This window comes from Balaenoptera borealis, assembly GCF_965194805.1.
Source record: "Balaenoptera borealis genome assembly, chromosome: 1".
Taxonomy (NCBI): domain Eukaryota; kingdom Metazoa; phylum Chordata; class Mammalia; order Artiodactyla; family Balaenopteridae; genus Balaenoptera; species Balaenoptera borealis.
In genome coordinates, this window is record NC_138860.1 from 179133907 (window position 1) to 179254345 (window position 120439).

Here is a 120439-nt window from a genome sequence, read left to right on the forward strand (position 1 = left end):
CTAACCACTGGACCACCAGGGAATTCCCAGAAACATACATTCTAATGACTAGTGAGAGAAACCAATCTGGCCATCTTGCCAGCCTATGGGGAGGTTTTTCCCATGGGTGAAGTCAACCCAGAGGAAATTGAGAATTTTTTGCTACATCTGCATGTTACTTTTACTATTACTTTTTTAAAAAAATAATCTCATTTTGCTAAATGTTTTAAAATGATGTCTCTATCATAAATAAAAAACCAAGGCAATTTGCTGTTGCAGAAAGTAATAAAAAGATTTTTGGGGACTTCCCTGGTGGTACAGTGGTTAAGAAACCGCCTGCCAATGCAGGGAACACAGGTTCGAGCCCTGGTCTGGGAAGATCCCACATGCCGTGGAGCAACTAAGCCCGTGAGCCACAACTACTGAGCCCGTGTGCCTAGAGCCCGTGCTCCTCAATAAGAGAAGCAATGAGAAGCCCGCACACCACAGTGAAGAGTAGTTCCCACTCGTCACAACTAGAGAAATCCCACGCACAGCAACCAAGACCCAATGCAGCCAAAAGTAAATTAAATTAAAAAAAAAAACCACTAAGTGCATTGTGGTATCCCAGATGGGTTTCTGGGACTGTAAAAGGACATTAGTAGAAAAACCAATGAATAAAGTCTATACTTTAGTTAACAGTAATGTACCAATGTTGTTACCAAGTCCAAGTTCGTACTGCTCACAGCACAACAGGCCGATAAATTGAGAGACAAGTTGTTGGGGCAAGGAATAGTGATTTTATTCGGAAAGCCAGCAAACCGAGAAGATGGTGGACTCGTGTCCCAAAGAACCATTTACCGGAGGTAGAATTCAGGCTTCTTTTATACTAAAAGGGGAGGGGGTGTGTCTAGTTGCTGCAAACTTCTTGGTGTCAGAATCCTTTATTCTTGCAGCTGTCCACATAGGATAGATCACGATGTTTCTGAAAACCTCCAACAAGGCAAATGTTATTCTCTGCTCTGCAACTTTTTATCTCTATATGAATGGAAAAGTGTTAGACCTTTAAAGGTCAGAGCCTCCAGAATGGGCTATCCTGTGGATTTCAAGCTATAGGCAACATTCTTAACTTGTAGCAAAAGCAATAGAATACAAAGCTTAAAGTAAAAGAAACAGATCCAATACAGAGTCAGATTTGTTCTTCCCTATTACAACATTGGTTTCTCAGTCCTGAAACATGTACCATGGTTATGTAAGATGTTAACATTGGGGAAACAAAGTGAAGCATTATATGATTCTTAGGTAAGAATTCTGTACTGTCTTTGGAACTTTTCTGTCAATCTAAAATTCTTCCAAAATAAAAAGGTTATTAAATAAATAAATAACAGGATGTTTAAATCTTAACTCAGTATTTTGGAAAGTCGAAGACTCTGAGCTGAGGCCCGTTCTCCCTTCGTTAAAAAGGAAGATTAGCAAATGTTATAGGAGTACAATGGCATACTATTCAGCCTTAAAAAAAGAAGGAAATTGCCTCACTTGCAACAACGTGGATGAACTTGGAGAACCTTGTGCTCAGTGAAATACGCCAGACACAGAAAGACAAATACTGTATGATCTCACTTATGTGTGTAATCTAAAATAGTCAAACTCACAGAGGCAGAGCGTAGAATGGTAGTTGCCAGGGTTTGGGTGGAGAGAGAAGGGAGATATGAGGACATGTTGGTCAAAGGGTACAAAGTCTCAGTTATGCAAGATGAATGACTATGAGTTCTGGAAATCTAATATACAGCATGGTGACCATAGGTAGCAATACTATATTGTATACTTGAAATTTGCTAAGAGGATAGATCTTAAAGCAAATCTTCTCAACATGAGCGCGTGCGCGCGCACACACACACACACACACACACATACACACAAATGGTAACTACGTACACGTGATGGATTAAGTTATTTAGCTTGACTGGGATGATCTTTTACAAGGTATACATATACTATCAAAAATTCAAATTGTATACCTCAAATATATATAATTTTATAAGTCAAAGATATCTCAATAAAGTTGTTTTTAAAAAAAGAAATATATATACTTTTTGTGTTTGTGAACCTGTAAGTCACAAAGAAAAATGGTTTAAATATGAGTTTAATTAATGGCCTTGATTATTAGTTTATCAGAAACAAATAAAAATTGTACTGCAACAAAAAAAAAGATTCAATAGCATCAAACTGTGTTCTCAATAGAATAAGGATTAAAGGGGATAACTTTCTCATGCATGATTCAAGGTGATTTAATGCAAGTTCATGTACCAGCTGAAGATAGCTTGTGTACCACCAGTGATATGGGTCTCATGCACTGAGATCCGTATCAGTGCAGATCAGATCAGGAGTAAGTGCAAAGCATTCTTAGATGAGAAGCAGGTAGAGGGTCATCACTCAAACTTCTGTGTAAGAGATAAGACAGAAGACTACAAAATTATTACCTAACAGACAAGAACAATGGGGGAAAATACTAATCCAAGTGTCTTTGACCCTAAATGGCTGCCACATAGATTGGCCAATTCTAGTTGATAGTCCCATTAACAGAAAGACGTTTAGTTCTTTGGGTCAAAGACACCTTAGAACAAACAAGAAACTGCTCAGCAATGTAACAATATCCATAGTAACCAGAAACCATCCACAGCGCCCTCCACCCTGACCTTCCTCTGTGGTTGTGTCCAGTCCCTCCCCATGGTAGCCCTGTTTACTTGAGTGTCATTATGAAAGAAGCGACCATAAACGATCTTCTGCGTCATTCAGCCTCAAGTTCAGCACAACGGCATCATAAGGATATTCTATGGGAAGGGATGTGGGGTTGCTTTCAGTGACGTCACCCCCAGAATTCAGTACCATTCAACAAAGACTCGTGCCAGGCCAGCCCCCACTCACATCCTGGAAGGACAGACATCAATGGAGCATAGCAAAGGAACCTCCTTCTTTCGGGGAGCCATCATCCAAAATTCATCTAAGTATCTTTGAACCTGTACTGATGTTTGAGCCTATGGGATGGCAGGATAGCAGAATCAACCAGATCTGGGATTAAATCCTGGCTCTGCCCTCTTGTAGCTCGGTGACCCTGTCCAAGTTATTTAACCCCACTGAGCCTCAGTTCTTTCCTCTGTGAAGTGGGGCTAATAATAGCACAAACTGCATAGGATTAAATGATATAAAGTATGTATGGGACATGAAGAACCAGCCACAAGGATAATGGTCCCTGAACAATATTCATGGTTATTTCTGTAATTTCTGGGAGAATCACATCCAATCAATTGGTTGTTCTAAACCTGATTGAACACCAGAATCACCAGGGGAACTTGTTAAAAATATAAACTTCTAGGCTTCCACACCCCTGAGAAATTCTAAACTGGATTGGTGTGGGGCAGGACCCAGGAACCTATGCCTCCATGATATACTTTTATTGTGCCTAGCCCATAGTAGGCACTCAACAAATACAGGCCCCTTCCCCGACCTGGACTGTTGAAACAGCTTCCGAAGCAGTCACCTGTGCCCACTCTTATCCATTAGTCCACCACCAGGAGCCAGTGGGATCCTTTGAAAAGGTGAAAATATGTCACATCGCTGCCCCAAACCCTATACAACTCTCCATTTCATACAGAATAAAATCCATAAACAAGGTCTTACATCAGTGGCTCCTGGGCACACGTTAGAAATACCTGGTGAGCTTGTGAACAATAACTAGGCCTGGCCTGACCCCAGACCAACAGAATCAGAATCTCTAGGGGTGGGGCCCAAGTAGGGTTGCCAGAAGAAACAGAGGACACCCAGTTACATTGAAATTTCAGATACCCAATGAATAACTTTTTAGTATAAGTATGTCCTGGGAAATAGTGGGACATACTTGTACTAAAAAAGTATTTATTTCTTGTGTATCTGAAATTCCAATGTCACTGGGTATCCTGTATTTTCATTTGCTAAGCCTCGCAACCCTAGGCCCAAGCATCAGCCTTTTTATAAAGCTCACAGTGACATGGCCCTCATTGCCTCTCTAAGCTCATCTATTCCTCTCCCCCAGCTCTCTCCACTCCAGCCTTTTCCTTGAAAGTGTCAACCACCTTCCTCCTCTCCATAGCTTTGCAGTTGCTGGCTGCCTGTGAGACAGGCTGGGACCTGGGACCTGGGACCCTTTGCTGCAGTGTTTGCACCTGGACAAACGGCTCTTGGAGCAACAAAATATAAAGAAACTATAAGGGACTAAAAATAACTGCATGCATGTGCAGTTGGGGCAAATTCTTGACAACAAGATACAAAAAGCTCAACCGCCACTTCTGAAGAGCCGGGAGCAAAAGCAGGGTACCGTCCATGCCCCCTGCACTCAACACCACCAAAGGGGTGGGCAGACCACCTAAGTCACCCGTCTGGCCTGACCCCTGGACCCGCCCCTACCTTTACCCCACGAAAGGAACCAGCTCACCACCCCGCTCAGGGATCGAGCAAGGGAACCTGTTGCTTGTTCTCGCTCCCCCCTGTTGCAGCAGGAACCCCAATAAAGCCTTGCCTGAATTTCTTGTCTGGCCTCTTATCAATTTCTATTGATTAAGGAGGCTGAGAACCCTGGTCAGTAACACCTGGGATGCTCTGTCTATGCCAGATACCAGCAAGCCTCCCTGACCACCGCACCCTCTCCCCCAGGCTCCCCTCACCTTGCTTTACTTTGTAACACTTACACTGATGGATTATCTATCTGTTTGGTTATTGTACATCTCCCCTCCCTCACAAACTAGACTGTAAGCTCCGTGACTTTACTGGAAACACTGGTTCTTTCCTTGCTGTATCTGCGATGCCTAGAACCTCACCAGTTACTCAGTAAATTCTGGTTGAATTAGTTAATGGTGATGAAAAGGCTTTTCCTTCCAGCACAAACCCCTAACCATTCCTTCCAGAGGAGCTGATAGAAGACCTCTTAGCAGAAGTATCTCTTACCAAGAATGAGAGCAGCTAATTTTTACTGAGCATGTCCTGTGTGCCAGACACCATTCAAAGCACTTTACCTGCACGTCCTCGTTTCATCCTCATGACAGCACTTGAAGGGGTCATAATTATCCTCATTTTACAGAGGAGGAGAGTAAATTCTTCAGTGTCCAACACCAAACCTCAAAAATCTCAAAGGCATACACCAGAGGGGTAAATATACTTTCTCCACCTTTCCTTCCAGTAGCCTTGATTCCAGATTAGCTCCCGTGTGCTGTTCAGTGGCAGGGACTGGGGTGAGGGATGGGCACTGGGCAGGGCTGTGACGGATCCAAAGTCTGGAGTCAAGAGTGTTTAACACAGGATCTCTCTCGAACTAGAGACAGGGCAAGGCTGTTGTGCAAAGTGGTGCCTGTTCCCACAAAGCCAATCTGGCTGGAAAGGGCCACCAGACACTGAGCAAAGGAAGGATGGCTGGAGGTTTTCTGCTGGCGTCCACTTCCATGTGGTTATTAATACTGCAATTGACACGGCCCACGTGCTCAGATATACCCCCTATGCCCCTGAAGGGTGCACGCTATTAACCCATTTGACCCTCACAATGGCCTTGTAGGTAGGTAGAGCTGCTGTTCTTGGTCCTGAGTGGCCAGTGGGGAGACGAGGAGACAGAGGCCTAGAGCATTCCACAAGAAGCATGAGTCACAGACTTTGCACTGGAAGCTGGTCTCTGACCCTGGCCAGTGCCTTTTCTGTTCACGGTACTGGGCTGTTTTCACCTGGAGAAAGAATAACAACCTTGTGGCCACAGTGATTCACACTCCAGCTCTGGCACTCATCATTAGTTCTGTGGCTTCTGCACAGCCTCGACCTGAGCCTCAGTTTCCTTTCGTGTAGAACAGGTGTGATGAGATTCACAGGATTGCTAGAGGAATGAGATCCATTCATGCATTCATCATATGATTCTGAGCACCTATCAAGTGCCAGGCACAGTCTCCGGGGCTGGGCACACAGCAGAGGGCTCTCCAGGCTTTTAAATTCTAGTGGGGATGGCAGGCAATGAACTGCCAACAGGAAGATAAACCAAACAATTCCACTGAGCGAGAAGTACTGCGATCGACACAGAACAGGACTGGGAGTCTGGAGTGGGATTCCCCAGCACTTAGAACAGTACCTGGCACATAGTAGGTGCTCAGGAAGTATTTGTTCTCTGACTGAACATGCTGGGTGGTCAGGGAAGACTCACAGATGCCACCCTGAGTGGACACCGGAGTGGAGAGCTGGGGCCACAAGGGCCAGGCACGGGAACCTCAAACGCAAAGGCCCTGAGACCAGACCAAACTTGGCGTTAAAGAAACTGAAAGAAAACTCAGGGAAAGCATGGATATCTCATCACTCACTAAACTTCCAAGTGCTGTATACACACGCGGGAAGACTGCTTCTGTGCCTGGTTCTTTGATTGCACCTGATTTACTTTTGACGACCGAGCCCCTGGCAAGCAGTTTCCGCAGAGCCGAACCCCGCGGCCCTATGGCTTCCCCGAAGGCGAACAGACCCACAAACCGAGTTTCGCGCCGGGCTGGCCCGTCACTTCCTGAGGCCGGCACCCTCTGGCGGGGTGGCGGCGGGGCGAGCGACTTGAGACGTGCATTTCGGAGCCCGGAGCCCGGAAGGACCAGGCGCGCACGGGGCGGGCGGCGCGGCGGCAGGACCAGTCGGGACCCGCGCGGGGGGAGGGAGGGAGGAAGGGAGGGAGGGGCGGGGCCGGGGCAGCCGGGCCGTCTTCGCCGTCGCCTTCGCCGCCACCTCCAGGTAAGAGGTCCGCTCCCCGCCGCCACCGCGCCGGCTGCGCGCGAGGAGCCCCCGCCCCGCCTGGCTCGGCCCGCGGACTCTTTGCCCCCGCCCCGCCCTCCGCGCCGACCTCCCCGGAGTCAAGGCCTCCGGGTGGTTGCTTGTTTTCTTTCCAAGCCGGAAGTGCACGTAGGAACCACACGCCCGGGCAGCAGATGGGGAAACTGAGGCCGGGCGCAGCACTCAGGCGTCCCCTGCCTCCCTTGATAAATGCGGACGCTGGTCCGGGCCAGGGAGGGGAAGGGACTTGCCCAAGGTCACCCGGGGTCACTGGTCTTCCACTTGGCTCACGCGGCCCCTCCAGCGCCCCTCACCCCCCTCTCCTTGCCCCTCCAGACCTCTGAGCTCACAGGAGACACCTAAACTGAGAATTCCCCGGGGGGCAGGGGAGGGGGAGGTTGGGCATAACCTCTGCAGAAAAGCCCCGGCCCCAGTGTCACAGGGAGCCCAGGTCGCCTCATCCTGACCCCTGCTGTTAGAGGAGGATGAATTACTGCTACTAACTTTGGAGTGGATTTTACACCTGGGTAAGCTGAGGCTCAGAGAGATGAGGGAATTTCCCCAAGACCACACCGCTGGGAAGGAGGGCACGATAAGAACCTGGGTTCCCCAACTCCAGAGCCTGGCCCAGTGCCTGGCACAGAGGAGGCCAGCACAGTGCCCCCTCTCTGCCCTGCTCGGCCTGGCACAGGGAGTCGGGACCACAGCTGGGCTAGACTGGGGGCCTTGGTCTAGACACTACTGCCTAACATGGAGTAGGAGTCAACAGTTCTCTTTTCCCTAACTCGGTGTTCATTTCAGGGCAGAAACATGAAACTCTCTAAGCTTTGGGGGCATCCAGCAAATATTTATTGAACACCTGCCGTGTGCCAGTGTGTGCACTGTTTAGGCATTGAGGAAACAGCAGTCAACAAGACAAGTGGTGCCCTGGGGGCGGGGGGTGGAGGGGAGTACATTCCAGAGGGTGGAAGGCGGGGAAGGGCTGGGCGGAGAGGAGGGACCGATGGAATCTTTTCTACCGTGAAGTCTGAGAAGAGGGCGGAGAGAGATCAAACCTCACAGCCTCCAGCCCTCTGAGCCTCCAGCCCTCCTGGGCCTGGTTTGAGGTGCTCTGTCAGCCTGAGCTCCCCTGACCCACCGCCCAGGGATTCGGGGGAGAGGGCCTAGGTGGGTAGAGAGTGGGCCAAAGGAAGCCCTAAACTGACCTCAGAGCCTGGAAACCTAGCTGTGTGATCTTGGATATGTCATTCTACCTCTCTGGGCCTGTTTTCTTATCATAGAATGGGGGTCATAATACTTCATAGCGTTGATGATGCTATGCCAGAATGCTTCAGAAATGGTAAAGCAGGGTCAGAGTGTGGCCATATCAGAGGCCTTGCCAAATCAGGCATAAGCAAGGGGGTAGTATTTATTTAGAGCATGTTTATTTAGAGACCCTAGTGACCCTGTTGATAAGCTGTGAGTGCTCTCAGTAAAGAAGTACATGAGGCAGAGGGAGGGTGGCTGAGTTCGAGGCGAGGAGCCTGAGGCTCCCTGCTCGGCTCTCTCGGGAAATAGAATGCTCATGTCACTGTCAGCATTTCAACCTTTAGAACCCTTGCCGCCACATGTACTGCATCAGACAGATGTGGCTAACTTTGCAGCTTCCTGAGTCATCTTGAACAAGCTAAGTGACCTGTGCCTCAGTTTCCTCATCTGTAAAATACCTGTCCCCAAGGTTGTCATGGGGATGAAAGAGGCCAAAGCCACAAACAGCCCTGTGTAGAGCTGCCACTCTGGGAGCCTCTTCAGTTTTTAAGCCCAAGGCCTAGGAGTGGTTGGATGGGCACAGTTGACTGCATAGGTTGCCATAGCTCAGCATGTACCAGCATGAGCACTGTTGAGACGCTGGAGGTACAAGCGGTCAACAAGACAAGTGTTGGCCTGGTTGGGGTGGCGGGGAGGTACATCAGGGTCAGAGCCTGGAGAATTTCTCACGAGCCTGAAACCATCTCTCCCTGCACTGGTACCACCAGGCTACAAGTGGCTGGATCAGGCTCCTGGGCCCACACATGTGGGACCTGAAAAATGTCATTAGGTGGTTTATCGTCACTCTGTCCTTTATGACCTGAAGGTTTTGTAAACATTGCCATACGTTTTAAACTGGGGCTACAGATGAAACAGTGGCCTCGCTGCCATGTGTTACAACGGGTAGAAGGGGACTGGGGTGAGGATATTATCCACTTGCCACTCAGCCGCCCTCCACTTGGCAGCCAGACCCATCTTGGTACCACCGTCTGCTCAAAAGCCTTCTGTGGCTTCCCACTTTCTTAGCGTAAAGAACAAAAACCTTAACACGGCCCATAAGGCCCTGCAGTCTGGGCCCCACCTACACCTGGCCTCCAGCTGCATCTCTGATCACTTTATCAGCAGCCCTCTGTGCTCAGGCATGCTGCTCCCTCCAGCCTCAGGGCCTTTGCACGTGCTCTTCTAGACCGTCCCTCCTCCCTCATCTCCCTTTTCCCAGGTTAACACCTCCTCATCCATCACATCTGAGCCCAACCTAGACTTGCATTCCAAGTTCCTCAGGCCATGGGGCATCCCCGGGTGTGTGGGAGGTTTAGCTCAAAGTGGAATTATTCACTGTATATTGCTGGGATTAATTTCAGCCTGTACCCTGTCACCCACCCACTCCCCCCAACACACACACACCTTGCAACTGTAACCCTCATGACTTCCGGGACTGGTCTGAGTTTGCTCAGAGGTGCTCAGTAATGAAAGCTACCTTTAGGAGTAGCTCTTGAGCACATATGGGGACCTTGCTTTATATAAAACCGTATTGTCCTTCATCAAAAAAAAAAACCAAAAAACGCTGAAGTCACTTCTTAGTTTTGGGGGTAGGTGTTCATTCATTCATCCTTTCACTTACTCTGCCAGGCACTGTTCTAGGAGCCATCAGGGAATGTGCCACAAAAGCCACTGCCCTCAAGGAGCTTTCTCTAGTGGGGGTGACAGACCACAAACAAATAAACCTGTAACCCATTGTCAGGTGGTAGCAAATTTGATAAAGAAAAGTCACGCAGGGTCTGGTGGGAGCAGGCAGTGGTGGCACCTGCTGTCTTAGACCTGGATGAATAAGGAGGGAATTCTGCTGGGGAGGTGGGGAAGCACAGATGTCCTGAGTGGCGTCCACTCCCACCCTGAGCCTCCTTGTCGGGGAGACAGGCACATGGCAACCAGCCGTTATACCTGAGAGGAGGTGAGGCAGCCCAGAGAAAGCCTGGTGGGAGGTTGGGGGCGGCTTCAGAGGTGGCAGGCTGGACAAATCCAGGAAGCCTCATGGCAGCTCCTGAGACCCTTTACTAAAGTGGAGAAGAACTTGGGTTTGAAGTCACACATGCCTGTGGAGGGTATGTCCTTCCTGGTCCTGCCATTTGCCAGCTGTATGGCCCTCACCTCTGTGAGCCTCAGTTTTCTCATCTGTAAGATGGGGACAGTGTTAGTCTCTTCCTTGTAAGGTTGTTGTGAGGCTGAAATGGGATCAGGATGCTTTTGAAGAAGGGCACCATTTGGACATGAGGACCCACATCGAGAAAAAACAGCATGAGCTGAGGCCCTAGATGAGAAACCCAGCGTGGGCTGGAAGCAGCAGATGGTTCAGTTTGGGGCAAGGCTGGCTGGAAGAAGGGAAGTGGAAGAAAACAAAGTTGAAAAGTAGGGTTGTTACTGAACCAAGCTCAACTCTGCTCACCCACACGTAGTAAAGCCAATCTACTGACACCAGGTTGTGGTGAAGGAAAGCTCAGCGTTTATTGTAAAGCTCCAGACAAGGAGTCTGGGGAAGTCAATGCTCAAAAAAACCCAAACTCCCCGATGGGTTTCAGTGAAGCTTTTTTTTTTTTTTTTTTGGATATATAGTTGATTTACAATGTTGTTAGTTTCTGGTGTATAGCAAAGTGATTCAGTTATATATATATATATACATATTCTTTTTCATATTCTTTTCCATTATGGTTTATTACAGGATATTGAATATAGTTCCCTGTTATAGTAGTACCTTGTTGTTTATCTATTTTATATATAGTAGTTTGTATCTGCTAATCCCAAACACCTAATTTATCCCTCTCCCATGCCCATTCCCCTTTGGTAACCTTAAGTTTGCTTTCGATGTCTGTGAGTCTGTTTCTGTGTTGTAAATAAGTTCATTTTTATCATATTTTAGATTCCATGTATAAGTGATGTCATGTGGTATTTGGCTTTCTCTGTCTGACTTACTTCACTTAGTATGATAATCTCTAGGCTATCCATGTTGCTGCAAATGGCATTATTTCATCTTTTTATGGCTGAGTACTATTCCATTGTGTAGATATATCACATCTTCTTTATCCATTCATCTGTCGATGGACATTTAGGTTGCTTCTATGTCTTGGCTATTGTAAATAATGCTGCTATGAACATTGGGGTGCATGTGTCTTTTTTAATTATAGTTTTCTCCAGATGTATGCCCATGAATGAGTTTGCTGGATCATATGGCTACTCTATTTTTAGGTGGTTTTTTTTTTTTTTTGGCCACACCATGCAGCATGTGGGATCTTAGTTCCCTGACCAGGGATCAAACCCATACCCCCTACAGTGGGAGCGTGTAGTCTTAACCACTGGACCACCGGAGAGTCCTATTTTTAGTTTTTTAAGGAACCTCCATACTGTTTTCCATAGTGGCTGCATCAATTTACAGAGAAGGATTTTTGAAGGCAAGATGAGGAAGGGGAGCCACAGGGTGTGTTATCAGCTCGTGCACAATTCTCTGATTGGTTGATGGTGAGGTAACGGGGTGTCACAGGTGTTAACGTTATCAATCCTCAGGCTCCAGTGGGTCTGGGGGGCTACATGCTCATGGTCATCAAGTAGTTAACTTCCTCCATTTGGTGGGGGTTTTAGCATCTGTAAAACAACTCAGGAAATGTGCATCAGATACTGTTATTTAGGTACTTCAGAGAGGAACTGAAGATTCTGTGACTGCCGTACGGCTGATTTACTGTTTAAATTATTACCAGTTCTCCTGGCACAACTGCTACATTTGTCACTACACAATCCTTTCAATCATTAATTCTTGAGCCAGGCTTTTGTGACTCAAGGGAGGCCTGGAAGACTACCGCTTTTCCATAAACAAGAGACAGGCAGAGGACATGTGGGAAGGGGTCTGTCGCAGGAAAGCCCCACAGGGTCCTGCTCAGTTCAGGGTGTTAACCTGTGGACAGATGGAGCTAGTGAGATTCTAATTCAGAGGTTTTCAAATTGTGTTTGAAATCTTTTGGGCCACCTCAATGTATAAACTATACCAAAGAGGAGCAGTGTAGCATCGTAGTTAAGATGGCTGCCCTTGGGCTAAGACCCAGGTGCAAGTTTAAATCCCACATCACTTATCCAGTGACCTTGACATTCGTTTCTCAGGGCCTTTTTCTCCATCTGTAAAACAGAGATAATAGCACCTGCCTACTGGATTATTGGGAGGAAATGAGATGATGCATGGAAAGGGGTGGCATTTACTAACATTTACCAAGTATTAACTGGTACGATTTTTTTAATTAAAAATTGTTTTAATGGTGATGAAATAGACTAACATAAAATTTGCCATCTTAACCAGTTTGAAGTGTGCAGTTCAGAAGTGTTAGGTATAATCACATTGTTTTGCAGTCGATCTCCAGACCATTTCAACTTGCAAATCTGGAACTCTGTACCCACTAAACAACAACTCCCCATTCCCCCTCCCCCAGCCCCTGGCAGCCCCCACTTTACTTTCTGTCTCTATGATGTTGGTTACCCTGAGGACCTCATGTAAGTGGAGTCATACAGTATCTGTCTTTCTGGGACTGGTTGATTTCACTTAGCATAATGTCCTCAAGGTTCAGCCATGTTGCAGTGTGTTAGAATTTCCTTCCTTTTTTAAGGCTGAATAATGTTCCATTGTATGTATATAACATTTTGTTTATCCAGTCATCCATGGATGGACACTTGGGTTGCCTCCACCTTTTAGCTATTATGAATAATGCTGCTATGAATATGTGGATACAAATATCTTTTTGAGACCCTGCTTTCAGTGCTTTTGGGTGTGTAGCCGGAAGTGGCATTGCTGGGTCACTCACTGTTGAAATTTGGAGGTGGGCATGGATGGCTCCCCACTGCGTCTCCTCTTGCCCATCAGAGTAAGAGAGGTCCCTGGGGCCCTGTGGAGCAGTTTGAAAACCAGTAGGTCAGATGAACCATTAGAGATTTTGCCATTTCTCCCCCTTCCTTCCCAGGAAGACTTCCCTCTTGAATTGTTTTTTAATTATCCCTAGCGGAAACCACCCTTCATTCAGCAAATGTTTATAAGTGCCTGCTATGCTTCCATGTGGGCAGAGGGAGAGATAAACAATAAGCAATAAACATAAACAAGGAAAGGATATAGTATGTCAGACAGTGATGCGTGCTCTGGACCCAGCAGCGGAGCCAGTTAAAAGCGATTGGGATGAGAGGCTGGGGGCAGCGTGGCTTCCCTGAGCTGTGAGATTTGAGCAAAGACTGGAAGGAGATAAGGGAGTTGGCCATGTGGTTATCGGGGGAAGAGCATTTCCGGTAGAGGGAACAGCCAGTGCAAAGGCCTTGAGGTGGGAGCATGCGTGGTGGGATCCAGGAGCAGCAAGGAGGATGGTGTGTCTGGAGCAGAATGAGTGGAGGGGAGGGGAGGAGAAGGGTGCGCTACATGTGGCCCGGGTGCCTTGATGGTGACTGCGGGTGAGAAGGGAGTCACTGAAGGTTTGGAGCAGGGAAGAAACATGATCTGATTCTAGTGTGAGGTGGAACTTTCTGGATGCTGTGGGGTGGATAGCTAGGGGTGAGGGCAGAAAGAGGCGGGAGACTGGTGAGGAGGCTCCTGCCAGAGAGATGATGGCAGCTTGTACGAGGATGGGCGTCAGGGAGGAAGGGCGCAGTGATAAATGCGGACAAAACGTCCTGCAGCCTGAGCATCCACCCCGATAGCACGCTGTTACCCTCCCTGCGCCACCACCCCGCCCTTCCTCCAGGCTGCTGAAGTGAGGTTGGGATGGGAACTTGCCCTCCATGCCAACATCCCTTTTTTTCTTCTGGTCTGTAGTGGGATTGTCCAAAACCCTCTGGGTTCTTCTATGTTGGAACTGTTGCCATGGAGACCTCCTGAGATGCTGCAGTTACCACCGACCTCCAGTTTAACTTCCAGATAGAGGTATAGAACGAATGGGTTTGTCTCCTAAAATGCTGAGAGTGGGGAGTAACTTGGGCCTGCGTAGAATCTCCACTTCTAGGACCATGTCAGGATTGTCTTATTGTGTGTGTGTGTGTTTTAACTTTGGACTACAATCTTCAGAGTTTCTGGCTTAAGAACAGTGCTGTAACTGTATTTGTTATAAAGGATTTCTTCAGCCAGATGCTTTTCCTTCTCCTTGGCTCCAGAATAATTAGTCCTCAGCCTTCCTGTGACACTGTAGCTAACTCTCTGGTAATGATTATCTCACTGTACTGCAGACTCATTAAAAAGTGCAGCTGTGGCCAGTTAACTCAGAAAAAGAGGAAGAGAGAGAGAAAAAGAACATCACCCCCGACCCCCACTGGGCTCCCTTCCCCTCTCCAACACACACACACACACACACACACACACACACACACACATCAAATTTGACCTTGGCCTTTACTGACTGCTCCAAGTTTAAAAAAAAAAAAAAAAAAAAGCCACAGCTGACTCGCGTGTAAGAAAAACAAAAGAAGTTCATTCTTGCATGAGATCTTCTAAAGACCCAGGTCCCGGAGTTTTAAGGATGATTTAAAGGATTTTCAAGGATGATACTGACCACATTTGATTTTCTCCTTGGTGCTGACTTTGGAATTTTTTCTTGCTCCAAGAAGAAATCCCACTGCATCGTTTATGGTGTCTGTCAGCAAGTGTGGGTTAAGCACCTCCTGTGGGTGCCTGCAGAACCCAGGTCAGATGTTTGGGAATGACCGTCTACCTCCACTACTGACAGAAATAACCCAGTCCGTGTTTTCTTTGGGGACAGATAACGTGACTGGTGAGATAAAAATCGTGATTGTGGTGCATCAGAACGTGGTCCCACTCCAGACTAACCGCTTCCGTCCCACTTCTGGGCCTTGCAGCCTAGCCGTCGACCGGTGTCCTCCCTGGGGTCCTCACCATGTACATGTTGTTTCCCTGAGAGTTGGGGCTCTCCTGGGTCAGGTGTGGACCTTTCTCAGGGTTCCTTGGTGTCTTCACGGCACCTGGGCAGAGACAAGACCCCCAGGAGACCCCAGGGACTTGGGACTTACTCCATCCATTAGGGATGTCTTGAGCCCTGTGCACATTAGGTGGCCCCAGGCACACAGACACTGCTAGCCCTGACCAGCGGGGTCTTCTTCTCACCACAGGAACCCGGCTCGCTCTCTCAGAATCAGTCCAGCTTCTCAGACATATTCGAGAATATCAGTTCAACTTCAGACTGGATCCTGAACCCTAATCAGAACGAGGGGTGGAGTTCCCTGAGGACCAGCATACCCACTTTAGGTGGCGCCCCACCCACGGCTGCCGCCGCACTCCCTCAGCTGGAAGAGTTTGGGGCCCATCGCTTCCGCCTGGACAGTCCATGGCATTGGAACCCTGGGCCCCTCCATCCCACCGTCACGGGTGGCCGAGAATTGCCCTTGTCCATCTTGTTGATGACAAGACCTGTTGGTCAGAGGAATGGGACTTAACTGTGACCTCAGCCCCACTGGCTTGGCTGGGTCACTTGGGGCCAGGGCTTTCTGAGACTAAGCGCTCCCCTTCTAGGGATCAAGAACACAACTGTTTTTAATTCTTTTAAAAAAATGTTTTTATTATAAAGGCTCTAATAAGCTCACGACAGAAAATGTTAAAAATTCAGAAAAATAGAAAGAATAAAAATCGATTACTTCTAGGCCCACAGCCCCACCACCAAGAGACAAGGATCATTAACATTTCGATGTACTGCCTTGTGATCTTTTTGCTCTGTGAAACATTTTTTAAAAACATAACTGGAGGGCTTCCCTGGTGGCGCAGTGGTTGAGAATCTGCCTGCCAATGCAGGAGACACGGGTTCGAGCCCTGGTCTGGGAAGATCCCACATGCCGCAGAGCAACTGGGCCCGTGAGCCACAACTACTGAGCCTGCGCGTCTGGAGCCTGTGCTCCGCGACAAGAGAGGCCGCGATAGTGAGAAGCCCGCGCACCACGATGAAGAGTGGCCCCCGCTTGCCGCAACTGGAGAAAGCCCTCGCACAGAAACGAAGACCCAACACAGCCAAAAATAAATAAATAAATAAATAATAATTTTTAAAAAAAAAAAAGAATAGCTCTGGAAAAAAATGTGCTATTTAAAAAAAAAAAACCATAACTGGAATCGTACTGTATATCCAGTGGTGTACCGTTAACCACCTCCCTGGAAAATAGAATCCCTTCGTTTGTAGCACTTTCCATTTCTGTGGCGGAAATACTCCCTCTGTGACCCATTTCAGGCTCCCAGCATCACTGAACACAGAGCTGGGAAGAGATGCCAGTATGAACCGGCATCAGTACACCATATTATAAATTAAAATTGTATCTATTTGTTCTGATCTTGTAATCAATACACAGTCATTATTGAAAATTCATAAAACTTGAACATATAAAGAAAAAATTAAAATCATCCAGAATTAGGCAACCACCGCCCCACCCCCCTGGCTTACAGACAGTCACTGTCACCATCCCAATGTAAGTCCAGCAGTCCCCTCTGTACAGATGGAGATATAAACAAAATAACTGTCTTCAGAGTTGAAAAGCAATACATATCTGTGACAGAATATTGGGGAAATCCAGAAAAGTCTCTGGTATCTCACCTTTCAGAGATCACTATAGAGGCTATTCTTCTAGACATTTTTCTTCTCTGTGTCTTTTTAATATGGGTGGACTTGTGGCTTGAATCTCCTGGTTTGTAGGCATAGTATATACATTCTCGTGCCTCATAAGAAGATAACATCCAGGGGAAGGGTGTTATCACTACTAATTGATTAAAAACCCTACGGAAGCTTGAGAGGCAGAAAATACTCTGGTTCCTTGAACATGGCAAGTGGCCCATTAGGATGAAGCTCAGGTTATTTGAAGTTTGAGGTGGTCCCTGAGCATCTTTTTGGTTCTTCAAAAGCATCTTCTCTCTTCTCCTGCTGGGCTCTGGGACATCCCTGGGTAATTCCAGATGCTTGGCCCTTGTTCCATTCTCCCTTCCTCATCTGATGCTTGATGGGAGGGTAAGAATAGGAGTGCCTTTCTGGAGGGAATAACCAGGAAAATCTAGCTCTTGCTTAAGCCTGAAAACTAGTTCATTCGTTCGTGTCACAGGCAATTTCTGAGCACTCACCCTGTGGCAGGTAAGAGGTTGGGCACCAGAATACTGATATGGAGTAGATCCGGTGCCTGCCCTCTACTGCCAGGCTAACCAAGGAGCCAGTGTAGCACCCACGGCTCAGGGTACAAGGACTTAGAACCGACAGTCCATGCACAGCGCCAGGGCTGTGCCCAGTGAATGGTAGCTGCCTGCAAAGCTGCGGGGGCAAAGGCCCAGAAGAGTGGTAGTAGTGGTAGTAGGGTTAGCCCTGAGCCCTGGGCTAACCAATCCCTCTTTCCCACAGGCCTCCTCCAGATCCCACACCCTATGGACCCATGGGCTTGTTTTTCTGGTTTGCTCCTCCAGGGAAATTTACATATTTCTCCAAAGAACCTTCAAGAAGCTGGACAGCCTGTTTTCACACTTAGAGGGGAAGCCCACGGTTGTTTCTTGAAATCTGGGTGAGTATTATTAAAGGTTTCTTTCTCTTCAGAACCCTTGTCATTATTTAAAATAATCTTAATTTAAATGTCCTGAGTTTACATGTTGTCTGTCTCCCCGACTAGAATGTATCTCTGTGGTGGAAGGTGGTTGTCTGTCTGTCTTAGTCACCGCTGTGTCCCCAGCATGTAAGACAGCACCTGGTACATATTTATTGTACGTATCTGGTACATATTTGTTTCTTTATTTATTTATTGGTTTTTGTGGGGGGTTTTAGCTGTGCTGTGTGGCATGTGGGATCTTAGTTCCCCGACCAGGGATCGAACCCGTGCCCTGGAAGTAGTGGAAGTGTAGAGTCCTAACCACTGGAACGCCAGGGAATTCCCTGGTAGATGTTTATTAAATTAACTAACTGATTGATTTGGAGTGGAGGCGAATATCTATTTTGGATTTACTTAGAACTTAAGGTTTTCATATTCTCTAGTGACATCCCACCTTTCCTTTTTAAATAATTATAGATTCACAGGCAGTTGCAGAAGTCGTACCAAGGGGTCCCGTGTACCCCCACTCAGCTCCCCTCATGGCCATTGCCTTTGAGGTCAAGTCAGACTCCTTAGCTGGGGGACTCGGTCCTGCAGGGTGTAGCCCCTGGCAGCTTCCCTCCCAACCTCACTTCTTCCCTCCCAACCTCTGCACCCACCCATTGTCCAAACCCTGGCTACACTGAGCATCCTTTTGGTTCTTCAAAAGCATCCTCTCTCTTCTCCCTCTGGGACTTGACAGATGCTATCCCCTCTGCCGAGAACATTCTCTTCCCCTGACCCCACCCCTGTCTGATGTCACCTTCTCTGGGAAGCCAATTCTGGGTTCCCCTCTTTGTATCCCTCTATCTGTGTTTTCTCCATCACAGCATTTATCCCACTGGGTTATCACCGTCTGTTTACTTGTCCATCTAGCTCTACCACTGTCCTGTTTCTTCTACTGGAATACCCTGTCCCATCCATCTGCAGGGCTGTCCCCCGTACTTCCTGCAGGTCTCTGCTGGAATGGCACCTTGCATCCGATACTGTTGTCACCCCCGCCGTTCTGATCACTGCATATGCCCCTCTCCCTAACTGTTCACTGCCCAACTGAATGTTTATATATTTATTTATTTACTTACTTACTTATTACTTACTTATTTAGTGGACTGTTACATCCAGATCCTCTGAGTGCGAATCTCAGTTCCACCACTTAATAGCTACGTGATCGTGGGCAAGTACTTAAATGATTATGATCATGATGTATTGGTGTATTATTGCCTGTCTCCCACCAGAATGTAAGCCCCTTGAGAGCAGGGAATTTGTCAGTTTTGTCCCCTGATTTGCCTCAAGGCCCTCTTCATTCATCCAGCAAGTAGTTATTGAATGCCTGCAGTACTCCAGGGCCTGCTCAGAAAGCTAGGGTTACAGCAGTGAAAAAACAACCAGGGACCTGCCTCAAGAAGTTTATGTTCTACTTGTTTACACAAGTAAACAATATAATTTAAAAATGTATTACTTAAGACGGAGTAAGTCTTATAGAAATAGAACAGGGTGCTAGGATAGAGAGGCAGAGTAGCTTGGCCTGGGGAATCAAGGAAGGCCTCTCAGAGGAGGTGACATTCAGGCTAAGGCCAGAATGATGTGAAGGTCAAATGTAAAGTGTCCCAGGCTGGGGGGAATGGCAGGTGCAAAGGCCCAGAGGGAGGACCAGCTTGCGTATTTGAGGAGCAGAAAGACAGCCAGCGTGGCTACAGTGTAGTGAACAAGGCGGGTGTGGGGGACATGAGCTGGAGTTTAGAGGTGGGCAGGGGCCGGATCAGGACTCTGTAGACTATCATGAAAGGATTGGTATTCATCCTGGGGTGATGGGAGGCCTTTGGAGGGCTTTAAGCAGGCAAGTGACATGATTGGTATATAGGACAAGGCCACTCAGGCTACTGTGTAGAGAATGGATTATAGGACATCAGGAGAGTATTTTGTTGAATGAATGAATGAATGAATTTGGCCTGAGCTGAGCTCTTCGTGCACTCAGCACAACCCCCTCTCCCCTGTGGTTAGAGACAGGCCAGCTCATGCTTCTCTGATTAGAAGGCTGTTTCTTCTTGAGCTGAGAACTAACATGGGGCTCCCCAAATACCAGCCCAATAAAATACCATCTTGGGTTCTTCTGGGTAATAAGGGCAATTACCCCAGCTGCCAAGTGGCACATGGAGTTGTTTAAAGGTAGTGGAAATTGCTAAGCCTGCTGACATCAAGGCCAGACGCTGCCCCCGGTGATGTCCTTAGTTCGTGGCTTGTTGCTGTCCTCTTTGTCCACCAACATGGTCTGTGCTGATTATCTGAGCCAGGGAAATCTGCCACAAACAGATCTCAAACTTGGGTTCCTGGAGCAACCATTGGAGGCCAGTCTTTTTTTTCAAATAATTTTTTTTTTAATTAATTAATTTATTTATTTATTTATTTTTGGCTGTGTTGGGTCTTCGTTTCTGTGCGAGGGCTTTCTCTAGTTGCGGCAAGCGGGGGCTACTCTTCATCGCGGTGCACGGGCCACTCACTATCGCGGCCTCTCTTGTTGCGGAGCACAGGCTCCAGACGCGCAGGCTCAGTAGTTGTGGCTCACGGGCTAGTTGCTCCGCGGCATGTGGGATCTTCCCAGACCAGAGCTCGAACCCGTGTTCCCTGCATTGGCAGGCAGATTCTCAACCACTGCGCCACCAGGGAAGCCCTGGAGGCCAGTCTTGCTGGGTGACATTGGGCATGGTCTTAACCTCTCTGGGCCTCAATTTCTCCATCCGAAACAAGGGAAGGAGAATCCCTGTGCGGGTGTAGAGGAGAGAACATGGGGTTTAGCACCAAAGTCTGGTTTGACTTTCATCACATACTTACTGTGTAACTCTGGGGAAATCGCTTGGCCTCTCTGAAGCTTATAGTTAAAGGAGAGAGTCATAACGCCTCACGTCCTGCTTAACCTTACATGGTAGTTGTAAGAATTAAATGGATTTAAAGTGTTCTGTAAACTGTTACATGCTGTCCAGATGTTGGTTTGTGGCTTTTAACTACCTCAGAGTTATTTTGAAAAACTGATGTAATATTAGTTGTGGACAAATTTTTAAATAATCCCTCCATGGAGGTGATACTTTGAGAACAAAAGATTTTATTGCTCAGCTGGATGAGAACGAATTTGTGGGCCAAAGTCAGTGTGGAGTATGGGTATTAGACTAGAAATCTCTTGGCGATAAGATGAGTGTTCAAAACAGAGATGGTGGCCAAGAGCTCTGGCTTTGGGCTCTGGTCTGCCATTTACTGGCATGTGACCCGGGCCCAGTTACTTCTTCTCTGAGGCTGTTGCCCCCCGGTTTGAAAACTGGATGCTATGGTATCAATAGTACCCGGCTCGTAGAGTTGGCTGGGACCGTGCATGTTAAAAACTGTAGCCCCAGGGCCTCGCATCCAGCAGTGGCTCAATAATGTTGCCTCTTACTATTATTTATACACCTTTGCTGTCTGCCAGGCACTGTGCTGCACATCTTATTTATTTGTTTGTTGATTCTTTTATGCATTTATTTCTTCATGGCCATGTCATTTATTGCTTACACAGCTCTTCCAGACATGTACTATTACAGTCCATTTTTAGGTAAAGGAATCTCAGTGCAGAGAGGTTGAGTTGCCCAAGGTCCCACATCTATGAGTTGGAGGCACTTAGATTCACACCCTGTCTGTCTGGTCCTGAGCCTGCATTCGTATCCACAGTGCCCTATGGTCACGGCTGGTACCCTTCCCAGTACCCGCTCCCAGGGCCCTTGGATGCCTGACTTGGCTTGGTTTGTCCCTTCCCCAATCCTCCCCACCCATCCCTTCCCTTCTTCCCCTTCTGCCCCTGGGAAGGAAAGAGAGAATAAAGGGAGGGACAGAGGAGGGGGAAGGAGACCTTGCTGCCTCCCTTCCTTCCTTTCACTGAAGTATAACATACATAGAGTACACAAATCTTAAGTGTACAGCTCAGTGAATTTTTAAAATATATTTATGCCCATGTAATCACCACCTGGGTCAAGATATAGAACATTTCCATCACCCAGAAGCCTTGCTGTCCCCCTTCTATGCCAATATTCCCTCCCACTGGCAACCTCTCTTCTGACTCTTCTCACTATATATTGGTTTGACCTATTCTTCAAGTTCGTATAAACGTAATCCTACAGTATATATTCTCTGGTGAATGACCATCTGCTTACCATTGAGATTCACTCATGTTGTTGTGGTGAGCCAAACTTCATTCTTTTCATTGCTGTGTAATATTCCATGGTATAAATCTGCATAGGTTGTCCATTCTGCTGTGGGTGAACGTGTGGGTTGTTTCATTTGGGACTATTATGAGTGAAGTTCCTATGAGCATTCATGTCTTTTGGGGGACATAAACCTTCATTTCTCAGGAGTGGAGTTGCTGGGGTGTAGGGAAGACACATGTTTAAATTTAGTGGATAAAGTCAAACCATTTTTCACATGGTTGTACCAATTTACACTCCCACCAGCAGTGTATGGAAGTTCTATTTGCTCCTTATTCTCTTAGTATTGTAGGTCTTTTTAATTTTAACCTTTCTGATAGGTGAATGGTAGTATCTCATTGGAGTTTTAATTTCCATGTCTCAGATGGCTAATTTACACTCCCACCAGCAGTGTATGAAAGTTCTATTTGTCCCTTATCTTCGTCAGCACTTGGTATTGTCAGTCTTTCAATTTTAGCCATTCTGATGGGTGAGTAGCCGTGTCTCATTGGCGTTTTAATTTCTGTTTCTCTGATGCCCAGTGATGTTGAACACCTCTGCGTGTGCTTATTGGCCATTGGATATCTTCTGTGAAGTACCTATTCAAGTCTTTTGCCCATCTTAAATTTGCCTTGTTTCTTTTTCTTAGTGACTTGTAGGAATTGTTTTTACACTATGGATACAAATCCTTTGTGATATACACATTGAAAATATCTCCCCCAGCCCCAGTCTCTTAAAGATGATGAATAGAAGTTTTTAATTTGAATGAGGGCGTATTTATCCACCTTTTCTTTTATGATGTGGTAGTTTTTGTGTCCCGTTTAAGGAAGCTTTGCCTACCTGCTGAAAGCATTTTTCACTGGGATTTCTCCCTGCAGGGCTGGAAATGGCCGCAGGGGACAGGTCGAGCCGGGGGCTGCCCCAGGTGGCCGAGCCAGGTGTGGAAGGGGAGCCGCATCTGCCCACAGGCCGGGAGCTGACCGAGACCAACCGCTTTGCCTATGCCGCCCTCTGTGGCGTCTCCCTGTCCCAGCTCTTTCCAGAACCTGAGCAAAGGTGAGCGCTTTTATCTCACAGAGGGGCGGTCATGCTTCTTCAGGGAGATGATTCTTTGCAGCCAAGCAGCCTGCCAGGTGTTACTGGACACTACAAAGAGGAGAAAGCCATTGTCCTTGCCTTCAAGGAGCTCACAACGTGGTATGGGGCTAGGGCATCCCTCATTCAGTACCCACTTATTTATACCTTCACCAAGCATTTAAGGAGCACCTACAAGCATTTCACCAGGCACCGTTTGAAGTACATGGAAAGTGGACATGAGTAAGACAAACAAGGCCGACACTATCCCTGCCCTCAAGTAGGACACACCCTAATAGGGGGATAAGATATCTACATTCACTGAGCACCTACTATGTGCTGAGTGTAGTACAAGGCCCTGTGGAGAAAACAAAGAAAAGCAAGGCCTGGCTTCTGCCCTCCTGGTGCTTACAATCTGGTGGGGGGGGCACCCAAATGAGTGATTTTAACAGTGGGCAAGTGGGCTAAGTGCCACGATGCGTATCAGGTTCAGTGACACTCAGTATATGGAGTTGGAATAGTAGAGTGGCTAAGAGCTTGGGCTTGGCCTTCAAGGCCTTCAAGGATTTTGCGGGGAGAGAGTTTGGAGACCGGAGGAGGGAGTTGTTTGGAGAAACCAGGACAGTGACCCAGAGCTGGAGGGACACAGGTGAGGCAGTTTTTCTCAGGGAGAATGCAGTTGACTTGGGAACAGCTTGGGTGCTGTGGACGGGGCAGAGGGAGGAGCTAACTTTGACCCCAAAGGTCCAGATGGGGAGGGGGGCCTGGGAGGACAGAGATACCATTCCTGAGACAGGGAGCGATGGGTTGAGGGTGGGAGATGGCAAGAAGTTTTTGCATCTGCAGTGTTTTCAAGAACCGCAGCCCCCGACCCCAGCCATGGTCTCCATGAGTAAACTTCCCCGTGCCTTGGGTCTTGGCTGGGTTTTTGTTTGTTTTTCTTTTTATCTTTGTCCCTCCCACTGGCCCGAACCTTGAGCATTTTCATCTCCTTGGGGGTCACTTCCAGGAAGCCTTCCCAGACCCTCCTCACCCCCCCAGACAGGAAGCTTCTCCACCTGTCTGTCCAGTGACCTGTCACCACAGCCACCGTGCTGCACCGTAACTCTTCCCTGGAGGGCAGGAGCTGCCTCGTTCATCTCTGAGTTCCCAGTGCCTGGCACACAGCTTGGTGCAACACATACCCTCGGTAAAGGTCTGTGAGAAGAAGGATGGATAAATACTGACTTTCTTAGCACAGGAGACATTCCATGGGATTTGGACTTAGATCTGGGTTCAAGTCCTGCCCCTGCCACTTTCCAGTTACATGTGGCCTTAGGCAGTTTATTTAACTTCCCTATGCATCAGTGTCTTCATCTGTAGAATAGGGCTAGTAATACCCACCTGCTGAGTGATTACAAGAATCAAATGAGATAATATAGTTAAAGCACATGGCATAGTGTTTGGCCCACAGTAGGTGCTTGCTGAGTCTGTGACTTACTTTATTTGTTCAATTTCCTCATCTGTAAAATGAAGACAATCCTGGAACTTACCCCTACCAATCAGGGTACTTTGGGCTGCAAGTAACAGTACACTGCACTAAAAGAGATTTAAATAATAAAAGTTAGAATGACCATCATCAAAAAATCTAGAAACAATAAATGCTGGAGAGGGTGTGGAGAAAAAGGAACCCTCCTGCACTGTTGGTGGGAATGTAAATTGATACAGCCACTATGGAGAACAGCATGGAAGTTCCTTAAAAAACTAAAAATAGAACTACCATATGACCCAGCAATCCCACTACTGGGCATATACCCTGAGAAAACCATAACTCAAAAAGATACATGTAGGGACTTCCCTGGTGGTGCAGTGGTTAAGAATCCACCTGCCAATGCAGGGGACAACGGGTTCGAGCCCTGGTCCAGGAAGATCCCACATGCTGCGGAGCAACTAAGGCCATGCGCCACAACTACTGAGCCTGCGCTCTAGACCCACGAGCCACAACTACTGAAACCGGCACGCCTAGGGCCTGTGCTCCGCAACAAAGACAAGCCACCACGATGAGAAGCCTGCGCACTGCAACGAAGAGCAGCCCCCGCTTGCTGCAGCTAGAGAAAGCCTGCGCGCAGCAATGCAGACCCAACACAGCCAAAAATAAATAAATAAATAAATTTTTTTGTTTTAAAAAAAAGATACGTGTACCACAATGTGTATTGCAGCACTATTTACAATACCCAGGACATGGAAGCAACCTAAGTGTCCATCCACAGATGAATGGATAAAGAAGATGTGGCACATATATACAATGGAATATTACTCAGCCATAAAAAGGAATGAAATTGAGTTATTTGTAGTGAGGTGGATGGACCTAGAATCTGTCACACAGAGTAAAGTAAGTCAGAAAGAGAAAAACAAATACCGTATGCTAACACATATATATGGAATTTTAAAAAGCGGTACTGATGAACCTAGTGACAGGGCAGGAATAAAGAGGCAGACATAGAGCACAGACTAGAGGGCACAGGGTGGGAAGGAGAAGCTGGGATGAAGTGAGAGAGTAGCATTGACATATATACACTACCAAATGTATAATGGATGGCTAGTGGGAAGCTGCTGCATAGCACAAGGAGATCAATTCAAAGCTTTGTGATGACCTAGAGGGATGGGATAGGGAGGGTGGGAAGGAGGCTCGAGGGAAGGGATATGGGGATATATGTATACATATAGCTGATTCACTTTGTTGTACAGCAGAAATTAACACAACATTGTAAAGCATTTATACTCCAATAAAGATGTGAAAAAAATTTAAAAATTAAAAAAAAAGGGGCTTCCCTAGTGGCGCAGTGGTTGAGAATCTGCCTGCCAATGCCGGGCACATGGGTTCGAGCCCTGGTCTGGGAAGATCCCACATGCCGCAGAGCGGCTGAGCCCGTGAGCCACAACTACTGAGCCTGTGCATCTGGAGCCTGTGCTCCGCAATGGGAGAGGCCGCGGCAGTGAGAGGCCCGCGCGCCGCGATGAAGAGTGGCCCCCGCTTGCCAGAACTGGAGAAAGCCCTCACACAGAAACGAAGACCCAACACAGCCATAAATAAATAAATAAATAAATTTATAAAATTAAAAAAAAAAATTAAAAAAAAATAATAAATGAACAATAAGAGATTTGTTTTTCTCACTTAACAAGAAATCAAAAGGAAGAGAGTTCCAGCATTGATACAGCACCTCAAAAAGCCTTTGGGTTGGCTTTTCTGCAGTTCTCTTAGCCTCCCCCTCCTGATCATAAAATGGCTGCTGCAGTGCCATACATCACACCATCACAGAACAAGACCCAAGGCATGGAAGAGGAGGACAGGGATTCTCTTCAAGTCTCTCATCAGGGAGGAACTCTTTCCCGGGATACCCTGAGAAGGCTTCCCCTTTTGTGTCATTGGCTAGGTCTAGTCAAATGCCCTCGCCTCACCTGCAAGGGAGGCAGGGAAAAGATAAAGGCACTTGACATTCTCTGTCTCCGTCATGGGAGGGGGCTTCTACTGGGCAGGAAGAAGGGGCTGGGGAATCACTGCTGCTGAGAAACGGCCATCCATCAGAGAGGGTGGTCCTGAGGAAGGAACGTGTTGATGGCCCCTGCAGAGCCTGGCACAGAGCTACTGCCAAACAAACGTTGGATGTTCTCATTATTAATAATGAAACCACGTTCTCTATCTAGAGGTTAGTATATATCTCGTTGGATGTTCTGTTCCCAAGCAAGCCAGGGTCCCATCTCCTGCAAGGGTCCAACTCTCTCCCTGCTCTAGCCCATACCTGTGCCATACATGGGAAGCTCTATCTTTCCAGAAGCTTCTCAGATCTGATAAATCCTTACCTGATAAGCTGGTAGATAGGCGGGGGAAGAGTTTTGCATACTTTGTTCACATAAACAAATATTTATGAACCTGAACTGTGTGCCAGGCCTGTGCTGGGCACCGCCTGGGAGGGCACATGGAGAAGTTATTGTTCTGTGTCCCCCACAAAATCCAAGTATGGCCTTAAGCACATGTGGCTGAGCCGGAAGCATCTGCCTTGGGGGCACTTTCCTTCCTGAAAGTTACAATGCAGTATGCCACCTCTTTCCACTTGGTTGATCTCAGTCTTCAAAACACATTTTAAAACCAACCTCAATCTGGGTTGTAAATCCCAGATATGCTGTTGGTTTCAATAATCTTTAGAAAACATTCTGTGTTAGTTTATGTCCACATGGGGCATAAAAGCAAGCCTTTAAATTATTTATCTCTCTTCCATGCTGTAAGCGTCACAGATGCTGTTCCTTACAATGAACTCTATTTATTAAACATGAAAATATTAATGGTGTAGAGCAGGGGTCAGTAAGCTTTGTCCGTGAAGTCTAGATCTTTCAGGCTTGCAAAACCCTGTGGTCTCTGTCGCAGTCACCCAGCTTTGCTGTTCCATGTAGGCTAAAAGCAGCCGGGAGACAGCATGTAAAGGAATGGGCGTGCTGTGTTCCAATAAAACTTAGTTTCAAAAAAAAAAATGGGGGCTGCAGCCCCCTGGTGTAGTTTTCCAGCCCCTAGTGAATAGGAGGAGCTTTGGACTAGGAATCGGGAACCTGGATTCCAGATGAGGCTTTGCCCTTTCCCAGCCAGGAGACCCTTGATATGGTGTTTAACCTCCACAGCCCAGGGGCTCCGTCTCAAGACACGGCAAGGATGAGAGGGGAGATGGATGCACCAGTCTAGCCGGTGCCCAGCACTCGGTGGGTGCCAAGGAATGTGATTGCTGGAGAGGGACGATCTCTGCAGTGGTTAAGCATGGCCTCTGGAGTCAGAGAGAACCCTGGACCCTGGAGCTGTCACTTAACCTCTCTGGGGAATTCCCTGGCAGTCCAGTGGTTAGGACTCCGCAATTGCACTGCTGAGTGACCCAAGATCCCACAAGCCATGTGGCACGGCCAAAAAAAACAAAACAAACTAACAAACACCTTTCTGGTTCTGGGTGTCTTTATCTCTAGAATGGGGGTAAAAATAGTACCTCCCTCCCTCATGGGGCTGTAATGAGAAGTAAATGAGTCCGGGTGTATGAAGCACTAAGTACAGGGACTGACAGATAGTTGCTCTGTGATCACCATTTATTATCATTATTGCTGTTGATTTTTATGTGCTTCAACTAGATCACCGGTCACGTTAGAAGCATTTACCAAGGCCCTGCCATTCTACAATGCTATTTCTTATTTAATAGATTGCTGTACTGGCACTTTACATATATATTTATTAATTCATTTGTTCATTTAAAGAAACACCTATATAGGGCTTTATATGTGCCAGGTTTTGCTCTAAGCACATGACAAATGTTAACTTAGCTTTCAACAACCCTATGAAATAGGTTTCATCATTATCGCCACTGTTTTACAGATAAAGAAACAGAGGCACAGAGAGGCTAAGTAACTTGTCCAAGATCACACAGCTTGTGGCAGAGCTGGGATTTGAACTGGAGTTCGTGCTCTTTACCCCTCCACTCTTGTTATGAGATGCTTCTCTACATCCAGGACTTCCTTCATGGACACAGGGCCAGGCCGTGCTGCTGCCCTCGGCACTACGTATATGTTTACCCCGAAGTAATGCTCAATTCACTTAGTCATCCCTCCCCGCATATACACTCACATATCATCCCAGGGTAATCCCAGTAATTGTAGCGGGGTAGGTTACAATAACTGTTATAGCAGTAGCTAACGTTTATTGAGGGTTATCGTGTGCCAGGCACTATTATCATGTCATTTAATCTTTCCAGCCAATCTGTGAGACAGGCCCTATTATCATCCTCATTTTACAACAGAGGAGAGTAAAACTAAGGTGAAGTAGGGCACGAAGCCAGTCGCCGAGGGAGCCGGGCCTCCCCCGAGGGGTCAGACATTAGAGCCCGACTCAACCCTCTTCTCCACTGCCTCTCTTGGTCACCTTGTAAATAAAATAGTGATGCCAACTAACATTAGTTGAGTATCTACTGCCTGCCGAGCCCTGCTCGGGGTGCTTTATATGTATCATCTCATTTAATCCTCAAACAATTTTATGAAGTTGGTTTCTTAGACCCATTTGCAGATAAGGAAACTGAGGCACAGAGAGGTCGAGTTACTCGCTCAGATGTCCTTCAGGAGTGAAGGACTTTCCTGGGACTTCCCTGGCGGTCCAGTGTTTAAGACTCCATGCTTCCACGGCAGGGGGCGCAGGTTTGATCCCTGGTCAGGGAACTAAGATCCCACATGCCCCGTGGCATGGCCAAAAAAAAAAAAAAAGGAGTGAAGGACTTTCCCCCAGCTACTGAGAGGCCTTTCCAGCACAGCCTGGGCCTGCCTCAGCTGAAGAGAGCCACTTCACCCAAGGTTCTGCCGCCTTCCTGGGGCGGCCTTTGTCCGATGACTGTCTGAAATAAGGGTATAAAGGCCCAGCCCTGTTGCCCCACTGGGGGCAGTTCTCGAGGGTCACCCCATCTTCAGATCTCCCTGCAGGGTCAGCTGAGGCTTCTGTTGAGACTGGATCTCCCTGCCTAGTCCTGCATCCTCCCTGCGCATTCACAGACGTTGACCCCAACGGAATCCCCAATAATCTTTTCAGAGCTGCTTCCCAGGGACCTGGACCAAAACAGTGGTAGGGCCAGGATTTGAACCCGAGTCCTGCACTGCTCCTGTCACAGGCCCGGCCTGCAGAGATCTCTCTACTTGGGCTTTGGCAGCAGCAGCTCTAAAGAATGGGTTGGGTGGGCTGCCTGGGATCCCGGGAGCCGGAGCCGAGTGGTACAAGCGGGGAGCTTCCTGAGGTCGTCCTCTCTACCAGGCAGCTCTGCTTGTCTCTGGGAAGCCTTTTCTCTGCACTGGTCTTATCCCCTCTGATCTGCTTCCCCTGTTCCGCATCCCAGTGGTGGCTTGGAGTCAAAGCCTGATGTGGACTCTTCTGGGGTCCCCAAGGTGCCATGTGTTTCCTGCAGCTCCTGGGGTCCCTTCTCTCCTGGAGCACCCCAACCATCCCCCACCCAGGGACCCCCGTGGGACTCAACTCAAATGACTGCTGTGGACAGAGCCCCCATGGTGGCGGTGGACACGGCTGGAGGACAGACTTCTCTGCACTTTATCCACTTCTACAGCAGCCAGTGTGTCTCCAGAAAGCATGTCCGTGGCCATTTCCAACAGCAGCCAATCTCCATGTGTGGGAACCTTTTCTGGTCACTGCCTCTCACCTCACAGGTGGATTTGGGGCTCCCTCTCTGGACTCTCTGGACTCATTGGGGCTTGATTCCTGCCTCTGACCTAGCATATCCCACGGCACTGGATCAGTTAGTTCCATCCAAGTCTCCACCCCGCTGTGAGCTTCTCATCCAAGGCCCATCTTGCTCATTTTTGATTCCACAGCCCCCAGGGCAGGCCGGCCTCAGGGCGTATGGTCAGTAACTGCTCGTTACCCTCGTTCCTGTGGTTTATCAGCCCTGTGGTCAAAGTTTTGGTGGAGGAAGAAACTCAAGTCCACACACCTGAAATCAGGTTTTGTCTCTCTTCCGTATTCCATGGGCCACAGTCGCCGTGGTTTTTTGTAAGTGCCAGGTCTTCACATCCCTGCACACACCTCATATTGTGAGATGCACGGTCCAGGATCTCAGCTGTGTCTGTCTTTCAGATCCTTCTGCACGGACTTTGTGGCCAGCCTGGTGAAGTGGCTGGACTTGTCCGAAGCTGTCTTGCCAACCATGACTGCTTTTGCCAGCGGCCTGGGAGGCGAAGGAGCAGACATGTTTGCTCAGATTTTATTGAAGGACCCCATCTTGAAGGACGACCCACTGGTGATCACTCAGGTACACCCACTGCCCAGGTGGCGGCTGCCAGGGAAAGTAGAACAGATAATTTCCTCTCAAAGTCAGCCTGAATATCGCTTCTAGTGGCGTGGGGGGAATTGGAAGATTAAATATTGCATCATAATTTCATATGATGATGACGATCAGAGCTAATGTTGAATTATCATTATTGAATATTTACTATCGATTTATTACTTAAACAGTACTTGTTATATGCTAATACCTTACTAATATGAACTCATTTAATTCTCAAAGCAATTTTATTAGGTAGGTAGGATGATAAATGGAGGCACTGAGACGTTAGGTAACTTGTTCAAGGTCACACAGCTGATTTGAACCTTGGCAGTCTTACTCCAGAGCCCGTGCTCCTGACTGCTAAGCTATGGTGCCTCCTTTTGGAAGCAGCAGCTTTGCTGTGTGCCCTTGGGCATGTCACTCACCTGCTCTGTGTTCATTTGAAGCAGGCAGAAGCTTGACACAGGCTATCGGTGGGTCAAGAGAGCAGATTTAAAACAGCCCTTCCCCTCCTTCATCTGACTCCCTGAAATTCTCACGCATTTATTCAGTTATCTGCTTACTTGTTTGTCTGGCTCGCCTCTCGAATGTAGGGCAGAGGTATTTTGTCTGCCTTGTTCTCCCACTTCTTAAGGGTCAATAAATATTTGTCAAATGAGCAGGCTGGTTACATATCAACCTATTGCTAATTCCTGTTACTCTTCCCTCAGGACCTTCTGAGCTTCTCACTCAAGGATGGTGAGTTGATTTCATAAGTTGTGGGGCACGTATCTGCACCTCAGCCAGTGAAGCCAGTGGTAGGTGTTGCCCCTGCGTTCCCGTCCCCAGTGGCCTTTTTGGCGCAAGAAAGGAAAGGGAAGCCAGTAGAGCTGCGGAGCCGGAAGCTCTCCATTCATGCCAAGCGCCGGGTGGTGCTTCTTAGCGGTTTTATTGATTCCGCAACGGTGCCCTGTGGTTCCACCTTCTGAGTAGCTCTGGAGTCTGGCTCCTGCCCTCTGAGGTCTGTTCTGCTGGCAAACAGGGAGAAGGAGCACGGAATTGAAAATGAAATCCCAACCACCTCTACACTGTGTAGTAAGGGAAGTCCCCCCCACTCCCCGCCGGAACCCTGGCTTGTGGGGGACGGGAGGGGTGAGAAGAGGAGGAAGAACAGAACTAGGCTAGGAACAGCAGAACAGCAGAAACAGCGTGTGCAGGAGCACCGGCTGGGAAGAACGCTCAGAGGAGGGTCACGGGGGCCGGGGCCGAGCGGGCTCTCCACCTACACGAGACCCCAGGCTGTTCCCGTGGAGTTTATAGTCTGAGAAGTGCAGCGCTAAGGCTCAAACCCCAATGTATATGTTTGGCCCTAGTCTAGCCGCACAGAATGCTTTCACTCCATATCTCAGAGCCAGATGGGAGCCCAAGGGTGATCTGGCCCAGCCCCTGCTTTCAGGCGGGCACCACCTGAAGTAACACTTCTCTTTTAGCCGGTGAGGCCATGTGGCTGAGTTGTGGTCTGAGGATGTGGAAGAGTTGGTCTGAAAATCCTCAGCTCTATCACTTTTTTCTTTTCCAAACAGAAGTAAGGGAAGAATAACAATATCCGATCGTCCTGGACGCTGTTGGAGTGAGGGGTGGGTTTGTGCGGAGGTCTGAGTCTCAGGTTGCTAGAGAGCAAGGCAGCCCATCAGGACACACACGCTCACGTGATAATCACGGTAACAGCAAAGCACCAGTTCTTGAGCGCTTGCTGGGCGCCCAGCCTGCTGCCAAGGGCTGTACAGGCACGGAGCCCTCTCGGCCCCCTGAGGGGTGCTGGAGATCGTTGTTACCATTTTGCAGGTCAAGGTCATCTTGGATGAGACACCCATATTTCCAGGTGGAGAGGTTGAGGCCCAGAGAGGGGAAGGGGCTTTCCCGGAAGCACACAGTGGCAGAGGTGGCCTGGTGGTCAGAACCAAGTCTCTGGCCTCCAGGGCCAGCGCTCTGCCCCACCGCCTTGTCACGGGGGAGAAGAAGCTGCCCCAGCACTCCTGTGTCGGCCTCACTCTCTCCCTTTCCTCACCCGGTGAGCCACGTTCATCCTAGCCTGCTTCCTGCCCCCGCCTGCCAATCACAAGCCCTCCTGAGCTCCCAGGAGCACCCAGGACACTTTAACTTACGCCCTTTGCTGTGGGTGACCTTGGCCTGGCTCTCACAGAATAATTGGAGTGGGTTTGAAACAGCCTGTCTAATGTCATCACCTGGTACTTCATTCCCTCCCAGGGGTGTTCTCGTAGGCAGCCTCTAAACCAGCATTGCCTTTGAAATGTCTCTTGAGAATAACCACCACTTATTAAGCACCTGTTAATGCTGGTCATGGTACCCGACCCCTGTCAAGCATTGTTTCACATCGTCCTCATAGCCATCCTTTCATGTAGACACTCCCACTTTCCAGACGAGCAAACTGAGGCCCAGAGAGGTGAAGTAACTGGCCTAAGCTGGTAAGTGGCAGAGCTGGACATTCTAAAACAAGTGCTATTAACAAAAACCTTAGCAGATTTTACCCACGGGGGTTGAGGAATGTGGCAGCATCCCCACGGGAAATGTAATAATACCTCGTATCTAAAGAATACCAGTCTCTGACAACACCTGAGGCGTGCCTTTGGTTTATCTCAAAGCCCCACCAGACGCCGGCATCTACAAACAGGAGCAGCTTCACTGGCACACCGGGACCCCAATGGGAGTGGGTGCTAGGGCTCAAAATTTCCCCAGAGGTCAGAGGTAGGTGGCCCCTCAAACCATCTAGACGACCCTCTCATCAGACACAGGCAGACCTCAGAGATATTGCGGGTTCAGTTCCAGACCACCGCAGTAAAGCAAGTCACGTGAATATTTTTGGTTTCTCAGTGCATATAAAAGTTATATTTACACTATACTGTAGTCTATTAAGTGTACAGTAACGCTGGGTCTAAACAAACAATGGACATACCTTAATTTAAAAATGCTGTTGGAAAAATGGCACTGATAGACTTGCTGGATGCAGGGTTGCCACAGACCTTCAATTTGTTAAAAAAAACAAAAACAAAAAAAAACAAAAAAAAATGCAATATCTGCGAAGCACAATCAAGGCAAAGAGCAGTAAAACGAGGTCTGTCTGTAGATGAGAAAAGGAGGCCCGGAGTGGGAGTGGCTACAGTTGTCATGTCCAACTCTATCCTTATTAATGAAGAACCAGGGACCAAGACCTGGGTGCATCTGGGGATCAGGCTGCCTGGTGTTAAGATTCAAGCTCTACTTTGGCAAGGTCCTGAATGTCTCAGTGCCTTGGTTTTCTCAGGTGTTAAATGGGAACAAACAGTACTTTTTACCTTATAGGGCAGTGGTGAGGATTAAATGAAATAACCCAGGTAAAGTGCTCAGAACAGAGCTGGCATGCAGGAAGCAGGCCATGAGTGCCACTGGGGCATGGTGGTGGTGGTGAAATGGGAAAGCCCTGGGAACCAGAAAACTTGGACTCTCATCCTGTCTCTGAGACTCTCATTTTGTGACCTTGATCAAGTCACTTAACTTCTCTGAACTTCAATTTCAAATACAAATGAGGGGCAAGAGCCAGATGCTACTTCAGAACAAAACAAAACTGTCTTTGGTCCTAAGAACACAGTCAAGGATCTTGTAAGGAGAAGGTCAGTGTCATAGTTGGGCCAGTTGTTCAAGGCCTTTCCCGTAAGCTCCATGAGAGTAGGGCCCTTGTCTGGCTTGTTCACCATCATATCCCAGTGTCTGCAACACTGATGGACACGTGGTGGGCATTTAGTACTTGTTGGGTGGATGGATGGACGGATGAAGGGATGGAGGAATGGATGAAGGGATGGAGGAACAGATGGATAAATGGATAGAAGGTTGGATGGATAGAAAGAAGGATGGATGTCCCTTCCTCAGAGCACAAGCTTAGATACTAACAAGGTGGTTTGTCTGAACTTGAGGGTTAAAACATCTTTTTTCTACAGAGACTGATGGGGTAGGACACACAGCACAGAAGACTCTCTGTGCTACTGCATTTCTCTCTGGGTGTGAGACGGGGTGATTAATCATGGAATCAGCCCAAGAAATCAACACAAAAAGCCGCACGTCTCTGAACTTCCTGGAAGGTTGACCCTTACTGACAATATTGGGATCTTAGTCACAAAACGATGCCATCTTGGCAGCTGGGTGGAATTTTTTGTGCATGCCAATCATTTTCTTCTCCTCATCCAGTAACAACCCGTGAAGCTTCTTGCCCACACAACTGGAAAAAATAAGCCTTTTATATGTTGAAGGTTAAACTAAATCTGAGCCAACTCTAGACTGGGTTTCACAACTGTGGCACTGTTGACATTTGGGACTGGATAATTCTTTGTTATGGGACCACCCTGTGCCATGTAGGAGATTTAGCCGAATCCCTGGCTTCTACTCACTAGATGCCAGTAGCACTTCCTGAGTTGTGATAACCAGAAATGTCTCCATACTTTGCCAGATATCCTCGGGGGGCAAGAACATCCCTGGTTGAGCACCATGGATTCAGGACCCAAAATTTGGCCGTCTCAGGTGGGGCTGGTTTATTTGCAGTTGGTAATCTTTATAAGTTACCTAGTTGCTCTCCTAGGTCCTGTACACAGATGGTGAATTATTGCATCGTATATAATCCTCAAATCAACTGCTAGAGTAGATACTGTTATCCCCACTGACAGGAAATTTGGCTCAGGAGGTTAAGTAACCCGAGGTGGCATTTCAAAGTAAGTTTCAAATTCCATTTAAGGCAGTGAGTCTCATGGTGAACGTGCGCAGGAGACTTAAGCTGAAGCATGGTTCTTGCCCTCTGTACTCTGAATCCAAAGATAACATTGACTCCAGGCCATGGAACCCGACGACATGCAGCTGCATGAGACCTAACAACCTTCACCGCAAACTTGGCTCTACTTTCTGACCTGGTCTTTATTACTGAGTTGCAAACCCTACCTCCCCAATGAATCAGAAAGGTTTGAGAGGTTGGTCGTTTGTCGTGGTGGAACGCGTTGTCAGCTGGTGGCTAGGTTCTTCATCAGGATCCTCAAGATTCGTAAAGCTTGCTATCAGTATTGAAACTGGCTGGTTCATCCATTCAGCAAATAAGAACGGAGCCCTCACTGTGTGTGCCGGGCCGTCTGCTAGGTGCTGGGAGTAGTTCTAACCAGGGCCGATGCTCATTGAGTGCCTACTGTGTGCAGGCCCTGAGAAAAATGCTTTATAGTTTGTTTAAACCCCTCAACAGCCCTGGGAGGTAGATGCTATTCCTGTCCCTCATTTTACAAAAGAGGCAGCTGCGGCCCAGAAAGTGAAATCACCTGCCCGAGGTCACACAGCAAGGATTCGAACCCAGGCACTGTGGTTCCAGAGTCCATGCTTAACTGCTGTTCTGCTTCCTACATGGAGATAAAATGATAAAATCCTCATCCTTACAGCTGACTTTAAGGGGATTTGATGAGGCCAGAATGAAGAGTGGGCACCCCATGTGGTAGAGGCCAGAGGATTGGCCAATCTTGCCAGCAGCTGAGAGGGTGGAGCTGGAGGAGGGCCTCAGATAGGCCCCCTTTGCTCCCATGACCACTGGCCTTGAAGTAAGCTTGTTGCCATGTTGGACGCCCTTAATTGTCCCCCCAAAATAAGCCGTGAAGAGAAAAGGCAGGAGTCATACCCGAAACCATCTGAGTTCAAGTTCTGCCCTGAGACAGGGTGCATCTTAGAAGTCCTGTCCCTTGGGACTTCCCTGGTGGCACAGTGGTTAAGAATCCAACTGCCATTGCAGGGGACACAGGTTTGATCCCTGGTCCAGGAAGATCCCACAGGCCACAGAGCGACTAAGCTCTTGCACTACAACTACTGAGCCTGCGCTCTAGAGCCCGCGAGCCACAACTACTGAGCCCACGTGCCACAACTACTGAAGCCCGCACGCCTAGAGCCTGTGCTCCGAAACAAGAGAAGCCACCGCAATGAGAAGTATGCACATTGCAACAAAGAGTAGCCCCCGCTCGCCACAACTAGAGAAAGCCCGTGCGCAGCAATAAGGACCCAATGCAGCCAAAAATTAATTAATTAATTAAATTTAAAAAGAAAAAAAAAGTCCCGCCCCTCCAGCCACGCTCTGCCCACCAAAGTGAAAACCCTGGGCAGACTTGTAAGTCAGCCCAGTGCCCAGCGGGGGGATGGGGGGAGGAGCGTGGGACTAGAGTAAGGTGTGGTTTCCTTTATATGAAAAAAAATTCATTGAGGGAAAAATTGGGTATAAATATTCTAAATGTTACATAAAATGTACAATTAGAAAAGTTGGGGGACTTCCCTTGTTGTTTAGTGGTTAGGACTCAGCACTTTCACTGCCAGGTCCCGGGTTCAGTCCCTGGTCGGGGAACTAAGATCCCACAAGGCACGCAGCATGGCCAAAAAAAAAAGTTGGTCCATCGAGGGATGGCAGTGCAGTAGGCTGGGTAATCAGTTGAATGAATATGGCCTGAGAGTGTCCTCGGACCGCAGGGAAAGGCGAGACGAAGGTTCCCCGTGCTGACACAGCAGCAGCAGCTCACAGCCTCACCCCAGCAGCCCTGGCTTCTTAGCATCTAAGGATAGAGGAAATTTGACAATTTACCATAAAAAGAGTACTATTAGCCACCCTTTCTTGATCACTTACTGCATCCCAGGTGCTGGCCAGTCTCATCACATGCATCTTCTCCCTGCATCTCAACATACGCCAGATTAAAAGGGTATTCTTGCCCCCATTGTACAGATGAGGAAACTGAGGCTCAGAGAGGTCAAGAAACTTGCCTGAAGCCATTCAGCTAGTAGGTAGTCAGATGAAAATTCAAACCCCAGTCTGTGTCGCAACAAAGGCTGAAGTTTCTGCCTCTGAATTCCTTTCCTTTGGTCTGGAGGGCGGTCACCAAAGGGAAGGGATTGGCCGTGATCTCTTCCCAAAGGTCTGAGATTCTGCTGCTCTCCGAGGAGAGGCAAGTTCAACCCCAGGCAGGTCATTCTGGCTCCCGAACTCAGATCCATACTGAGAACAGAGGCTGGTTCAGTGCCTGGCAATGGAGGTTGTACTGCTCCCTGAGGAGGTGCATTTGGAAATGTAGGGCAGGTGGTGGTGGTTATCACAGCGCCTGGGGTGCACCTGGCATTTAGTGTCAAGCTCCAGGGGCGCTGTTTATCCTTTAATGCACAGCACAGTGTTGGATGGTGAAGTGCAAAGTGCATCAACTTCTCTATTGAGATGCTGGTGAGAAAAGGAGCCCAGAAGTGTTTGTTTTGCCCCCTGGTCTGTCCAAACACACTGGGTGACTTTGGACATGTCCCTTGCTCTTCCTAGGCCAGAAGGACCAGTTGGGCTCCAAGGGCGGAGTCTGGGTGGGTGCTGGGGCTGCCCAGCAGTTGGAGGCTGGCATACTCCTGCCCCGTGGGGGCAGAGCCAAGATCCCCGAGTCCGCCCCCCACCAAGATTTTCCAGAGAACAGGCTGCCGGGTGATGGGTCCTGTGTGTGCACCTTTGGCCCATGGCCTAGGGCTATGCCTGGGATTGTGGGTGCACCCCACATATCCCATGCACCCAGAAGATAGGATTCACAGCTGACCACATGGGATTGACCTGGAATCCCAAAACTCACTCGAGTAGATTTGCCTTATTCTATTTTTTTTTTTTTTTTTTTTGGCTGCACCGCTCAGCTTGCGGGATTTTAGTTCCCCGACCAGTGATCGAACCTGGACCCTCCACAAGGAGAGCTCGGAGTCCTAACCACTGGACCTCCAGGGAGTTCCCTCAAGTAGATTTGCCTTTAAAAGGCAGCCACAGTGAAATGAACAGAAACTTTGGCATCCTGGGTTTTAAGCCAAATTCCACGGCTCTCTCAGCTGTGTGATTTAGAACAGCGGTCCCCAACCTTTCTGGCACCCGGGACCGGTTTTGTGGAAGACAGTTTTTCCACGGACTCGGGTCGGGGAGATGGCTCAGGCGGTGATGCTAACGATGGGGAGCGGTGGGGAGCAGCGGACGCCCGCCCCCCACCTCCTGCTGTGCAGCCCGGTTCCTAACAGGCCGCGGACCGGTACCGGTCTGTGGACTGGGGGTTGGGGACCCCTGATTTAGGAAGTTTCTTAGCCTTTCTGCACCCATTCTTCCCTCTTGTGCAAAATGAGGCATCATAATACCAGCTTCCCAGGACCACTGGGAAGATTAGCAATCAGGAATGCAAGCTTCTTGAGTGGTGCCCAGCATTTGTTAGGAGCACCGTGGATGCTGGTTTCCTTCCCTGCAGAGGTAGCAGGAGGAGGAATCATCTTGATTACACCACTTCCTCCAGGCATGAATGCACCCAGACCTTCTCAGATCAGGAGCTTGCTAGTTAGAACAACAAGTGCAAAGGCCCTGGGGCAGGAATGAGCTTGGCTTCTTGGTGGGACAAATACTGGTGGAAACAGGGACCAGTAGAAAGTGAGGTGGTAGAGAGTGGCAGGAAGGGGTTAGAAAATGTACAGTCTTGCAGACCATGGGAAGAAATGTGGATTTTATTCTAAGTGCATTGGGGAGTTTTAAGTTGGGGAAGAGAACCCCAATCAGATTTATGACTTCATCCTTCAAGCTGCTGTGTGGCAAATAGAGTGTGGGGCAAGAGGAACCAGGGCAATGGCTGGTCCTTGAAGAGCGATGGCAGTCACAGTGGCCGTGCAGCAGAGACGGTGAGCCGTGGTCAGACTAAAGATACATTTTGGAGGTGCAGCTGTCAACATTAGCTGGTAGATTGGATGTCTGAGGAGGGGCAACAAGAAAAATCAAGAACGATGCCCAGGCTTTTGGCCTGAACCCCAAGTTGGGCTTTTTATTGAGACAGGATGGATTGGCCCTTGAGGAGTGAGTTGGCCACCCAGCAAGTTGTCCTGGGTAGCCCAGGACTCCTGCCCTTCCTCCACCACTCACCACCTGCCTTAAATAGAACCTCAGCTCCAAGTCCAGCAGCCTGGCTGTCAAGGTCCTTGAAATGACCCTTACACGAGGCTGACATTCCAGAGTCCCGTGCCCGAGAATACCTTGGGAGGTTTTAATCACCTGTGCACCTGGCAGTCTATATTCCAGAAACTGAATCACGGCAGCCTTGACCAATGGAGTATGAATTAGTAGCTGATAATAACTGCCATTAGTTAATCACCATGGCCAAGGCTTGTTAATTTCCACAGGTCGATTACGGCCTACGTGCAATAGTCTGTGATCCTAGGAGGGAGCAGGGAGCTCCTTTATTCGTGGAACTTTAGCTGATCAGTAACCCCAAGACATGGCCTGTGGTGTCTATTTCCCGACACACAGACAGGTCCTCATCCAGGGAGGCGGCCGAGGGCAGCTGGGCAAGTGCTGCCAGACCACGGCTCGCTCTAAGGACCCTAGTTTGAGGAAGGAACTGGTTTATTTTGCAGAAGCTGAGGTCATCGTAGCTACTACGACCTTAGTATAAAATTACCGTGCAACACTGCAGACACCCAGCAGAGGAGGCCGGTTCTGCAACATTCATTAAGGACCCGTCATGGACCCAGAGTCCTCTCCTCAAAACTTTGTGAGATAACTTACTATTTCCACTTCCACCTGAGCGAGGATGAGCTTTGCCCAAGGTTAGACACACAAATAGTATCCGTACCCAGGTCTGTCAGGTCATTAACTGAACATTTATTCTTTGTGCCGAGCGCTCTCCTAAGAACTGGAGATAAAGCAGTGTAGAGTTTATACTTACAAAGTTTATACTTCACGGGGAGAGAAAAACGAAAGTAAACGGATATGATGTCAGAGCAGGGCAAGCTCTGTGTGGAACAAAACGCAGGGTAAAGGGGTAGAGTAATGGGGGCCGGGGGTCAGGAAGGCATCTCTGGGCAGGAGGTGTCTGAACAGAGACTTGAATGAGGAGGAGGAGCCTCACAAGAAGATCTGGGGAATGAGCCTTCCCGTTGGTGGAGACAACACAAGTGCAAAGGCTCCGCAGCAGGAACATTCTAGAAGGTGAGGCCGTGGAGTTGGCCAGGGGCCTTGTAGGTCATGATGGAGTTGGATTTGCTTCTGATCGTGATATCACATCCTTAACAGCTTTGGGATGTGCAAATTTGATCTTTGCTAATTTGGTGAAAAACGCCACCTTTCTTCCGATCCATATGGGTAATAGTTGCACACTGTTCTGCCCCAGAAGCTGTTTTCTTGTTCAGCTGACTGGTTCTCGGGGCTGTGTGCTTAGGGTGTATCTGAGGTTTGGGTTTCATCCATTGCGCTGCTGTTAACATCTCTGTGCTTAGAAGCTGAACTGACCCCGTGCTCTTTCTCTCTTTCCAGGGCGCTATGATGCTCGGGCCCGAGTCCTCATCTGCCACGTGACCTCCCTCCTCCGAGTGCCCTTGGAGGAGCTGGACCTCCTCGAAGAGATGTTCCTCGAGAGCCTGAAGGAAACCAAAGAGGAGGAATCTGAGTAAGTGTGCCCTGCGACCCTGGCCCCCCTGTCAGGAATCAAGAACTTCCACTCTTCAGATAACAGCATCCTGTGTGTCCCCTCCCCCCATTAAGAGATGGTGCACTGAGGTGGGAAGAGCACTGGACAGAGAGTCCCAGTGCAGCCCTGACTCGCTGTGTGGCCTTATCAAGTCACTTCTCCTCTCTGGGCCTCCATCCTCATTTGTAGGAAGGGGGGATTGAATGGATGAATGCTAAGGGCCATGAGTTTGTGACTTTAACATTCTGTGGCCCCAACACCCCACTCCCCCTCAGCTCTTGTGACACCTTGTCTGTGGGCCAGAGTGGCCTGGGTTCACATCCCACCTCTGACACCTATTTGCTTTTTGACCTTGGGTGGGTGCCCCCCACCCCCACCCCCACCCCACCACCCCCACCCCCACCCCCGTTCTCTAAGCCATAATATTCTTATCTGTAAAATAGGAATAAGAATAGCATCCTCCTAGGGTCATTGTGGAAAACAAATGCAATTGTATTATCAAGTGCTCAGCCCAGGGCTGGCATGTAGCAAGGGCTCAGTAAGTATGAGTCCTTCCCTTCCCCCACATGCCCCCATACCTGCCAGCTGTCGAGCTGTCGAGAGGCTTTGCTATCTGTGTATGGTCAGGTGTGTGTCGAGGGAAATTTTCCTGGTAACTTGGCCAGAGCTCAGCTCTTTGCAGAACACCTTACACAGCATCTAATCCCAGGGTAATAAATCAGTCCCAGTCACAGCCTAATTGCGGGCTCCTTGCACCGGGCACATCTCCCAGCCTTGGGTTTTGTTCGGCCATGAAGGCTTTCTTTGAGCAGCCAGGCTGTGCCAGTTCAGCCCAGCTGGGAATTTAGCTTTGAAGCCAAGTTCAGAACTGGAGCCGCCCTCCCGCCAGGGTTTGTAGGGCAAAGGGAGGGGGTTGTTTCCTTGAGAAAGGAGGAAACTTGGTCTGTTGAAATAACCTGAAAATAGACTTGTTTTGACTCCCAGAGCTGTGTCAATAAAGAAACACCTGGATCCGGGCCAACACCTGGATCCCTCAAGTATGCCTTGAAATGAAGGAAACTCTTAAGTATTGTTTGGAAATCTATTGTCAGAAAGAAACACATTACCCAGAGGGTCTGTTCTGATAATACCAGTAGTGCCAGCTCAGGGAATGTGTAGAACAGAGCCCAGCTCTGCCACTTACCAGCCGTGTGATCCTGGGCAAGTTATTTAACTTCTCTGGGCCTCGGTTTTCCCAGCTGCAAATGGGGATAATAATAGCACCCTCTTCATAGGGTTCTTGTGGGGCTCAAATGAGTTTGTACACGTAAAGCGCTTCGAGCAGGCCTTGCACAGAGTTACTAGTTGATAAATATCAACATTTGCTATAGTGCTGTTATTACTACGTGGGCCATTTCCTCAGAAAAATACTCCACAGGTGTCATTTTTTAACTCAATTTTAGGGACTTTGGCAACCTCTCAGATTCTATCTATGGTCTCTGGAAGGTTCTGAGACGCAGGGAGAGCATAGGAACTGGTCAGCCAAGGGACCTGGTTCTCTGCTTGATTCTGCTGCTAAGTCCCCGTGTGGCCCTGGGCACGTTGCTTTCCCTCTCCGGGCACCAGCACCAGTTTTTTCAGCTGTACAAGTAGAGTATCGAATTGTATGTAGGTTTCTTTTAACTCTAAGGTTTTGTGTTTCTGCAAGGTGAGCTTCTCACTCAGCACCCCAAGGCGATCCTTTGCAACTGGAGTTCAGGGTGTGATGTACCACCTTTCTGTTCTTGGGTCTCCAGCCGAGCCCTGAGGCCATCCAAGCTTCCCCTACTTGTTTGGTGACTTCACTTCTCTGTGCCTCAGTTTCTTCATCTCTAGCACAGGGATAGTGGTAGTATCTCCATCATAGGGCTGTCGAGAGGGTTAAATTAATTAATACATATCAAAAGCTTGAAACAGCACCTGACACATAGTAAATGTTAGCAAATGCAGTGCTGGAGGTTGATACTGATCCCATCATATTAACATGGTCTACATCTAACCTTTATTGAGTGCTCTCTAGATGCAGGTACAAGACCATCTCATTGGGTTCTCATTACAATCCCCTGAGGCTTTTGCAGAGGAAGAAACAGGATGTCAGAAGGGTGACGTAACTCACCCAAGGCCACCCAGCTGGTCAGTGGCACCATCTGATTCAACCTCCTTATCCAGTCTGAACATTGCTTACTGCATCCCTCAAGGCATGGTTGAGAATCTGAGGTTTCATCCTTAATTCTGATGAAGGCAGTGAAGATAATTCTTTTATGGGGCTTTCTGAGCTTTTACTAGGAATGTGTCTCTAGACTCCCCAGAGATAAGCACTCCCTCGCTATCTACTGGAGAAGGTGATTTAAAAAAAAGAAAAGGATGGTGGTGAAGGCAGTAAAGGTAAGGAACACCCTCTCATGGGAGATAAGGTGGCAGTGAGGGAAATTTCTTTGTGGACCCATGAGATAAGCAGTGTGGGTGTCTTTGCTCTTCACAAGGTATCTGTGACTTCAGCCTGGGATTTGGCCCAAATCTTCATTTTGGCTTCAGCCTCTGTCTTTGGGAAGCTGACATGGAATGTCAGCTCAAGGTCACTTCTGGCATCGCAGGTCATGAGTGTGGCCAGAGGCTATGTGATGACAGAGGTTGCCATGGTGCCTAGCCAGCAGGCAAAGTCAGTAACAGGAACAGGGCTTCATTTGGATTTAGTGTCGTGCTCTGAATTCTCACCTCCCAGTATAGGAAGCATCATAGATGTAACTCAGAGCCAGCCTCTCCTCTTGTGCTTTACAGGTTGAAATTCAGACAACTGAAGTTATTGCAGGAGTGAAATGCTGTGATAATTAATGATTAATGAGAAAGCTATTCATTTTATGTACAAAACAGTTTTACTAAGAGCATTCAAGTACTTAAATAAGGAAATCGACTGGCAGTTAAGGTGTACATTAAGAGAGAGTGCCTTAGCTAAATAACTTTTAGGGAAAATATTATATTCTTTTTGATTCAGCAAGGGTTTATAAACATTCAAATAATAATACAAAGCAGGGACTTCCCTGGTGGCGCAGTGGTTAAGAATCCACCTGCCAATGCAGGGGACACGGGTTCGCAGCCCTGGTCCGGGAAGATCCCACATGCTGCAGATCAACTAAGCCCATGCGCCACAACTACTGAGCCTGTGCTCTAGAGCCCGCGGGCCACAACTACTGAGCCCACGTGCCACAGCTACTGAAGCCCGCCCGCCTAGAGCACGTGCTCCGCAACAAGAGACGCCACCTCAATGAGAAGCCCGCACACCACAACAAAGAGTAGCCCCCGCCCGCCGCAACTAGAGAAAGCCTGTGCGCAGCAACAAAGACCCAACACAGCCAAAAAAAAATTTTTTTAATAATAATAATAATACAAAGCAGAATACTAGAGATTAGAGTATATCATCAATCCAATCTTTATAAAATTGATCTGATATACTAGCATTTATACATTTAAATACAACAGCTTCAAGAACAATATTTACTCTTTAGTTATTTTATTCCCTTTAGGCTATGAGTTTCCCCCTCCATAAACTCAGCTAAAAGTGATGACTGTCTAGTATCCCAGATGTGCAGGTGTCACTGCAGGAACAATCTAGAAGCAGACAGTGCTAAGAAATGTCAAGGGCACCCACTCAAGAATTTGACTATGTTCTTAATAATAAATCTGTACTAATCACGAAAATGTTGTAACATCCTAGATTTGTTCTACTATCCCAGAAATTTCATTCTTGATGGTGATTGGCCTACACTCTGGCTAAATATTTTATTTAGCCAAAATGTATGTGCCCTCTGGTTTTCATAGAAACGGACAGTGAGTGGGAGAATAGATCCCTCCAGCAAGATGTTCACGTCCAATTCTTGCTGGAATGAGTAGGTTCTTTTCAAAAAACGTCTTCTGAGCCCCATCCAGGTGCCAATCCCAGGGCCAGCTGCTGAGGGTGGAACGCAGGAAAGGCTTTATCTGTGTCCCGAAGGTTCAGCCCTGCGATTCTCAAACTTGAGATAACTGGAGAGCTTGTTACAGGTGGTTTCCTCACCCAGGAAGTAGTGCTTTTAACAGCTACCCCCTGGGGATTCTGATGCAGTTGATCCAAAGCCCACCCTTTGAAAATCAATGGTCTAGAATTCCAGGCTAATACAGTACAGAGGGTTAGGGAGGCCTGGAGTCGGAGCATGTAGGCAACCCTGAGGCTCAGGCAGGCGAGGAGGTGACTCTGGAACAATGAGTAATGTTTAGCCAGGCAAAGGAAGGTGAGAAGGTCCTTGGCCGCCGAGGGCCAGCAGGAACACAGGACTGAGGCGTGGGCAGTGTGCCTGCAGGCAGTTCAGTGTTTCTGGAGGGTAGAGTGTAAGTTAGGAATTGATGAACGATGAGGCTGTGAAGAAGGCAGGGACCAGGTCACGGGGGGGCCTGAGTGTCCTGCTGGAGAGGTGACTCTATCCTCAAGGCAGAGGGAGGACCAGAAGGGAGGGAGAAAGGGGGGCAGACAGTTGTGATTGTACTTTCCTGCTTGACGTTGGTCACATGGTGGTGCTCTCATCACCCTCCCATTTCCAGTCCCTAAGTGAGAAAATTGAGGCTCAGAAAAATCAGGGGAGCCAGCGAGATCATGGCAGAGCTGGGCTCAAAGACCTCACCCCAGATTTGCAGACTATTTCCCAGGCAGTGTTTGTTGAACAAGATGCTGCTGGTTCACAGAGCAAGCTGCTCGTAGCCCCTGTGTGTTCCTCTTGTACGCCCTCAGCAGCTGGAATTTCTCCTCAGGCCTTGAACTCTGCCGAAAGCAACTAATGTCCACCCTTCCTGTTTGCCCCGATTGGTACTAGCAATTAAGGGCCAAAGTATATCTCCAGCCTGTGTTATGGAGGAAATTATCATAACCACGGAAGGAATGATGGTAGCAATAAACATATTGAACGATTACAGTATGCCAGTCACCGTAGGTTTAGCCCTCCTAATACCCCTGGGAATTCAGCGCTATTATTATTCTCACTTCATGGATGAGGAAACTCAGGACAAGTAATTTGTACGTAGTCCCAAGGTTAGTAAGTGGCTCTGTCCAGCAGGATAGGCTAGGTTTTGCTGCGGTAACAAATGACCTCCACATCTCGATGGCTTACAGCAACAAAAGTGCATTTCTTGCAAGTTGGCTGTGGCTTTAGTCCACACTTTCTTGGTTCTGGGTCCCAGCTGACAGGATGACCTCTATTGGGAGTGTTGCTGGTCTCGAGACAGAGCAAAAAGAGACTTACCAGGCGCTGCACTGACTCATAAAGATTTTGCCAGAAGTGACTCATATCCCTTCCAGCTACTGGCTAAAGCGGGTCATGGAACCACTCAGCTCAACAGGGCAGAGATGTGTAATTGTTCCATAGGGAGGACCAGCGCAGGAGGGATAACTGAACACCTGGAGGATTGTCATGCACCACCACAGCAGAGGGGGGATTCAAGCCTAGTTTACAGGATTTGAAACCCGACACCAGAACCCACGCCCTTCATCGCCATCCTGCCTTCCGCTTTGCTAAATGCATGTGGTTCGGCCTCTTCCCGCACATCTGAGGGCGTGAATTTCAATCATGAAAACCCAGCACCTGTGATCATGGAGAATTGGTTTCTGCTCAATAGTGAAGCAACCGAGAAGTGCTGTGCTGTACCCCCAGGAGGTGCTTAGGGGAAAGTTGGTTGAGGTGAGCGGGCAGACAACCAAAAAGCATAGTGGGTCTCCGAAGGCCCATCTCAAATCCAACTTCTTTTCACTGACCGGAGGATGAACTGTTTCTCGCTATCACGTATGGTTCAGGAGGCAAGAGATGGGAAGGAAACAGTTCCGGTTGAGTACTGCATTGTTCTGCTCGCCGACACACAAAAGTTCCAGCCTGCTGTCCACTCTCCATAAAAGTTTGTTGATCGAAGGGATGAAGAAGGAAATAATTTAAGCTTTACAAACCAACAGCCTTATGAGGGAGATGTTATTGTCCCCATTTTTACAAAAGGGGGAACTGAGTTTCAGGGAGATGGAGTTTCATGGCAACAGCCACTGTTTCGGTCCCCACTCGCAGGGCCAACTGTCAAGCTCTGCGCTTGACAGACACTTTTTTTGCTGATCCCCACTGCCGCTCAGGAGGCGGGTACTCTTATCCGTGACCTCGTCTGTGATATGCAGACAATAATAAAACTGCTTCTAGGATAAGATAAACCATTCGAAGTGCAAAGCACAGTGGCAGGCATGTTGGAAGTCCTCAATAAACATTAACCCTTCTTTTATCGTCATCGTCATCTGCCATCGCTCTATACATTGAGTTGTTGTCCAAACTCCAAGTTCAGTTCAGAGTTCCCACTGGTAGTGACCGCACTGCCCCACCCTTGTCTCCCATCCTTCTCCTTATTGCCCCAAAGCACCGGGGGCCAGATGTTGGACAGGAAAGTTGGGTTTAGTGACTCTCCTGGGCCATTCTCAGGATTCACCTGACCCCAGTTTACTCTAAATGCTTCCCTTTTGCTACATTTTGTCACTTTCAAATTTCAAGTCTGAACGGTTCTAGCTATTGCCCCAAGGCCAAGGTCTCCAGTACAGACCTTTGTCTAACGCCTCTTTGAAAAGATAAATCTGAAGGAAATTGGTTTCCAGATTCCTTCCAGAGGGAGGTGGGCTCAGATGGCGGAGTGGGGGGAGGGGAAGGAAGGAGTGAGGTGATGATGTCTGTGACTCTATCTGGTACTCATTCTGGGTCCATCTGTGTAAAGATATTTTTGTGCTTCTTTTGCCATTATTATTATTATTTTTTTGTCTTTTCATTATTCAAATTGCAACCCTGTTAGGATGGATCCGTTGGGTAAGTAGCACATCCCACGTACTGGGATTCCCCAGCTGGGTTTTAGAACGTTGTCAGCTTTTTAAAACCATCGATGGGTCCAAGGTAACCTTGGTACCTCGCTCTGCATAACAGAGCACCCAGCACTGATCCCAGTTTGGGGGTTGGTGAGGCGGGGAGGTGTCAGGGGATCCCAGACACAGCCAGTCCTAGAGAGCAACCTCTTCCCCCCCCAGAACGGCCGAGGCATCCCGGAAGAAGAAAGAAAACCGGAGGAAGTGGAAGCGCTATCTCCTGATAGGCCTGGCGACTCTGGGAGGCGGGACAGTGATCGGTAAGGTGCGATGGTGGCACTGGCCAGGGCAGCGCGGAGTGAGGGGTGATGCCAGGCTGGGAGCCCACCCCTCCTTGCATGCACGTAGTAGGTGTGTTCCCTAGTATTGTCCAGGAGAGGCAGCGGGAGGCCGGTGGAGGAAGAACGCAGCAGGCCCCGTCCTCACTCCCACCTCTGCCCACCACGGGCCACTTTCCTCGCAGGCGTGACTGGGGGTCTAGCTGCCCCTCTCGTTGCTGCCGGAGCCGCGACAATCATTGGCAGTGCCGGGGCAGCGGCTCTGGGCTCAGCGGCCGGCATAGCTGTCATGACCTCGCTGTTCGGTGCAGCTGGAGCTGGCCTGACAGGTAAGGTTCCGAAGAAGTGGTGGCCCAGATTCTCACCAGTGAGGGCTCCCTGGGAGACGGAGGGGGAGGACGTGGCTTTTCTCACTCTGAGTCCTGGCGCTGCCAGAACTTACAGCAAAGCTTCACAGAGAACTGGGTGGATGGCTTGGCATGGCTCGGGAGAAGGCTGAGTTCGAGAAACTGCACCCGGTGTAGACTTCTTGGAAAGGGTCTGATTGGACCTGTTTGTCACCATCTAAGAAGTTCCCAGGCAGGCCGCCTCAGAGACGGTTGAGCTTCCTCTTGTAAGAGAGCTCATGGCTACCCCTCATTTACCAGCATGCCGTGGGGGAGTTTTTCCAAATCATATGCGTCAGTAGCTCCCCAGTCACGCACAGAGTTTCCTGTTAAGTGGCATGTTGCTTCCCACGTTGAGGATCTCGGTCAGCTCACACCACTTTCACTGAGAGGGGTGTGTGACACTCCTGAAGTTCGTGGGCGGGAAGAAGATGTAGTTCCCACTGAATCAGGCCAGAGCGGCGGTTCCAAACTTGGGCTCTGAGTTTCAACCCCAGCTCTGCCAGCTGGGGGCTAGCCAGCCTTTGGAAACCTGTTACCTTCATCTCTAGTCAGGACGATAATGGCACCGACCTTAATGAGTTCAAAAACGAGATGTTTGTCAAGGGACAGGGCACACGGTTAGCAGTCACTGTGAGTGTGTGAGTACACAGAGCCACTCTAACATTCCCCAGGGTCCCCAGTGACCCCCCCATTCTCACTTTTGTATCTGGGTCTTTAGGATACAAGATGAAGAAGCGTGTCGGGGCCATTGAAGAGTTCACATTTCTGCCTCTGACAGAAGGCAGGCAGCTACACATCACCATCGCCATCACGGGGTGGCTGGCATCCGGCAAATACCGTGAGGACCAGGGGCAGAAAAGGATGCAGAAGGGGGTGGATGTTAGCTGAGCTGGGTCTGTTGCTGTGGGCCAGACCCTGGCCTAGGCTCTTGCCTGTGTATGTCTTTAGGAGGTGGGTAGGGGGGACCTATTTTTCAGAGGAGGAAACTGAGACTTGGAGAGGTGAGATGACTTTATCCCACATCTGTCTTCCCATCCATCCATCCAACTATCCATCCATCCATCTACCCATCTATCCATTATCTGTCCATCCATCCATCCATTCACCAACGCATCCACCTATCTATCCATCCATCCATCCACCCATTTAACCACCCACCTACCCACCCATCAATCCATCCTTTCCACAGAGTTTATAGAGCATGTGCCAGACACTGAGCCAGGCCCTAGGAATTCAGTGGTGAGCAGCACAGTCATGGCCTCTGCTTCCATGGAACATATGGTCCAAGGCAGAAGACAGATCATTGAGCAAGTAATTACAGGGCAGCTTTATGGATGGTACAATAGGGGAAGCACAGAGTGCTTCTGGGGAGTGAGGGAAAAGTTGTTGGAGGAAGTGACATTTAGGCTAAGGACTGGCTGGGAAGTAGCCAGAGAAGGAAGGAGAAAGAAGTGAATACCAAGCAAAAGGGCAGCATGTAGAAAGGCCTAGTGGTGCAAGAGAAGCACAGGATGGCTTGAGCAAGGAGCTAGAAGACAGGAGTGTGGGTGAGGCCGGATCACACAGGAGCACGTGAGCTGTGGCGAGGAATTTGAATTTATCCTCAGAGCAAGTGGAAGATAGCAAAGGAGTTTCAACACATAAGTGAGAAATCAGTACATCTTGGCTGTGTGACCTCAAGCAATTTACGTCACCTCTCTGTGCCTTGGCTGCTTCATTTGTAAAGTAGAACAAATTATCCTTGCCTTTCAGGGCACTTACGAAGATTAAATTAAACAAGGTAACGTGTGGAAAGCACCTGGTTTTTAGTGACATTCCACAAACGTTATCTCCCTTTACTGCTCTAATTTGAACGTGTGTGTTTTGGGGGGATCCTAACCAGGGTGGCACTGAGGAATAAGGCCCTGGTCCGCTTACCGTTGGCTCACTTTTGCAAGTGCCCAGTGTGAGGCTCAGCAAGCAGGTCTTCAATCAGAGAGAGAGCAGGGTGGGCCAGGGAGTCTGGAGCGTCCTGACCAAATACACAAGCTCCGAGCCTCCTGGGTTCCCAAATTGCTGGGATCCGAGGGCAGAAGCCACAGCTCTTCTAAACAGCACAGGAGGAAGCAGGTGAGAAAATGCCCAGGCTCTGTTTAGAGGCATTACTGGGCGCCAGAGTCTTATTGGTATGTGCACACCAGAGCCAGTCCCCAAACGGGGGACTCTCGAACAGTGACTGAGCACCTAGCACCATGAGTCAGGCATTTCACCCACACACTAGGAGCTTGATGTACGTTACCTCGAGTGACCCTCACATCCACGCTCTGAGGTGAGGGCTGTTCTTGTCCTGATCTGGACGAAGAGGAAACCTAGAGGGATCACATGGCAGACAAGTGGCACATGCAGGATTCGAACCCAGGTCTCCTGACCCAGAGTTCACGGGTTTCTCTTCATTTGTTTCATGATACCATCCATGCTACAGAAAGACTGAGACACGAAGGAAGGAGCAAGAGTCTAAGTGAAGGAATTTGCAGTTCTGACCAGTGTGGAAAGCAAAACCCTTATGGTTGTTTTACCCACCCCCTTGCTGGGTTGGCCCCAGGGCAAAATCAAGTTCATTTGCGGCAGGGGCGGTGGGGGTGGGGGAAATTATTGTGCAATATGCTCCCTAGGCAGAGGCGGTGGTTACAAGAAATGTAACCAGGCTAGGTGAATGAAGTTCAGGAGGGAAATGAGTCACCTCGTCCTGCCTCCTTGGCGACCAGGAAAGAAGTCTCGTGTCATCACAGGCTTGCTTCTGTGTGTGATGGGAATAAATGAGCTTTCTTGGGTCCACCCTTTTATTAAATAGGATTGTTTGTAATCATGATTATGGCTTTGCAGCTCACCACTAAGCCAGGCATTTTGCATGCATTGGCTCACTTAGTCCCTCACTTCAAGCCACGGAGGTGGGCATCATTATCACCCCCATTTTACAGATGAGGAAACCGAGGCTGATACGGGCTGCCCAGGGTCGCCTCGCTAGTCAGGAACTGGGGCATGACTCACCCCCTTTCTGTCTGGCTCATAGCCCATGTTCTTGGCCACAGGGTGATAGAATGCAGTACTGCACTTTACAGTTTACATAGTGCTTTTCGTGCAGCCTCTCACATGATCCCCACAACACCTGTGAGTCAGATGCCATCATTCCATTTCAACAGGTGTAGAAACTGAGGCTCAGAAGGGCAGCGTGCCTTGCTTGTGAGTCTTGCGACCAGAAAGCTGCCGAGCTGGGTCCAGAGCCTGGGCCAGCGTCACAGCCCACCACACACACACACACACACACACACACACACATCTGTGCCCGCATCCTGTCTCGGGCTGGCCGTCTCCTCCTCCATAACTAGAGACAGTTAATCCCTGAGCTGCTGCAGAGCTGTGACAGGCTCTCCGCAGAGCGGGGAGCAGCCCCTCAGTGGTCTGTATGTCAGCAGAGCACCCTCAGGTAGGGACGAGGCATTCGGGTCGGGCAGCTCGAGGCGTCTGGCTGAGCCAGAACCCGAAGGCTCTGGGAAGCTGGCTCCACTGTTCATTCATTCATCCTGTTTTCACGAGGCTTTGGGAATCGAGTGCTTGGCAGACAGACTGCAGGACAGACGTGCACTAAACAGACGACACAAAAATAAATGGATAATTGCAGACTGTGACGAGAACTCAGGACGGAAAAGTGCAAGGTGCATTAGATCCCCCTTGTCAAAGGGGCCGGGAAGCTTCCCCGGGGATAAGGCGAGTGAGCTGGAATCTCAGAGACAAGTAAGGGTGGAAGGTCACTCGGGCCATGGGCAGAAATGCATGGGGCCCCTCGGTGCTTCCACAGCCCAGAAATGAGTGACTACATGACGTTTGCATGGCCCTCTCCCTCCCCAGCCTGAGAGCTCTTTATCTAGATGGCTCAGTCTCCTCAGCTATAAAATGGGGCTAATTGTGGGGCCCCATTTCAGAGGCTGTGTTGAGGTAAATCAGAGAGTCCATGGGAAAGCCCTCAGCGCAGAGCTGCCCAGCACTTAGTACTTGCTCACTAAATGTTTCCTACAATGATGGGTGTCTGTATCCTCAGGGTCAAGTGCCTGGCCTGGCATAGTCTAGGTACTCAGTTAAGGTTTGTGGTATGAATGAATGAATGAACGAATGAACGAACAAAATCAAAAGCATGTGTTTCTAGAGGGTAACCTGGTGGATGATGAGGCTGTGAAGGAGGCAGGGGCCAGGTCACAGGGGGCCTGAGAGTCCTGCTGGAGAGGTGACAATGTCCTCAAGGCAGAGGGAGGACGAGGAGGGAGCGAGAGAGGGAGGCAGACAGCCATGGTTGTATTTTCCTGCTTGACATTGGTCACGTGGTTGGTGCTCTCATCATCCTCCCATTTCCAGTCCCTAAGTGCGAAAATTGAGGCTCAGAAAAATCGGCTGAGCCAGCAAGCTCATGGCAGAGCTGGGCTCACACACCTCTGCTCCAGATTTGCAGACTGTTTCCCAGGCAGTGTTTGTTGAATGAGACGCAGCCGGTTCAGGGAGCGAGCTGCCCGTGGCCCCGTGTGTTCCTCTTGTGCGCTCGTAGCACCCTCGATGCCAGAATTACTGCAGAGTGAGAGAAAATAACACTTTACATACACAGTGGTTGGAATACTTAATTCTTACAACTACTCTATGAAAAGAGATAAATACTAGTCTTCCGACCTGACAGCTAAGCAAAGTGAGGCTTAGCGCGGGATAGTGACCCAGGGTGCCCAGGGTCGCCCAGCTGCTAATGAATGCAGGAACTGGGTCTCGAACCCCAGCCTGCTGTCTCAGAGCGTGGCCCTGTGCTCTGTCTGGGAGCGCGTCTGCTCTGCTGTCAGCTGCCGTTCAGTGGCGGGGGTGGGCCTCTTGTCTCCCCGCAAGGGTGAGTGGGCCCCTGTCGCCGACTGTCTGGGAAAGGGTGGGGGGCCTCCTCTATCCCAGGAGAGACCCCACCTACCTGTGCTCTCCCCAGGCACCTTCAGCGCCCCGTGGGCTGCCCTGGCCCACAGCCGCGAGCAGTACTGTCTGGCTTGGGAGGCCAAGTACCTGATGGAGCTTGGCAACGCCCTGGAGACCATCCTCAGTGGTCTTGCCAACATGGTGGCCCAGGAAGCCCTAAAATACACAGTGTTGTCTGGTAAGCCTCCCCTCTCCCCCCACCAGCAGCATTCCCACCACTCCCAAGCCACACTGGTTCTGTACCTTTGCATGCCTGAGGCCCCCAGTGAGCCAGGCACAGTGCTGGTCTCCAAGAACACAGAGAGGCAAAGTTTATGGTCTTCATAGGGAGGAGACAGATAAACAGCCCATCACATTATCACATAGTGTGTCAGTTAGCAATTGCTGCATAACAAACAACCCCATAACCCAGTGACTTAAAATAACAACCGTTTATCACAGTAGCTCAGAAGTGTTGAGGCTTCATTTGGCTGATCTTTGCTGGGCCTGCTCATGCATCTGTGGGTCAGCTGACTGTCCACTGATCTAGGCCAGCCTTGCCTGGGGCAACCAGGGCAACTCGGCTCTGCTCCATTTGTCTCTCCTCCCCGTCCTGGGATCGCAGGCTAGCCCACACCCACAATAGAAGTGCACAAGAGGCACAAGTCCATTTCAAGCCTCGCATCCAGTAACATCTCATTGGCCAAAGCAAGTCACATGATTGAGCCTAGAGTGGACGGGCAGGGCAGGAGCAGGGGGCACTGCAGAGTTATGAGGCCAAGTGGAAGGATACAGGGTGGAGTGACAAATTGGGGCCATCTCTGGAATCTCACACATGGCAGATACTTAAACATAAGGGATCTAGGCCATGTATCAGAAATGCGTGAGCTTCAGTTTTCTTCTGTAGTATTTAGCAGTTTGACCACACATGGAAAACTTACAGATTCCAAGTTAGAGACTCAGGCATCCATTAGCCAGCCAATCACTTCCCTAGAAGGAGCCCCCCCCTGACCCCTGCCACCACGGCCTTCATCACCGATATCCCTCCTCCCCAGGCCTTGTGGCTGCCCTGACCTGGCCAGCCTCACTCCTCAGTGTTGCCAATGTCATCGACAACCCCTGGGGTGTGTGTCTCCATCGATCAGCAGAGGTTGGCAAGCACCTGGCCCACATCCTGCTCTCTCGGCAGCAGGTACCTGGGAATAGCTGGGGCGGGGAGTGGGAGGAGCGGGCAGGGGGCGAGGAAGCAGGGAAGCATGGGGGCTGACTTGTGCACAGACATCATACCTAAGACAAGCCCATGTGGGGGTAGCCCAGTGGCTTTGGGGGGGTGGGGGGTGGTCGTCATTGCTCCACCAGTTCAAGTCATAAAAGCACCCTAGGGGGACTTCCCTGGCGGTCCAGTGGTTAAGACTTCATGCTTCCACTGCAGGGGGCACGGGTTCGATCCCTGGTCAGGGAACTAAGGTCCCGCAAGCAGCACAGCGTGGCCAAAAAAATAAAAAGTGTCCTAGGATGGACCAGTAAGAATTACAGACTGTGCATCTCTAGCAAGCAATCAGGTGAGAACTGACTAACAGGCCTCTGCAGGTGTGGACCAGGCCAGCTCTTCCTTTCCAGAAGTATAGAGCTACCCTCTGAGCAGATCTCCAGTGGCCCAAATACCACGTAAAATGGTTAGGGTTCCATCCATATTTCAGACAGTCCAAGGCAGGAAAGTAGAAGTGAAGGGCCTTTCACATCCCTTGGCCAGGACTCAGCCCTGCGGCTATCCCTGGCTACAGGGCAGTTGGAGAAACTTCATTTTTGGCTGGGTGGCTGTGGGCCCAGAAAAACTCAGGAGTTCTGTTACCAAGGACAGAGGGAGAGTGGGTGTAGGGTGGTGACTGGTAGCCTTTGCCACAGAGTTCCTGCAGAATTGGAATACTGTTTAACGGAGGGTCTTCCATGGCAGTAAATGGAGGTGGGGGGGAGGGAGGGGGGAGGGTGGGTACATATACCGGCCCAAAAGCAAGGGAAAGGAATGGAGTACTGAGACCAGCTGGACCTTTGGAACTCATCTGCTCCTGCCCTCTCCCTCCATGTAGAAGTTGTACCCAAATACCTCTCATGACTTTCTTTTTCAAGTTGCCTTTCCTACAAGTTCTTGAGTCAGAAAATTCCTCTTCGCATCTAACTTACAACCTCCTCTTATAGCATAAGGCCAATATTTCATGTCCCCCCTTCCTATGTAGGAACAGAACAGTTGTGTCCCCCCCGCCATGTGACTCTGCTTTTTTCCCCATCACACCCGGGGTACCTCCCGCCTCCTCTCTCGGCTCCAGAAGGACCCCGCTTCACTGCAGTCATTTGCCACAGGTAGATGGGGAAGGAGTGACGGCCACTGGGTAATGGTTTGAGATAAAACCAGGGAATTAACCCAGCCAGATGCTGCCTGTCAACCTGGGAAGAAACCAGTTCCTGAGCAGGTGCCCTCCTGCATAAATGAGGGCCCAGACTCTCCTGATGGAGACATCAGAGCCTGGGGCCGGGAATAGCACGGGCGTGATTCATTAAGCGGGAGGCAGGTGCTGAGAAGTGTGCAAGGGCCACCGTCATCGGGGCTGATGTTTTCTAGAACTGGCTGTGCACCATGCCCCCAACACCTGTGTCCTTTCTCCCCCAGGGCCGGCGGCCTGTCACCTTGATTGGCTTCAGCCTGGGAGCCAGAGTCATCTACTTCTGTCTGCAAGAGATGGCTCAGGAGAAAGGTAAGGCTGGCCCATTGTCACAGGTGAAAACACTTCCGGAGTCCATCCCCCAGGCCAGAGGTTCTGCGCTAGAGGTCGCGAGTCTTGTGACTGTGTTCCCAGATCTTAGAGTTTAAACAGTTTGAAAAAGAAAAAATAGTCATTTGGAAAACTGTTTATTTCTTCCGTACGTAAATTAGAGTGGGTGTGAGACAGTCTTGTAATAATGGCCTTTGCGTTCTGATGCGGGTTCTTGAGTGGGAGGGGAGTGGAAGAGTCCGAAATCGGGGTGTTTGCAGGGCCGCGTTCCCTCTGAAGGCTCTAGCGGAGAGCCTCGCCTCTTCCAGCTTCTGGTGGTGGCCGACAGTCTTAGGCTTGCAGACGCGACATTCCATCCTGCCTCATCTTCACATCACCTTCTCCTTTGTGTCGTCTCTTCTCGCCTAAGGACAGTGTCAGTGGGTTTAGGGCCCGCTCAAGTCCAGGATGACCTCATCTCAGGATCCCTCACTAATTACATTTGTGTGATTTAATTACATCTGCAAAGACACCTTTTCCAAGTAAGGTCTCACTCACAGGTTCTGAGTGGACACATCTTTTGAGGGGGCCACCATTCAACCCACTACAGACACCTTTGGGAGTGTTTCATGCCATCCAAACACATACTTTCAGTGTTGATGCAGCGGAAAGCTTGAGGGCCCCTACCCTGGTCTCGGGTCGGTGAGGCCTCCAGGACTGAATGCCGGTTTGGGGCAGATCTGTCACCAGGGGCTGCCATAGCAAGGGGTTAGGGGGTGAGATGCAGAGCTCAGGGCACTTGGGGTGGTCCACCATGCGTGGGACCCGGGCTAACCTCTCTCCTGGTGTAGCACAGCAGCAGCAGAGAGAATTCCCTCTCTGGATGGGGGCGAGTAGCAAAGAATTTTCGGCAGTCTTTAATCTAACGCACATTTTGTTGGTCAAAGCAAGTGACAGCCAAGCCCTAGGTCAGTGGGGTGGGGCAGTCCCCGCTGCCCCTTATACTCCTCCTTCTGTCCACAGCGGAGGAGGAGGGGAGCAAATGTTTGCCAAACGGTGATCCAGACTCTGACTCAGGGGATAAAGGAGGGCATGGGCTTTGCAGGCAGCTGAGACCTGGGTCTGAGTCCTACCTCTGCTCAGCTGGGGAGCCTGGGTTGGGTAAGGACTCAGCCTCCCTGGACGTCAGTCTCTCCATTTGCAACAGGGGGTTCATGTCACCTCTGGGCAGTGTCAAAGGCCAGAGAGCATGGAGGTCAGGCAGCCGGCCCAGTGCTGGGTCCTGGTCAACACATCCTCCAGCGGCTTTTAGGCTGAAGTATCTCTGCTGGTGTTGGGGGTGACTGCACTCGCCCCCTGCTCTCTAAAGCTGTTGCCCCCAGGGAGGCCACTGGAAGGTTGTCATCCTCTGTGCTGTCATCGTTTTGCTCCTTTCCTTGGTCATCCTTCCCCCAATCCATGCAGCAGACCCATCTGCCAGGCTCCTCATTACCTGGATGACGTGGTCTAGAGGAGAAAGGCATGTCTTTGGCTCCAGTTAGCATAAATTACATGTTAACTTCAGATCATGAATACAAGCCAAGTCTCCAGTTCCCCTCCTGAACGAATTGAATTAATTACCGTTGATCATTTGGACACGGCCATTGGAATTGAGGTCGCCCATCAGCTGCCTCCAGCAAGTGAGGTTGGAAACTGATGGAGGGAGATGTTCCTGCCCTCAGCCTTCAGCGGGGTGGTTCTCAAAGCAGCTTCCTTCCCGCCTCTTTCCTGGCCACTGCCCCCTCCCCTGGCCCTTCATAGCCCACCGCTGAGAACTGGGGCTTTGGTATCAGGCCGACCTGGATCTGGGTCCCAGCTTCAACACTGACGAGCTGTGGCACCTTGGGCAAGTCACTTAACCTCTCTGAGCCTCAGCTTCCTCATCTGAACGAGGGGCTTAGTACACTTACCTCGAAGGCTCTTCAAGAGATTAAAATGAGACGATGAATGTGAAAGTACCTGCCGCAATTTGGGTTCACTCAGTAAACACTTCTTCCTCTAATCTGAGGACCTACTGTGCACGGGGAACTATGGTGAGTGTCGTGTAGATAGAGGCGCTTGTCATTTTGTGTCTACTTTCTGGCGCACACATTAGATGGTGAATTCCAGGTAGGCGGGATCTGCCTGTGCCCCACCATCTCCCTGGCACACGGCACATTCTGAGAGCTCAGGAAGGTGGATGGACTTGACTTTGGGCTGACATACGCAAGAGCCTGGTGCAGACTCCCCATGTGCCAGGCCATGCACTGTGCACGATCTCGGTCTCCCGGCAACCCCCTGGGAGGTTGTTATTCTCCCTGCTTCGGGGATGAGAAACTGAATGAGGCTGCGAGGGAAAGCCAGGCGGATCCTAAGAGCCAGAGCCGGGATTCGACCCCAGGGTGTCTGGCTCCAGGGCCCTCACTCCTAACAGCTGTGCTATACTTTGCAGAGGACCCACACCTTGAACATGGGTGGGGCTCCTCCAGAGGACCTAGAGGGAGGGGAATTCCAGAGGGTCCGGCCAGCAGGGAAGAGGAAGTGCTCTCAGAGTGTCTGAAAACGTTGAGTCTAGTTTTTCTGCAGCCTGTGAGAGGGGACCAAGGTGGAATGTGGGAAATGGTTAGGACAGAGGCCTGGCACAGGTCTCGAATGCCGGGTTAAGGTGTTGGAACCGACTGGTTAGACGCTCGGCCTCTGAATTGTGGGACGAATGAACAGCTGAGCAAGTCCTGCAGAGGGAGGCGCTGGGGGCAGGGGGTGATCAGTGCTGGGCAGCTTGTGGTTGACACCCCTCCCCGCGTGCACACATTCTCTCTCTCTCTCTCTCTCTCTCTCTCTCTCTCTCTCTCTCTCCCCCTCCCTCTCTCTCTCTCTCTCTCTCTCTCTCTCTCTCCCTCTCTCTCTCTCTCTCTCTCTCTCTCTCTCTCGCTCGCTCGCTCGCTCGCGCACACACACACACACACACACACACACACACACACACACACACACGGCAGCAACGCAGCCGACCCCAAGGGCCTCTGCTGAATGGATGGGAAGCTTCCCAAATAACAAGAATTGGGTAGGAATCTGAATAGAAGCCCAGCGGCCAAAAATGCAGCTGGTTTTCTCCCCATCCGGTCACCTTCCGAAGGAGGAACTCACGGCCAGAAGACTCTGAACAAGAGTCTTTAGTCTTGATCAGCCTGATAGTTTCCCCTACTTAATAACATCCCATCCCACCCTGTGTCTGGACGGCAGGTGGTAAACGACCCTGGTAACCCTTTGCCTTGACCTTGGTCAAGAACACTCAGGAAGGGGTCTGCCCCTTGGTTGGCTGAGGCTTATTCCAAATGTAAACAGCGGCTGCTCTCACGTGGGGGGAGCTGGGGCCCCACTTTCTCTCTGGGGCAGAAGCAGGCTCCCCGTGCCATGGGGCACAGGCACACTGTTTAACCCTGTCTGCCCTGCCGGCCTTCTCAGCTCCTCCAGGTGAACGGCGAGCCCCTGATGCCAGGCCTCAGAGCCGTTTATTTCCCCAGTTTCCCTCTTCCTTTCCAGAGATTATGTAAAGTAACTCCTGGTGGCTTATAGAAATGGGAAGCTGGAAACAAAACACACCCACCTGCAGAGGGGAACCGAGGGGTCCTGAACCGGGAGAGCTGGGCACTTGTGCGTGGCTTCCCTGACGGCCCCCTGGGGGGCCTGGGCCCAAGGCCACCCAGACCACGAAGTAAAATGAATAAAAACATGGACATACACAGACTCATAAAAATAGGCTCACATTCCTGTGTGTTGAGTGTGGCCCTCATCTTCCTGTGTTCTCTTTCTCCGTCATCCCCCGTGTCCTCTTGCCAGCCATCCAGCGAGCCTCTGGCCTCCAGGGCTTTACCACTTACCACCCGGTCCCCACCCATCAACAGACGGGGGCCAGACACAGCTGGAAGGATGGCACAGATGCAGGCCTTTGCGTCATTAGGTGACGGGGCCACACAGCTCTTCCCCACCAAGAAGATCGCAGCTCAGGTGCTGCAAATATGTGGGCCGTGGAGCCAGGGAATCTGGTTTGAATCCCACACGCACTGCTAGGGTCACCTACCCGCTCTGAACTCCAGGTGACTCGTGTGAAACACAGGGAATTATAATAGTATTGCCATCAAGGTTGTAAGGATTAAATGCAATAGTGCGTATAAATGCTGGCATATAAGAGCCTGGTAATTCTTATTGAGCATTTATATTATGCTAAAATCTGTCTTAAGCTTTATAAAAGGGAGCTGGCTTGGAATTCCCTGGCGGTCCCGTGGTTAAGACTCCACGCTTTCACTGCCGAGCACCTGGGTTTGATCCCTGGTTGAGAACTAAGATCCCACAAGCCATGCACGGCAGGGCCAGGAAAAAAAAAGGGCGGGGAGCTGGCACATAGGGTTAGAGCACCACACACACATAGGTGACCTTGACCCTGGACCTTGTTGAGGGAAAATCAACCTCCCACCAGAGTGGGGGCCCACAGTTCCTGTTCCTTTCTGTTGCTACACCCGCCTTCCCCCCTCTTCCTAGACAACCCCCTCCCAAGTCCTGGCCTTGTGTTACTGATGGGGCACCTTCAAGTCTCCAGCTGGCTGTGGTTGTGAATGAATTATTCACCCTTTGCCCGGAGCTGCTGTTTCACATCTAATTCATTCCAGCTCAGCTGTCTGGTTTCAGGCAGCCCTGCTTGTTTAACACCCAATTAAGCTGCACAGGAAGGAGACCCTCTCCTAATTGCAGAAAAGCTGTCATTATCTGAGTTAGGGGACTGTAAAAGAGGAATTACTCTAATGCAGTTGAATCCACTAATTGTTTTCTGGATTCCCTTGAGACCAAGTAATGAAATGTAGCAATAAATCCTAGAGTCACCCAGAGTACAGAATCCTTCAGCTAGCCTCCCCCCACCCCCTGCCCCCTCCTAGCTGCAGCCCATCCTTTTTTCCCCTCCCCCAAGAAAAGCTGCCTGTAGCATTAACTATCTCACAGCTTCATTTCCTTTTTCGGCCATGTTGCAAACAGCAGGGGGTTACTGCTTAGGGGATATGCAACCATTCACAAGGTGTCCCTCACCTGCGCCTGCCCCTCCCTCAGGTTCAGTGTGGGCAGCTTCCTTATGAATGGGTGTCTAGACTACAAGCCCCTTGAGGGCAGGGATTGTGTCTGACCAACCTCTGTGCCTCCTGTACCTGGGATAAAGCCAACAGAGAGTGCTCTATAAGTGAATTGTCTAACGTTATAAACATTCACACTGTATCAGTCAGGATAGGTGAGGTTATGCTGCAGTAACAAACATCCCCCAAATCTTAGCAGTGTAACACAGCAAAGGTTCATTTCTCACTTGTGCCATCTGTCCACTGTGGGTGGGCAGGGGGTTCTGATCTTTGTAGCCACTCAGAGATCCAGGCCAATGGAGCCTCCTTCAGTAGGAGACAGAGATTGTGGTGAGTTACACACTGGCTCTTAAAACACTTTCACCTGGAAGTAACACGTCACTTTCACTCATGTTTCATGGGCCAGAGCAAGGCACGTGGACATTTCTAACATCCAGGAAGGGCCAGTGAATGTATTCCCACCATGTGCTCCAGCCAGAACACCTTACTTGGATTCTGGCCTCTGTAATTAATTCTCAGCTGAAGCCTCAGGTTCTTTATCTACAAAATAGGGACTTTTCTCTCTTCCTCCACCTTGCCTCACAGCTTGCAGGATAGACGTACACCTTGATGGAAAGCCAGAGTGTGGCAGAGGATGCTTGGGTGAGAGCCCCAGCGATTGATGGTACCCAGGAGCCCAGGAGCTCGGCCAAGGGGCCCCCACACAGACAGAAGCAGCAAAGATTCCCCAGCACGTTACCCACCAGAGGACCAGAGCTGGGTCCAGTCTGGCTGGGAGCAGGCTCCAGGTGGACAAAGCTCTGAGCTGTGTTGATGGTGATTGGCTCCAGACCATGCCCAGGGCCCAGAGAATCAAGGGAGATGACCTGGTGAAAATGCCTTGAAAAGGTAGAGCTGCCCGCAAATGGGAACGCCTGTCATAGCAATAGTAGTAGCAACGGCTGCCACTTACGAAGGCCCAGCTCTCTGCCTGGTTCTTGCTCACGGATTTATGTACATTCTTGTCAGCCCTCACAACAACCCCATAAGATAAGTAATCCTGCCCCGTTTTTCAGATGAGAACAGTGAGATTTAGAGAAAGGTGGAGTAGCTTGCCCTAGAACTAAGATTTTGATACCTTTCTCTGACTCCAGAGCTCCTATTCATATTGTTATTTTGAGCCCTTCTGGCTGGATGTTTTCACTCAAAGCAGTATCTCAGATCAGACCTTTCCAACGGAGAACTAGTCACGATCAAATTCACTCCATTAACTCATATTCATGAAGCACCTACTGTGTGCCAGGCAACATGCTGTGCTTTGGGGAGATGACAAACTAGCCAGTGCAGCCCCCGTCCTCATGGAGCTGACGGTCCAGTCTGTTAAATAATCTGCCCTCCCTGAGACATGAGTTGGGGTCTTGCAGAATGGCTGTGGGGGTGGGCAGTGATGGATGTCAGTCATCTGAAAAGCACTTGGCATGTAGTAGGTGCTCAGTAAAGGGAGCCTTACTGTCCTTCCATACCAAGTTCTAGGGTAGCCGCCTGGTTGGGGCTGACACCCTTAATGTGAACCTCTTGCCCTTAGGTGGAGACATCAGTCTCTACCACTTAAAGCCCGTAAGTACTTGGCTTAGGAAATAGAAAGAGTCACAAGAAGCCAGCCCCCCAGGACACGGTCAGATGCTCAGCAAGGCTTCCAGGCCTGCTGTGCTCCTCCCACAGCCCAGGTAGGTGGTTTGGGTTTGCAGGGGCACCTCGGGGGCTGGACGCATCTGCCAAGCTTCCTCCATCAGTTAATCGGACTCTCAGAGCAGTCTTGCCACATACTCAGACGTGGGTGGTGGGAAGGACTGACTCCCAGTGGGAATCCCTTGCCTTCTGGATGAGTATTTGAATGCTTTGTGTGGCTGAGGAATCTTCTCCATGCAGAAATAGACAGACCCAGGTTCAACGGGGGTTTACTGAGACCCCGCCTACCTGCTTCCGTGATTGATTCATTCTAATCATCATCATCGTCATCTCAACAGCTAACAATTATTGGGCACTTACTATGTACCAGGCACAGCTAAACACTTTGCATGCCTTATTTTATTTAATCCTCCCAATAAGCCTATGAAGTTTTAATTAGCCCCATTTTACAGATAAGGAAACTGAGGCTTACAGAGGGGAAGTAATTAGCTCATGCTTACAGGATTAATAATGATGAAACTGGAATTTGAGTCCACAATGACTGAGCCATGCCTTTTTCATGACATGTTCTCTAATTCTTACAGTAACCCAAGGTCAGGATAATTATCTCCATTTTACAGCTAAGTCTCAGTGTGACGCAAAGCAATGTGCCCAAGTGGGTCCATTAGGATTTTTTGGTTGCAGGTCCTGAGATTTCCATCAACTGCCCTTCCTTCAGCCACACCCAGAGCTCTTCTCTCCCCAAGAATGAAAAAAGGGGGTTCAGGGTGACTCCTGTCTGCTAAGGTCCAGGCATCCCTTGCCTTTACACATGTTCTCGTGCCTTTACACTTGTTCTTGCTATCCAGAATGCTCTCCCCTCCCCTGACCCCAGGCATGGAGCCAGTTCAGACACATCCTTCAAGATGTGGCTCGCAAGTTCCCTCCTCCATACTCCATGTGGAAGGAAGACTCAGACTCGGGAGCATTGAGGAAAGAAAAGTAGTTTCTTGCAAAAAGGCGTAAACTAATTAGACTTTGGAAGGTCTGGTTTGCCAAATTACACACACACAAGCACACACGCACACAGCAGGTTCTAAAGGAAAACACACACTCACAATCACCAGGGTTGCCGAGTTTTCATCAGTTTGTTCTTGATGGAAAAGCAGCCATTTCTCCTAATGTTATTCTTTCTCATGAAGCCACAGGGACACCCAGAATCTTCAGACATCAGCGTTCCAAACACTGGGGACAGGATTCTCATTAGGGAGTCAGCAACTTATGCAAAATGCTCCTTCATTTGGGAACTCGCACTGGACAGGGTGCCCCTGTTATTCCTGCTTTATCTCAGAGGGTCAAGTGTGGGTTTGGTTTTGGTTTTGGTGTCAGTCGCCACAGATGGGATGTCTGTGCTGATGCCTGACGATGACAGTTTTATTAACTCTGATCCTGGCAACACCCTCATGGGGCAGGCATTTGATTCATCACATTTTACAGAGAGCGGACAAGGACACTGAGACTCAGAGAGTCAAAGGGATTTGCCCAGAGTCAGAGCTGGGAGGTGGCAGAGCTGGGATTTGCGCCCAGCGCCCAGCCCCTAAATCTGGGTCACTCTTCTTTGTCCAGCCACCTCCCTGCGCCCTCCCTCACCCTTACTCAGCTGTCTGTCTCCACACTCACTCACAGCTCTGGGTCAGGCACTGTCTGTTGTGCTCACCTCTGTATCACCAGCTCCTGGCCTAGGCTTGGCACATACAAGGAACCCAGTACATGTCAGTAGTTGATTCATTAACGAGGGACGTGACACCCATGAAGTTTGCCATGAGTGCTGCCTGCAGAGAACGGTGCTGAGGCCTTTGGGTGGTGAAGGGCTCAAGCTGCCTCATCACAGTGGACCCCACCGACTCCGAGACCCCGGCCAGCTGATCGGCGTGTCACCCAAGCCTCCTAGTGACCCAGGGCCGCTCCACTCTCCAACTTCCCGGCAGGCATAATCAGCCAGCATGTTCACGGCCCGTGTAGGACTCCTGCCCACCCAGAACCAAGACAAAACGTGCACCTGCCAAACGTGATGCTTTGGGGCAGGAAATGAACACAGCCAGAATTCCCAGAGATGAACAGTCCGCTTCTGACAATGGTCCATCTGCCAGCCGACAGGATGAATTTGCTTTGGGAGTGACTGATCCTCTGGCCAAGAGTATTTCTGGCCCCAGCAGGTGGCAAGAGTGGTGGGCAGTGCCTGATGCCAAGAACAGCCACAATCCAAGTACTCACCAAGAGACTCTGGGCCCCAGATCAGTGGATTGTTCATCTTTCTATGTATGTACTTTCAAAGTTCTCAAAAATTGAGTAGTTGGAAAGAGAGCTCAATTCAGACTGACTCATGGTAGCTGAGCCAGGAGATGGCCACATGAACCGAGAAATCAGTTCTGCTTCAGCTATTTATGCATCGATTCTCCCCTTCATTCCCAAAAGATGTGAAGGGAATTGATAAGTGACATTACATGTTGTCTCTGGCTGGTGGCCCTGTCCATGCAGCTGGCAAGACATCACGAGACAAGCCAGCTCGCCTGTGCATGTTTTCACTCATCCAATGAAAGCCTGCGGGGCCTGCTGCACTCTGGACACCGGAGCCCATTCATTACGTCAGTCCTGGCTCCCCCATCCCTCCTCCATCTGTAAGCTGGCCCCATTCGATTACTTCTCCTTGTGTCTTCAGGATGCAAGGGACTGTGACCTGAGTTCAAATCCAGCCCCGGCTGGTTACTGTCTAGGTGCCCTTAGGCAAATCACGCCACCTCTGAGCTTCAGGTTGATGAGTAAAATGGGGCACTGAGGCCTTTGGGGCTTGCTCTGGACTTAATAACTACCGTTTATTGAACATACTATGTACCAGGCACTCTGCTAAGTGCTTTGCATATTTTCTCGCCTTTAATGTACAAACAACCCTAAGATGCAGGTATGGATATTCCTTTTGCTAATGAGAGGTTGAGGGCAGGGACTGTGTCCGTTTCCTTTGCCCCTGCATCCCCAGCACCTGGTATGGGATTTGGCACAGAGAAGAGGTACAATAATGTACGTATGGAGGGCCCGGGACCCAACTTGAGCCAGTCTGATGGCACAGCTGGCCTTGCAGTTAGGTAGATGTGACCACACGGTGCTTGGCATGTGGCCAGCCCTCAGTAAATTAGAGTCCCTTTCTCCCGCTCTCCTTTAGTTTATCCAGATGAATTTTCCAGGGCTGTGGCTCTCACTGCCTCTGAGCTCACTAAAAGACAAAAACGTCTTCAGTCTGGCAGCACCTGGGAGGGAATGGAGCAAAATGTGGGATTCATTTGCTGCTGCTTTTTTTTTTGGCTGCTCCGTGGGGTTTGCGGGATACTAGCTCCCCGACCAGGGATCAAACCCGGGCCCCTGGCAGTGAGAGTGCCAAGTTCTAACCGCTGGACTGCCAGGGAACTCCCTCATTTGCTGCTTTAATCTAAACTAACGGGGTCTTTCCCACAGGCCTGTGGCTGCAGACCATGCCAACCCCATTTGAAAGGCATCTGCATCCTCTTGGTGATGCAGATATCCTTGACCTTAGCAGTCACACCTGCTGAAATGCATTTGCTCACACATGGAACCTGGGTCGTCTCAGCTGTGTAAAGGCGAGGATTCAGGAGCTTGCTCTGGCCTCTCTCAGGGGCCCGGCCTCGCTGCTCCACCATAAACCCTCAGGGCTCAGCCACCGGTTGACCCACGTCACCCTCCTCCCGCAGGTTGGCCGTCGACCCCCGTGCCTACTAGATAAATCCACTCAGCTTCCAGGGGCCCCAGGTCTGAGCTGGAAGAGCCTCCAGAAATGGCTTTGTTTAACATCTTCATCTTACAGGCAAGGAAAAGGAGACCGGGAAAGCACGTGGTCTGAAGGCAGTGATGACCGGTGTTTGTGTTGGGAGTTTGATGTTGTTATGATAGAGGAACCCAGAAATGCCCAGATCCTAGCCCTGGAAAAGCTCCCTTCTCCCCACAGGATTCCCAAGAGTAATGAGCACATAGACTCCAGCTAAATGTGGCCAGTGTACCTACCACTGACCACCACCTAGGCTGGCACCAGAAACCCCTGGGGAAGAACTTGGCTGAAGCTGTGCTGGGTCACACCGCAGGCTCAGCCCCCAAAAGCTCCACTCCTGATGCGGGGACCTACCTCGTCCTGGCCAGCGGCATGGAGGAAGGGAGTCAAAGGAGAGAGGGAGACAAAGAGGGCACCGTCCCCACCAAACGGGATGGAGACGGGGCCACAGAGAGAAGATGTGGTCCCGGTCCTCCTCGAGGGACTCAGCTTGGAGAGGGAGCAGATCTGCAGCCTGACTTCCCGATGTACAGTGACCTGCCCACAAGTATATCAGTGTCCTTGCACTTGACCAGTCAGACCAGCACCCCCTCTTCCCTTGGGGGCAGTAGTGGGAGGCCTGGGAAGAAGGTGGGCAAAGATGTGCTGGTATAGAAGGAGGAGAGGCTGTGAATTTCACTGCTCCTGCAGGTGAGACCAGACAGAGCCCAGGTCCTTCACTCCAAGGCCAGAGCCTGTGCCCTCTGTCCAGCCATCTCAGGACCATCAGCATCTTCTGGACCTGTTGTGCAGAAGCTCCCCTGGGGTTCTTTATTCCAAGACCTGTCTCCCTAGCCTGCCTTTCCTACCACCTGTCAAGCCATCTATAGACGCACTTCTTACTCCTAACTCAAATGTATACGGGGCATGAGGAGTGGGTTAACCCCTCATTAGGAAAGTCATAGAAAAGTCTGCTAATAATTACCCAGAAGGCCACAGTTCTCCACGCCACGGGGGTCAAAAAGGCCTGGTTCAAGTCTCAGCTCCACCATTTATGAGCTCTATGACCCTGTGCAAATTATGTAAGTTCGTCAAGCCTTCCTCATAGTAAAAATAGATCTAACGACACCCACCCATCAAGATACTGTAAGGACAGACAAAATAGCATGTGTAAGGCACCTAACACGGCCTGGCTCACAGTAGATGCTTGGTAATTGGCTAAGATCGTTGCACAGCAGGTGGTTTGCAGTCTTGAAAGCATTAGGACACTGTAAAGGGCACTTAGCACTCAGTGTAATCACAGTTTGATGATCCAGAGGCACTTCAAGAACATCATCTTGGGGTCAGTCAATACGATGGGCCTCGGTTCATCCTTTTATCCCATGGACGTCAGAAATTATGGAGTCTTAGACTCAGGGTTCCAACGGACATTTGGAATCATCTGGTTCAGACCCCTACACATACAGGATCCCCTTAACATCATCCATCAGAGGTCTCTACTAGTGTCTGCTTACTTGCTTCCAGTGACAGGAAGCTTAGACACTGCCCAGGGTAGTTAGGAACTTAGGAACAGATCGATTTAACCTGAGAGTCAGTGGCCTGTGGGCTGTGCAACATCAGGCCCTGCTCAGAGAATCTGTTAAGGTGGCTCGTGTTCAGCTATTTCCAGGGAGGCCTCTGGCACCGCAACAGAGCCCCGAGTTCTTCAGTGCCTCCTCAGATCTGCTGTAGGCGTTTCAGAAACATGTTTTTATCCATTTTGAACTCAGAGCTGATCTGAGTCCCATTAAGCAAGTTCACAAGAGACAGTGTGGAGAACCGAATGCTGATTCATTTCAGTCCACCATAATTGTCACTTTCAAGCAGATGGAGAAGGTGTCTGGGTTCACTGTCCAAGCTTCTGGGGAAACAGATTATCTGCCAAAGCTTCTCTCCACAGGGAGAGGAAGGGAGTTCTTTTCCTGGCCATGGTGAGCCCTGGTGACCATCCCACTCTAGTGGACAGATCCCTCCTCCAGTGACCATTCTCAGTTTCCTTCCCTCCTGGGCCTCCCCCTTGCTCAGAATTTTGCATAAACAGGTCCCTTGCGTGAGTCCCAATTGATAGTAACTGAAGAATCCAGACCCTCTACAGTGAAGGAGCATCCCTCTGGGGCTTTGAGGATTCCAGGAGGGGACGAAATCACAAGTCTCCTTAATTTACATATTACTGAAGCATCTCAGTTCACAGCATTCTGTAATGGAAACTGTTGGGGTTTGTTTCCTTGTATCTAAGATGTCCGTGACCATCGAGCCTGCTTAGCCAATATCACCAAAACGGTTGTCTTTTAGAAAATTGCCAGGCCTGTTTTGCAGGACAGAAGATTAGAACCTTCCTGCCTGTGGGTGGTATGTTCCCTATACTTTGTGTTTTAATGACAGGGTCTGAGTTTGGGGGCCTCCATCCCTGCCACCCCAGCACAGATGTCCCTGTGTGAAATCTGACCTTTCAGGTCTCTACTATGTTCTTCTTTATTCTTTGTGTCTTCCATCTTTGGTTCACTCATTTACTCAGACATCCATTTCTTTATTTATGCAAAGCCCATTTCCTGGATTTGCAGAACTTCTCAGGAAATACGGATAAATATAAAACATCAGGACCAAAAAAACACAGACGTGAACAGGAGGCATGAGCCAGTTGGGGAGCCCAAACACAGCAGAGTGGACCCTGCAGCCAGGCCTGGACCTGAATCCCAGCTCCGCCACTTACTAGCTGAGCACATGTACCCAGTCACTGTGCCTCAGTCTCCTCGCCTGTGAAATGGGTCTAGTAGTACCTTCTTCAGAGCTTGATTGAAAAGATTAAGTGGGATAGTATATGTAATGCGTTTAGCAGAATGGCTGGCAAGAAGTAGGCATTCAGTAACCACTATCTTTGTCCCTGTTACTGTCATTACATATTCTCTTGTTATTACCCAGTTGCTATACCTGAGCTGTGACTTTAGCTACTCATTTCCTAGCAATCAAAGCAAAAGCAGAAAGCATTGACTGCCTGTTTCTCACTTCTGCGAGGGGATGTGGAGATGCCAGCTCCAGGGGTAACAAGACCTTCCATTTCAACCTGACTCACTCTGTCTGAGTGTTGCACCCTCTCCTTTTAGGAGCTAAGTGCCCAGGTTCAGGCTTAATTAGCCATTAGAGCTTCAAACAGCTCTGCCTTTGGCTAGCTAGAAAGGTTACAAACCCGGAACCATGTGGATGACGCCATGGCTGGGAATGACCTTTCCAAGGTGCTGCCTAATTGTCAGGAGGGCGGTAGCAGGGGCGTCTGCAGAAACTCAGACGGGAGATAATGATGTCTTCAGCTTTGAGCACCTGGGTACTTGGAAGAATGTTAAATAGGCGACAAGTCCCAAGTTGGAGTCTCATTTGGGTAATTTTACATTTTGTAATTTAGCAATTGCTGGAGATTGAGGCTTCGGGGGACTGTTGCCGAACCTGGCTCACAGCTTAGCGAGCAAGGTTTTTATTCTTTCTGCCACATTTCTCTGCAGAAGTTTGATGGACAACAGCTGCTCATCTTCAAAATGAGAAGCCTTCGTTCCAAGATGGGGAGGGGGGAAGGGAGCTGATGTTTATTGAGCACCTACTGTGTGCCAGGTAGGAACAGAATCCATCTTGATCTTGTTCCCAGTCACCTTGGGAGGTGTAAGCGTTACTACACCTGGATGCAGGTGTTACATTTTCCATTTTTACGAATGAGGAATCAGACGCCCAGGGAGGTTTTGTGACTTGTCCAAAGGCACACAGCCAGTAATGAGCAAATCTGGGATTCTAACCCAGATGCGTCTGACTCTAAACCACTTCCTATTGACCCTTCTTTTCTGCTGCCTCTTATGATAAGCTTGCTACCCTCAAATTGCCTGTAATCTAGGTAAAAGAATGGAATCCAGCCTTAAAAAAGGTAGATAGCAGTACCACATGCTTCACTGCAAGTGCCGAGACATTGAGCAGTTCAGAAGAGGAAGCCTTCTCCTTCCAGGTGGCAGGGAAAGCTTCAAGGAGGAGGTGGCAGGCCTTGAGGAACAGGTAAGCCTTGAGAGGCTGTGAGGGAGACAGGAGGCCTTAGAGCCGGAGACTGGCAACAGCAAAGATCCAGAGAGAGGAAGTGAACGGTCTGGGGAGGGCAGGTGACCCGAGCCAAGGTTGCTGCTGGGAAGTTGGGAGAAGTAAGATGGGAGAGATGAACAGGGTCCAGAATTCCAGGGCTTGACTGTTGAGGGGATGCAGGCTCTGACTTGAGTCTTTCATATCAGCACTTTCTCTTGATGTGTTTTATCCATCAATCAGCAGACATCTTCTGAGGGCCTGCCACGTGCCAGGACCTGTGCAGGGCACAGAGGGGACAGAGGCCAGCCAGACCCCATCCCCGCCTGCTGAGAATTCGGGTGGGAAGGGACTCCCTTCTGAGCATGCTCCCCACTCCATCCCCAGCCATCCTGCCTGCAGCTGCGCAAACCCGCCCATCTGCTGGTCCCGGAGGCCTCTCTTCTCTCTCATTCTGCTTCCTGAGGCCAGGATCTCCAGCCCCCGGTTCGGCCCAGCCTTAGATGCCCCTTAAGAGGATTTGTTGAACTGCACCGAATGAAGCCAGTTGATTGAGTGCCCTTCCTGCCAGGCCCTTCCCATGAAGTGTCTCTTTGATGGTCACAGCCAACCTGGGTAGGCCCTAGGCCTGCCTCACTCCCCCAGCAGGGCTCTCTCCATCGCCCCATGGGGACCGTGGACCTTCCCCTTTCATTGTACAGCTGAGTGTTTACCCAGCTCATCCAGGCTGCACAGCTAGTAAAAGGCAGGGCCAGGGGAAAAAAAAAAAAAAGGCAGAGTCAGGTCTGGAGTGGGCTCCTCTCAGGGACCCCGGGGAGCGGCGGGCGCTCTAGGCTGTGGTCAGCCCACCCCTTGGCAGGTGGCCTTCCAGAAAGGTCCTGGAGGAGTGCCAGGCCCAGGAGGCACCTGGAGCATTTGTGGTTGCCACAGCACCACCTTGTGGTCACTCTTGGGGCGTGCACTTCACAAGCCCAGCCTGGAGTGGGTTTCCAGCAAGAGCTCGCTGGGGAGTGTCTACCGGCTGCCTGAGGGCTTGTGAAGAACTGAGTAACTGCTCCTGCTTTCTGAGAAATTTCCGTGTCAGCCAGCTACATTCTCCTTGTTTGCATTTATTAGGCATCAAAGATACAAAGTGGGGGGTAGGGAAGTTCCCTGACAGTCCAGTGGTTAGGATTCGGCACTTTCACTGCCAGGGACCTGGGTACGATCCCTGGTACGGGAACTAAGATCCCACAAGCTGCATGTCATGGCCAAAAAAAAACAAAAAACGATACAAAAAGGAGGAGGAACTAATATTTACCAAGTACCTGCTGTCACAGGTGGTTCCAGACGTCATGCCATGGACCCTTCCCAGCAGCCCTGCAAGTTAGCAATTCTTGGGCCGGTTTCCAGATGAGGAAATGGAGAGGCGTGGTCTGGCCCAGCCCAGGCAGTGCAGGGCCCATCAGACCCCTGCTCACACGTTATCAGAGCAGAAGTTCTGCCCGCCTAAGTATGGCTGGACCTTTCTGGCAGCAGCTGCCCAAAGTGTGCTGTTATTTCAATGAACTTTTTTATCTCCAGATAAAAATCAGGAGGAAATGATCTGAAAAAGAATTTCCTATAAGAAAAGAAAGAAAACTCAGATCCCATTAGTGATGTCATCTTTTTTTTTAAATGACCAAAACTATACAAGATCACGGTCCTGTGACACTTTTTTTTTTTTTAAGATGGAAGGGAACTCAGATGGGGTTGTTTTTGAGAATTCCACAGCATCCCAGACATCACTGGGGGGCCCTGCCATGTGGCAGGACTATGTGGAGAAAGTCTTTGGCAGAGAAGAGGAAGAGCAATGACCTAGAGCAATGGGTATCTCCCATTACCCATCCGGGGACCTGGGCTCAGGCTAAGGAGGTCCATGGACACACACTTATGCTCACGGGGACATCCAAAGATACAGACTGCTGCCAGATCTGAGCCGCTTAGCAATCTGGGGCTCCACGGTTTGGCAGAGCTATTCATGCAAGGAGATGGCGGAGTTTGTGAGAAAGACATTACTACCAGCAGCCTTATCAGTGATCTCTGCCCTGACTTTCCTTACCAGCAGTCACTGGGCCATCTGTTTCAGAAATGGAATAAAGAGTTGTAAAGCTTGGGAGGGGATAAGAGGAAGCAACCATGGGGAAATCTTATTTTGTACCTGGATCCAGTCACATTAAGTAAATTACCCAGTTGAAACATGACCACCTTTTAAAATAACTGCTGTCAGAAAGCGAACCTGACACTGTAGCCCAGAGAACATCAAAAGTTAAGTGGACTCAGACTTGCTAAACTATAGCCAATGCTGTGGACACCAGGTTGTCACCGCTAGCAGAATGATAACAACCACTGTGGATTCACAACCAGGTTCCCAACCACAGGCATTATCATGCAGGATCATGATTTGTGTTATTTCTATTTAGCATGGGTGTTCCAATTTAATATTTTTTTAATTTATTTATTTATTTATTTATCTTTGGCTACGTTGGATCCTCGTCTCTGTGCAAGGGCCTTCTCCACTTGTGGCAAGTGGGGGCCACTCCTTATCGCGGTGCGCGGACCTCCCACTATCGCGGCCTCTCCCGTTGCGGAGCACAGGCTCCAGACGCGCAGGCTCAGTAATTGTGGCTCACGGGCCTAGTTGCTCCGCGGCACGTGGGATCTTCCCAGACCAGGGCACGAACCCGTGTCCCCTGCATTGGCAGACGGACTCCCAACCACCGCACCACCAGGGAAGCCCCCCAATTTAATATTTTTATATCAACTCATAATGTATTTATTTTGTAAGGAACCATTACCTCAGCTGGAAACCGAGTATTATCATACATGAAAAGAATCATTAAAAAATTAAAACATTAAAAATAAAACAATGCTATTAAGATCTAGCATGATGTTGTCACCTGCCAAAGGCCCTGAGCCTGAGACCTATCCTTTTTCTTTTAAAGAGGAGACGATTAACATACAGTGGAGAAATATTAGAGCTATATTAGCAATTTCTGGAGTGGCAATAGTGTGAACTAATCAGCCTGAAAATTCTCTCACTACAAATACTCCAGAAATGCTAGATGAACTATAGCAAATACCTCTTTAAATACTTAGCTGGGCTCCCAAAAAATAAAGGAAATCACCAGAGGTGAGGAACAAGGAGGGAGCAGAAAACCAGAGTAATAAGCATGTTGCCCTGACTGGGGGGAAAAAATATGTCTCCTTGGGGAACTCAGAGACACAGGGCCATGCCTCACTCAGGTTTAGGGTTCACATTTATACCACCTGCATGATCCCAAGTTCCCCAAGTCAAAAAATTGACACCAGACTAGTCTGGGGAAAAATAGGTCCTCAATCCAAACTACACAGATTCCCATGTAAGAGCAGCTTTAAAGATGAACTCTTATTCCAGACTTAAAAAACACACAGGGGGGAAAAAAAAACACCATGTGGGAAAGTCACAAACAAACAAACATCAGGATTAGATGCTCAGTCTAATAGAACAGTCTGAAAGAGCTCCCCCCTCAAAAAATAAGCAGCTTTGCAATTATTAAAGATATAAATTAAAACATTGAAAAATAAGTGGAAAGAGTAAGACTTTGAAAAAAGAACAGGGAGATTTTAAAATAAATCAAATGGAACTTTTAGAAATGAAAATACAGTCATTGAAATTAAAACCTTGGTGGATGAATTAAACAACAGATTAGACAAATCTAAAGAGAGAAATAATGAACTGGAAGATTGATTTGAAGAAATTACAATGCATCACAGAGAGATAAAGAGATAGAAGATAGGAAAGAAAAGTTAAGTTCAACATTTGCCTAATACCAACTCCAAAAAGAAGAGAGTAGGAGAGAGATACAGTTTATTGGCTGAGAGTTTTCCAGACTTGATTCCTGAGGTTCAAGGAACATGAGTCTTGAGAAGGATAAATATTTTATACCTACGCACATCATAGTGAAATTGCAGAACTCCAAAGATAAAGAGAAATTATTTAAATGATTACTTTAAAAATGATTTTTTTAAATGATTACTTACAAAGAAAGCTCAACTAGACTGATGAGACTTCTTAAAACAATAGAAGCCAGAAAAGAAAGAAAAAGAACTGTCCATCTAAAATTCTATATCCAGCTAAACTATCATTCAAAATGGAAGCCAAAAGGTATTTTCAAAGACTGAGCAAGTTTACCTTTAAGAGACCCTTGCTGCAATAACTACTCAAAGATCTACTTCAAAAAACAATGAATATTGCTGTGATAATACAGAGAGAATAGCACTGTTCCCAGAATCCAGGGCCATGCTGGTAAACACTAGCTGCCTTTATCATAATTGAATAAGAGCCTCCAGACCCTGCTCTGCAGCTGTGACCTCTGGCCCTCTGAATCTGGTGTTTGTGCTTGATCTTGAACTTGATCAGGATCAGTACTTGAACACCCCACCTTGATCTTGCCTAAAGGGTTCTGCCTTGGCCTGCTTTTCCAGTTCTCTAGGTGGATCCTGCCTTCACTCAGGGTCCCCAAACCACATCCCTGAAAACAGCCACTTGGAAACAGCCTGGCTGGGCCACCCCCGCACCCTGGCATCATTCCCACCCAGTGTTCTTCCCACTCCTTCCCCTTCTAAGTGAGAATTCAAAGAACCATTCATCTAGTACTGGTATCATCAGGGATTTTTAACCACTTGCTTATTGCACATGACCTATCAGTACTTTGCAGTGTTTCAGATATATTGTGTATATCTGTGGTAGACTGATTGCAAAAGATGGCCCTACTTCTCCACCCCTCCCTGTATCCACATCCTTTTCAATATGACCCTGAAGCTCTTCCCATCAAGAAGTGGAGTCAGTTTCTTCACCCCTTGAATCTGGGCTGGCCTTGTGACTTGCATTCACTAAAAAAGGTAGAGGAAATGACATCATGTCAGTTTCAAGCCTAGGCCTCAGAAGGCCTTGCACATGGATTCCACCCTCCTAGAACCTTGCCATTGTCTTAAGAACAAGTCAAGGCTAGCCCACTGGAGGATGGCAGATTACAGGGAGCAAAGCCAAGTTATCTTAGCCAGCCCCCAGCCTACCTACCAGCTGGTTGTAGACACATGAGTTAGCCCAGTGGGATCAAGCATGCCTGGATAATCTCAGCAGAACTGCCTAGCCCACTGGTAGGATCATGAGAAATAACAAATGGTTACTTTAAGCCACTGAGTTTGGGGATAATTTGTTACACAACAATAGCTAGCTGATAGAACATATATGACATTTTATTTATGTGTATGCATATATATAATGAAATTGCTTGTTTTATACTGGCTCACAGCCTACAGTTTACCAGCAGCTGTATTTCCAAGTTATGTCGTCTTAGTCAGTTTGACCTTTCTGATGGGGAATTGAGTTTGGGTGTTAGGGTGTAGGTGGATTGCCATAACTCTCCATCAAAAAATAGAAAGTGTGTCATCTTTCATGTGGACCCCTTTTTCTTTTTCTTTGCATTATCTTTTTGCCCACTTGGTTTGGCACATGTTCCCGAGATTGCCAAAGCAGAAGGTCATGTGCCTTTGGTGTGGTGCCCACATCAGGATATTAATCTTCTAGCAAAGTCTAGCCTGCTAGTGCATCTCTTGACTCAACCGAATTGGAACTGTTCATCTTGGCAGGGTGTGTTGTTCTGTTTTTAATATACGATTTTAGAAGATGTCACAGTTATCAAAAGACATCTGTTTTGAGTCAAGATTATGTTTCATAGCAAAGGGAAGTAGACAGGAGAGTAGGAGAGAAAATGTAGGAATAACTGAATTCCACTCTGCCACTTACTGTGTGACCTTGGGCAAGTTACTTAGTGTCTCTGAGGCAAGCTTTTCCCGTCATAAAATGGGAGTAGTACTGCTTAACTCCTAGGATCATTATGAGAAGTAGATGAAATAATATATGTATAAAGCTCTTAGCCTATCCTGAGGTAAGCTGTGATGATGATGATGATGAAGATAAAGAAAAGAAGGAGGGGGATTAAGAAATAGAATACCAGAACTTTGTTTAAAAAAGAAACAACTTTGCAGCAAGATCTCTCCAGTTTCATTCCCAGCCTCTAAGAAGTTAGACCAACATTACTGTCCATGATGTTTGAAGGACAAAGCCAAGGCAAAAGAGTTTGTCACTAAGCTCAGATACATTTAAACATCCTGACCCTTGAATTCCTAAACTCTCACTTAGCTGGAAACTATTTCTGGGCTGTCACTAGATACCAGCTGAAATGCAGAACAGACTGTCATTCAGTCAACTGGCTCTTTCATCTCCATGATAGCAGACCTTGCATTTGATGGGATTTCTTTCCCTTCCATGGAATTGCATCTGTCAGTTGCTTTGTCCTCAGACAGACCCGGCTTTAGCCCACCGCTCCCCCACCACCACCCCGCCCTCCAGGGTAGGGTGGTGGAGAACGAAGAGAGGTCAGGCATGCAGATTAATTTTTTGGGTCCCAGGATGCTAGTAACAGCCTTACCACTTTGCCAAATGAAAGAGATGGAAATCAAAAGGGAGAGATGAAGGCTTACTCCTTCCACAAAGAATTCATCCCAAATCCTTATAATATATCCAAACGGGCTCCCTTAAACGATTCTTTCCAGTGTGAACCTCATTCCACTGGGGGTCGAGGGGTGGGGGACAGTCAAAGCCTCCCTTCATCTCCCTTTATGCCTGGCTCCTGCCCTCTCCTTCTCCCTTTGGCCACGTCTGTGTGTTTATCATGGGCGCGTATGTGTATCTTTGGAATGGATTTCATTTGTGTTAGATGCAGTTCATATCATTTACTTCAAGGTCTGTTTTCTGGACTCGAAGTCAGGAGATAATTTCCTCCTTCATTCCCACCTTATCACTCACTGCACACATGACCCCCTGCCAGGAGGGAGAAAATCCTTCTTTTTTGCTTCTCAAACTTTGGTCTTTGCAGCCCAGGAGAATCTCATTATTGACAGTGTGATAGGCCTATGGGAGTTTGTGATGTTGCCTTTCTGGCCGTTTGATGAGATTTCTGTGTAACTCCTAGAGGAGGGTGTTTAGAAAGACCTGGAAAGCGCTGCCTGGGCCTGCCTCACTTTCAGAAAGCCCACTGTATGGAAAGGACAAAATGACAGAGGGGAGGCTGGGACTGGTTGTCCCCAGTGACAGCTGGTCCTCCCTCATTGTACAAAAGGATTCTCCATGGGACGCTTTGAAAGGGCTGGCCCTACTTGGTACATTTTAAGAATGTTTAGTTTAACAAAAACTCAGTTTATATATGATTTTCAAGGCCAAGGCTGTAGTGTAAAGGGACACTTGCCATTGTGAAGAACGGCCTATTCTCAACTCTTGGGTTTTCTTTTGAAAAGCTAAGACGATCTCCAGACTGCCAGGAGCGCCAGGTGGTAAAAGTGTCATATCAGGAATCTGGCGTGAACTGCTGAAGGAGTGATAAGAGCAGTTGACAAGATAGAAACTGATTTATCTAAATTCTGAGTGATAAAAGCAAGTGAGGATGGTTGCACAACCATGTGAGTGTACTTAATGCTACTGAACTGTACACTGAAAAATGGTTAAGGTGGAAAATCTTATGTTAGGTGTATTTCACCACAATTTTTTTTTTTTTTTAATTTTGGGAATTCCCTGGCGGTCCAGTGGTTAGGACTCCGAGCTTTCACTGCCGAGGGTGTGGGTTCAATCCCTGGTCGAGGAACTAAGATCCCTCAAGCCGTGTGGCTCGGCCCAAAAAAAAAAAAAAAAAAAAAAAATTAAAGTAAATGAGGAAGTGTTTAACCATTGCTTACAGCTCTTCAGCTGCTTCTCTCTAGAGGCTGTGCTCTGAAGGAGGCCGATGCTACTGTCCACTGCTACCAGATGCCTGGCATCACCACTTCCCACAACTAACTCCTAAAATAGTGCCTGCAATTAGCGGCTGGCTAGAAACAGGCACGGTGACTATAATGGCTGAGCCCTCTCCAAAGACAGTGCCTCACGCCCACCATTTCTCCCTAGTCGCCAAATTGATCATCTGCACGGGAATAACAGTGGACACCACTGACCAAGCCATGTGCCAGACACCGCCCTGAACATATAACCTCACGCCAGCCCTGGGAAGTCAGTATTATTATATTATCTCCATTTTAAAGATGAGGAAGCTGAGGCTCCAAGTTATTAAATAACTGACTTCAGTTCACATAAAACCAAGCTTTGAACACAGATTTCTCTTGTGCCAAAGGTCCAGCTGCTTCCCCTGGACTGGTGATTCCCAACCTTTTTGAACCTGAGCCCTTTCTTTTTTTTTTTTTTTTAATTTTAGCAATTTCATGCATCTTTATTTATTTATTTATTTATTTATGGCTGTGTTGGGTCTTCGTTTCTGTGCGAGGGCTTTCTCCAGTTGAGGCAAGTGGGGGCCACTCTTCATCGCGGTGCGCGGGCCTCTCATTATCGCGGCCTCTCTTGTTGTGGAGCACAGGCTCCAGACTCGCAGGCTCAAACCTGAGCCCTTTCTAATGGCAAGCACTTCACAGCCCTGCATATGGCAGTCATCACACTTCCAGCATCTCCTGGAGGAAAAAGTATGTAATGACCAAAAACTACCTGAATCCAGGAATTCTGTGAGTTGCAACAGCATCTGATACAGTCTTAGAATCATGACACCTGCTGTGTGAGACAGGAGACATTTAACTGGCCGACAGCAGTTCGCAATTGTGCAGTTTCTTAAGCCCTTGAAGTTGCTCTGGATCTTTGCCCCCAGAGATGGGGCACCCTGAGCTGTACCATGAATCATCTGAAGGGTCTGGAGACCCTGAGCCTTCTTATTATGTAGGCCAAGCCCAAGGGGTTTTTGTTAATACAGGTGATGTTGGGTGCTTCTTGGGAGGTCACCGTGAGCCTCTGGGTCACATTGTCGGAAGCCAGCAGAGGAGACTGAGGCAGAGCCAGCTTTGGAAGGACCGGTCATTATTCTTGCCCACTGCAGACTGCGGTCAGTCACAGTACCATCCGTTCCCCTGGAGCAGAGCTCTGGAAACCAGCAATTGAAAGAGCTGAGAACCCTGGTTAAATACTCTTCCATTTACTTTCAGCCAAGTCAGCACTCTTCATTTGCTTTTATCCAGTCTACAGAGATCCTCAGCTAGAGCCTCTCGGAAGAAGTTATACCGGGAGGAAAATTTTAAAAATTTAAAAAATAAACTTTTTGCATGTATTCTCAACATGAAGGGTTGCTGAGTCCCACAGCTTGCTTTCCTTCATCCCACAAATACTTACTGAGCAGAGCATCTGTGCCAGTTGCTGTTCTAGGCACTGGGGATTCCCTGGGGAACACAAAAAAGAACAATCTCAACCCTTGAGGAGCTCACGTGTAGTAGGAGACAGATTATAGGAGAGATTGTAAAAGTAAAATAGGTAGTAAGTCAGATGGTCTCAAGTGCTATGGAGAAAAATAAATCAGAGAGGGGAGATGGGGCACCTGGTAGGGGTGGGAGGTTGCACCTTCCTCCCTTTGGAGGGTGGCAGTTCAACAAAGAGGTGAAGGAGCAGGTCGGGGGGTGAGGCTTGTGGATGTTGGAGGGAAACGCATCAGGAGGAGAGATCAGCAAGGGAAAGGCCTGGCATGTTCTGGAACAGCAAGGCCAGTGTGGCTGGAAGAGAGTGAGCAAGGGGAAAGCGTGGGGAAGGTCACGCAGGGCTTCGAGGGCTGTTGAAATGACTTTGACTCTGACTCCACAAGAGATGGCTCCCACAGGAGAGTTTTGAGCACAGGAGTGAAATGATCTGACTTTCCTGCAGTGTCATTTACATATTACACAATCCCCCCCATTTTAAGTGTACAATTCAGTGATTTTTAGCGAATGTGAAGAATTGTACAAACCATCACCATGACCCAGTTGTAGAACATTTCCATCACCCCCAAAATGTACCTCATGCCTATGACTCGAATTTTAAAGGGATCTCTTTGGGTCCTGTGTTAAGAATAAAAAAAAGAAGGACTTCCTCCCTGGCAGTCCAGTGGTTAGGACTCAGCGCTTTCACTGCCATGGTCCCAGGTTCAATCCCTGGTCAGGAACTAAGATCCCACAAGCCACGGGGTGCGGCCAAAAAAAAAAAAAAAGTAATGAAAATAAGAGGTAAAAGCAAAGACAATGTGGGAAGATAATGTTTCTCACCATACGTGAGTGACAAAAAGGACTGGAAGTGGAGGGATAAAGACAGGACTAATAAAGCTCTTCTTTTTAATTGCCCCAGGGATGGAGCCTCCTTAATGCCAAAGTCATAAGAATGAAAGGCCTCCAGCTTCAACAGTAAAAGTATTATATTAATAACATACACAAGACTGTTTAAAAAATGAGCAATCCAAGACCAAAAGCTGAACCTGAACTTGAGTCCTGAACTTGAAGGTGACTGATGCACCTTGGATCCCTGACTATTTATAAAACTATGGAACTATATGTTAACACCTTAAAAATTCACAAGAAGAAAAGTTGGTGGAAGCAATATAGGAATAAATCCCAACATGTTTCAGCAAACATTCGTGGTCCCTGCAGGAAAAAGACAGTGGGGTCATCTTATGTTCGTTATTATTAAAATGTTAAATGCCAGTTTCTTGTGTTGGTCTTGAAAAGCGGGGGTATTCTGCGCTGAACTCATGTCATGATGTGACGGATCATCTGTGCCCATGAAAGGGGACTGCTTGACACTAAAAGTGGTACCTGAGTGAGGATTTTCTGTATTTTACCTGGAAGGCTGAAATCTTCTGGTATTATAAGGTTTTGGACCAAACAGTGAATTTTGACATTTTTTCCTCCAGCATCTACTTCAGCAGCCAGTTTTCCTAACTCAGGTTTCCCCTCCTGGACCGTCTCATTCCAGGAACAGTACAGGATTGTCCCTTGGGTGGGTCTAAAATGATTCTCACCAACTTTCTTTAAGCTAACACCTGTGCATTACCAAGAGCCTGCCACGTGGCTTATCTCTAGGTATGCAGCCTCCTAGAGAGCAAATCATCTTTTCAAACATAAGACAGGCACATCCGACTGTGGCAGCAGTCTGAGAATAAAGGGGAAGAGGTCTAGAAAGGCAGTTTAAAGCCAGGCTTCAGAGATAGGTAAATGTGTTTCCAGCTCGCCGCCTACCCTGACTTGATTTGACTGTGCTCTGGACTGTTTTGTGAGATTCAGCTACTAGTCTCAGCAAAAGGCAACTACCTTTGTTTGCTTTTCATAACACCTGTCCGATCGCTAGTCACAGGATCCTGACAGCTGCTCAGGGTAACCTGATAGGGAATGCTGCAGTTCCCCTGCTGGCCACAAGGAGGTCCCAGCCCTCCAGGCGTCGGCACCCAGGGCTGCAACGCTGTCCCAGCTCCTCAGATGGAGAGATTCTGGGGGACAGGGCAGGTGCCCTGAGTGGCCGGCGTCCAGAGAGAGCTGCTAAGCTCAGTCATTGACCCGGGGCCCACAGCCGTTTGGCACCGTGGGAACAATGATAACCCGCCTGCGATCGCTGTGCTCTGAGTTGTTACCGTAAACAGCGGAGAGAATGGCCCCAGGCCCTGACAGCTCCCCGTGCCGGGTTCTGGGCCCAGCTGTATTCTCACTACCTGTGTGACCGTGGGCATGCCCCACCCCCTCTGAGACTCCGTGTTTCCTCATCTGCCGAGAGAAGGGGTCAGAATCAAAGCTACAGCCTTGCCAACAACATAAGCACCTGAAATAGCCCTTACATCAAACGGTATCTGAGTCATCCTTGCAATTCAACACAAACCACCAGCTTCCTGAAGTTTTCCATCCTTCTGCCAGATTATCCTATCCCTGGAAGCAGAGGAGTGAAATCAGAATTCTGTGCCCTGGAATCTTATAACTCAGAGCCAGAGGAGCACAGGGCTTCTCAAACTCCTGTTAGCCTGGAACCGTTTACTCAGGCAAACTCTGACACAGCAGCCCGAACGGAAGACAGTTAGACGCACTCTGGTTAGAAACCGGAGCCCAGAGAGAGGAAGCCACCTGTCCTGTGTCCCTCAGCAAGAGAGAGTGGGAGGACTGGGTGAGCTCTCCCACGGGGGCCCACTCCCCAGGAATGGCACGGATCGTGCTACTCCCCAAATTTGGGGGAGCTCAGAACCTGCGGAGCAGCAGGGGCACAGGACAGGGGACGGGGCGGGGAGACACTAACTTCCACTGTGTGTTCACTACGCTGGGTTTTTCCCCACCATGACTTCATCCCCATAAAGACCACCAAGGCAGTACCATAGCCACCTGTAGGCTCAGAGAAGTTAAGTGACTTGGCTCAGAAGTCACTGAGCCGGGATTTGAACCCAGGGCTTTGCAACTGCAAAGCACATATCCTGGCTGTCCCAGGGGATGGCAGTGTATTTACTCACTCATTCATTCACACCTTTACTGAGTCCCAAGTATAGACTAGGCACTGTCCTATACAGCTGTGACCAAGGCAGCTGAAGCCCCGCCCTCCCTGAACCCAGATATTAGAGGAGGAGACAGATGTAAACAAGTGAGGTGTGACAAGAAGAAAAATAGAGCCGGGTCAGGGGGTGACTGGGGGTTGAGGTGCACGTGCACCCCCACGGGTCTAGAGCAGTGCTTCTCAAAGTGCGCTCTGCACTCGCATGTGTGAGCGGTTGGTTTCCAGTCTGCAAGGAGATCAAAGAAACGCTGCTTTGCTGATCTATACTTACAAGACAGACAGCCCACGGGCCAGCCCTCATGCACGAGCTGCGCTCAGAGGAGCCCTGGCCTAAAATACTCTGAACCACTAGGTCAGTGCAGCTGCTGCATGTACTCCGTGTCCCAGGATCCTGAGCCCCCCTCTCCTCTCCACTCCCACCTTCCCGCCAGGCCCCACAGACCCTTGAGAACCTATTGCAGAGGAAGGCTGTGGTGTCTCCTGCCTGGCACGTGCAATGCGCTAGGGGCCATCAGTCCCTTCTAAAGGGAGACACCCCATCTGAGTCCACGGCCGGTTGTGAGCTTCATGGAGGGTGGAAATAGACCTGGGTCCCAGTTTGGGCCGTGCCACTTACTGGCCATGTGATCTTGAAAATTTCTTTGGTTTTCCTTAACTATAAAATGGGGATGATGAACTTTGCAGGAATAGATCGGACACTGGAGGGCCTGGAACTCAGTGAATGGAAGCCACCGTACTGTGTGGGCCTGTGTGTGTTTGTGTGCATGAATGTGTGTGCACAAATGTGTTTGTGCAGGTGCCTGAGCATATGTGTGCATGTGTGCATGAGTGTGGGTGTGCATATGCACGTGTGTGCGCGTGTACGTGACATCCATTTCCTCCACCGCTATTGGAGAGTCGCTCTCAGGACGCGCTGTGGCCAGGGGTGCTGACGGTCTTTTCCGGGGTCTCTCTCCAGATTGCCAAGGGATCATCGAGGACGTTGTCCTGCTGGGCGCGCCTGTGGAAGGAGAAGCCAAGCACTGGGAGCCTTTCCGGAAGGTGGTATCTGGAAGGATCATCAATGGCTACTGCAGGTCTGTCCAAACCTTGTGCCTGTGAGGAGGTGACAGTGCTTACTGAGCACCTAGTGTGCCCAGGCCCTGTGCCCAGGACACAGATGTTGGAGGCCAGGCCCTTGTCCTGGAGGATCCCAGGGACCGGTAGGACACCAGCCCTGCTAGAAGCAAGGCCCGGGCCAGGTGTTCTGACCTGGGTAGGATCCATCCCCATAGGATGATGGACAACAGGGACAGAGCCTAAGAAAGATTTCCCTGTGTCGGGCCCGAGACCAGTTTACAGGATGACACGAGAGGCCAGGCTGGTCACCGTGATCTGGGGGAAGAGGGTGAGTGGGATGAGACTGAAAAGCAAAGATTGGGCCCTAAATGGGGGGTCTTTGAATGCCGACTGAGGCGCTCGTGTGTGGGTTATCTGGCAGCGCAGGAAGGGAGTGGGGAGTGTCCAGGCTGAGCTTTCAGAGCAGTGTCTTGGGGCAGGGCTGACAGCCATGGGGGAGCCAGCACCCACACCACACGACAGACCTTCCCGCAAGAGAGGGGGGCTGCGAAGACTGACAGCTGTGGGGCTGGAAAGGAGGCATCCCTGGGCTTGGGTTTGAGACGAACTTGAGAGGTTTCAGCCAAAGCCGTGCCCTCTACTCTGGGGAAGAAGAGAAGATGAAGGCCATCGCTGAGATGTCAGGAGATTGGCCTGAGAAGATGCCCGGGCCCTTCAGCCTCCAAATGAGGCAAAGGAGGGAGGTGACAGTGTAAACGCGAAAATAGGGATTTGGAATCGCACAGACCTGGGTCTTAACATTGGCCTCAGTTTCTCCATCAGTGAAGGGGGGATAATAGTAGTGACTCCCCCCAGTGTTGCGATGATAGTCCAGCGATTTACAGAGTTGCCCATGGTGGGTGCCTGCTCCGTGAGTGACAGATGGTGTTGCCGTTTATCATCATCAGCATCAGAGCGCCAACCTCGTGCCAGGCACTAGCTGGAACCTCAACAGGAACAAGCCCCCACCTAGCCCTGTGCAACCTCGCACTCAGCAGCGCAAATAGGCAGGAAACAGGCAGCTCCAGGCAGGCATACAGAAGCTTGTTTGTGACACCAAAATCTAGAAGCTCTGAAACCAAAGGCTTTTCCCCAAGTGTGGTGCACACTCATTTAGCGACAGGAGGTGAGACTTGTTGGGGAAGCGGCTGAGTCACGGGGCCGTGAACATGAAGTGTCCAGCAGGGCGGCTGGAGATGCAGCCCTGGAACTGAGAGAGATGAGAACTGGAGCGAGGGCCAGTGGGATGTCAGCTTCAGCTGAAGCCAGAAGGACAGGTGAGATCATTTGAAAGGCAAAGCCTAGAGAAAGAGGAAAGTGCTGGGTTCCTGATTCTAAGGAATATATGTCAGGGTGTGAGGAGGGAGAGGCTCCAGCCTGAGGTTAAGGGCAACTCAGAATCATCCAACATACATGCCCAAGACCTCCTGCTGGACGTGGGACTACAAAGATGAACAAGACAAGGAGTTCATGTCTAGCAGAAAAGACACATATGGAAACAGACAATTATTCAAAAAAAAACATGAAAAATGCAATAATGCAGTGATGGGGGAGTGGATATGACAAGTATTAGACTCTTACCACCTGCCAGATCCTGTCTCTGTTGTCATTTTCTCCTTTAATCATGCCCCAAACCCTAAGGGGTTCGTATTATTAATCCCATCTTACAAGTGAGGAAACTGAGGCCCAGAGAAGTTAAGTCACAAGGCCAGTTAACTTTAATTTTGATCTAAGCCCAACCATCCCAAGTAGAACCTGCAACTGAATGGAACAGATTTGGAAAGTCTTTATCATTTTGGTAATTTAGCCCATGTCTAGTTCAGAGCTAAAGATAAAGATGGTCTTTAGCCATGGATAGAGGGCATTAACTGGGACACGGGAGTTCAGCCAATCAGTATGGCTTTATCACTCATATTCTAAGCTGAGTTCTTAGAATCAAGATGATATGGTAGAAAGAACAAAGAAACAAAGACAAAGAGCTCATGCAAATCAATAAGAAAAAAAATCTAATAAGAAAAATGGCCAGAGGGACTTCCCTGGTGGTCAAGCGGTTAGGACTCCCGAGCTCCCAATGCAGGGGGCCCGGGTTCAATCCCTGGTCGGGGAGCTAGATCCCACATGCATGCTGCAACTAAGAGTCTGCATGCTGCAACTAAGAAGTCTGCATGCCACAACTCAAGATTCCACATGCTGCAACGAAGACCTGGCACAGCCAAAAATAAATAAATAAACAAAAATTAGAAAATGGCCAGGGACTTCCCTGGCGGTCCAGTGGTTAAGATTCCATGTTCCCAATGCAGGGGGCACCGTTTCGAACCCTGGTCAAGGAACTAAGATCGCACGTGCCTCATGGTGCAGCCTAAAAAATAAAAAAATAAAAAGAAAGAAAATGGCCAAAGGATATCTACACATAAACATGGAATAAATACAGTCAATAAACTTTTGAAAATATACCCAACCTCATTATTAATGAAATAAATGCCAACAAAAATCAGTAAAATACTATTTATCATCGGTCAGATTATCGAACATCTGAAACATGAATAACATTCAGTGTCGGTGAAGATGTGGAGAAATGGGCACTGTCATATACTGTTGGTGGCAGTTGAATTCAGTGGAGGATAATTGGCAATATCTATCCAAATTTTTAATGTGCCAATCTTCTGATCCCACAGATTCTGACTTCTGTGATCCTGCTGTACTAGATACATGCACAGAGATGGGTGCACAAAGAGGATCCTTGCAGCTTCATTTATAATTAAAAATTTAAAACAACCTGAATGACCGCAAAGAGGGGAACAGTTAAGGGGGATAAAAGCAAGTGTGACAATACGTACTATGATCCCATTTACGAAGGAAAACGTTTCTGCGTGTGCATATGTGTATCTGTATGTCTGAAAATGGACAGCCAGGTCCAGAGGGACCATGAGAAACTAATAACAGTGGTCGCCCCTAAAGAGTAGACAGGATTGGAGGTAGGGCTTAAAAGAGACTTTTTTTAAATTGATATGTAGTTGATTTACAACATTGTGTTAGTTTCAGGTATACAACAAAGTGATTCAGTTATATATGTGTGTATATATATATATTTATTAATAAAAGAGACTTTAATTTTTTAAGTAAGGACAGTTTAAAAAATAAGAAAAGAGCACCCTAATGTCCATAGCAGCTCTATTTACAATAGCCAGGACATGGAAGCAACCTAAACGTTCATCAACAGAAGAATGGATAAAGAAGATGTGGTCCATATATACAATGGAGTATTACTCAGCCATAAAAAAGAATGAAGTAATGCCATTTGCAACAACATGGATGGACCTAGAGATTGTCATACTGAATGAAGATAGTGCTTATATGTGGAATCTAAAAAAGGGGTACAAATGAATTTATCTACAAAACAGAAATAGAGTTACAGATGTAGAAAATAAACTTACGGTTACCAGCGGGTAAAGGGTAGGGGGAGGGATAAATTGGGAGATTGGGATTGACATGTACACACTGCTCTAGATAAAATAGATAACTAATAAGGACCTACTGTATAGCACAAGGAACTCTACTCAGTACTCTGTAATGGCCTGTATGGGAGAAGAATCTAAAAAAGAGTGGACATATGTATATGTGTAACTGATTCACTTTGCCGTAAAGCAGAAACTAACACAAATTGTAAATCAACTCTGCTCCAATAAAAATCTTTTAAAATAAACAAATTAATTAATTAAAAACAAGAAAAGAGAAGGAATGGCCACAACATTGATGTCGGACAGTCCTCAGTTAAAATCTTGGCTCCACCATTTACCACTCAGATGGCTTTGGACAAACAAATCTGAAGCTCAGTATTCCTACCTATAAGATGGGAATAACAGTCCCTCCTGCACAGGGGTTCTGGGGAGATTAAATGAGATTATGTAGGATGAAGGCTGGCACTTTATAGGTGCCCAATAAGCGATAGCGGTTATAATTATTATTACTGGGCATATTCACAGCACACGATTTTTTTGATGCTTTCATAAACAGCAAAGGGAAAGAATTAAAATTGCATGTGTGCAATATGAAAGCAGCAAAATCTTATTAAACCCATCTGTTCTGTTGAGAACCTGAGGCTAATAAGTTTGGTTTTCCATTATTTTGTGAGATCCTGAGCCATCTCTCCAGAGAGAAAAAGGAGGAGGGGGAGAGGAGGAGGAAGGAGAGAAGAGGGAAGGAATGCACAGACCAAAACAATAACTGTAATTTCTTGATTAAATTAAGCACCGACCAGGAATTCATATTCTTGGCCCCCAAAGGTGTTTTAGTTGCCGTAAACCTACTTAAAGACTGGGAGTGGAATGAGGGGGTGGGGGGAGCTTCAGGCCAACACTACCAAACTATATACGTTTATAAATTTATAATGTACATTAATAAAGCTCTTTGCAAGTTCGTTAACTTGCTTGGGCTTTCACGAACCCCCTGGAAGCCAGCCGGGGTGAGTGGTGCTTCTCCCTATTATACTGTGAGGAAACTGAAGCTCAGAGAGGGTCAGGTGCCTCACCAAGGTCACACAGCAGAGCCAGGATGTGAGCTCAGGTGAGACCGTCTCCCTGATAGTTGGGATATCTGCACTGAGAGGGTTTTGTTCTGAGCCCCCGGGGGACTCCCGGTGTGGTCTCTGCTCCAGTGCCGTGTGGGGCGGGGATAATGGTAGAAGGAGCGGGGAGGACCCCTGCCCACAAGTGGTCCCAGGCCTGGGAGGGAGCCACGGCACACCCTTCAACAGGTCATGTGGTGTGAGTCAAGGTTCAGTTGTATGCATCCGCCTGGCCTGGAGGGCCATTGAGGCCTGGCTTTCGGGGCACCGCACCGACCTCCCACCCCCAAGGGAGTTCCTGATTCTGCTCGGGACACAGGGTGCAGCCCTAAGGCACAGTCCTGCCCTCAACAAGCTCTCTGCCCAGAAAAAGAAAAGACCCAGGAACGGACACACAGAGGACATGTAACAAAGGTCACAAGAGGAGCAGACACCAGTCACGTGAGGGACAAAGGGTTAATACTATCAAGCGGAAGGGCTCAGGGGCACTCCCTGGAGAGGTGACATGCAAGCTGAATTTTGAAAAGATGGATAGGAGCCCATCAGAGCCTGGAAGAGTAGGCCGAGCGGGAGAGAGGCCACACTGCCCACGAAGGCCCACAGCGGGAGGTATCATCGTACCCAGTGCCTCCTGAGCGCTCACGTGTGTGAGCACTGGATGCACGATGTGCCATCTCTGTGCACGCTCCTGCCCGCCCCGGAAGGTAAGTTACAGCGAGGAGACTGAGGCTCAGAGGGGTCAAGCAACTTGCCCAAGGTCACACAGCTGGTAACTGACAGGGTGGGACTGGCTCTGTGTGGTCCCGAGGGTGGGCTCGTGGCCCACCCCAGGCAAAAGAGGCAGATGCTGGGTGCAGAGGGTCTGGAATGCCAGCAAAGGCCCTGTGGTTTGCTTAGCACAGTTTCGAGGATGTGGAACCTTCTAAACACATGTTCCTGTCCTGCCCCTACATGTGTATGAATAAGTGCATTTAACATTGTAAGTAGAGTGTTGTCATGATTAAGACGGATCGTTGGGAAGGAACAATGCTGACTTTGCTCCTTTGCTTTCTGTGTCAGCACCGTATAGGGGCCTCCCTCACACCCCATATTTGATGCACGTAAGTCTCATGATTAGTTAATAAAACAACTTGAGTCAGTCTCCTTTCTTCTCCCCTTAGCCATCATTCTGAGGGACAGTGTTTCTTGGGCCTTCAATGTTAGGATAACCATTGGGACGTGCAAACATTGCTCTCTGGCAGTTAGGGAATTTTCTAGAAGAGAAGGCCTGTGGGTAGTGGAGAGTCAAGGTTGGCTTCTGAGAGGAGAGGGCCATGGTCAGATGAGAGTTGAAGGAAGACCCCAGTGGCTCGAGAGAGGTGAGGCCAGGAGCGAGGAAGAGGCCGTTACATTTGCCCATGGGGGGCTGGGCGGGGAGTTGTCTGATCTCAGGGCTGGAGCAGAAGGGATGGGTTTTGGGGGAGTGGGGAGTAGGGGCAGGTAGTACAGATCTGCAGGATTCCGTGATAAGTTGGCCATGGGGGGAAGGGAGGCCTAGGACATGGCTTTGCTGGCTTCTGCTCGAGGGACCTGGTGGACGATTCAGAGAAGGAGTCACAGGCTGATGAGCTCAGGGTGGGACACAGCAGGAAGGTCTGTTGAGAGCCCCTCAACTCTGGACCCCAGCCTTCTAGAGGCTTCCAGGGTGGTAACCACACAGGCACCCATGTGGCCAGAGATCCCAGAGGGTCAGGCCTGGAGAACCCACAACACCCTGGGTCCCAGACAGCTTTGGGGCCTCGCCTGTGGGCACAGAGGGTCACGCGGGCAGGCTGCGGACTCCTGACTCTCAGCCCATTCCCTCCACATGGCGGGGAGGGAGGGCCCTTCTTTCAAACAAGCGCACAGAAACGATGGGCTCAAATGGCCCTGCAACCGGAGTCGGACTCGGTCTAAGCAAAAGACGCCCAGTGTGCTAAGTGGGGTCTCAGTCCTGGAGGCAGAGGGGGGACAGAAGCATCCACGTGCATGGACTTGCTGAGGGAGGGGCCCAGCTTCACCCTGGACAGGGCGCAGGGGTTCGAGGGGCGAGGCTGTCCCGTGGACCCCGCAGACCATGTCTCCCGTGGACAGTGCTCGGGGTACCTGAAGAATCGGGCCACAGAGTGTCCGGGGTTATCTTCTCTCCAGAGTGCAGGGTTTATGTCTGGATGGGGGCAGGGTGCAGGGCGTGGTGTTCACAGCAGCCATGAGAGTGGAGGAGTGTTCCAGGGCTGTGACCTGCCTCGGGGGGCCGCACTCACCTCCTAGGTGGCTGAGGGCAGGGAGAGCTGCAGGCTGGACCAGGCCTGTCTCAGAAGGCGCAGCTGGTCCCTCCAGCTCAAAGACAGATGGGGGGCCCCAGACCCAGAGTTCCAAGCCACGGAGCATGGTGGCCCCAGCTCCCTGTGGTCCTCTCCCCCAGGCAGACGCCCTGCTGCCTTTCTTTCATCTCCCAGGGAGCCCTGGACCAGCCTCCAGCCCCCACCCTGGGAACTGGAAACCCTCCCCAGCTGAGAGCAGCTCACCCAGCCACATGCAGACTGTGGAGAACTTCATCCAGCTTCCTCATTCACTCACTCAACAGATATTCGTCTATTGCCCACCAGCACTGTTCTCTGCTCTGGGGGCCCAGCAGGAAACAAAGCAGCCTCCCTTGAGCTGCCACACCCTGGGCAATGCTCCCGCAATGCCAGTGGCTGCAGCTCCCACCATCATACACGGGTGCAGCGGGGCCCTGGTTTCCCACAGAAGCTCCCGTCCCACCAGGCTCCCCCGGGGCCAGGCAGGGCCCTCCTGAGGCTGACGTCCACCCCTTCTCACTCCGTCCTCTCTGCCCACAGTGGGGACTGGCTCTTGAGCTTTGTGTACCGCACGTCCTCCGTGAAGCTCCGAGTGGCCGGCCTACAGCCTGTGCTGCTGCAGGACAAAAGGGTGGAGAATGTGGACCTGTCCTCCATGGTGAGTATCACCTGTCCCTCCTGGGGCTGGAGGGGTGGGCACTTCGTTACTCCAGCCCAGCAACCCAGGTCCCAGGGACACTGGCCCGGGCTCAGTCCACCCCAGAGGAGGAAGATCATGAGAATTCACTTGGGAAGAGGTAACTCCTGTTCACGGGCACCATCCTTGTGCTGGGGCATTGTCCCCAGGCCTCTGGGGCAGGCACTATTATCCCCATTTCACAGATTAGGAAACTGAGACTTAAAAAAGTTCCCATCACACACAGCAACTAATAGCCTGGATTTGAACCTCCAGAGCCCATGCTCTTGCCCCTATATTACTGCCCTCCCACTACGCCTCCCCCCACTCCTCCTCCCACTGCCCCCACTCACTCCCCCAGCCGGCATTACTAGTCAGGACAGTCTGTTTCTCCTGGAAGTAACCAGAACAACCAGAGGACACAAGTGGAGGCATTCAGGCTGGACCAGAGCAGAAGCACCCAATTGGCAGGCTGTGAAACCATGGAATACAGAGCAGGGAAAGTGTGTTCCAAGGTCCCCCACCTTGGAATCATCTGGAGAGTTTATTTAAAATGCAGATCCCAGAGCCCCCCTGCCCAGACCTCCTAAATCAGCCTCTAGGAAGTGGAGCTTGAAAGTCTGCATTTTAAACATACTCCCCAAGGATTCTTACACATCTCAGACTAGGCAGGGCAGACAATGAAAAGAATTCTTGCTGGGAATAGAATGCTAGGGGGCCCACCCCAGCAGCTACACAAACCTAATTTGAGTTTCTAGAGCCATCTTTTGGGCTTGAAGGAACCTCGTCCACCCACCACATGTCTGTCATAGGGAGTTAATAATAGCTTCATGTGTGGACACTCACTTGATGCCCAGCTCTGCCCTAAGCCTTTTGCAGTATCCGTATCCCCACTGTACAGATGAGGACACTGAGGCTTTGAGAGGCTAAGGGACTTGCCCGGGGTCACAGAGCAGGAACATGGCTGAGCAGGACTCAAGCCCAGCAGGACTGAGTCAATAGGCATCGCCCCCGGTTGGGTAGATGTGAGAACCAGTGGGAGAGGTACCAGCTGCCAGGAGGGTGAGGATAATGGGCTACAGTTATGTCCCCAAGCAAACTCAGCCAGTGAAAATTCCTGTGTTGCAAGGTTCACGAGAACAGGAACTTTGTTTTCCAATTATTACATTGCCGGCTGCCATTTATCAAGTACCAAGCATTTCCTGAGCGTAACCCAATTTCCCCAGGTACCACATAAGTAATTTGAGCCAGTCGCACCATCCTGCCTGGAAGCAGACAGTCCAGGCCCCTCCCTGGTCATCTGAAAACTCCCCTGGGGAGGGGCACCCCAGAGGACCCTGGCTTCTCCCTTCAGCTTCAACAGCAGCCTGGCCCAACGGCACACACACACACGCACGCACGCACACACGCACGCATGCACACACACGCACGCACACACACACACTGCACCTCTTGGTAGGGGAAGCCGGGCACCCTGACCCACCCACACCAGCACAGCTAATGCTGGGTTGCATGCTTACTGAAACTTGACTGAGGGTTGAGGAGAGCACAGGGGGATTCTAGCGCAAAAACTTAAAACCAGAACGTTATCAGGCACTGCTGCCGCTGAAGCTCATGGGCCATGACCTTGCCCCGAGGTCCCCTGGGCCTCCCACCCAGCCTGCCACCATGTCACTGGGGCCAACTTGTCCTGGCTTATATCTTCACTCCCCCAGACTCCCAGGGCCCTAGCTCACAAGTCCTGACCCACCAGACAACACGAGTGAAGCAGTCCTGTGCCTTCCTGACCAGCAGTTTTGGGGGCTGGTATTGGTCCAAGAATAAGAAGAGTTTCTAGACTCATCCACCCATGAAACTTATCACTCCTAATTCAAGAGGCAGTCTTCCCAGGACAGACATGAGCTTCAACCCCTAGAGCCATCTCTTTAGATCATCTTTATCCCTGATAGACTTGCTTCACGTGATGTCAACCTCACAGCGATCCCGTACAATAGGTATTAGGCATCCCCAAGTCACAGACTGGAAAACTGAGGCTTGAGAGAATAGATTCAGTGTAGCCAGAGAGTCATAGATCTGGTCTCTGAAACCAGGTCCAGAGCCTGTGCTGTACACCTCCCTGTGGGAGTGAGGAAAGCTGGGTAACAAGACCAGGAAACCGCAGGACTCAGTGATGCCTCCTGGCCCATGTCCAGGGGTCTCTGTCCTGTTTGAGGGTCCCTGTACCCTGATGGGGTGAAGGGGAGGAGTGACTTGATGCCTCACCACTCCAGGGGTCTTCCTCTGCCACAAGAATCAAATGTGAAAAGGAATGGCTGAATGTTCCTTTTAAATGAAAATTTCCTTTAAATGCTACAAAGCCCCTGAAAGATAGTTTCTGCCCTGGGAAGCCCCTGAATGGGATACAGTGGGAAGAGCACAGCCTTTGGTGCCGGAGAGGCCTGGCTTAGAATCCGGGCTCTGCCACTGGTATACTACTGGCTGTGTGACCTTAGGCCAGTGACTGAACCTCTCTGTGCCTCGGTTTCCTCATCCTAGAAACAAGAGATATCACCTATCTTCCAGGGCACATGCGAGATGGTCGGTGCACAGTAGGCCCTCGTTTAATGCTGGTTCCCGCGTCTCCTGCCCCTGTGTCCACCTTCAGTTCTGCCTCTGGGACCACAGCTTCAGACACTCCTCTCCCCACTCAGACTGCCTTCATGGCAGCTTCCCAGCTCCTGCCTAACAATAGCTCTTTATCGCATTAGGAGCACATCACAAAAAAGCAGTGCTTTCCTCTTCTGGGTAATTAGAGGTAATTAGCATTGCCTTTGTGCTGCCCTCCTCTTTTCCTTGAAAATTCTTGCTGGAAGAGAGGTTGCTGGCAGAAGAGTCCTCATGACTGCTGTTGCGAAGCACTGGCTGCCCTGTGCTCGGAGCAGAAGCCTACAGGACCTTCTACAGGAGGACTCCCTTCTCCCCGCCGGGCTGACGTGGGCCGGGCCCTCTGAACATCATCCCAGCATCAGCCACCCGACACAAACGTGGTCGGCGGTGGCTCCTGATCTCAGGACAAGCCAGGGCAGGAGTGAGCCAGGGGCAGGCCCTGTCGCAGGCAGAGGGCATCTCTGGTGAACGGAGCAGACAAAGGCCAGGCTGCCTGCCCGCCTTTCAGGCTCTCCTGTGTGGAGACTGGGTTGCAGCGGGTGGGGGTTTCTGCCACCCCAGGGGCCACGTCATGAGGTTTCTTGGGGGGGGCAGAGACCCAGCCCAGGGTCTCTGGAGTCTTGGTGTCCCAGAAGAACGCCAGCTGGCTTCTAGAGCTTAGCCCAGGGCTTGGCACACAACAGACATTCAGTAATAATAACAAGAATAACAACAATAGCCAGCGTGCCAGACACTGCTCTGCATGGTTTACAGACCTTATGTCACTTGATCCCCATAGCTGTCCCATGAAGTAGGGATAATAACCCCATTGTACAGGTATAGAAACTGAGGCTGCAGGAAGGGACACTGCATGTGAGTGGCAGAGCCAGATGAACTAGGGAACCTACCTCGGAGCCTGGGCTCTTAACCAGTGCATTCACACTGTCTGCATTCACGCATCTCTGTGGCTTCCAATCAGTGACCTCTAACTCTAGGCCAGTAAGCCTGTGACGTGTATTATCTCGTTGAATCCTCACAACAAGCCCACATGGTGTATGGTGTACGTATCTTTATTAGCCCCATCTTACAGAGGAGGAAACTGAGGCCTAAGAGGTAAAGGAACCCCAGGGGGCCTGATAGGCTTGGAAATTGACCAGGCAGAGACAGGTGGCAGCAGCTTTGGTTTGGGCGAGTCAAGGTGCCTTGCAAGGCAGGAAACCAGAAGCGCTGAGGCCCATTCATCCTGCGTGGATCTGGTTACCCTGAGCACCCGCAGTGTACAGGGCTGTATGTGGGGAGTAGAGGTGAGTTAGAAGTGGTCCCTGCACTCCCTCAGCTCACACGGTCCATCAGAACACAGACAGATGCAAGCAGCTGAAGACGATGGTGTGTAGTGAGTGCTGTTGCAGGGGAGCTCCAGGAAGGGTCCCTAACCAGCGTGGGGAGGCCAGGGAGGCTTCTCAGCACCAGGGACATCCAGCATATCCGCACAGGTGGCAGATTTCAATCTAGACAGCCAGGGAGATGGTCTTGGGCTGAAATCTTTATCCAACATCAGCCACGCCGGAATGTTCCACTGCTCAGAAGGGATTCTTTTCCCATCCACCTCACTCCTGCTCTCCCATCCTGCTCTGGCTACCTGTAAAATTGGAACTCTGCCAGCCAGTTCTGCCTCTGGGTCTTTGCAGAATGGCAGCTCAGGGACTAGGGGTTGGCTGAGACCTGGACCAACTTGTAGCCAAGAAGGTCCAGAGCTGTGCATTCCAGGGCAGCTGCACAGTGGAATTTCCATCTGGAATCAGCTGTAGCCAGTAGCCATAAACACCTCCCTCCCTTCCTGTCCTGCCTGCCTCCACCCAGCCCTAGTACCAGCCCTTCACCAACATTAAACAGGTATAGGGAGGCCATCCTTGTTTGTCCCTGTGGGTCTAGGTTTCTGCTGGCCCGAATTCAGATGTGAGGGTCACACCGGTGCTGTGTGTCGTTAAGCAAACCACCACCCCTCTCTGGGTTTCTCTTTTCTCATCTGTAAAATGAAAATGATTTTTAAAGTCTTCCCCACCACACACCTGATTTTCTATGAAGAGAACAGGCCTGGATTCAGACCCCAGCTCTGACACCTGGGTGACCTTGGGCAGGTCACTTTACCTCTCTGCCTCAATTTCTTCATCTCCAATTAGCAGCCAGTACCTGTCAAAGGAGTATATTCAATAAACTCATTTCCTACAATGTATTAAGGACCTACTGTGTGTCGACCATTGTCCATTTTCACAGTTAGGCATCGGGCACTCCAATCACACCCCTATTTTTCAGTCACTGATGTATGCCAACACAAAAATAGGGGAGTCTCTCTTCTCTCAAGAAGAGGGTGGGCACTTCTGAGTTCTTGACCCTTGTCTTAGTGAAGATTCCATCCATAACAAAGGCCCAGATGAAGTGGCTTAAACACACAAGAGGTGATGCTGTCCCATAGGCAAAGGCCAGAAGAGGCAGTTCAGGGCTGGTGGCTCCATAGCCTTCAGGGGCCAAAATTCCCTGTCTTGCTACTCTGCCATCCTCAGTGAGCCAACTCATGGCTCATGGTGGCTGCCACAGCTCGGCCATCCTGTCTGAATTCCAGCCAGCAAGAAAGAGGAAATAGGGGGAAAAGCAAAGCACTCCCCCTTTTAAAGAGAATTCCAAGGAGCACCGCATAACACTGCTGCTTCATCTCATTGGCCAGAACTCATCACCGTAGTACACTTAGCAACAAGGGAGGCTGGAGAATGTACCCAGCTATAAATTGGAGTTCTTATGACTAAGGGAAAGGGGGAGAGTGAATCGTAGAAAGTACCTGGCAATCTTTCTAGCCATAGCTCTATTTTAGATTTGGGGGCTTTTTCCTGGAGGAACCTTCACAGCAACCCTCTGATGTAACTACTCTTACTGTCCCCATTTTACAGCTGAGGCACATGGAGGTCAGAGGCATACAGGGGCTTGTCCAAGGTCCCACAGCTGGTGAGCCACAGGGCCCTTCCACTGTAACCTAAAGCTGCAGGCAGAGAACGGGAACTTCCACTCCAACTCCATCAGGAGGATCTTTCCTGCCCCCAGAGGACCCAGATTCTGTAGAGAAGCTTCCTTCGTCTTTATTTGATAAATTTTAGAGCAGCCTTGAACCCAGAGGCCTCCCACCCACTCTGGACTTGAGAATCCTTGAGGGTTGGAGTCATGGCATTGGTGATTGGTTGGTGAAGATGCAGAGAGAGAGGCCTGGGAGCCCTGGGGAGGACTGGCCTCTGCCCACCACGCGTGGTCCTCACTCCCTGTCCTCCTGCAGGTCAGCGGCCACTTGGACTACGCCAGGCAGATGGGCGTCATCCTGAAGGCCGTGGGCGTCCACACCAAGCCAAGCTGCGACGAGAAGGGGCTCTTGCTGGCCCCAGGCAGCCAGCCCCAAGAGGAGCCTCTTCAGGCAGCAGCCCCCTCCTCATCAGATAAGACCACCAACCAGGATGGGCAAAGCCAAGGTCCCACATCCCCTTTGGGAGACGCCCCCAAAGCAGCCACATCCCTTGACCCCAGCCAAGCCCAAGTGCCAGTGGGACTGGACCAGTCTGAAGGGGCCTCCCTCCCTGCTGCTGCCAGCCCTGCTGAGAGCCCCCCCGTCTGCAGCCATGGCATGGGCCCCAACCCACTGGGCTGCCCCGACTGTGCCAGCGAGACACAGGGGTCCTGTCCAGGGCTGGACTGACCCCGGAAGAGTCACTCTCCCAGATTTCTATATGCAGCGCTCTCTTACCCCGCTCCACCGGGTCCCTCACACGAGCTCTGGAGATGCAGAATTTCTACCACTGCCTTTCCTAAATTGAAGACATTGGTACTAGAAGGAGGGGGATTGTGAGAAGACACCGTCCCCTCCCCAAGGAAGCAAGGCTAGAGCTCTGCAGAGTCAACCAAGCACGGTATAGAGCCCCGGGGCTAGACCAGCCGTGGGCCTCCTGTGCTTCGGGGCAGAGCTGCAGGGTCTGGTCGCCCATCGGGTGGCTCAGGAGCTCTGTGGAGCCTGAGGCTCCCACCCAGCCACGCTCCCCAGCCTCAAAAGCCTGGAGTCTGCCGACCCATTCTCCAGGGCTGCCTGCCAGCCCACAGGCACCACTGCCACACCTACAGAGCAGGTACCAGTGGGGCAGGCAGCTTATTCTCTCTGCTCTTGGGAGATCCGATGAGATCTGCCACATGCAGCGGTACAGGCTGTGCACCGCACAACTACAGGGGCAGCGTCAGAAAGACGTGATGTGAAGGGCGCCCCCCAAGGTTATGCCACGTAGTGGCCCTGGATATAATTGTTACAGAACGTGGTGAAAAAATGCTGGACCAGCAGGCAGTGTGGACGGAGACTGGGCCTGTGACGAGAATGAATTAGGTGGGAAAGGACCTCCTATAGCAGGAACAGAGGCATGGTGATTCTAATAATAAATAATAATAACAGCTACCGTGTGTTAGGTATTTACTGTGTACAGGGTGCTTACATGGATTGTCTCAGTTGACCCTCACAACAACCCTATGAGGTAGGTACTATTATTATCTTCATTTTCACTTGCAGACCCAGAGAGGTTAGATAAGCTGCCCAAGATCACACAGATGGTCAGTCTCAAACTCCATTCAGTTGGCCTCTAGAGCCCAAGCTCTTAGCCACTGTATCTGCATCCCTGGAACCATCCCCTTTGGTCCTCCCACTGTCTCTGAATGAGCGGGCCAGAGATAATCCACCCCCCCGCATCGTGCAGATGGGGAAACCAAGGCCCAGGCAGAGAAAATATTGACAAGCTCAGGGGAGGCAGCGAGGAGTGGGGGGAGGCAGCGAGGAGTGGGGAGAGGCAGGGGAATTAGAGTGTTGGAGCCAAATTGGTCCTCAGGGGTACATGTATTTGTTTATTCTTTCAAAAAATATTTACAGAACTCCTACTGCTGTTAATCCAAACAGCTCATGTCACCCATGGAAAACTGAGGCCCCGAGAGAGGAAATGACGTTGCTGAGGTCCCAAAGCAAATTCAGGGCAGAGTCTGGACCAGAACCCAGGACACCTGCACCCAGAGTCTCTTCCCACCTCACCAGCTGCTTCTCCAGCCCGAGTGGCCCCTCAAGCGAATTCAGTTCACACCACGGTCACCGCCTCAGCTAGTGTTTATTGAGAGTCCACTGGGGCAGGCCTGGGGGTAGAGGGGGAGCCCCAATAAGCACCATGGCCCCTCTACAGCCAGCGGCATGGCCAGAATTGAGTCTACTCAGCACCAAGGAGAGCTCCAGGCCGCCAGTGGAGGCCCCTGGGAGTTTGGGTTGATGGAACTTGGAGGTGGGAAGCAGGGTAAGAAAAACCTCAGACTAAAAAGAAACCTAGGGCTTCCCTGGTGGCACAGCGGTTAAGAATCCGCCTGCCACTGCAGGGGACACGGGTTTGATCCCTGGTCCGGGAAGATCCCACATGCCACGGACCAACTAAGCCTATGAGCCACAACTACTGAGCCTGCGCTGTGGAGCTCGCGAGCCACAACTACTGAAGCCCGCGTGCCTAGAGCTCGTGCTCCGCAACAAGAGAAGCCATTGTAATGAGAAACCTGCACACCGCAACGAAGAGTAGCTCCCGCTCGCCGCAACTAGAGAAAGCCCGCACCCAGCAATAAAGACCCAACTCAGCCATAAATAAATTAATTTAATTTAATTTAATTTAAATTTTTAAAAAAAAGAAACCTAAAGCAGGTAAACTCTGGGAACCAAGAGTTCCCCCCTCAGAAAAAACCAGGCCCCTGTGCCAGGGCCCACCTGCCTGCCCGAGGGCACCAGCCCGCACCAGGGACGGCTCTACAACTCTGCTGACACAATGGCCACCACTCCCACGTCCCTCACTGACCCCAGGGAAAGCCAGAAGGAGGTGGACAAGGGCTGGTTCTGCCCCCATCAGCTGGTTCCCTTCTAGGCCCAAGGAAGTCCAGGTAGAGGAACACCATTCTTGGCGCTGAGCAGAAGCTGCCAGCTATCCCTTTGGCTCCAGGAGACGCAATGCAGCCGCCTGGGAGCTGGGGTGGGGGCCCTACCCAGGATCCAGAGCCAGGAGTTGGGGAACCAGAGTCAGGCTGTGGGATCTGGGCCGGGGCTGAAGAGGAGGAGGAAGGTGTAAGAACAGTGGGAACAAATAGCCCTTCCTGGGCCTCAGCCAGAGGCCAGGGGGCTGAACGGCCAGGAGCTATAACAGCAGGGACCACCAACCGACCACCTGCCGAGCACTGGGCATTCTGTGTGCGTTATCCTAACGCTCAAGACACCCTATGAAGCAGGCATCATTACTCCCATTTTGCATGTGGAATAATAGGCTCAGAGAGGTTAATTAACTTCTACAAGGACTGGTAAGTGGTGAAGCAGAGGTTCAAATTTACGCCTGCCTGACTCCCAGGCTCGGATGGTTTATGTGCAGGCAGCTGTATCCTGAGAACCTGACTGGTCCGAAAACTGTCTAGCAAACCATTCTCAGGGTTAACGATCACCTGAACCAGCACATCTCAAACTGTAATGTGCGCAGGATCCACCTGGTGATCAGCAGGTCGGGGTGGGGCAGAGGCGTGCATTTTTAACAGACTCCCGGGAGCTGATGCGGTGGCCCATGGACGAGAATTTGAGGAGCAAGGAATTTGGCCCAGCGCCAAGCCACCTCTGCAGACAGAGGTATCCCTCCCATGCAGTCTGATAGAACGTGCAAAGGAGTTGGTTTTCTTCAGCCTAATCTGGACCAAGAGGTCCTTACCCCACTCCCTGGAGTCCCCCAGCCTTGCTCTACACACATCCACAAGTTACACTCAATAGTGGGGCATCCTGGAGAATGCCACTATATGGAGAATGCCATCCCCCACTATGCTGTACTGAGCCAGCAACTAGCCCTGTTGTGGGCAGGGGGAGCTGGCTCATTGCAGCCCCCTGGAGCTCAGTGGGCTCCCGGGAGACCTGTAGCCTCCTGGTTTTAGCCAAGAGCTAGTCCAAGGCCTCAGGGACTTGGTCCCATCCAGTCCAGTTCTCCAAGCCTGCATCAGTTCGTGGGGGTACCAAGCGGATGCAGCTGCAGCTCCGGCTCCGCAGGATCAATGTTGAAGAAGTTGACTGCGGCAGTGGTCCTGGCAGGCGGCGGGGGGTCCCGGGTGGCCTCTCCAGGCAGCAGCAGCTGGGCCGTGAGTTGCAGGCCTGAGGAGCCCCCCGAGCCTGGGTCCGAGTCCGAGTCCAAGTTCGGCAGCAGGGGCAGGGGCAGCACGTGCTGCAGGCTCAGGCCCGGCCGTGGGCCGCTGTGAGAGGTGCGCATGGAGGGCGAGGCAAGACTGGGCCGGTGCTTCCGGGGGCAGTGGGGACACGGCAGGAACCTGCCCAGGGCCCGCTTGAAGTCCCGCATGAAGAGTGGGTAGATGATGGGGTTCATGGTGCTGTTGCAGTAACCCAGCCACGTAAGGACATCAAAGAGCCCCGGGGAGATGCAGTCGCACACGGCCTGGAGGGATGGGGCACGTCATGCCTGGTCCTGGAGGAGGGATGCAGCCCACCCCACCCAGCATGGATGGGACAGACACATAAACACGTGGAGAGGCGGCCCGCCCTCCTCCCTCCCCGGGTCTGGGCAGGGGTGGGGCTCAGGGCCTCCCCAACAAGGCGTGGACTCACCTGCCCCTTGTGGTAGCATTACCTGGGCTATGTTGACCACAAAGAAGGGCAGCCAGGTCACAAAGAACATGCCCAGCAGGATGCCCAGTGTCAGGCTGGCCTTCAAGGCCTTCCTGCTGTGCTTGGTGGCTAGACGCCTGCTGTCAGCTGACTCCACCTCGGGGCATGGGGTCCTGGGCACCTGCGGAAAGGAAAGGCACGTGATTCAGTGAAGAATGAACCCCGGTCTGACCCTGTTCCCAGCCACAGACTGAGCCTTACTCCTAATTCTAGACTGAGCCCTAGTTCCAGTATTAAACTGAGCCCTGACCCTTGAATGAGCTCCAATTGTAGTCCTAGACTGAGGCCTGACCCTGACTCCCGACTGAACCTTGACCTTGGCTTCAGACTGAGCCCTGACATCAGCAATAAGCTAAGCCCTACTCATGGCCCTGAACCCCTGATGCCTACCATAGGTTGAGCCCTACATAAGCAAGATCTCAAACTGAGACTCAACCCTGGACCAGACTGAGCCCAATTTTAGCACCAGACTGAGCCCTGATTCCAGAAATAGACGGAGCCTTGGTCCTGGTCCTGCACCGAGCTATGACCCTGACCCAGCGCTTCACAAGGAGCTCTAGGAAGTACAGTGAGATTTCCGAGGTGCTGGGGCTCATGGTCATGTGTGTTGGCCAGTGTCAAATGTTGTCCTTTGCAAGGAGTGTGGGTCTTCTGAACTGTTGCATTTGTGTTTGGGGCAGTGTTGTCCTGCACTGCACTTTGGCACTACAAGAATTAGCTGCAATTGAACAGCACTTGACAAAAGAGGGCAGTTGCTGTCCAGGGCTTGGCAATCTCTTTGCCTGTGGGTTCTCTTCATATTTTGGCGTGATGGTTTTGTCTGCACCACTACTCTCATACTCCACAAAATAAAGTGCATTTTTGAAAATATGTGCCCAAAACAAATGTGTACAATTAAATCTGTATAAATTACTAGGGATGCGAGAAACCTTGGCATTTTAAACACACGTTTCACTGTGGACTGACAGACATCTCCATTCCCACACGTGGACTATGTGAGCGGGAACTAGGGGAGAGGAGGAGGGAAAAACTAGGAGCTGCTCCATGGGGAACACGGCATGAGGGGTTAGAATGCGACTTCACAAATGGGAGCGCGGGCGTCCCAAAACATTAAAAAGGCTCTCTGATCCCACATGACCCATTAGCCCAGAGGTTCTCTTAATTTTTTCAACTTTGTGAGTCCATTGAGACTCTAATGAAATCTACAAAACCACTCCTCAGAAAACAAAAAGCTTATAAAATTTTATAAATACACACACACAGAGAAAAAAGTTCCCTCATGTCCAGAGGGTTCAGAGACCACTGTGAAGTCCATCCATGAAACGCCTAGGGGTCCATGAAAGCTGGAATGTGAAGCCCTCCTCTGAACCATGTATTGTAATCAATTTGGATTTTCTTACATCAGCTTTCCACAAGGCAAGATCCACCTATATTGACAATTTTTAAGTAAATACTGGTATGCAGAGGTGCGCACAATTTACTGAATTATGAAGGGGTACGTGGGCTGCCTGGGAATATACCTGGGCTTTGAAAGCCAGGGATTTCCCCCCAACATTTCCTAAACTGCATGAGAGCCCAGCTTAGCTCTTGAGGCAACCAAAGATCGCTTGAGTATGGGAAGATGAAAGAGAAGGAGGCAGGAAGGGAACCAGATTCCCAGGCAACCTTCACAGATGAAAATGGGGCGGAGGAGGCAAAGCCAAGTTGTGTCCGCCCTGCGAGCACCAAAGCCACACCCCCTACCCCATTCCCCTCGCAGCCCTTTTGCTCTCCCCGCCTCCTCAGGGTAGCCAGGCTTGGTTGCTGTCCGTGGTGCTGAAAAGCCAGCTGCATACCTACACTATCTCTCTATAGGATCTGGAATGGCAGTGGGCCGGAGAGGGGAGACAGGCACACTGCAACTCCCACCCTTCGATGTGTTTCTCCAAGTGAAATCTGGTTAGACCGATATCAAAGACACCCAAAGCAGCCTAAAAGAGGCCCTCGATTTCTCTCCTCTGTCTTGGTGGGGCAGCATTGTGCAGAGGCAAGAGCTTGTTTTAAGACAAGTGATCTGGCTTCAAATCATGCCTCTACCACTTCCTCGCCCTGTGATCTTGACAGTCTCTGTTTCCACATCTGTAAAATGGGAGAGAATACTCACCTTACGGAGTTGCTGTGAACCTGTGGATATACATGCGTGCACGGTGCCCGACATAGAGTAAGTGTGAATACACAGCAGCCCTGATGTCGACTCAGCGGTATGAGTATGAGGCTGGGGGAGTTTTTAGCACCCTCAGGAGCCCTGTTTTTCTGCCAGCAACTTGAGCTTTCCAAAGCAGCACAGATGTTGGGACGAATGCTCTGACCCACTATGCTATAGCAAGGAAGAAAAAGAGGATCTGCTTTTCTCTCTCCTTCTCATTTTCTCTTCTCCAGAGTGAACTCTATATGGCTCCCGTGGCCCCACCTGTTCAACCTGGAGGGAGAGGCTCCTGCTTCCCCAAAAGAATCTCCTAGGATCTGCTGTGACTTTGAATTGCTGCCACCAGTGGGGACACACATATGGGGAAGAGGGAGACACTGTCTCCAGAAAGCCCTAGCCACACGGGTACCCCCTGGCCCCTGAAGACCCAGGGAGGGGGCAAAAGACAGCTGTGATCTTGCTAGAGCTCTAGGGCACTAGGGTACCAAGGCGCTCAGGGAGACATTTGGGGGCAGTCATCAGGGGAGGGTGATCCAGAGGAGACAACCATGATCTGAGAGTCCCCCTCTAGTCTTACTGGGAGCAAACCTGTATTTCTCTTTCTCCTCTTCTCCCCAAAGAGTTGACCCAAGAACACAAGCAAGAGGGAAGAGAGAAGGAATTGAGGCTCAGAGACGGTGGGGGAACCTTCCCAAGGTCACACTGTGCCAGTACAAAGCCTCAAACAAAAGCACCAGTGACCCCAAGTGATCATCTCCACTTATTGAGCACTTACTATGCATCAGCAGTTGATGTTAATTCTGCCACCGAGTCTTTATGGGAAGAAGGTATTATAATCTCCATCTTGCAGATGAGCTTCAGAGAGGCAAAATAACTTTCCAGGAGTCACCCAGCAGACAAGTGCTGAGTTAGGGAATCAAAGTCATCTCTGGCTCCAGAAATTGCACTTCACCAGGCTGCTTCCATTTTGGAGGATGGAACCCCGAAGTAAAACCCCACCACTGTCACTGAGAGGCCCTCATCGAGCAGAAGCCAATGGCAACCGCCAGGCCACACTCTGGGTTCTGGCTGATGCCAGCCTCACCCTTCCCACTTCTCTCTGCCCTGTAGCCACCTCATGGCCCCATGGCACATTCTGTCGTTTGCTTGTCCCTTATACATGTCTGTGGCATTTGTCACTGTCAGAGGGCAGCTACTGGAGGACAATTGGGCAGTGCCCTTCCAGGAGGCAAGTCTGCTTACAGGTCCTTATGTCCATAAAAACCCGTACCTGTGTCTCTACACTTGGCTTGGGCAAGAATGTGTACCACAGCACCATTCGTGATAGGAAAAAAGTTGGAAACAGCCCAAAAGTCCATCAAAAGGAGAGTGGTTAAATAAACCCAGGTACACTACCACTATAGAATGCAACACAGATGTTTAAAAGAATGAATTGATCAAATGGAAGGATCTCCATGACACATTATCAAGTGATAACGGCAAGTTGTACAAACAAGAGATACAGCATGATTCCCTTTGTTTAAAAAAATACACAAAGCAAAGCACTAAGTTTCTTTAGGTACATAAACAAATATGGAAACACACAGAAAAAGAACCGGAAAGACATTGAGAGACCTAGGAGTGGGAGGTGATTGGATGGGGTCAGAGAGGTCTTTTATTTTATCGTTATTGATGAATTTTCATTTTAAAGTGTACTTACGTATTCCCTCGTGTAAATTCAAATTTGTACGATCATCTAATCATAGTGTGAGTGTAATAGGATAGACCCTGGAGCCAGACTGCCGGGTTTAAATCATGGCTCTGTTACTAACTAGCTGAGTGACCTTAAGCAAGGTACTTTACCTCTCTATGCCTCAGCTTTCTCATCTGTAAAATGGCAATTACAATGGCATCTACCTCGTAGGATTGTAGTAAGGATTAAATAAGATAATAGAAAGTTACTTGAACAGTGCCTGGCACATAGGAAGTACTGTGTGATTGTTAGTGATCCTTGTTGTTGTTTATTGTTATTTGTGTTCACCTCAGCTCCTTCATAATGGTGATGAGGCTGCTGATGGCAGCGAGGGTGATTTTCCCCCTAGAAAGTCTCAAAGGGGTGGGCGCCCCAGAACCGTGCATTTTTACCATCAAGAGGAAAGGATAGGAATTAACATTTGTCAAGCACCTACTATGCACCAGGTTTATATATATCATCTCATTGATTCTTCAAACAGCCCCAAATGACAAATAGCATTACCCCTGAGATAGAGGGAGGTGAGTGACTCATCCACAGTCATCCAGCTGCGATGGGAGAGAGGCAGGATTTGAACCCGTGCTCAGTCAGACGCACAAGCTCCTGTGCCCTGCCCCAGCTGCACCAGGCAACCTCGTTCTGAGCAGCAGCCAAGGCTGTCATGCTCGGCTCTGCTCCTCTGCCAGCCTCTCCCACTCAGCCCCCTCCTCCCCCTCCAAAATATTTCTGTGATCACAGCCTCCTCTGAGGAGGAGGAAGCAGAGGTGGAAGGGAAGATGGATCACTAGGACAGAATGATGCATAGCTGGGTGATGGAGGGTGAAAAAGCTGGGGGAGGAGGACAAGGAGGAGAAATTGAGGGAGAGAAGGAAGATATGAAGAGAGGGGTGAGCTAGAACGGAGGGAGGGGGGATAGAGAAGGGGAAAAGACGAGGTGGAGAGGAAGACGATAGGGAAAGGGTTTTGACCACAGAGACACCGGAATCCTGGCAGAGAGAGAAAGAGACTAAGAACGCAGGAACGCCCAGCTGAGCCTCCTGCTGCTGCCCCACATCAGGCTGAGCACCCACACCGGCCCCTCTGGAATCCCCCAAGGATGCGCACCATCCCCACACGGGCACCCACCTTTCACACACACACACACACACACACACTCCTGCCCTGGCAGCATCTCACTCTGGCACCACCACCACCTCTCACACCCCTCTCTCCAACCCCAGCCCATATGCCCTGCCTGACCTCTAAGCAGAACTCTTTCTCACAGCCCCTGGGGCTGGGAAGACCTGCCTGAAACCCCTGAGGCAACCAGTGGCTTTTTAAAAGGCCATTCACATCAATAGGCAGATGTGGTGGATAGAGGCATAGAAAGATGCTCCAGCCAGCTCAGCTCCCATGTCCGAAACCCCAGAAGAGCCAGGACTTCAGGGACTGGTGCCCAGCCCCCTTCCCTCTGTGGGGAAGCTAGAGGCTGGATCAGAGAAGGAGCTAAGGGTTCAGTGAGGCTGGGAAGAGGAGGAAAGGGGCCTAACAAACACACCCCCAAGTTCTGTTCATTCTCATCAGTTCCTTTAGGTCCAGGCACTGAGAACGCCTCCATCCCCAGGCTGGATGCTGCTGGACTCTGGGGCAGGCCAGCTTGGGTGGGGGAAGTGGGTCACAATCCAGGAGGCCGGAGTAGAGGCGGCATCCCAGAAGCAAATTCCCCAAATGCAGGCAATTCTCCAGGCAATAAGGAAAATTGCCCTGCAGAAGGCTTGCTTAGGATCTGAGTGGGTTTGGAAGCAAGGGCAATGGTAAATTCTGACACTATCTCATTCAAATAAAGAGAAAAGGCTTTCCAGAAAGTAGGAAGAATTTGCACAAACACATTTCTGGCTTGAGAGGCTGCGGGTCATTCTGCCAGCTAAATGACCCATGAAGACTCCTCCCAGCCTTTGGATTCGTGACTTCCTGGCTTCAGTTTGCAAACGTATGCACAGGGAATAATAGATCCTGAATGTTTACTGGCAGAGGCACCCTTCTTATAAGCTCCAGAACCCTCATCATGATAGGGTTTCATGATCAGTGGCTCTCTCTCCAGCCAGAAAGTAGATTCCAAGAGGGCAGGATCTTCTCAGACCCACTCATCCCTGCAACCACAGCACAAGGGAGGTACTCAACACAGTACCAAGGAAGTGAATCAATGTACTAAAAAGTGCAGGATTCATCAGCTACAAGAACTGCTTCTAAAACTGGGAGAAAAGGGAGAAATGTGAGTTGGGATTGAATCCCTGGCTCTGTGAAGCACTGTTGTTCATTTCATTTCTCTCATCACTGTGCACTGACCACTCATGACACGCCAGGCACTGTTTTAGGTGCTGGGAATATAGCAATCGAGACAAGTCCTCACCCTCATAGAACTTACATTCTAGTAGGAGGAAATAAACAGTCAAACAGTAAATGGGAAAGTATATAGTATGTCAGGCGATGGTATTTGTTGCTGAGAATAACTTAGGAAATTAGGACTGGACGGGGTCTGGACAAGTGTGGCCGTTACTACTCTTGACAAAGTGATTAGGGAAGACAGCCAAGCAGAGGCCAGAAGAAAGTGATGGAAGTTAGGGGGAGAACCATGCGGAGATGTGAGGAAACGGCACCTCAGGCAGAGGGAGCGGCAAGTGCAAAGGTCTTGAGGCAGAAGTGTGCTTGGTATGCTCAAGGAATAACAAGGGGGCCAGGGGAGCTGAAATAGAAGGAGTGTGGAGGGTGGTGGAAGGAAAGGAGGCCAGATAAGGAGCAGAGGAATGACATAACAGGACCTGCTTTTTTTTTTTTTTTTTTGCCCATGCCTCACAGCTTGCGGAGAAAGTGCCAAGTCCTAACCACTGAACCACCAGGGAATTCCCAGGACCTGCATTTTAAAGGGATCACTGTGGCTGCTGTGTAAGATCAAAAGGGAGCAAAGATGGGCTCAGGAAGCCAGTGGGTGGTCACTGTAATAACCCCGGCATCAGAAGCCCAGGGGGCCGAGGGAGGCAACCGAGACATAAGAAGTGTTTTGAAAGCAGAAAGCACACTGGGTGTGCAGTGCGAGAAAAAGAGAGGCATCCAGGTTGCCTCCAATGTTCCTGGCCTGAGCAACTGATATCAGTTAGTCGATATGAGGAAGACAAGGGAGGGACTATATCTGGAGCCTGGAAAATCCGGAGTTCTGTTGCGGGCAGTGGTAAGTAAGTGGCCCAGGCTGGAAGTCATCAGTGTGTAGGTGTTACTTCTGGTCATGGCACAAGACCAGCTCACTGAGTGAATGTGGGAAAAGAGCAAGGAGGTCAGAGGACTGAGGCCGGGGGATGCCTCGGATGGTGGCGGAGCAAGAGGACCCAGTAGAGGAGACTGAGAAGGCACAGCCGGTGGCGTGGAGGGTCTCACACCGGGTGGCGTCCCTGAGGTCAATGTTTTAAGAGCGTGTCACCGCCCACAGGCAGCACAACGTTCAGATCCAGGCGTTGGCATCAGCCAGACCTGAGCTTGAACCTCACTAACCAGCTGTGCAACGCTGGGCAAGTCACCTCCCCTCGGTTTCCCCAGATGTCAAACAGGGATGATGATTACTTGCCCCGTTGGGTGTTTGGGGGATTCGCTTAGCTCAGTGCCGGGCAGGTAGAGAGCGCTCAAAGGCTGTGGGGCTGCAGCTGTTAGCACTTGGGGGACACCTGCCCAGGTGCTGAGGCCACAGTCTCAGGTACAATCCTGGCCAGTTAGCTTCATGGAAAGAAAATCTATGCATCACAGACATTGCTGGAACCGAGAATCCAGACCAAGGCCGGCCAACTTCTCACCTCCTTAGTCACTGGGGCAGAGCTCCCCAGAGTGTGAGAATTGGAGATACCCTTGGGTGGTAAATGGACACCCCATAAAATAACTTGAGTCACAGAGTGGGAACATAGGCCTTTACAGTTCCCTCCCAGCTCTTCTGGTTACACAAAGGGAAAGTCTCGTGTCAATGGTACTGTGTCTTTAACGTCCCTCCAACGTCTAACAAAGAGAAAGCGGGCCTCAGGCTCAGCATCTCCAGCCATCCAAGCTGGACTTCAGTCACACTGCCGGTGCTTCTGCAGCCTCACTGAGGCTGTGTTTGTGATCACCTTCTATTTATGGCAAGGATACTGACTGTCCATTTCCAGAAGAGAAAAGAAGTTTTCTTTCTAAATAAATTCATGGAAGTAAAAAGATAAATGAGATGACTCCAAGGCAATGCTAAGTGCATACGGATGCAGAGGCTTGAGGAGTGTGTGAGGGTGGGTGGAGGGGTAGCAAGGCAGACACCACAAGGCAGTTCTCAAACGCCTGAAGTCTGGGAAACGCTCCTTTACAAGAACCCAGGGAGAGAGGATGGATGGCCCAGGGCAGCTGCCCCACAGCTGCAGAACCAAGTCAGGGTCACAGCCACCTGCTGAGACTCAAGAACGTTCTCCAGTGAGTACAGATCAGGGAGAGAGCAGGGCCGCAGCCAGGACCTCCTGTGCACCCAAGACCCTGTCCTCCTACTTGATGGGCCTCACTGCTGGGATGACACGGGTAAGCCGCTCTGGGGGGCTGCCGACCAGGGTGTTAGCCTCTCAGCCCCCATCTATCCAGTGACACCCCCCCAAGGTACCTCCCATCCTGCAGGCACCTCCTCCACCTGAGGCTACACCAAGATGACACTGGAGAGCCCATCTGGGATCTTCTTGGGGGCCTGTGACCTAATTCTCTAGGGCTCAGGCCTGGTCAGTCTAAAGTCCCGTCCCTTGGCATAAACAATAGGGCTCGGGCACCGTGTGACCCACTCCACTCTAGGCACTGCAGACCTTGAGCAAAGAGCACCTACCCCATTCACAAGTAATCAGTGAGCACCTACTATGTACAGTGGAGATCAAAACCCACTCAGATACACCCAGCCCTCGTGGGAGCTTACACTCCAGTGGGGGAGACAGACAATGAACAAATCAACAAATAAACTGGGGATCGGGATCAAGAATAAAAGGGTGGGGGAGGGCGGGGAGGTCTGCAGACAGTGTGGTCAGGGAGGGCCTCTGGGAAGGGGTGACCTGTGAGCTGAAGAAGAGTCTCAGTCAGGCAAGGGCGGCTCCAGGGGAAGAACATTCCAGGCAGAGGGCACAGCCAGTGCAAAGACCTGGGCACAGAATCAGTCTGGTGCCTACTAGGAGTGTCAGAAGGGCCACAGGACTGCTGCAGAGAAAGGGGTGGGGAGGGGAAGAGGTGCAGCTGGAGAGGTTGTCACGACCAGATCCCGAAGCCAGATCCTGACACAGGTCTCCCCTTTATCTTGAGAGCAATGGGGAGCCACTGAAGGGTTTGCAGCAAGGGAGTGAGGTGATCACGCTTCTGTTTTTGTTTGTGCAGCAAATGGATAGGAGTGGGTCTGGCGTGGAGGCAGGGGGAGCCAGCAGGAGACTATCAAAGGCTCCCAGGTAAGAAGCAATGGTGGCTTGGATCAGGAAGGTGGCATTGGAGATGACACATGTTTAGAGGCAGCACCAACAGGCCTTGCAAATGAATCCCATGAGCATGAGGGAGAGAAATTATTCCTAAGTTTCTGGCGTGCGATGCCATGATGGTGCCATGTGCCACGATGGGGACGATGGGGGGACGAGCAGGTGGGGAGAGTTGGGACCCCCTGAATCCCCTGTTGCACATGTTACCTTCGAGAAGACTGCCCCACATCCTGGAGCGTCCTGTGGACAGTTGGACATTGAGTCTGGAGTTCAGAAGAAAGGTGGGAACTGGGAATGACCAATTGGAGGTCGTCAGCAATTGTATATTACGTGGCGGATGCCTAGTGGGCACCCAATGGCTGCTCATTCTTCTCCATCCCACAAGCCCGGGTCTCCCTGCGCGCCCCGGGTACCTGCAGCGTCTCCAAGGCCTGGACGGCCATGCCGGTGGTGAGGGAGGCCACCTGCACGGCCTGCTTGCGGGCGGCCAGCAGGATCCTGCAGTAGGTGAAGCAGATGGCGCCCGAGGGCAGGAAGAAGGTGAGGCCCGACGCCACCAGGACGAAGGGCAGGCTGGCCAGCAGGCGGCACTGGCCCGGGGCGGGCGCCCGCGCGCGGCCCAACTCGTGCCAGCCCAGCAGCAGGGGCAGGAAGGAGGCGAGCGCGGCCAGGCTCCAGGCGCTCAGGACCAGCGCCAGAGCGCGCGGGGGCGTCATGCGCAGCTTGTAGCGCAGCGGCGAGAGGATGAGCAGGTAGCGGTCCAGGCTGATGAGGCAGAGGTTGAGGATGGAGGCGCTGCAGCACATCACGTCGAAGGCGGCCCAGAGCAGGCAGAGGCCCCGCGCCAGCACCCAGCGCCCGTACAACGCGTTCAGCATGGCCGGCGGCATCACCACCAACCCCACCATCAGGTCCGACGTGAAGAGCGACACCAGGAAGAAGTTGGACGTGTTGCGCAGCGTGGGCTGCGTGCAGATAAGCGCGATGAGCAGCGAGTTGGCCGCCGCCGTCAGCGTGATGACCACACACAGCGCGGCCGCCACCCAGCCGCTGCCCCCCGGCTCCGATGGCGGCCCCGACTCCCAGTCCGGGGTGCTGTTGGTGGCGGGGCCCTGCTCTGGGACCATGAGGGCGGAGCGCGAGGACGTGAGGCCCGAAAGGGGTCCGGAGGACGAGGTAGGGTGGGCGGGGAGACGGGGAGAGGGACCTGCAGGAGCAGAGGCTGGATGGGCGTAGTCGGTGAGAACAGACCACCGTCCCACCCCCCGGGGCCGCAGGTGGGAAGATATGAATGGAACTCTGGGTCAAGGGGCAGCAACCCGAGGAGGATGGAGAGGGGGTCTTTGGGCGCCCTCGGGTGTGACGTAGGGACACCTGGAGCAAACCGGTGAGAAGTCTGGGAGGGGGCACCTGACGAGCAGTCCTCCAGAGGAGCGGCCGAAAGTCAGGAGGACCGGGACGCAGACTCTGGGCGTTTGGCCGGGTGGGAGCAGAGCGCCTAGAGGGGGCGGGCGGTAAGATGGGTCGAGGGCAGGGACGCGGGGAGGTGGCAGCCCAGGGCGAATGGGCGCTATCCAGGCCGCCCCGCGGCAGGTGGGCGTAGGGGGGGTGCGCCAGGTGGGGAGCCGTGGTGCTGGGGGTCGCAGGGTGGGGGGTCCACGGGCCAGAGCAAAGCCCCCGGCGGGGAAGGCAGGTCTCAGAGCCAGCGCAGAGGCACCCCGGGCTCGGGCGGACACGGTCCCCGCGGCGAGAGGGAGGATGCCGGGCCGGCCCGCAGGGAGAAAAGGAGCAGCGGCCGCGCCTCCGCCCCTTCCCCACCCGGCCGCGGGTCGCCGGCCCCGCTCCCTCCCGCGCTCGGTACCTGGGACGCTGAGCGCTGCTCCGCCGCCGGCGACTGCGGCAGGAGCCGCGGGACCAGGAGAGGAAGAAGCGGCCGCGGGCCGTGCAGGCGCCCAGGGGCCGGGAGACTCCGCGAGGGGCCGGCGCGCACGGAAGAGGGGTGGCTGCTTCCAGGAGCGCGCGGACCCCGAGCCGCGGAGCCTGCGCCCAGCCCGGCGGTGGGCGCGGAGAGCCGAGCCCGGGACTCTCAGGCGGGCGGGGTGCCTGGTACCCCCAGGCCTGCGGAGGGATGATCCGAGCGCTCTGGCTGCGCCAGGTGGCCTCCCAGCTCTAGCAGCCTCCACCCCACGCATGCCCCTCCCCACCCACACGGGGCGCAGGAGGAACTCAGAAGAGGGGGCTGTGGCCCGCCTTCACCCAGGACTGCTCCCCATTGCGGGGCTGCCTGCCCGCTACCAGGGGGAGCCCGTTGGGAGGTACTGGGCAGATCGCTTGACATATATGTACACATATATAATACTACACATACGTACATATATACTGTATATAATACACGATAGCCTATATAATACTTCCTTCAAACCTTTAAACAGATGGCTACCTCCTCACAGTCCTTCCGAGCAGAAACCATCCTGCCCCCCGACAGCTCCAGGTACTAAGGATGAAGACCCCAAGGTGTTGGCACTCCCAGTCTACCCAAGAGTGGGAACAGATTGGGGAATCCCCTGGCCAGGTGGGGTGGAGTCACTGCAGGTAGAGGGGTGGGGCGGGGCACACCCTGTGCAACGCTGCTGTGTATTCCACCCACCCCCAACCAGAACTAAGAAGGGTCTCTACCTGACATGTCACAGATTGATATTGTGGATTCAACAAACATTTATACTGAGCACCTACGAGGTGTCAGGCACTGTTTTGCCCAATCTGGACACTACAGTAACCAAAACAAAGATCCAACTTCATTGAGTTTACAGTCTATTGGAAGGAGACATACAATAATACGCATAATAAACGTTTAAAGTAGTCATAGAGTGATAATTGCTATAGAAAAAAAGGAAATGGAAAGGAATGTAAAGAGAATCTAGGGTAGAAGGGGGTCTTTTCCCCTCCACAGAAGCAGGAAAATAATACCTCCCATGTTTAAGGTTCCTGCTGTGTTCCAGGAACTTTATTATACTATTCCTACCAATACAATAATGCTAAGAGGTAGGTGTTAAACTGGGGCTCAGAGAGGCCAAGGGCCTCACTCAAGGTCACCAGCAGCTAGTGATCAAGTGGAACTGAAACTCGGGTCTGCCCAGTGCCCAAGGTAGAGAATCTTCAAGACCCTTCACACCCCCATGCTCCCCCCAAACCACTATTTGGCACCCAGAATCCCAGCCCTGCCTGCAGATGGGTCTATGCAGCAGGAGGAGGACTGTTCTCCCTCCCAACGCCACCTGCACCACTGTGACAATTTCTGTCGTGCCTCAAGGAACAGGATACCAAGCACTGGGCAGAGAACCAGAAAGACCAGACTTGGGATCCCAGCTCCACTGCTAACCAGCTCTGTGGACTCAGGGTTGGCGACTCCATCTCCTTGGGCCACTGTTTTCTCCTCTGCAATAACTAGCAGAACAATACAGCACCCACTTACAGGGTTGTTGGTGTCACCTGTAAATTTTACAGTGCTGTGTCAATGCTGGCTATTGGCCTCAATGTTCCCACCTGTACAACGGGAATGCATTCAGCTCTTCAGTAACTCCTTCAGCCCAGGGATTTTTGATGTGAGCAACAGCAAAGCTGAGAAGTGCTGTGTGGAACACACTTTGGAGCCCAGTGACCTGGGTTCATAATCCTGATTCTGCTACTTGCTCTGTGACCTTGGCAAAGCCTCTTCATTTCTCTGCTGCTATGAAACTGGGGTAGTGGAGGTACACATGGCATGAGTATTTAAACCATTTTGCACAGGGGAGGTGGCTGATAAATTTTAGCTTTGTGAAAATTAAAAGTATATAGTGAAATAGAATATCAGTCCCTCTGCTTTAGCTCTTTCAGTTTGATTCCTTTATTTAAAACAAAAAACTAGGGGGAGGGAGAGGGATGGACTGGGAGTTTGGGGTTGGTAGATGCAAACTATTACATTTAGCATGGATAAACAACAAGGTCCTAATATATAGCACAGGGAACTATATTCAATATCCTGTGATAAACCATAACGGAAAAGAATATTAAAAAAGAACATCTATATGTGTATAACTAAATCACTTTGCTGTACAGCAGAGATTGGCACAGCATTGTAAATCAACTACCCTTCTATAATAAAATAAAATAGAATAGAATAGAATAATTTTTTTAAATCTAGGGAATTCCCTGGCGGTCCGGTGGTTAGGACTCGGCACTTTCACTTCTGGGGCTGGGTTCGATCCCTGGTCGGGGATCCAAGATCCCAGCAAGCCTCGCGTCGTGGCCGAAAAAAAAACTAAAGAAAACATGACCAAAAATGTTAGCATTTGTTCATTCTGTGTGATAGATTAACAGGTGCTTGTTATATTATGAGATGTGCTTTGCTATAATCAACACCAAACACTCCCATTTACCATTGCAACTAAAAGAATAAAATACCTAGGAATAAATCTACCTAGGGAGACAAAAGACCTGTATGCAGAAAACTATAAGACACTGATGAAAGAAATTAAAGATGATACAAACAGATGGGGAGATATACCACGTTCTTGGATTGGAAGAATCAATATTGTGAAAATGACTCTACTACCCAAAGTAATCTACAGATTCAGTGCAATCCCTATCAAATTACCAATGGCATTTTTTACAGAACCAGAACAAAAAAATCTTAAAATTTGTATGGAGACACAAAAGACCCCGAATAGCCAAAGCGGTCTTGAGGGGAAAAAACAGAGCTGGAGGAATCAGGCTCCCAGACTTCAGACTATACTACAAAGCTACAGTAATCAAGACAATATGGTACTGGCACAAAAACAGAAATATAGATCAATGGAACAGGATAGAAAGCCCAGAGATAAACCCACGCACCTATGGTCACCTAATCTATGACAAAGGAGGCAAGGATATCCAATGGAGAAAAGACAGTCTCTTCAATAAGTGGTGCTGGGAGAACTGGACAGCTACATGTAAAAGAATGAAATTAGAACACTCCCTAACACCATACACACAAAAATAAGCTCAAAATGGATTAGAGACCTAAATGTAAGACCGGACACTATAAAACTCTTAGAGGAAAACATAGGAAGAACACTCTTTGAAACTTAAAAGTTAATGAACTTTTGAAACTTAAAAGTTTCAAACTTAAAAGTTTCTTGAAACTTAAAAGTTTTTGCACAGCAAAGGAAACTACAAACAAGATGAAAAGATAACCCTCAGAATGGGAGAAAATATTTGCAAACGAATCAACGGACAAAGGATTAATCTCCAAAATATATAAACAGCTCATGCAGCTCAATATTAAAAAAACAAACAACCCAATCCAAAAATGGGCAGAACACCTAAATAGACATTTCTCCAAAGAAGACATACAGATGGCCAAGAAGCACATGAAAAGCTGCTCAACATCACTAATTATTAGAGAAATGCAAATCAAAACTACAATGGGGTATCACTTCACACCAGTTAGAGTGGCCATCATCAGAAAATCTACAAACAACAAATGCTGGATAGGGTGTGGAGAAAAGGGAACCCTCTTACACTGTTGGTGGGAATGTAAATTGATACAGCCACTATGGAGAACAGTATGGAGGTTCCTTAAAAAACTAAAAATAGAATTACCATATGACCCAGCAATCCTACTCCTGGGCATATACCCAGAGAAAACCATAATTCAAAAAGACACATGCACCCCAATGTTCACTGAAGCACTATTTACAATAGCCAGGACATGGAAGCAACCTAAATGCCCATCAATAGATGAATGGATAAAGAAGATGTGGTACATATATGCAATGGAATATTACTCCGCCATAAAAAGGAACGAAATTGGGTCATTTGTAGAGACGTGGATGGATCTAGAGACTGTCATACAGAGTGAAGTAAGTCAGAAAGAGAAAAACAAATATCGTATATTAACGCATATATGTGGAACCTAGAAAAATGGTACAGATGAACTGGTTTGCAGGGCAGAAATAGAGACACAGATGTAGAGAACAAACGTATAGACACCACGTGGGGAAAGTGGCGGGGGTGTGGTGGTGGTGGTGGGATGAATTGGGAGATTGGGATTGACATGTATACACTAACATGTATAAAATGGATAACTAGTAAGAACCTGCTGTATAAAATAATAAATAAAATAAAATTCAAAAAAAAAATAATTTTTCAAGACTGGGCCTGGGTGGTGGTGCCACCTTGTGGCCACAGTTATTATCTTGAATTTAAGAACTTTTCAGAAGTTCTGCGTGCGCACCTGAATTTGTCATTTCGGTCATAGAATAATACAGTCTTGCATGTCCTTAACATTTCAGGGTAGAGAGGCATGCTCAGTGTTTTCTTTATTACTTCTAGCCACAGGGTGCTCCCTCCCTAGAGGAGAAGGCTTGTGCCACAGTGGGACGGCTGAGTCTTAGGAAGTCCTCTGTCCCAGATCTCCATGCCTGTCAGTACAGAGGGGACCAAGGAGAGCTCCTCATGACAGAGATGGAGAAACCAAGGTCCAGGGAGGTTGTGAGGCCTGCTCAGAGCTGCTCTCGCAGGAGGCATAAACCAACTGGTTAACTGAGGGTAGGGATTTGTCTGCTTTGTTCACTGTTGTATCCTCAGCACATATTAGGTTGCCATAAATATATGTTCAATGAATGAATGAAGAAAACTATCAGCCCAACCACCAGCAGTTGTGGGCCAATCATTTACTCTCAATAATTATTATTATAATGGCTGACATTCATTGAGGTTCTATTATATGCCAGGCACTGTTCCAAGCTCTACATGTACATTGATTCATTCCCACGACCCTGGGAATGAGGTGGTGCGATCATTATTCCCCAACTTACTAATGGGAAAACTGAGCCTCAGAGATTTTAAGTGACTTGCTCAAGATCACGCAGCTAGGAAGTAGCCTACCAGGATTTGAACCCAGGCAGACAGGATTTTCCCAGAGGCTCAGAGCATGGGAGGAAAACTAGATGGGAGTTATCGGCTCTATATAAGCAAACAAGGAGGGGAAGCCGGTACTAATTACCCGCCCATCCGGAGAGGGGCCAGCGTGGACAGTGCTGTGTCAGTGTTTATCTCTTGTAAAGATTTTCAATCCCTCCACCCTTGCGGAGATTGGGGAGAATGGTGGAGGGGGACCTTCAATTTTTCTTCTGGGGTGTCTTGGTGGTTCAGTTTGAGGTTGGAGAAGAGAAAAATTGGCCGTCACTAATCCACATCTCACTCCCGTTGGCAAACTGGCACAACTAGAGATGCTTCTCTGTTCTCGCAGATCTGGCTCTTCCCACTCGCTGCTCCCACATCCAATCAGCAGCGCCTCTCCTGTGTGGCCCCGCCTCTTTACCATGGCCCTGCCTCCCTAGGCCTCCCCCGCCCCCACCCAATTCTGGCCTCCATCACCTCCTGCTTGGACTACTGCGGTCTCCAGCCTCCCCCTCCTCCTCCTCCCACAAGACTTCTTTTCGTCTCGCTGAAACCCGGTTCTGTGCAGACACCTCCAGGGCTCTTACTGTGATGAGAGTGAAGTCTGAACTCTGGCTAGCACTCCAGGCCTGCCACCAGCCGTGCCAACCCACCTGCCTGCCTCCTTTTCAACCAGCTCTTATCAATTTCTTTACATATCTATCCATTTATACCCCACCTTGTTCCATACACAGGATGAAGGCAGCTCCTGACCAAGACTCATCCCGCCAAGTTGATGCTCAGGTCTCAGAGGCCTAGTACCAAGGACACCACCCCAGGAAGTCCTTCATTTGGACCTGGTCTCTGAGTACTTTCTCTGTGCCTTCTAGTCAGTTCCCACCTCCAGCTGTATAGAATGACTGTTAATATGGCCAGGGCTTATCCCTGCCTGACTGAGAGGTCACTGAGGTCTGTGTGCAGGAGAGATATACTTTTCTCCGACCCAATTCCACATCAAAGGACACAGGACCACCCTGGATAGTTGTGTCCTGCACGACCGCAAGAAGCGCCATTCTGTAGTTGGGAAGTACACGACCTACACAACAGTACAGAGCCGCCATGAAGGGAAGCCTTGGTATCCGGAGGAAATCGTGTGTGTAGTACGCAACTGTTATCATTAGAGGGCGCTAGACTGGAATCCGCGCGCACCGCTGCCTCCCAGCCTGGGGGAATCACTCCCAGGGCATAAAGGCCTCAGTTCACATTTGCAAAATGAAGATCCTCCGTGGATTAGAAACAATATATATAAATTGCCTGGTATTGGTGGTTACAGCAATGTGTGCAAGGAAGAAAGAGAGTCATAGCTCTCACCCATCCCACCAGCCCTGTCTCAATGGAGAATCTGGGGGGCCCCCGAGCTCAGCTGCATGCAGGCGATGATCTCAAACCCATAGGGTCATCGTGAAGGGGAAGGGACTCCAGGGTTGTCAAGCACCCAG

The 120439-nt window shown here is 50.0% G+C and overlaps 2 protein-coding genes across 10 annotated transcripts; one reads left to right on the forward strand and one right to left on the reverse strand.

Moving 5' to 3' along the window:
- The first annotated feature begins 6649 nt into the window (after positions 1 to 6649).
- TMCO4 (transmembrane and coiled-coil domains 4) lies at positions 6650 to 99382 on the forward strand. Of its 9 annotated transcripts, XM_082399537.1 has the most exons (17): positions 6650 to 6732; positions 13886 to 13993; positions 15190 to 15325; positions 17442 to 17598; positions 22739 to 22916; positions 30568 to 30742; positions 31468 to 31495; positions 41085 to 41217; positions 48320 to 48417; positions 48621 to 48764; positions 49543 to 49662; positions 53812 to 53976; positions 54833 to 54969; positions 56443 to 56527; positions 84583 to 84700; positions 92148 to 92265; positions 98228 to 99382. In XM_082399537.1, the coding sequence occupies exons 5-17, from the start codon at positions 22747 to 22749 to the stop codon at positions 98639 to 98641; spliced, it is 1905 nt and encodes a 634-aa protein (XP_082255663.1). In that variant the 5' UTR covers positions 6650 to 6732; positions 13886 to 13993; positions 15190 to 15325; positions 17442 to 17598; positions 22739 to 22746; the 3' UTR covers positions 98642 to 99382. The 9 variants fall into 9 exon arrangements, with proteins under 9 accessions (XP_082255663.1, XP_082255662.1, XP_082255664.1 ...); XM_082399536.1 differs by lacking the exon at positions 15190 to 15325; XM_082399538.1 differs by lacking the exon at positions 15190 to 15325 and having other exon boundaries at positions 17504 to 17598.
- Positions 99383 to 99747: 365 nt separating this feature from the next.
- Positions 99748 to 113880, reverse strand: HTR6 (5-hydroxytryptamine receptor 6). Its single transcript, XM_082399600.1, has 3 exons — positions 112454 to 113880; positions 102609 to 102767; positions 99748 to 102416 (listed from the first exon to the last, which is right to left on the reverse strand). Exons 1-3 carry the CDS (start codon positions 113165 to 113167, stop codon positions 101967 to 101969), a joined length of 1323 nt encoding a protein of 440 aa, XP_082255726.1. The 5' UTR covers positions 113168 to 113880; the 3' UTR covers positions 99748 to 101966.
- Between the last annotated feature and the right edge of the window lie 6559 nt (positions 113881 to 120439).

Coding starts and splice junctions, on each gene's coding strand:
- HTR6 (XM_082399600.1), bottom strand. CDS start 113,167: ATGGTCCCAGAGCAGGGCCCCGCCACCAACAGCACCCCGGACTGGGAG. Junction 102,768..112,453: donor AGGCCTTGGAGACGCTGCAG/GTACCCGGGGCG, acceptor TCCTTTCCGCAG/GTGCCCAGGACCCCATGCCC. Junction 102,417..102,608: donor TTGTGGTCAACATAGCCCAG/GTAATGCTACCA, acceptor CCATCCCTCCAG/GCCGTGTGCGACTGCATCTC.
- TMCO4 (XM_082399537.1), top strand. CDS start 22,747: ATGGCCGCAGGGGACAGGTCGAGCCGGGGGCTGCCCCAGGTGGCCGAG. Junction 30,743..31,467: donor ACCCACTGGTGATCACTCAG/GTACACCCACTG, acceptor CTCTTCCCTCAG/GACCTTCTGAGCTTCTCACT. Junction 54,970..56,442: donor TCCTGCTCTCTCGGCAGCAG/GTACCTGGGAAT, acceptor TTTCTCCCCCAG/GGCCGGCGGCCTGTCACCTT.